Raw genomic sequence first — 144,179 nt, forward strand, 5'->3', positions numbered from 1 at the left:
CTTCTATGTTTCAACAGTGTTTTAGCCTTTTTTGACCCAGGTAAAAAGCTAGTTCTTACATGTGATGCGTCAGCGTACGGGGTCGGGTGCGTTTTACAGCATGTCAATGATGCGGGTAAATTACAACCCATTGCTTATGCCTCCAGGTCACTTTCGCGGGCGGAGCGCGTCTACGGTATGGTTGAGAAGGAGGCGCTTGCGTGCGTGTACGGTGTCAAAAAGATGCACCAATACCTTTTCGGGGCCAAGTTCGCGTTAGAAACCGACCACAAACCCCTCACGTCCCTGCAAGGCAATAAACGGCAACGTCTCGGCACGCATTCAGTGGTGGGCACGCATGCTGGCGTTTTACGACTACACAATAAGGCACAGACAACTCTGCCGACGCGCTTAGCAGGCTACTCCTGGCGACCACGGAAGGGTCCGATGAACAGGACTGTGAGATGGTCATGGCAATCAATGCCTTTGAATCCACAGGATCGCCCATGACGGCTCGCCAAATAAGAGCCTGGACAACCAGTGACCCCACGTTATCCTTAGTCAAAAGATGTGTTTTATCTGGTGACTGGGCAGAGGCTCGCGATGCCTGCCCCGAGGAGATCAAACCCTTCCATAGGTGCATGCATGAACTATCACCACAGGCAGACTGCCTGATGTGGGGCAGCCGAGTAGTTATGCCCTTGCAAGGCAGAGAGGCGTTTGTCCGGGAGCTCCACCGCGAGCACCCGGGGATCGTCCTTATGAAGGCCATAGCCAGATTCCACGTCTGGTGGCCTGGCATTGACGCGGACTTGGAGCTCTGCGACCGGCGGTGCACCATTTGTGCCCAACTCAGTAATGCCCCCAGGGAGGCCCCCCTAAGCCCCTGGCCCTGGCCCACCAAACTGTGGTCGCAGGTGCATGTAGACTATGCGGGCCCATTCATGGGCAAAATGTTTCTCATAGTCGTCGATGCATTTTCAAAGTGGATCGAGTGCACCATTTTAAACTCGAGCACCACCTCCACCACTGTGGAGAGCCTGAGAACCATGTTTGCAGCGCACGGAATTCCTGACATATTGGTCAGTGATGATGGTCCGTGCTTCACCAGCGCAGAATTTCAGGATTTTATAGCTGACCATGGCATAAATCATGTTAAGACGGCACCGTTCAAGCTGGCCTCCAATGGCCAGGCGGAGCGAGCAGTGCAAACCGTTAAACAAGGCATGCTTAAAATCCAAGGTCCCACGCTGCAGGGTCGCCTGTCGCGACTGCTGCTGGCATACAGATCTCGTCCGCATTCGTTGACTGGGGTTCCCCCCGTGCAACTATTGATGAAACGGACCTTAAAGACTAAACTCTCGTTAATCCTCTCAGACATGCATGAAATTGTTGAGGCAAAGCGCCGGAAGCTAACTGAGTACCATGACTAAATTTCGAGGGGGAGGAGGAATGAGATAGGGGACAAAGTGTCTGTGCTAAACTATGGCAGGGGTCCCAAATGGCTTGTAGGGACAGTAACAGGCAAGGAAGGAAACAGGCGACTGGTTGTACAAATGGACAATGGCCAAACCTGCCAGAGGCATGTAGACCAAGTAAAAAGTAGATTCACCAACAACACTGCAGAACCAGAGGCAGACTACAATGTGGAACTCACATCACACCTGGTGGACAGACAGAGGGAACAACCTGAGGAAAGGACAGTCTCAACAGACAGCCCAGGCGAGATACCCGCAATCATACTGAATGAAACAGACAGCCCAGGCGAGATACCAGCAATCACACCGAAAGAAAAACAGGCACCAAGGCAAACAACTGAACCACAACTAAGACGCTCTACGCGAGAGCATAGACCACCTGAGAGACTGAATCTATAACGACAATAAGACCTTGGGGGAGGGTGATGTCATGTACCTCACACTACTATATATAACTGTATCTTACCATGCTATACATGACTGTAACTAGATATGACCTGTAACCACAAGCATACTTTACCACCAGGGGTGCACTTGCAGGAGACACTGCATACCTGTTCCACACAGGTATATAAAGGCAGGTCTCAGGCAAGTGTGGCACTCGAGAGCTGTGAAATAAAGGTGCAGGTCCAGAGTGACCTTGACTTCAGCATGTGCCTCGTGTAAGTCTGTACTGCAGGGTCAGGACTTTACAACAAGATAGACGGGAAGTCTGTAGCGGGACCTTTGGGAGCTACAGACACAGCAGTACATCAGGGAATGCTACTTAAAGGAGACAGTTAGATCATGCCTGGGCAGTGCAGGGAAGGATTCTTGCAGCTAGCTCATGGGGGTCCAGGTGCTGGATATCCAGGGCCAGAAACAACATGGAATAAAGTAGAAGCTGTGGGATGGTGACACGGTGCTTAGAAACGATGTAAAAAATTATTGTCAGAATTGTCGGGTATGTGCCGCAAGCAATCCAGACCCCCACCGGAGGAAGGCTCCATTGGGACACACAAGGAGGGTAGAGGGGCCATGGCAGTCTATACAGATAGATTTCATTGGGCCACTGCCCACCTCAGGCAGAGGCAATAAATATTGTTTGGTGTCAGTTGATCGTTTCACAAAATGGGTAGAAGTTTTTCCTTGTAGGGCGGCCACTGCAGTAGTCACAGCAAAGATTCTGGTGCGAGAAGTATTTTCTCGATGGGGACTGCCCCGATAATGGAATCAGATCAAGCGAGTCATTTCACCGGAGTGGTAATGCAGGCCACCCTAAAGCTGTTAGAGATACCGGGAAAATGGCATGTGGTGTATAACCCTAATCGTCAGATCCAGTAGAGAGGACAAACCGGACCTTAAAAGTGAGGCTTAGGAAGGAGATAGGAAATACCCCGAAGAAATGGGATGAGATTCTACCCCTAATAATGATGAGCCACCGAGCCAGTCTCTCTAAAAGTACGGGACACTCCCCACATGCGCTGATGACAGGGAGATTTATGAGGACCCCAACCCATATATTAGCACCAGTCCTGACCGAAACGCAGGTTAAAGAGGTCACACAGGACAGGTTTGTCAGAGATCTGTATGATACTCTGAAGGGGCTGCATTGGGAAGCAGCTAACCATGTGGGTAGGTAGCACCAGCAGAATAAACTGCTGCTGGAACCCCGGGTTACGCAGGAATGAGGGTAGGGGATCAGGTAATGGTCAGGAATTATGCCAGAGTAGGGGCATTTGAACCAGTGGACAATGGACCAGATTGCGTAGTCTATGCGATCCAGCTGCCAAAATGAATAAAGTGGTTTCATAGAAACCAATGAAAGCGGTACAGCCCCGAAGAGAAAGGCCCAAGGAACTGTGATGAGTTTGATCGATGTAAGCCTTCCACCAATGCTGTGGGATGATGATGATGGAGACATAAGGGACGGAGCATTAAGACGGAGTAGCCGTGACCTAGGGTGCCCTGGACGCCTCCTCCATCTCCACCCCCGAGTCTCCGAAAGCCCAAGCATCGGGATAAAGGAAGAGGGAAGCAGTGATCTTAAAAAAATGTACATATGAGTATAACTGAAGGAGGACCTGTGAGGGGGGGTCTCCCGGTACGCTCGCGGCCTTCCGCGAGAGGTGGGCGCCGGAGGGACTGGAGTGCATCGTCACCCCCGGCAACCAAATTTTAATTTGATTTTATATGTTTTAAAGTTTAATTTGTTTTAATTGCCGGGTTTTAGTGTCCCCCTCCCCTTTTATAGGAGACACTTGTAAAATTTATGGTTTTACTGCCCCCCCCCAAAAAAAAAACCCCACAAAAATCACCAAACAAAACAAAAAAAAACACAAAAAATGGGCACGTGAAAAGTGTTGGAGTGTCCTCCAGATTGGGGGGCACTCGATCTAACTGTTTCTTTTGTTTTTCAACTAAAAGAGTTGTGAGGGGGGAGCCCCCACAGAGCAAAAGTATTTCTTTCATTTTGTCTTTATAGGAGTGAATCGAGCCGGGGATACGAGATGAGGTGGACGTTGTGGATAGGCCTGTGGATGGCCCTGATTATAGCAGGATAGGGAGATCGGGGAGACACTGAGACATTCCTTACACACGGGTATATGCGAGGAACCGGCCCCACCGTAACTCAAGGGGGAGCAATACAGAGCAATAAGGGCACAAACGCCTATGTTGTTGGCTAGGGTTGTTAAGAGTCAAATTCGACCAAGTTCTCCATGCAAACCAAGAGTGGTTGGATCTAGCCACAAGTGCAGGGGAGGTGTGGCGATCGTTTTTAAACGACAGTGGCAGGATTCTGGGTCGGGAATGAATTGGACGCAGGGTTTTGATTCTTGTGTGACCTTGAACCCTCCAAAAACAGTCAATGCAACCGAGCTGATCGCGAGCAGATTAAAACCTCTCCCTAAAATGCTGGAGATTCCAAACCAAGAAATTCCATGTCCTGTCCTAACACCCAGGCCTAAGAACGGGTTGGCGTTAATACCAACAGGAAAATGTTGTATCATACTGTGTATTATGAAGTAGCGTGGGTTATTCTGAATTTACCAGTTACAATTACCCCTGTGGTGCCCGCCAGAAACGGAAAAGTTATACGAACGATTGTTAAAAGAAATGTTTAAACAATTCTATCAAAAGAATTATGGGGATGAAAGTCAGGGGGAAACGTACAAACCAATAAACAACAGCCAGACGGGCTGGGGGAGACAATAAAGGGGACTGATGAATGATGTGGCTACGGCGTTTAATACAAGGACATCACTGGTCAATAGAGTAGACAACGCACCGTTGCAAGTCCAAGTAAATACCTTAAGGGACCAATTAAAGAAAATACTGGGGGAGGGTAGTGACGTAGAGGGTCACAAACTACAGGAAGACCAGGTAATGACAATCCATTTGAAAGAGATGGTAGCTGAGGTGGAGACACACGCTCAGACCATCAATGCTTTAATAAAGGAGGGTAGAAACGCGGCAGAGTAAGCTGCTCAGAATGACGCGTGTGTCATGTACGGGGCTTGGTTGTTAAATGAAGGACGCAGTAATTTAGAGGATTTAAAACAAGGCCACGTACCATCGTGGATCAGTAACAAGCATCTAAAAGCTTTGAGTGTCTACAATAACGTCCTGAATTCGTGCCAGCTACGGTCAGCCTCTGAACTGTACCCAGCCCAGGTCAATTGTGGTCAGAGTAAACAGTCTATAATGGGTATAGTGCTTCGAATACCGGTGATGGATCAGTCGCAATGACCCGTACCAGTGCACCGGGTGGAAAACATTGGGGTAATTCTGAACGGGGTACATGTGAAACATCATAAAATCCCTCAGTATGTGGTGAAGTTGGGAGACTCGATAACCGGTGCTAGTCCGGAGGGATGTCAGAGAGGAGGTACACATGTAGTATTGTGCCCCATCATCTGAATCCTTTCGACTGGTTGGTATGTGGGTTCAAGTACGGGGACTGGCAGCCTATAAGTTGTATCACAGAAGTGACGGCTCACGACTATGTCCCGCCACAGGTTGCTTACAAGGGAAACGGGACGTACTGTGTCACCACCAGCGAGAGTCGGTATAGAGTACACCAGGACACTAGGTGTCCAGTGACAGATTCTACCTTTTCTTTCAAACCCCAGGTAGAGACACTAATAGCACAAGAAAGGAAATTCCTATCTCAGACCACAAACACATAAATATCACAGTCAACGATATTTTACCGAACCTCCAGGAATACATATCACGTTTTGAATACGATATTCCACCGTTACCCGAACATTTGACCGAACTATTAAAGGACATCGAGCTATCCCACAAACATTATTACACGTTACAACAAAAGAACAAAAAAGTAAGGGAGGAAATTGAGAAAATAATTGCCCCTCCACGATGGGACTTGGGACTCAATATTGAGACCCCTCCCCGGGTTCGAATCACATCACACTCGTTAGTAATTGTATAGTTGGTAATAGTGTTGAATTTGTCTTGTCCTGTAAATTAAAACAAAAGATGAAGGAAGGGAATCTTGAAACATAGAAACATAGAAAATAGGTGCAGGAGCAGGCCATTCAGCCCTTCTAGCCTGCACCGCCATTCAATGAGTTCATGGCTGAACATGAAACTTCAGTACCCCCTTCCTGCTTTCTCGCCATAACCCTTGATCCCCCGAGTAGTAAGGAGTTCATCTAACTCCCTTTTGAATATATTTAGTGAATTGGCCTCAACTACTTTCTGTGGTAGAGAATTCCACAGGTTCACCACTCTCTGGGTGAAGGAGTTTCTCCTCATCTCGGTCCTAAATGGCTTACCCCTTATCCTCAGACTGTGACCCCTGGTTCTGGACTTCCCCAACATTGGGAACATTCTTCCTGCATCTAACCTGTCTAAACCCGTCAGAATTTTAAACGTTTCCATGAGGTCCCCTCTCATTCTTCTGAACTCCAGTGAATACAAGCCCAGTTGTTCCAGTCTTTCTTGATAGGTCAGTCCCACCATCCCGGGAATCAGTCTGGTGAATTTTCGCTGCACTCCCTCAATAGCAAGAATGTCCTTCCTCAAGTTAGGAGACCAAAACTGTACACAATACTCCAGGTGTGGCCTCACCAAGGCCCTGTACAACTGTAGCAAGACCACCCTGCCCCTGTACTCAAATCCCCTCGCTATGAAGGCCAACATGCCATTTGCTTTCTTAACCGCCTGCTGTACCTGCATGCCAACCTTCAATGACTGATGTACCATGACACCCAGGTCTCGTTGCACCTTCCCTTTTCCTAATCTGTCACCATTCAGATAATAGTCTGTCTCTCTGTTTTTACCACCAAAGTGGATAACCTCACATTTATCCACATTATACTTCATCTGCCATGCATTTGCCCACTCACCTAACCTATCCAAGTCACTCTGCAGCCTAATAGCATCCTCCTCGCAGCTCACACTGCCACCCAACTTAGTGTCATCCGCAAATTTGGAGATACTGCATTTAATCCCCTCGTCTAAATCAGTAATGTACAATGTAAACAGCTGGGGCCCCAGCACAGAACCTTGCGGCACCCCACTAGTCACTGCCTGCCATTCTGAAAAGTACCCGTTTACTCCTACTCTTTGCTTCCTGTCTGACAACCAGTTCTCAATCCACATCAGCACACTACCCCCAATCCCATGTGCTTTAACTTTGCACATTAATCTCTTGTGTGGGACCTTGTCGAAAGCCTTCTGAAAGTCCAAATATACCACATCAACTGGTTCTCCTTTGTCCACTTTACTGGAAACATCCTCAAAAAATTCCAGAAGATTTGTCAAGCATGATTTCCCTTTCACAAATCCATGCTGACTTGGACCTATCATGTCACCATTTTCCAAATGCGCTGCTATGACATCCTTAATAATTGATTCCATCATTTTACCCACTACTGAGGTCAGGCTGACCGGTCTATAATTCCCTGTTTTCTCTCTCCCTCCTTTTTTAAAAAGTGGGGTTACATTGGCTACCCTCCACTCGATAGGAACTGATCCAGAGTCAATGGAATGTTGGAAAATGACTGTCAATGCATCCGCTATTTCCAAGGCCACCTCCTTAAGTACTCTGGGATGCAGTCCATCAGGCCCTGGGGATTTATCGGCCTTCAATCCCATCAATTTCCCCAACACAATTTCCCGACTAATAAAGATTTCCCTCAGTTCCCCCTCCTTACTAGACCCTCTGACCCCTTTTATATCCGGAAGGTTGTTTGTATCCTCCTTAGTGAATACCGAACCAAAGTACTTGTTCAATTGGTCTGCCATTTCTTTGTTCCCCGTTATGACTTCCCCTGATTCTGACTGCAGGGGACCTACGTTTGTCTTTACTTGTCTTTTTCTCTTTACATATCTATAGAAACTTTTGCAATCCGCCTTAATGTTTCCTGCAAGCTTCTTCTCGTACTCCATTTTCCCTGCCCTAATCAAACTCTTTGTCCTCCTCTGCTGAGTTCTAAATTTCTCCCAGTCCCCGGGTTCGCTGCTATTTCTGGCCAATTTGTATGCCACTTCCTTGGCTTTAATACTATCCCTGATTTCCCTAGATAGCCACGGTTGAGCCACCTTCCCTTTTTTATTTTTACGCCAGACAGGAATGTACAATTGTTGTAATTCATCCATGCGGTCTCTAAATGTCTGCCATTGCCCATCCACAGTCAACCCCCTAAGTATAATTCGCCAATCTATCCTAGCCAATTCACGCCTCATACCTTCAAAGTTACCCTTCTTTAAGTTCTGGACCATGGTCTCTGAATTAACTGTTTCATGCTCCATCCTAATGCAGAATTCCACCATATTATGGTCACTCTTCCCCAAGGGGCCTCGCACAATGAGATTGCTAATTAATCCTCTCTCATTACACAACACCCAGTCTAAGATGGCCTCCCCCCTAGTTGGTTCCTCGACATATTGGTCTAGAAAACCATCCCTTATACACTCCAGGAAATTCTCCTCCACCGTATTGCTTCCAGTTTGGCTAGCCCAATCTATGTGCATATTAAAGTCACCCATTATAACTGCTACACCTTTATTGCATGCACCCCTAATTTCCTGTTTGATGCCCTCCCCAACATCCCTACTACTGTTTGGAGGTCTGTACACAATTCCTACTAACGTTTTTTGCCCTTTGGTGTTCTGCAGGTTATTAAAATGAACCAAGGCCAAAGTGTTTGTAAAAGTATAAACTGAAGTCAGATGGATCAAGGCCGAACACTGTTTTGTTGTAAAAAAAATGTTGGTTTGTTGGAAAAGGTAGTGTTTTGTTGTAAAAGGGGTGTCATCTGGAGTTTTGGCTGAAGGCTGCAATACACCCAAAAAGGCTCATGGAAAAGAAGAAGTCACCTAGAGTAATGTCTTCGCGTTTATAACAAGAGACATTAAAGGGGGAAGTGTAAGGTTTACACACTTCCACAAAAAGGCACAGGGAGAGGCTACAAATTAAAAATGGTTTAAAACAAACTTTTGCAACTGCCTGGGCGGGAAAGAAAAAGGCGCCAGCCTGGGGCAGGTGGTGACTCATCACCGATTAAAAACAATCTCTGCGGTCAGGAGCTAGACCTGATTATGCATCAAAACAAAAGATTTGATACAATCGAACTAAGGAGCCCCTGGATTAATTGGCCGGAGGGGGAAAAACAGTTCCCTATAGTGACTACAAGTCTACAAGAAGCCAGGACAATAAAGGATCCCACAAGTTTGGATCACGGGGCACTAAAGATAAGGAGTTATCTTTTGCCCTGTCGACTTTGTGTGCAAATTGTGGACATCCAGACTCATCACCACAGCCAGTCAAACAGATCACCACAAATAATGAAACCGATCCTGACGCATTAACGGAAAACCCAGCTCAGCAGGACATTTATTCATAAAATGGATATATATGTACGAGCTGGAGGCAACTCAGAGGGAAGGGAACGGAAGGAAGAAGGGAACAGAAGGAAAAAGGGAATGGAATGAGCAGAACGGAGCAGACCAGAAGGACAAGCAGGACGAGAAAGAGGGAACATCGGAGTGGAACAACCGATCACAGACCCAACGACCACAAGCCTACAATCGACAACAACAGCAATTAACTGGATGGGTGATTGTATGTCTTCGGTCAATTCTCTCAGAAGTCTTGTTCTGTCATTTTTAGTTGTTTTTTTGTGTAATAAAACTAACAGTTGGGTTTAAGCCTAAACTTTGCGTTACGTGTAGTCCTTTCCTGTAATTCCTGAGGTCTACGAATCAAGGTAGAGTGTAAAACGAATACCCTACAAGACCGATACAAAATATTTGTTCAAAGTCTCTGCCATTTCCGTGTTCCCCATTATTAATTCCCCAGTCTCATCCTCTAAGGGACCTACCTTTACTTTAGCCACTCTTTTCCTTTTTAGACACCTGTAGAAACTCTTACTATCTGTTTTTATATTTCGTGCTAGTTTACTTTTATAATCTATCTTCCTTTTCCTTATTATTTTAGTTGTTCTTTGTTGGCTTTTAAACATTTCCCAATCCTCTGGCCTCCCACTAGTCTTGGCCACTTTGTATGCCTTTGTTTTCCATTGGATACCATCCCTTAGCCACGGATGGTTATCCCTTCTCTTAAAGTCTTTCCTTCTCATTGGGATATATTTTTGTTGAGTTATGAAATATCGCCTTAAATGTCCACCACTCCTCATCAAATGTCCCACACTTTAATCTATTTTCTCAGTCCACTTTAGCCAACTCTGCCTTCATACTTTTGTAGTCTCCTTTATTTAAGTATAGGACACTGGTTTGAGATCCAATTTTCTCACCCTCAACTGAATTTGAAATTCAACCATGCTTTGATCATTCATTCCTAGAGGATCCTTTACTAGGAGATTGTTTATTAATCCTGTCTCATTACACAGGACCAGATCTAAGATAGCCTGCCCCCTGGTTGTTTCCGGAACATACTGTTCAAGGAAACTATCCCAGATGCACTCTATGAACTCTTCCTCAAGGCCAATTTGATTTGTCCAATCAATTTGAAGGTTAAAATCACCCATGATTACTGCTGTTCCTTTTTTACAAGCCTCCATTATTTCTTGATTTATACTCCGTCCAACAGTGTAGCTACTGTTAGGGGGCCTATAGACTACACCCACCAGTGACTTATTATTCCTTATCTCCACCCAAACTGATTCAACTCTTTTGAGCAAATATCATTTCTCACTATCGCACTGATTTCATCCTTTTCTAACAGAGCTACCCCATCTCCTTTTCCTTTCTGTCTGTCCTTCCAAATTGTCAAATACCCCATAATAATTAGTTCCCAGTCTTGGTCACCTTGCAACCACATCTGTGTAATGGCTATCAGATCATACCCATTTGTATCTATTTGTGCCGTCAATTCATCCATTTTGTTACGAATGCTGCGTGCATTCAGATAAAGAGCTTTAACACTTTTTTTAACCATTTTTTTCCTGCTTTGACGCCACTTTCTGATACAATTTTATCTTTATACATTCTGTCCCTTCCTGTCACGCTCTGGTTTTCATTTCCTCCGGTGCTGCCCTGCTCTATTGCCTTCTCCTTGTTGTTTTGACTTTTGAAATTTTTGCTCACCTGAATCCTCCCCTCCATTATTTAGTTTAAAGCCCTCTCTACAGCCTTAGTTATTCCATTCCCCAGGACCCGAGTCCCAGCACTTCCCCAGTCTCTCTTCCATCTCTGTCTTTCTCTCTCTCCTGCAGTCTTTCTCTCTCCGCCAGTGTCTCTCTCGCGCCCAACCCCACCCCGTCAAGTATTTCTCTCATAGTCGGTAGACGGCCGCAAAGATGTTTGCGTGTATAATCACGGTGCACTGGGTCCTCCCTTGCTGCTGTCCAGTTCTCCGCGTGACCTTTCAAATAAAGTGCGCCCCCTTTCAAAAATGTATTGGATTTCAGAATGTGTGCGACGCTGGCAAGGCTGGCATTTATTGCCCATCCCTAGTTGCCCTGAAGGCAGTGGTGAGTCACCTACAACTAACTACACTTTAGCAGAAATAATAGAATAATAGAAAAGCAAATCATAATTTAAATGGAGAAAAATTGCAAAGTGCTGCAGTGCAGAGGGACCTGGGGGTCCTTGTGCACGAAACACTAAATGTTAGTATGCAGATACAGCAAGTAATCAGGAAGGCAAATGGAATGTTGGCCTTTTATTGCAAGGGGGATAGAGTATAAAACAGAGAAGTCCTGCTACAACTGTACAGGGTATTGATCAGGCCACACCTGGAGTACTGCATACAGTTTTGGTCTCCGTATTTAAGGAAGGATATACTTGCATTGGAGGCAGTTCAGAGAAGGTTGATTCTGGAGATGAGGGGGTTGACTTATGAAGATAGGTTGAGTAGGTTGGGCATATACTCATTGGAGTTCAGAAGAATGAGAGAGGATCTTCTTGAAACATATAAGATAATGAGGGATGCAGAGAGATGATGCAGAGAGGATATTTCTACTCATAGGGGAAATTAAAATGAGGGTGCATAGTCTCAGAATAAGGGGCCGCCCATTTAAAACTGAGATAAGGAGGAATTTCTTCTCTCAGCTATGTAAGCTATGGAATTCTCTGCCCCAGAGAGCTGTGGAGGCTGTATCATTGAATACATTTAAGGCGGAGATAGACAGATTTTTGAGCGATAAGGGTTATGGGGAGCAGGCAGGGAAATAGAGCTGAGTCCATCATCATCATAGGCAGTCCCTTGAAACGAGGATGACTTGCTTCTATGCCAAAAAAGGGATGAGTTCACAGGTGTTTCAATTAAGGACCTAATATTCCAGATCCCGAACTACATGTTGAGGGGTGGAAGGTGTCTGCGCGTGGATTTTTTTAACCGTTGCACACCAGCCACCACACGAGCTTGACAGAGAGCTAAGGCTGGGGAGTGGAAGGAGCAGCGTGCCAGCCTGGGCCCAGCAGTCTGCGTGGCCCCCCCGGCCTCAGAGTTAACCAGGACGACTGGAGACCAGCTCTGCAGTGTGGGCTGGCCCGTGCTGCCCCTGGAGCCTCGCCTCTTCTCTAACCTGGAACTCACGCCGCTCTTGGGCCCCGGTCACGTCCCTCGACAATCTCTTGCCGCTCCTGCTGTACCTACCCAATACGCCAGCTGAGTCCATGATCTTATTGAATGGCAGAGCAGGCTCGAGGGATCAAATAACCTGCTCCTTATGTTCTTAACTGGTACAATAAGAGTCAACCACATTGCTGTGTGTCTGGAGTCACATATGGGTAAGGATGGCAGATTTCCTTCCCTGCAGGACATTAACAGCAAACACTTAGATGTCTCAAAGCACTTTACAGCCAATGAAGTACTTTTGGAGTGTAGTCACTGACCATATAACCTGCTATCTGTTTTGTATTTAGATTGCCAAGCTGCCATGGGTGGATTTGAACGCGGGAGCCCCTGCTACCGTTGCCTAGTGAGCACAGCGCCCTCTACCCGCTGTACAAGGGAGCCCAGGCCCGGCTCGCGGCTCTCGCGACACCGACCGCGCTCTGGCCTCGCCCCCTGACGCGTGTCCAGGTCTCGCGGATCTGCGCCGCCGCCCGCGCGAGCCCGGAGAGAAGTCCCACCGGGCTCACCCCCACCACCACCGGACTCACAGACATCGACCCTCGCACCGGGGCCTGAGGCCGGACCGAAACCGGGACCATGGAGGAGGCGAAGCCGCTGAAGAAAGTGAAGCTCAACAACAACCCGAACTGGGTGAGTGAGTGAGGGGGAGAGAGAGAGAGAGAGAGAGGGAGGAGGAGGAGGAGGAGGAGGGAGTGGGGGGAGATAGAGGGAAAGGGGGGGATGAAGAGAGAGAGGGGGTGGGGGTAGGGAGAGAGAGAGAGTGTGGGGGGTGAGAGAGGGGGGAGTTGGGGGGGGTGAGAGAGAGGGGGGAGGAGTGGGGGGGGGGGGTGAGAGAGAGGGGTGAGAGAGTGGGGGGGGTGAGTGTGGGGGGGGTGAGTGAGAGAGAGGGGGGGGTGAGAGAGAGGGGGGGGTGAGAGAGGGGGGGGGTGAGAGAGAGGGGGGGGTGAGAGAGAGGGGGGGGTGAGAGAGGGGGGGGGTGGGTTGGGGGGGTGAGAGAGAGGGGGGAGAGAGGGGGGGGTGGGGTGGGGGGGTGAGAGAGAGGGGGGGGGTGAGAGTGTGGGGGGGGTGAGAGAGGGGGGTTGAGAGGGGAGGGTGAGAGGGGTGGGAGTGTGGGGGGGGGGAGTGAGAGGGGGGAGTTTGGGGGGGTGAGAGAGGGGGGAGTTTGGGGGGGTGAGAGGGGGGGAGTGTGGGGGAGGTGAGAGAGGGAGGGGGTGGGGGAGGTGAGAGAGGGAGGGGGTGGGGGAGGTGAGAGAGGGAGGGGGTGGGGGAGGTGAGAGAGGGAGGGGGTGGGGGAGGTGAAAGAGGGAGGGGGTGGGGGGGTGAGAGAGGGAGGGGGTGGGGGGGTGAGAGAGGGGGAGGGAGGGGGTGGGGGGGTGAGAGAGGGGGGGGAGTGTGGGGGGGGTGAGAGAGAGGGGGAGTGCGGGGGGGGGAGAGTGGGGGGGGGAGAGAGAGAGGGGGAGTGCGGGGGGGAGAGAGAGAGGGGGAGTGTGGGGGGGAGTGCGGGGAGGGGAGAGTGGGGGGGGGAGAGAGAGAGGGGGAGTGGGGGGGGGAGAGAGAGAGAGAGGGGGAGTGGGGGAGAGAGAGAGGGGGTGGGGGGGAGAGAGAGAGGGGGTGTGGGGGAGAGAGAGAGAGAGAGAGGGTGGAGAGAGAGAGGTGGGGGTGGGGGGGAGAGAGAGAGAGAGAGGGTGGGGAGAGAGAGAGGTGGGGGTGGAGGGAGAGAGAGAGAGAGAGGGTGGGGAGAGAGAGAGGGGGGGGGTGGAGGGAGAGAGGAGAGAGAGAGAGGGTGGGGGGAGAGAGGGAGAGGGGGGGTGGGGTGGGAGAGAGAGAGAGAGGGGGGGGGAGGGTGAGGGAGAGGGGGGGTGGGGTGGGAGAGAGAGAGAGAGAGAGGGGGGGGGAGGGTGAGAGAGAGGGGGGGGTGGAGGAGAGAGAGGAGGGGGTGGGGGGAGAGAGAGAGGAGGGGGTGGGGGGAGAGAGAGAGGAGGGGGTGGGGGAGAGAGAGAGGAGGGGGTGGGGGGAGAGAGAGAGGAGGGGGTGGGGGGAGAGAGAGAGGAGGGGGTGGGGGGAGAGAGAGGAGGGGGTGGGGGGAGAGAGAGAGAGAGGGGGGTGGGGGGAGAGAGAGAGAGGAGGGGGTGGGGGGAGAGAGAGAGAGAGAGGGGGAGTGGGGGGGTGAGAGAGAGGGGGAGTGGGGGGGTGAGAGAGAGAGAGAGAGAGGGGTGAGGGGGGGAGAGAGGGGGGGGAGGGAGAGAGGGGGGTAGAGAGGGGGGGGAGAGAGAGGGGGAGGGTGGGGAGAGAGAGAGAGAGAGAGGGGGAGGGTGGGGAGAGAGAGAGAGAGAGAGAGAAGGGGAGGGTGGAGGGGAGAGAGAGAGGGGGAGGGTGGGGGGAGGGTGGAGGGGAGAGAGAGAGGGGGAGGGTGGGGGGAGAGAGAGAGAGAGAGAGAGAGGGGGGGAGGGAGGGGAGAGAGAGAGAGAGAGAAGGGGTGGGGGGAGAGAGAGGGGGGTGAGGGGGAGAGAGAGAGAGGGGGGTGAGGGGAGAGAGAGGGGGGTGAGGGGGGAGAGAGAGAGAGAGAGAGGAAGTGGGGTGGGGGGGGGAGAGAGAGAGAGAGAGTGAGGTGGGGTGGAGAGTGAGAGAGGGGGGAGTGAGAGAGAGAGAGGGGGGTGGGGGGGAGAGAGAGAGTGAGGGGGTGGGGGGAGAGAGAGTGAGGGGGGCTGGAGAGTGAGAGGGGGGAGTGAGGGAGGAGAGAGAGGGAGGGAGGGGGGAGAGGGGGAGGAGAGAGAGAGCGGTGGGGTGGAGAGGGGGAGGAGAGAGAGAGGTGGGGTGGAGAGGGAGGGGGGGTGGAGGGAGGGAGAGGGGTGTGTGGGGAGAGGGAGAGGGGTGTGTGGGGGAGAGGGAGAGGGGTGTGGGGAGAGGGAGAGGGGTGTGTGGGGAGAGGGAGAGGGATGTGAGGAGAGGATTGAGAGAGAGAGAGAGAGAGAGAGAGAGAGAGGAGGGGATTGAGAGAGGAGCGAGAGAGAGAGAGGGAGAGGGGTGTGTGGAGAGAGGGTGGGGGGTGGGGAGAGAGAGAGAGAGAGAGAGGGGGTGGGTGGAGAGGGAGAGGGAGAGGGGGAGTGGAGAGGGAGAGAGAGAGGGGGTGGTTGGGGGGGGGAGAGAGGGGGGGGTGGGGGAGAGAGAGAGAGAGAGAGGTGGGGGGAGGGGGGAGGGAGAGAGGGAGAGGGGGGTGGGGTGGGGGAGGGAGAGAGAGGGGGGGAGTGAGGGAGGAGAGAGAGAGAGAGGGGGGGGTGGGGGAAGAGAGTGAGGGGGGGGGGGAGTGAGGGTAGAGAGGGGGAGGCGAGAGAGGGGGGGTGAGGGGGTGGTGGAGAGTGAGGGGGGGGTGGAGAGAGAGAGAGGGGGAGTGAGGGAGGAGAGAGAGGGAGGGAAGGGGGAGAGGGGGCGTCGAGAGGGGGGGTGGAGGGAGGGAGAGGGGGTGTGTGGAGAGAGGGAGAGGGGGTGTGGAGAGAGGGAGAGGGGGTGTGTGGAGAGAGGGAGAGGGGTGTGTGGAGAGAGGGAGAGGGGGTGTGTGGAGAGAGGGAGAGGGGGTGTGTGGAGAGAGGGAGAGGGGGTGTGTGGAGAGAGGGAGAGGGGGTGTGTGGAAGAGAGGAGGGGATTGAGAGAGAGAGAGAGAGAGGAGGGGATTTTGTGAGAGAGAGAGAGAGAGAGAGGAGGGTATTTTGCGAGAGGGGGGCGGGGATTGAGAGAGAGGGGGGCGGGGATTGAGAGAGAGGGGGGCGGGGATTGAGAGAGAGGGGGGCGGGGATTGAGAGAGAGGGGGGCGGGGATTGAGAGAGAGGGGGGCGGGGATTGAGAGAGAGGGGGGCGGGGATTGAGAGAGAGGGGGGCGGGGATTGAGAGAGAGGGGGGCGGGGATTGAGAGAGAGGGGGGCGGGGATTGAGAGAGAGGGGGGCGGGGATTGAGAGAGAGGGGGGCGGGGATTGAGAGAGAGGGGGGCGGGGATTGAGAGAGAGGGGGGCGGGGATTGAGAGAGAGGGGGGCGGGGATTGAGAGAGAGGGGGGCGGGGATTGAGAGAGGGGGGGCGGGGATTGAGAGAGGGGGGGGCGGGGATTGAGAGAGGGGGGGGCGGGGATTGAGAGAGAGAGGGGCGGGGATTGAGAGAGAGAGGGGCGGGGATTGAGAGAGAGAGGGGCGGGGATTGAGAGAGAGAGGGGCGGGGATTGAGAGAGAGAGGGGCGGGGATTGAGAGAGAGAGGGGCGGGGATTGAGAGAGAGAGGGGCGGGGATTGAGAGAGAGAGGGGCGGGGATTGAGAGAGAGAGGGGCGGGGATTGAGAGAGAGAGGGGCGGGGATTGAGAGAGAGAGGGGCGGGGATTGAGAGAGAGAGGGGCGGGGATTGAGAGAGAGAGGGGCGGGGATTGAGAGAGAGAGGGGCGGGGATTGAGAGAGAGAGGGGCGGGGATTGAGAGAGAGAGGGGCGGGGATTGAGAGAGAGAGGGGCGGGGATTGAGAGAGAGAGGGGCGGGGATTGAGAGAGAGAGGGGCGGGGATTGAGAGAGAGAGGGGCGGGGATTGAGAGAGAGAGGGGCGGGGATTGAGAGAGAGGGGGGCGGGGATTGAGAGAGAGAGGGGGGCGGGGATTGAGAGAGAGAGGGGGGCGGGGATTGAGAGAGAGAGGGGGGCGGGGATTGAGAGAGAGAGGGGGGCGGGGATTGAGAGAGAGAGGGGGGGCGGGGATTGAGAGAGAGAGGGGGGGCGGGGATTGAGAGAGAGAGGGGGGGCGGGGATTGAGAGAGAGAGGGGGGGCGGGGATTGAGAGAGAGAGGGGGGGCGGGGATTGAGAGAGAGGGGGGGCGGGGATTGAGAGAGAGAGGGGGGGCGGGGATTGAGAGAGAGAGGGGGGGCGGGGATTGAGAGAGAGAGGGGGGGCGGGGATTGAGAGAGAGGGGGGGCGGGGATTGAGAGAGAGAGGGGGGGCGGGGATTGAGAGAGAGAGGGGGGGCGGGGATTGAGAGAGAGAGGGGGGGCGGGGATTGAGAGAGAGAGGGGGGGCGGGGATTGAGAGAGAGAGGGGGGCGGGGATTGAGAGAGAGAGAGGGGCGGGGATTGAGAGAGAGAGGGGAGGGGATGGAGAGGGGATTGAGAGAGAGAGGGGATGGAGAGGGGATTGAGAGAGAGGGGGGCGGGGATTGAGAGAGAGAGGGGAGGGGATGGAGAGGGGATTGAGAGAGAGAGGGGGGCGGGGATTGAGAGAGAGAGGGGAGGGGATGGAGAGGGGATTGAGAGAGAGAGGGGGGCGGGGATTGAGAGAGAGAGGGGAGGGGATGGAGAGGGGATTGAGAGAGAGAGGGGGGCGGGGATTGAGAGAGAGAGGGGGGCGGGGATTGAGAGAGAGAGGGGGGCGGGGATTGAGAGAGAGAGGGGGGCGGGGATTGAGAGAGAGAGGGGGGGCGGGGATTGAGAGAGAGGGGGGGCGGGGATTGAGAGAGAGAGGGGGGGCGGGGATTGAGAGAGAGAGGGGGGCGGGGATTGAGAGAGAGAGGGGGGGCGGGGATTGAGAGAGAGAGGGGGGGCGGGGATTGAGAGAGAGAGGGGGGGCGGGGATTGAGAGAGAGAGGGGGGCGGGGATTGAGAGAGAGAGGGGGGCGGGGATTGAGAGAGAGAGAGGGGCGGGGATTGAGAGAGAGAGGGGAGGGGATGGAGAGGGGATTGAGAGAGAGAGGGGGGCGGGGATTGAGAGAGAGAGGGGAGGGGATGGAGAGGGGATTGAGAGAGAGAGGGGGGCGGGGATTGAGAGAGAGAGGGGAGGGGATGGAGAGGGGATTGAGAGAGAGAGGGGGGCGGGGATTGAGAGAGAGAGAGAGGCGGGGATTGAGAGAGAGAGGGGCGGGGATTGAGAGAGAGAGAGGGGCGGGGATTGAGAGAGAGAGAGAGAGGGGCGGGGATTGAGAGAGAGAGAGGGGCGGGGATTGAGAGAGAGAGAGGGGCGGGGATTGAGAGAGAGAGAGGGGAGCGGGGATTGAGAGAGAGAGGGTGGCGGGGATTGAGAGAGAGAGAGGGGCGGAGATTGAGAGAGAGAGGGGCGGGGATTGAGAGAGAGAGGGGAGGGGATGGAGAGGGGATTGAGAGAGAGAGGGGGGCGGGGATTGAGAGAGAGAGAGGGGCGGGGATTGAGAGAGAGAGAGGGGAGGGGATTGAGAGGGAGAGGGGATTGTGAGGGAGAGGGGGGGAGATTGTGCGTGAGGGGGGGATTGTGAGAGAGAGGGGGGGACTGTGAGAGAGAGAGAGAGAGAGGGTGTGGGGGATTGTGAGAGAGATTGAGAGGGGTGGGGAGCGAGAGAGAGAAGGGGGGATTGAGAGAGAGAAGGTGGGGGTATTGAGAGAAAGAGGGTGGGGATTGAGAGAGAGAGAAGGGGGGCGACAGAGAGAGGGGGATTGAGAGAGAGAAAGGGGGTGGATGGAGGGAGAGGGAGGGGGAAAACGAGGGGTGAGGATGGCTGGAGAGGGAGAGCGAATGAGGGGGTGGGGGGGATGACGAGAGAGGGAGGGGAATGGAGAAAGAGAGGGGGAATGGGGAGAAAGACGAATGGAGAGAGCGATGCTGCTCGGGCATAAAACTGGAGGTGCGGATCTGCTGTCCGTTTTAGACTCCGCCTGATTTTGATTTCCATCGATTTCGACAATGGGCGGCGAGTTGAAAATCTATTGAATGAAAATATGGTAAACTCTGTGGTGTGAATGAACAATAAAGAGATTGTAGGATGTAGATACAGGTACAACGTTGGCAATGATTGGGGCTGAGTCCATGCCGGACTTTGGATTTTTCAGGATTTCGGACCCCGCCAAATCACTTAGCTTCCCGCCCCTCGCCGATTCCCTCTGTCCCTCGCCGATTCACGCCGATCCTCTGCTCCTCCATGTGCCGATTCCCTCTGCTCCTCACCGCCCATGTCTCCTTCCCACTTCCCCCGGCACTGCATTTATTGACCTGTTTCCTCATCCCTTGCTGCCCGATGTCGCCATCTCGGCCGCCTCAAAATGTCCGGTTTTCGGAGAATAATTCCTGACTTAACATAAGAAATAGGAGCAGGAGTAGGCCATACGGCCCCTCGAGCCTGCTCCGCCATTTAATACGATCATGGCTGATCCGATCATAGATTCAGGTCCACTTCCCTGCCCGCTCCCCATCACCCCTTATTCCCTTATCAGTAAAGAAATTGTCTGTCTCTGTCTTAAATGTATTCGGCTCTCTGAGGCAGTGAATTCCACAGATCCACAACCCTTTGAGAGAAGAAATTCCTCCTCATCCTAGTTTTAAATGAGCGGCCCCTTATTCTAAGATTATGCCCTCTAGTTCTAGTCTCCCCTATCAGTGGAAACATCCTCTCTGCATCCACCTTGTCAAGCCCCTTCATAATCTTATACATTTCGATAAGATCACCTCTCATTCTTCTGAATTCCAATGAGTAGAGGCCCAACCTACTCAACTTTTCCTCATATGTCAACCCCTCTTGTATATCTTTTCCTAAAAATGGAAACCAAAACTGTATGCAGTATTCCAGGTGTGGCCTCACCAATACCCTGTATAACTGTAGCAAGACTTCCCTGCTTTTATACTACATCCCCTTTGTAATAAAGGCCAAGATTCCATTGGCCTTCCTGATCACTTGCTGTACCTGCATACTAACCTTTTGTGTTTCATGCACAAGTACCCCCAGGTCCCACTGTACTGAAGCACTTTGCAATTTTTCTCCATTTAAATAATGACTAGCTCTTTGATCTTTTTCTGCCAAAGTGCATGACCTCATACTTTCTGACATTATACTCCATCTGCCAAATTTTTGTCCACTCACTTAGCCTGTCTGTGTCTTTTGGCAGATTTTTTGTGTCCCCTCCTCACACATTGCTTTTCCTCCCATCTTTGTATCGTCAGCAAACTTGGCTACGTTACACTCAGACCCTTCTTCCAAGTCATTAATATGGATTGTAAATAGTTGGAGTCCCTGCACCGATCTCTGCGGCACCCCGAGAATGAACCATTTATCCTGACTCTCTGTTTTCTGTTAGTTAGCCAATCCTCTTTCCATGCTAATATATTATCCCCAACCCCGTGAAATTTTATCTTGTGCAGTAACCTTTTATGTGGCACCTTGTCAAATGCTTTCCGGAAGTCCAAATACACCACATCCACTGGTTCCCCTTTATCCACCCATCTTCAAAGAATTCCAGCAAATTTATCAAACCTGACTTCCCCTTTAACAATCCATGCTGACTGCCTGACCAAATTAATGGTTTTCCAAATGTCCTGCTACTGCTTTAATAATGGACTCCCAACATTTTCCCAACCACAGATGTTAGGCTAACTGGTCTATAGTTTCCTGCTTTTTGTCTGCCTCCTTTTTGCACAGGACCAGATCTAAGATAGCCTGCTCCTTGGTTGTTTCCGGAACATACTGTTCAAGGAAACTGTCCCAGATGCACACTGTGAACTCTTCCTCAAGGCTACCCTTGCCAATTTGATTTGTCCAATCAATATGGAGGTTAAAACTGCCTATGATTATTGCTATTCCTTTTTTACAAGTTTCCATTTTTTCTTGGTGCATACTCCGTCCAACAGTGTAGTTACTTTTAGGGGGCCTATAGACTACGCCCACCAGTGACTTTCCCCCCTTATTATTCCTTATCTCCACCCAAACTGATTCAAGAGCTACCCCATCTCCTTTTCCTTTCTGTCCTTCCGAATTATCAAATACCCCATATGAAATCTTCCTCAAGACTCCCCTAACCAATTTGATTTATCCAATCAATATGGAGGTTAATTGCTGTTCCCTTTTTACGAGCCAATTCCATCTTGCCCACCTCAAAATGTCTGTTTTTCTGAGAATAATTCCACACGACTCCAGCGCACAATGTCCAATTTTCATGGTTCTGGATTCGGGACGTTGTACCTGGACTTTAAAAAGTGGGATTATAGGTTTAAAATGCATCTTTCAGATGGGATGACCTCATCTGCCCCTTCAGGTGGATGCAAAAGATTCCATGTAGGATTCTGGATTTCATCTCGGCCCATTGAATACAAAAGCACAGAGGCTGTGATGAATATGCCTGAAATATTTTATGTATTGGGTATGCGGGTGGGGGGAGGGCTGTGGGCTGTGTGAATTAGATATCTTTTGTTTCTCCAATCTCTGCACCAGTTTCAGGAGTGTGGTCTTATTGCCAACCCTGAGAGTTTTTAGAGTGTACCTTGTGGATTCCCTCGGATCAGAGATCGTCTTGTGTGAATCGTCAAATATTAGTTATTCCGTCTTTTGGCCCCTCCGTCCGCCCTTTCTGGTGGAGGTAAAAGATTCCTCGGCACTTTTCGAAGAAGAGCAGGGGAGTTTTCCCCGATGTCCTGGCCAATATTTATCCCTCAGCAAACATCACTGTAAACGGATTATCTGGTCATTATCACATTGCTGTTTGTGGGAGCTTGTATGCAAATTGGCTGCCGCGTTTCCGACTTTACGATGGTGACTACACTCAAAAACTACTACATTGGCTGTGAAGCGGTTTGGGACGTCCTGAGGTGGTGAAAGAGGCTATATAAATTCAATCTCATTCTATTCTTTTTGCTGAAATTTTACGGTAATGTTGATTTAGTGATGTTTCTCTCTGGGGTTGTAGAGAGCTAATTTATTTCTCTAGTTGGCAGCAATGTTCTGGTGAAGTGGTCTGGAGGTCCCACGCAGGCCATTTGCCGGCTTGTAAATGGAAAATAAGCATGAATCGACCATGCACCCCCAAAAAATTAGCGAGTACATTGGTTGGCAGCCACTGAGGTGCCTTACCACAGGCATGATATAGCTTGGCAAAGCATTAGTAACTTGCCCTGAGCTTCAATGATATTGAAAAGAGTTTCATTAATATCTTACGGTAAATCTTTAATATGCATGGACATTGCTGATGTCATTGAATGGAATTAATGACCAGGACTTTAATTTTACCCAATAACACCAACTTGTATTTATATATCATCATAGGCAGTCCCTCGAAATCGAGGAAGACTTGCTTCCACTCTAAAAATGAGTCCTTAGGTGGCTGAACAGTCCAATATGAGAACCACAGTCTCTGTCACAGGTGGGACAGATAGTCGTTGAGGGAAAGGGTGGGTGGGACTGGTTTGCCGCTCGCTCTTTCCGCTGCCTGCGCTTGGTTTCTGCGTACCCTTGGCGATGAGACTCGAGGTGCTCAGCGCCCTCCCGGATGCGTTTCCTCCATTTAGGGCGGTCTTTGGCCAGGGACTCCCGGGTGTCGGTGGGGATGTTACATTTTATCAGGGAGGCTTTGAGGGGTCCTTTTAACATTTCCTCTGCCCACCTTTGACTCGTTTGCCATGAAGGAGTTCCGAGTAGAACATCCCAAGACGCTTCACAGGAGTATTATGAGATTGAAAATTTGACACCGAGCCACATAAGTAGAAATTAGTGCAGGTGACCAAAAGCTTGGTCAAAGAGGTATCTTGAGCATCTTGAAGGAGGAAAGAGAGGCGGAGAGGTTTTGGCAGAGAATTCCAGAGCTTGGGGTAGAGGCAACAGAAGGCATGGCCACCAATGGTTGAGCGATTGCAATCAGGGGTGCTCAGGAGGGCAGAATTCGAGGAGCAGAATTTGAATGAATTAGGTTAATTAACAGCTGCTCTGGATAAATACATCTATCTAATTGTGTCAGCCTTGGCTTAGTGGGAACTCTCTCTCAGTCTGCACATTTTCTGTCTTAAATACCTGGGACTGCATTTACAATGGAAATTCCGATGTAAATTTGTCACACTGTAATTCCATTCTTCCCACCCCCGGAGTGGTGACACAGCAGTGCCAGATTTGGCAGGAGAATGTAACTATGCTATTACAGTTTTATAGGGGCCAAGTTTCAGCCTGAGTTCCTGATTTTTTGGAGCAACTGGTTTAGAATGAAGTATCTTACAAATTGCAGTTCTCGGCATTTCGTTTGCTCCAGTTCTAGTCAGTTGGAACAATTTCACTTTGGAACAGAATTTTTTTTCAAAAGGGGGCGTGTCCGGCCACTTAGGCCTGTTTTCAAAGTTTAGGCAGTAAAAGCTTACTCCAAACTAACTTAGAATGGAGTAAGTGAATATTTTTGTACGCTCGAAAAAATCTTGCCTACATTTAGAAAATCAGGCGTAGGTTACAAATTAGGCGTAAGGAACGAGAGGGGGGGGAAGGGAATTCATTAAATTCTACAATCATTCAGCAGTCATACTTATACAAATAAAGATCCAACCTGAATAAAAATTTATAAACAAAGAAAAGATTAAATACTTCATGTTCCTACCTGTGTGAAACAGCAGCAGCCTTCGAGCTGCTGTGCTTCAGGCAGGGGTGCCGTCAGTGTCTCGACGGCAGCCCCAACAGCGGCAGCAAGCAGCCTTCGAGCTTTGGTGCTTCAGGCAGGCCGCCTTTCCGTCAGTGGCTGGCCGGCAGCCGAAGAAGCAACACGCATGCAGCCTTCGAAGGGGGTTGAGGCCATTCGGCCATGCGATAGGGGCGGTGTCAGTGGATGGCCAGCAGCTGAAGAAGCAACGCACGCAGCTTTCGAAGGGGGTTGAGGCCATTCGGCCACGCGATAGGGGCGGCGTCAGTGGCTCGACGGCAGCCGAAGATACAGCAAGCAGCCTTCGAGCTGTGAGGGGACTGAGGCCATTTGGTCACGGGATAGGGGTATCGTCAGTGACTGGACGGCAGGCAAATACACAACAATCAAGCAGCCTTCGAGCTGTGAGGGGGACTGAGGCCATTTGGCCAGGGACAGGGAGAGGCAGCCATATAGACAGTTTTAAACTTAAATTTGCAGAATGGGTGCTGCATTGTCAACACCACGCACCAGGAATGTCGTAGCCCGTAGGTTGATGAGCAGGAGACCTTACCCACGTCGACAATATCGAGCCAGGCGCTCGTACCTGGACATGAACGAGGTTGATTGTGTCAAAAGGCTGCGTTTCTGCAAAGAAGTCGTCACTGAGATCTGTAATATGCTGAGAACAGATTTGCAGCCCAGAAACAGAACGCAGCTGCCCTGTCTGTTGCAGTGAAGGTAACAGCTGCACTTTCTTTCTATGCCTCGGGATCGTTTCAGGCTACAACTGGAGATGTGTGTGCCATCTCTCAATGTGCAATACATGCCTGCATTTACCAGGCACGGCTGCACTGTATGCGCGAAGGAATTACTTCATCAATTTCCCAATGACCGCACAAGCGATCCATGAGAGGGCTGTGGGCTTCTTCAGGATTGCCGGCTTCCCAAAGGTACAAGGCTGCATTGATTGTACCCACATATCCTTGCGAGCACCTGAGGAGGATTCTGAGCAGTACCGAAATAGGAAAGGTTTCCACTCTATCAATGTGCAGCTCGTGTGTGACGACAAGCAGCGCATCATGTCAGTCGATGCGAGATACCCTGGCAGCACCCACGATGTGTTTATCCTATGCGACAGCATTATATCTGACATGTTTGAGCAGCAGCCAGAAGGGAAGAGCTGGCTACTGGGAGACAAAGGGTACAGCCTGACCACCTGGCTCATGACGCCCCTACGCGTGACACGGACAGAAGCTGACCGTCAATACAACATGGCGCACATTGCGACGTGCAGCATCATTGAGAGAGCCATTGGCATATTGAAACAGCGATTCCAATGCCTGGACCATTCTGGAGGACAGTTGCTATACTCTCCTCAGATTGTCAGTCACTTCACTGTTGTGTGCTGCATGCTTCATAACTTAGCCATCATGAGGCAGCAGGAGCTGGTAGTGGAACCAGAAGACCTACGTGAGGGTCCAGTGCATGCATGATATTACGGAACAGCAGGATGTGGATGATGACGACGATCAGGAAAGCATGCAAGTGCCTGATGCCGGAGCACGAGGTTGGAGGAGGGCCATCCATCGTGCCTCTTTAACGATTACTCGAGCGTTGCGCCAGCAGCTCATCTGTGAACGCTTCAATTACTGATGCCTGAGGGCTCTGCGACCACTGTTGCGCATGGACATGTTTATTCTTTGCAGTTGTTCCTATGTTGTGTTGTGTTACTGGAACATGAAACAGTTTTAATTAAAAAATATTTAATTGAAAAGTTAAAGTCACTGTAATAAAATATTTGTTGTATCAAACTACTTTTTAATATGACTCTTGCAGATCACTTAAAAACTTGTAAAGTTACAAAACAATCGCAGTGTGAAAAATCTTACACTCTTAAGATCACTTAAACTTCAAGATCACTTTTTAGATGCAAAATTAAATAAGTTACAGAATGTGAGAGCATTTACACTATAAGATCACTTGAAGACCCTGAGCTCACAAGTTGTAAAGTTACAAAACTTACAAAACAATTTCAATTTGAAAAACGCTACTACAGCTACATCAAGAACAAAAGCAGCAAAAAAAGGCTGCAGCCGTGTCTCATCCATATCTCAGTGAATGTTCACTTCTTCATGGGGGTGTCATTTGATTGGCTGGGCTGTGTGCTCTTATTGCAGCAGCAACCTCAACCAGGCCCTCCCTGACGGCCTGTGCCGACACTTGCATGCCCTCCCTGATGGCCTGTGCCGTCATTTGCATGCCCTCCCTGACGGCCTGTGCCGTCAGTTGCACTCCCTTGGACATTCTCTCCCTAAGTTCCCATTACTGCTATTTCTCCCGTCAGGACCGTCAACTCTTCACCCACTGCACTGACGCCACCGATGAGTGATCGGGTAAGCTCATTGGTCTCCATACCCAATGCCACAACCTGAGCCGCATCTGTTGCGCGCTGTTCCAATCTCCTTCTCCTCTGCCTGGGTCTGCCTCGTGACACCACTACTCTGGGAGACGCGGGCTGGGACTGTGGGACGCTCTGTGTTCCAAGTGGCAGAACTAGAGGGAGATGCTCGGTGTTCCAGACGACAGCACTTGAGTGCGAGCCGTGGGCTGGGATGTTGAACGAATGGGTGTAAACTGCTCCATGATATCAGCAGCAGCACTGGGACCCGCAGCGTCGGAATCAAAACCATGGAAGGTAGAACCAAGACCTATGCTCGGGGTTGAAACTCTGATGCCCCTTGATGGGGGCTCATAAACATTAATTTTGAAGCTCTCCCCTGCAGACATTTCAGTCATCGCTGCCATCATTCAGTCTGGTTCGTCCACATCTAGTTTACTGGTTCTTGTTCTGTACCCTCAGGATCCTCAGGGTTGGCATTGTCATCGTCGCCATCATATTCTGCAAAATACATCAGAACAGTCAAATGTTTAACAGCAAGGGAGGGGGCCGGATGGGTGGCATGAGTACTCTCACACATAGCAGGTTCGGCAGCAGGTTGATTTAAAGGGCCATGATGCATTTTCAGGACTTACCCTCTTCCTCGCGTGCGGGCCCAGCTTGTGCTGTACTGATTGCTTTTCTCCATGTATGACTCATCATCGCAGCTACCCTTTATTCCAAGAGTGTTAGTGGATGCAGATTGGGCGTGCCTCCTCCTGTTCGAGTTGCCTCCCTTTTGTTGTGGGCCAATTTCTTCTGCAAAGAGTAAAATATAACTTTTTGCAGAGTGTGTCAGTCTGCAAGGTGGGACATACAGATAGCCAGGTTACAATTACGATTAAATTAAAAATGGGAAATATTACTTGCACTAACTACTTGACCAAGGTCGTGCCATTTCTTTTTACACTGGCTTCCAGATCTCATGGTATGCACCACTGCGCAGTAATCTTCTGCAACTTGGTTCAAGCGTTGTTTCTTTTCTTTTGGTGGCACTTTTATGCGCCCTCTGTTGCTGGTATCTAGCTCCTGCCATCTCTGCTCAATGACGTTGACTAATATCTCCACTTCCTCATGCAAAAAATTCTTTGTTCTTGGTGGACGTTGATCCATTGCAAAGTTGAATTAGCATTCTTATTTCGCAAAACACACAGTCCTTAATTTGTATGCAACAATGCAGCATCTGTTCTGCAAGTTTGGCAGTGAAAAGCTGAACTCACTGATTTCAGCAGGTGATTTATTCAACAGTGCTGCTAAAAGCACTCCTTCACACACAAAAATATCTCAAAATTAAATCACAAGCCTTTCCAGGGGTCCAAGAGACAAATCTTCACTTTTCCTCCAGTCCCTTTAAAAATGGCCAAGTACCAATGTTTGTTTCGCACGCGCAGGGTTGCTGGCACGCCATGGCCTCATTTGAATTAGACCCGCCCCCCCACTGCTTACAGAATCGGCGTGAGTGTCTGGCTCCCCCCCCCCCCCCCCCCCCCGGCTGTGATCTGCGCGCCGCGCCAAGCTGGCTTAGAGCTCCGAGGAGCCGGAGAATCTCGCAGTTTTTTTCCTGCGCACTTTTGGGCGCGAAGAACAGGTGTCTAGCGGCGCAGCCAGAAACTTCGGCCCATAGAGGCATATACACATGGGCATAGGAATTCAAAACGTAAATATAAAATAAGTACATAATGTATGACTTTAAGATAGGGACGGAATAAAATCTCTATATCCTGGTTCTGTTATCTCTTCCCAGCTCCGCTTCACTGGAAGAATGCTCTTTGTCTTCACCTCCACGTCTATTGTCACTGGAAACCAACTGGTGGATGTAAATTATACACTTTTCCATATGCCATTTAATCTTTCACATTAATTTAATACTCCCAAACCTCAAATCATAAAACAATCTTTCCATGCACAATTTCATATTTTTCATTTAATTTCAGTTTCTATAATTTCTGTACAGTTTAATGTAAGTTATCTCCATTAGTTTATATTAGCCACTAATCCCTTTATCCCCAACCATAGACCAATACATCATATACTGCTCTCACTGTAAAACATATTCTCCAGCTTCCAGCGAATAATGCTATATAAAAGTTTTGTGTATGTCCGTTTTACTTCAGGCTATTGAAAGTATTCAAAAGATAAAGAATGACATGCTTTTTTCAGAGCTGTAGTCAAAAATTTACAAGTATTTGCCAATCTACAAATTTTCCTTGTCGATCAGCAGTTAAACTCTGATTGATCTCAGGGCCTATTTAGATCACTTTCCCACAGAGAGTACGGGTCTTAAAGGGAAACGCTAGTGCTAATAACTGAATATCACAACTGCTCTGACCACCATTTTTCAATCCTCCCTGGCTGCAAGTGTTGTGCCAGAGGATTGGGGAACTGCTAAAGTTGTACCGTTCAAAAAGGGAGGGAAGGGATAAACCGTGCAATTGATGGCAGGCAAGTTACTGGAACCAATTCTCAGCGACAGTATAAACCTTCATTTTGAAAGATACAGATTAATCAAGGACAGTCAGCATGGATCTGTTAACGGAAGGTCGTGTCTGACTAACTTGATTGAATTCTTTGAGGCGGTAACAAGGAGGGTTGATGAGGGCAGTGCGTTTGGTGTAGTTTACATGGATTTTAGCAAGGCTTTTTTCTGTAGGCTGATCAAAAAAGTAAAAGCCCATGGGATCCAAGGGAGAGTGGCAAGTTGGATCCAAAATTGGCTCAGTGGCAGGAAGCAAAGAGTAATGGTTGAGGGGAATTTTTGTGATTGGAAGGCTGTTTCCAGTGGGATTCCACAGGGCTTAGTACTTGGACCCTTACTTTTTGTAGTATATATTAATGATTTAGACTTAAAGGTAGATGATAAAGGGACACGATAAAGAAGTTTGCAGATGATACAAAAATAGGCCGTGTGGTTGACAGTGAGGAGGAAAGCTTTAGACTGCAGGAAGATATCGATGAATTGGTCAGTCGGGCAGAAAAGTGGCAAATGGAATTCAATCTGGAAAAGTGTGAGGTAATGCATTAGGGGAGGGGCAACATGGCAAGGGAATACACGATAAATGGGAAAATACTGAGCTATGTGGAGGACCAGAGGGACCTTGCAGTATATGTCCACAGAAACTTAATCGTAGCAGGACAGGTCGATAAGGTAGATAAAAAGGCATACGGAATGTTTTCCTTTATTAGCCGAGGCTTTGAATACAAGAGCAGGGAAGTTATGCTCGAACTGTACACAACACTAGTTAGGCCACAGCTTGAGTACTGCGTGCAGTTCTGGTCACCACATTGCAGAAAAGATGTGATTGCACTAGAAAGGGGCAGGGGATATTTATGAGGATGTTGCCAGGACTGGAAAACTTCAGCTATGAGGAAAGATTGGATAGGCTGGGGTTGTTTTCCTTGGAACAGAGGAGGCTGAGGGGAGATTTAATTGAGGCGTACAAAATGATGAAGGGCCTAGATAGAGTGGATAGAAAGGACCTATTGGGGTTTAGAAGAATGCGAGGAGATCTTATCGAAACATAAGATAATGAGGGGGCTCGACAAGGTAGATGCAGAGGATATTTCCATTCATGGGGAAAACTTAAGACTATGGAGCATAGTCTCAGAATAAGGGTCTATCCATTTAAAACTGAGATAAGGAGGAATTTCTTCTCTGAGGGTTGTAAATCTGTGGAATTCTCTGCCCCAGAGAGCTGTGGAGGCAGGGTCATTGAATATATTTAAGGTGGAAATAGACAGATTTTTGAGCGCTAAGGGAATAAAGGGTTATGGGGAGCAGGCAGGAAAGTGGAGCTGAGTCAATGATCAGATCAGCCATGATCTTATTAAATAGCAGAGCAGGCTCGAGGGGCCAAATGGCCTACTCCTGCACCTATTTTTTATGTTCTTATGACCTATTTCCCTTAGCAGAGGGCTAAATAACCATGGGACATAGATTTAAAGTAGTTGGTTGAAGGATTAGAGGGGAGATGAGGAAATATTTATTTACCCAGAGGGTGACTGGAGTCTGGAACTCACTGCCTGAAAGGGAGGTGGGGTGGGGGGGAGGGGGGGGGAATTGAGACAGAAACTCTCACCACATTTCAAAAATACTTGGATGTGCACTTAGAGGGCCCTTGAAGGTGGGATTAGGCTGGGTAGCTCTTTTTCGACCGGCACGGACACAGTGGGCCGAATGGCCTCCCTCTGTGTTTGTCTGTGATTCTACAACACCTGTGGAGCAATGTTCCCTCAATGTTTTCCTCCTTCGCGGACGCGCATGGCTGCTATCTTCCAGCGGCAACAGCTGGTGAGCAAGCCTGCGCAGGACCTCCGGATCGGTGCGCAGCCATGCACCTTAGGGCAACATTGTGGAGATCAGGTAGTTAAATATTTTTCAGGTAGTGTTTCTGCTATTCTACCAGGAGTGCTGCTTTCATTGTGGATGAGTGGAATTAGCTGCACATTGCTGTTTACCTGCCGTCTAATTGCTCCAGGGGTCTGTGGCACCCGATTGACTGGCTGACTGCTAATCGTGGAGGGAAAGAGGACCAGGGACTTGAGAACTTTGGCACATCTGTGTTAAAAATAACATCTCGGGTGTTTACAAAGTCCCCTTAGTGAAAACTAAATGGGTACCGCTCCTCTGGGTTAACTGTTGCAGTGTAAATTGCAGTGTAGTTGGTGAATTTATATTAAGCTGTTGGAAAGTTATGAGACTTTGCTGTAAGGGAGAGGCATATTTATTTGAATTGTGGGAATTTCTTGGCCTGGACCTGATCAGCCCACTGCAAATGGCCAATGATCTCGTGTTCTTCCCAGCTCCTCCCTCCCACTTCTGCACAATGCTTCCTTTGTGATACTCGGGCCTTGTACACTGTTGAACCCAGGGCGTTCCATGCCTGTTGATTATTCAGAGCGTACACTGTATTACTTTCCCTCAGTCTTGCTGCAGGAAATTCAGGGATGCATTGCAGTCTTATTAAAAGGGTGGTGTTGATTCTTGTGCTCCTTCATTATAAGCAGGAGTGACTGGGAGTCATATTTCAAACCACGCTGGCATCGAGCGATGTTCCATCACCGCCGAGATTGGTTTAAGTAGTTGAGTTGTATAAATCAATGGGTACTTTGAACATGCAGTGTGACGTTCTGCTCTCGGCCACTGTCGTTTTCTCATTGTTTTACTTGTTGCTGTGTCTCGGGACATTTCACCACGCTAAAGGCGCTATATCAATGCAACTTGTTATCCGGGTGGTTTCCGAAGGAGAAAGTAGATCAAAATCCACCCAATTGAAATAGAAAGTACTGGAAGTATATGCAACAACAACTTGTATTTATATAGCACCTTTAATGTCATGAAACGTCCAAGGCGCTTCACAGGAGTATTGAGATTTTTCAAAAAAACATTTGACACCGAGCCGCATAAGTAGAAATGAGCACAGATGACCAAAAGCCTGCTCAATGAGGTAGGTTTTAAAGAGCATCTTGAAAGAGAGAGAGAGAGGCGCAGAGAGATTTAGGCAGGGAGTTCCAGAGCTTGGGGCCTAGGCAACAGAAGGCACAGCCACCGATGATTGAGCAATTATAATCAGGGATGCTCAGGAGGGCAGAATTAGAGGAGCGCAGATATCTCGGCGAGGGGGGTAGGGTTTGTGGGGCTGGAGAATATTAGAGATGGGGAGGGGCAAGGCCATGGAGGGTATTGAAAATAAGGATGAGAATTTGAAATTGAGGTACTGCTTAACCGGAAGCCAATGCAGGACTTGGGTCCGAGCTAGGTCACGCAACCAAGATAAGCCGACGTCTACAAAGAGAACAGACAGCTTAACCCGCCGTCAGAGTCTCATACCAAAAAGTACTATTTTTCTCTCGAGTGCTGTGTATTTCTTTGGGTAAGGGACATCGGCTGGGGGAGAGATGCACATGTGCTGGGGTAATGGACTTCAGCTAGAACTTGGTGGCTTTTGGGGAGATCCATCCTCTGTGGCTTCTAAAGTCAAAATGGATCGAATTACAAATTGGAAAGTCACTCAGAGCTTGGGCTGTGCGGTTCCAGTTACACACTCCAGCGGAACTTCAGGGTGTTGCTTGGTCCCCTTGGCGGATAATCAGCAATAGGTCATGTGAAAATGGAGAGCCAATCAGAGAAACGGCTGCATTTCACTTAGTACAAATAGACGCAGCCTTAAAAAAATAGCAAATCTGTCTTGAAATGTGTTAATGGGCCAGATTTTGCAGTAGGTATAACGGTGCAGTTATCAGCGCTCACTGTTAAAATGCGGAAATCCAAAAAGTGCTGTCTGATTTGCCCTCCTTATCCACTACACTCATTTCGCTACACCAGTACCTCGCCGAGAGACTCGGCATTAAAACACATGAAGGACGTGAGTTGCGGTTCTTACCCATTAAACACGTCAGAAAAAGTTAGGGCTGGGTCCATTCAAGTGTAAGTGAATTTTTAATGGCATGGTAAATCTTAATTACTGCTAAACAACCTCTCTGGCCCTGAAAATTAATTTTTACAAGTGTGGAGTCTCATTTCTTCAGAATTTAATTATTGTTGGAAATTTAAAAAAATTATTTTTTTATCTTTTTCTTTTTGTGTGTCTCTCTCTCTCTCAATCCCATCTTTCCCTCTCTTTATTGGGCAATTCCAGTGCTCTTCTGACCAGCCCTCTATTCTTCAACCACCAGCTTATCCAACACTCTCAGATCAGCCATGATCTTATTAAATGGCGGAGCAGGCTCGAGGGGTCAGGTGGCCTACCCCCCCTATTTCTTGTTCTTACTCTGCTGCACCTATCCTACCCAGCACCAATTGTCCCTCACCCCTAGCCTCGCTGATCTACATTGGACCCGAGTCACCCCACCGCCTCAAATTTAAAATTCTCACCTTTCTGCTTAAATCCTTTCATGACTTTGCCCCACCTCCCCACCACCATATTGATTAACTCCGGTGATGCTTTAGTTGACGTGCAGTTGCAGCCGAGAGTTTTAATTTAGAAAGGGGTTATCGGTAGTAGTTGTGCAGGATTACTGCAAGACAATAATAAAATCCAAGACTGATTAAAAAAAATAATTGATGTATATTTTGGCAGGCAATATTTAGAATCCTGAAGACACTATTTAAATAGGAGCCAAGTCTGAGTATCATGTGTGGTTTACATAGAATTACATAGAATTGACAGAACAGAAACAGGCCTAACCAGTGTTTATGCTCCATACGAACCTCGCCCATCACCCTACTTTATCGAACCATATCAACATATCCTATTAATTTCTCCCTCATGTACTTATCTACATAAGAACATAAGAAATAGGAGCAGGAGTAGACTATGCAGCCCCTCGATCCTGCTCCGCCATTAAATACGATCATGGCTGATCCGATCATGGACTCGGGTCCATTTCCCCGCCCGCTCCCCATAACCCCTTAATCCCTTTTTGGTTAAGAAACTGTCTATCTCTGTCTTAAATTTATTCAGTGACCCAGCTTCCACAGCTCTCTGAGGCAGAGAATTCCACAGATTTACAACCCTCTGAGAGAAGAAATTCCTCATCTCTGTTTTAAATGGGTGGCCCCTTATTCAAACATTATGCCCCCTAGTTCGAGTCTCCCCCATCAGTGGAAACATCCTCTCTGCATCCACCTTATCAAGGCTCCTCATAACCTTATACGTTTCGATAAGATCACCTCATTCTTCTGAATGCCAATGAATAGAGGCTCAACCTTTCCTCATGTCAACCCCCTTATCTCCGGAATCAACCTAGTGAACCTTCTCTGAACTGCCTCCAAAGCAAGTATATTCTTTCTTATATATAGAAACCAAAACTGCACGCAGTACTCAAGCTTCCCCTTAAAGGCCTCAATGCTGGTCACCTCAACTGCTCTATGTGGTAGGTAGCGAGTTCCACATTCTAACCAAGGAAGTTTATCCTGAATTCTCTCTTGGAATTATTAGTGAGTATCTTATATTTTGGACTCTTTATGGGTTCATAGTTATTACTGCAGAGCTGCGTGCAATGTTTTTTTTCCCTTGCAGTAACTTTGATGCTTATGCACTTTATGCCATTCATTTCTCAATGCTGGGTTATGTACCTTACAGGGTAAACAGAGGGCAACCAATGTGACCTTTCAGGCGCACCATGTCAGCAGGAACAAGCGTGGACAGGTTGTAGGAACCAGAGGTGGCTTCCGTGGATGCACAGTCTGGCTTACAGGTAACGTTCCCTTATTCCTTCTTCGGATGCCGCCAGGACTCCCCACTCTCAACTCTGCAGCATCGCCCCTACTTCACACCCAACGCAACCAAACCCCGAATCCATGTCTTTGCCCCTCCAGACTAACGCCCTTTTGCCACCCTCCTACGCACAGCCCTCCATAAATTCCAACTCACCTAAGATTCCACCATCCGCATCCTGTTTGGATCTCAGTTCTGCTTGCTCATTATCCCCATCCGTGCCGGATTTGTCCCTAACCCTCAGTGCATTGATTCCAAGATGATTCACTTACGGATCTTCACCCTCCCTTTGTGACAACCTCCACCTTTATGCCCTGCCCCAAGAACCGTGTCACTCCGCCTCTGCCCCGAGCACCGTGTTCCCCTGCCTATGCCCCGAGCACCGTGTTCCCCCGCCTCTGCCCCGAGCACCGTGTTCCTCAGCCTCCGCCCCGAGCACCGTGTTCCTCCGCCTCCGCCCCGAGCACCGTGTTCCTCCGCCCCGAGCACCGTGTTCCTCCGCCTCCGCCCCGAGCACCGTGTTCCTCCGCCTCCGCCCCGAGCACCGTGTTCCTCCGCCTCCGCCCCGAGCACCGTGTTCCTCCGCCTCCGCCCCGAGCACCGTGTTCCTCCGCCTCCGCCCCGAGCACCGTGTTCCCCCGCCTCCGCCCCGAGCACCGTGTTCTTCAGCCTCCGCCCCGAGCACCGTGTTCCTCCGCCTCCGCCCCGAGCACCGTGTTCCTCCGCCTCCGTCCCGAGCACCGTGTTCCTCCGCCTCCGCCCCGAGCACCGTGTTCCTCCGCCTCCGCCCCGAGCACCGTGTTCCTCCGCCTCCGCCCCGAGCACCCTGCTCCTCCGCCCCAAGCACCCTGCTCCTGCTCCTCCGCCCCGAGCACCCTGCTCTTCCGCCTCCGCCCAGAGCACCCTGCTCCTCCGCCTCCGCCCCGAGCACCCTGCTCCTCCGCCTCCGCCCCGAGCACCCTGCTCCTCCGCCTCCGCCCCGAGCACCCTGCTCCTCCGCCTCCGCCCCGAGCACCCTGCTCCTCCGCCTCCGCCCCGAGCACCCTGCTCCTCCGCCTCCGCCCCGAGCACCCTGTTCCTCCGCCTCCGCCCCGAGCACCCTGCTCCTCCGCCTCCGGCCCGAGCACCCTGCTCCTCCGCCTCCGGCCCGAGCACCCTGCTCCTCCGCCTCCGGCCCGAGCACCCTGCTCCTCCGCCTCCGGCCCGAGCACCCTGCTCCTCCGCCTCCGGCCCGAGCACCCTGCTCCTCCGCCTCCAGCCCGAGCACCCTGCACCTCCGCCTCCGGCCCGAGCACCCTGCTCCCCTCCCCGCCGACCTCTTTCCTCATTTCTACCCCAACTATTTACAATCTATATTAACGACTTGGAAGAAGGAATTGAATGTAACGTAGCCAAGTTAGCTGATAATACAAAATGGGAGGAAAAGCAATGTGTGAGGAGGACACAAAAAATCTGCAAAAGGACATAGACAGGCTAAGTGAGTGGGCAAGAATTTGACAGATGGAGTATAATGTTGGAAAGTGTAAGGTCATGCACTTTGGCAGAAAAAAATGAAAGAGCAAATTATTATTTAAATGGAGAAAGATTGCAAAGTATTGCAGTACAGCAGGACCTTGGGGGTACTTTTGCATGAAACACAAAAGGTTCGTATGCAGGTACAGTATGTGATCAGGAAGGCCAATGGAAACTTGGCCTTTATTGCAAAGAGGATGGAGTATAAAAGCGGGGAAATCTTGCTACAGTTGTATTGGTGAGACCACACCTGGAATACTGCGTGCAATTTTGGTTTCCATATTTACGAAAGGATATACTTGCTTTGGAGGCAGTTTAGAGAAGGTTCACTCGGTTGATTCCGGCGATGAGGGGGTTGACTTATGAGGAAAGGTTGAGTAGGATGGGCCTCTACTCATTGGAATTCAGAAGAATGAGAGGTGATCTTATCGAAACGTATAAGATTATGAGGGGGCATGAAAAGGTGGATGCAGAGAGGATGTTTCCACTGATGAGGGAGACTAGAACTAGAGGGCATGATCTTACAATAAGGGTCCGCCCATTTAAAACTGAGATGGGGAGAAATTTCTTCTCAGAGGGTTGTAAACTCTGTGGAATTCGCTGCCTCAGAGTTGTGGAAGCTGGGACATTGAATAAATTTAAGACAGAAATAGACAGTTTCTTAAATGATAAGGGGTTATGGGGAGCAGGCGGTGAAGTGGACCTGAGTCCATAATCAGATCAGCCATGATCTTATTGAATGGCGGAGCAAGCTCGAGGGGTAGTATGGCCTACTCTTGCTCTTATGTTCTACCATTGATGTCGGAGATTTGAGCTCAACCCATCTCTGCAACTTCCTTCCCAATTTTCCTCTCTGCTTTTAACATCCTTTTCCAAACCTACCCATTTCTCCATGCAGTTTGCCAGCTCGCTTCACTCCCCCACTGATACTTGGCCAGTTTTGCTCACCTGGGAAGCCCCTTTCAAATTTTTTTTTTATATTAACGGTGCTATTTAAATGGGTTTATTGCTTTATGTCTTTAATTTTTGCAGTTAAGGACGAGATTCTAGTCGTTGCTAAATGTAGTTGTTTACATTTTTTAAATTCTCTCTCGGGTTGTGGGCATCACTGGCAAGGCCGACATTAATTGCCCACCCCTAGTTGCCTTGAGAAGATGGTAGTGGGTCTTCTTGAACCACTTTTTTTTGATACAACTGAGTGGGTTGCTTGGCCACTACGGAGGGAAATTGAGTGTTAATCATGTTGGTGTGAGACTAGCCACATATAGGTCAGACCGGGTAACGACTGAAGGTTTCCTTCTCTAAAGGACAGGGTGACCAGTTTGGTTTTTATGACCACCTGACAGCTTCTTGCGGCTCAAAATTGGCCAGGAGTTACTCCGTTTTTTTTTGGAGCAACTTGATTTTTCTGGCGTATCTTAAAAATCCCCATTCTGCACTTTCAATTTGCGCCAGTGTAAGTGAGTTAGTTAGGATTTTTTTAGTTTTGTTTTTTTCAAAAGGGCGTGTTACCAGCCATCTGTGCCCATTTTTGCCATTTAAGCCACTCTGGACAGCTAATAATTACTCCAAACTAACTTATGCTAGCATATGTGGCCACATTGCGGAGAGTTAAGAAATCAGCGCAGGTAGGTACATTGGAGGCCAGCAGAACTTAATGACGACTAAAGAATGTGAATAGGATCAAACAGATATACAGGACATCCTAAGACAAACTTCGCAAAGTTAATTTACTATACAACAGAAGCATTCATGGAAGCCTAAACTACAAAAATAAAAAAAGTAAAGAGCCAAAACATATTTACATAATTCTTTCAAAATATCCAAATAAAAAATAGAAGTACCTCCTGCTCGTAATTCTTATGTTCTCCCAGCCGCCTAAGCTCACCCACTATCAACCCTACCTCCCGGGGTCAGGGATCAGACCCTCCAGGATCAGAACAGCACCTGGGGTCAGAGATCGGACACGTCTGGGGATCAGATCTTCCCTAGAGGTCGGGGATCGGACCGCCCATGGGATCGGAACCTCCTACCCCCATGGGGTCGGTAATCAAACCCACCCTGCGGTTCGGAATTCCCCCCGGGATCGGCAGCGGGCCGGCCTGTACGGGTGCGGGACTCGTCGAGTCTCACGCTGCAGCACGCACACAGAGGCTGGAGGCCGGAGCTACTGCGAATGCTCGCACACTCCCAACGGACATGTGGCGAGCTGCTGGCACTGTTTCTGGTGCAGGGCTCTAGCTCCGCCCCCTAATCGACTGACCACGTTGCGGCAAGCCCCGGGAGAGGCAACACAGAGGCCAGAATCGGGGGACATTTTATCGGCGCCCTTTTAAGCCCACAAAGTCGCCGCATCTCTGGTGAGTGCGCCGAAAAAAGGGGAGGGCCAATTTTGAGCCCGTAGTCGCCAGCTTTTTATTTCTAGATTTTTATAAAACTGAATTCAAATTCTCAAACGTCCATGGTGGGATTTAAACTTGTGTTTTCTGGATTATTAGTGAAGTAATATAATCACTACAGTACCATGCCCATATATTGCACGTCATGATATAATTTTGGTGGAAAATTAGAACAATTTACAGATTGAAGAAACTTTTTGTTTTTCTGTTTGCTTAGTAATCGTGAACCATCTGGGCTATAGAAACATAGAAACATAGAAAATAGGTGCAGGAGTAGGCCATTCGGCCCTTCTAGCCTGCACCGCCATTCAATGAGTTCATGGCTGAACATGCAACTTCAGTACCCCATTCCTGCTTTCTCACCATACCCCTTGATTCCCCTAGTAGTAAGGACTTCATCTAACTCCTTTTTGAATATATTTAGTGAATTGGCCTCAACAACTTTCTGTGGTAGAGAATTCCACAGGTTCACCACTCTCTGGGTGAAGAAATTCCTCCTCATCTCGGTCCTAAATGGCTTCCCCCTTATCCTTAGACTGTGTCCCCTGGTTCTGGACTTCCCCAACATTGGGAACATTCTTCCTGCATCTAACCTGTCTAACCCCGTCAGAATTTTAAATGTTTCTATGAGGTCCCCTCTCATTCTTCTGAACTCCAGTGAATACAAGCCCAGTTGATCCAGTCTTTCTTGATAGGTCAGTCCCACCATCCCGGGAATCAGTCTGGTGAACCTCCGCTGCACTCCCTCAATAGCAAGAATGTCCTTCCTCAGGTTAGGAGACCAAAACTGTACACAATACTCCAGGTGTGGCCTCACCACGGCCCTGTACAATTGTAGCAACATCTCCCTGCCCCTGTACTCAAATCCCCTCGCTATGAAGGCCAACATGCCATTTGCTTTCTTAACCGCCTGCTGTACCTGCATGCCAACCTTCAATGACTGATGTACCATGACACCCAGGTCTCGCTGCACCTCCCCTTTTCCTAATCTGTCACCATTCAGATAATAGTCTGTCTCTCTGTTTTTACCACCAAAGTGGATAACCTCACATTTATCCACATTATACTTCATCTGCCATGCATTTGCCCACTCACCTAACCTATCCAAGTCGCTCTGCAGCCTCATAGCATCCTCCTCGCAGCTCACACTGCCACCCAACTTAGTGTCATCCGCAAATTTGGAGATACTACATTTAATCCCCTCGTCTAAATCATTAATGTACAATGTAAACAGCTGGGGCCCCAGCACAGAACCTTGCGGTACCCCACTAGTCACTGCCTGCCATTCTGAAAAGTCCCCATTTACTCCTACTCTTTGCTTCCTGTCTGACAACCAGTTCTCAATCCACGTCAGCACACTACCCCCAATCCCATGTGCTTGAACTTTGCACATTAATCTCTTGTGTGGGACCTTGTCGAAAGCCTCCTGAAAGTCCAAATATACCAGATCAACCGGTTCTCCCTTGTCCACTCTACTGGAAACTGGAAATGTGTGTGAGCAAGTGCTGAAAGGGGGGTGGGGAGAGAAGAAATGCAAAGGGGAAGTATTTTTTCTATCAATTGTTTACTCTCGTCTCCCCTGATGTTGAGGACCTTCGGTCCTTTGATTTCCTCGTGAATAGACATAAAATAACCATGAATCATAAATCTCGTTTTTTCCAAAGGCAAAGGGAGAACCATGCCTTGGGGCTGGATTTTCGCTAGGTTTGCGACCGGGTTTTCGCTGTGATTTGACCCTCCGCGGTGGAAACCCGGTTGGCAGGATACTTTTTGCAGTGGCGCTTCCAAATACCGCCAGGGTGAGGTGCAACGACGCAGATTGCGTTTGCGTCGGACTTTCGGTTCCCTCCCAACCCGTACGCCGCGCCCAGAATATCGACAGGTCAAACCTGCTGGTGCAGCCCTGCCAGCAGCGGTAAGTATGAAAACCTGCAAAAAAGGTAAGTTTAAAATTTTTATTAATTATTTTTCAGCAGTTTAGTAGCTTTGTTTAGGGTTTTGTGAATGTTTTTAGGAATTTTATTTTTTTATTTTTTCCCCCCCTCCCAAGGTGCCTCTCGCAGTGCTCCCAGCCCCGGACTAAAGTGGCCGAATTTTGGCTTAAAACTACCGTTTTCACAACAAAAATCTAGCCCTTGGAGTTTGTGTAGCTCTGTTCTACACTGGAAAATACATTTCGCCAAGGTAGCAGCCTTGGCTTGTGGAAGCCTTCTTGCCTCTGAGTCAGAAGGTTGTGGGTCCAAGCCCTACTCCAGAGACTTGAACAGGTAATCCAGGCTGACCCTTCAGTACAATCCTGAGGGACTTTCAGATGAGAAGTTAAACAATGGCCAAGTCTGCCCCCTCAGGCGGATGAAAAAGACCCCATGGCGCTATAAGAACATAAGAAAAAGGAGCAGGAGTAGGCCATTTGGCCCCTTGAGCCTGCTCTGCCATTCAATCAGATCATGGCTGATCTGATCATTGACTCAGCTCCACTTCCCTGTCCGCTCCCCATAACCCTTTATTCCCTTATCACTCAAAAATCTGTCTATCTCCACCTTAAATATATTCAATGACCCAGCCTCCACAGCTCTCCAGGGCAGAGAATTTCACAGATTTACAACCCTATGAGAGAAGAAATTCCTCCTCATCTCAGTTTTAAATGGGCGGCCCCTTATTCTGAGACTATGCCCCCTAGTTTTAGATGCCCCTGTGAGTGGAAATATCCTCTCTGCATCCACCTTGTCGAGTCCCCTCATTATCTTATATGTTTCGATAAGATCACCTATCATTCTTCTGAACTCCAATGTGTATAGGCACAGCCTACTCAACCTATCTTCATAAGTCAACCCCCTCCTCTTCAGAATCAACCTAGTTAACCTTCTCTGCAGTCTCCAATGCAAGTATATCCTTCCTTAAATACAGAGACCAAAACTGTAAGAAGAGCAGGGGAATTCAATTGTCCTGACAAATATTTATTCCTCAAACAAAGTGACTTAAAAAAAATAATTCCTGAGCTAATCTGGTCATTTATCCTATTACTTTTTTGGGGAGCTTGCTGTGTGCACATTTATCTAGATTTTCAAAAGGCCTTCGCTAAGGTATCACAAAGTAGACGAATGAATAAGGTCAGAATGCACAGTCGGGACAAGTAGCAGAATGGATGGCTAGCTAGCTTCAAGACAGAAAACAGAGTAGAGTTAAAGGGTAGCTTTTCAGAGTGGCAGGAAGTGGGTAGTGGTGTTCCACAAGGATTAGTTCTGGGACCACTGTTCACAATTTATATTAACGATTTAGAGTTTGGAATCAAAAACATAAGTTCTAAATTTGCGGATGTCACCAAACTGAGGAGAACTGCAGCAAATTACAAGAAAACCTGAATAAGCTTGCAGAATGGGCATATAATTGGCACAGATAAATGTGAGATATTACATTTTGGTAGGAAAAATAGGGAGGTCACTTATTATCTGGTGCGAGTCTGGTTGGGGTAAACAAGCAAAGGGATCTCCGAGTACAGATACACAAATTACTAAAAGTAGCGACACAGGTTAACAAGGCCATAAAAAAGCAAACTAAGCACTAGGGTTTATTTCTAGAGGGATAGAATTGAAAAGTAGAGAAGTTATGCTAAACTTGTATTGAACCTTGGTTGGACCACACTTGGAATACTGCGTACAATTCTGGTCGCCATATTATTAAAAGGATATAGAGGCACTGGAGAGAGTGCAGGGAAGATTTACAAGGATGATACCAGAAATGCAAGGTTATACTTATCAGGAAAGGCTGAACAGACTTGATCTCTTTTAAAAACAGAAGGCTGAGGGGTGACCTAATTGAGGTCTTTAAAATTCTGAAATGTTTTGATAGAGTAGATACAGAGAGAAGGGAAGAGCAAAACTCGAGGTCACCAATATAAGATAGTCACCAAGAAATCAAAATAGGGAATTCAGAAGAAACATCTTTACCCAGAGAGTGGTGAGAATGTGGAACTCACTACCACAGGGAGTGGTTGATGCGAATAGTATAGATACATTTGAGAGGTGGTTAGATAAGCACATGAGGGAGAAGGGAATAGAGGGTTACGCTTAGAGATTTAGATGAGGATAGACAGGAGGAGGATCGAGTGGAGGGTAAACGCCGGCATGGATTGGTTGGACCGAATGTTACTGCACTGTATATCCTATGTAATACCATGTAATTAGTCATTAGCTGTGAAGTGCTATATAAATGCAAGGGATATTTTCTAATTCTGTTTGCACAGAATATTTGCTGGATAGTTTTATTTAGTATGCTTAATATAATCTGATCTTGTGTTCTATTTAACAGGCTTGTCCGGAGCTGGTAAGACGACGGTTAGCATGGCACTGGAGGAGTACTTGGTTTGCCATGGGATACCCTGCTACACATTGGACGGTGACAACATTCGGCAAGGCCTGAACAAAAACCTGGGCTTTAGCCCAGGGGACCGTGAGGAGAACATTCGACGTATTGCTGAAGTAGCCAAGCTGTTTGCAGACGCAGGACTTGTGTGTCTTGCCAGTTTTATTTCTCCATATACAAAGGTACTTAACTGTTTTCTACCCGTGTGAAGTGCGTTGGGATGTTTTTGTTACATTTCAAGCTCTAATCAAGTACAAGTGGGACATTTGAACTTTATTTTCTTCACATTGTAACCATTTCACTCAGTTTTATTCATCAGCCACATTGTCGTCCACACTCACTAAGTGTCAGCTGTGGCTTGGAGTCAGAAGGTTGTGGGTTCAAGTTCCACTCCAGAGACTTGAGCACAAAATCTAAGCTGACACTCCAGTGCAGTGCTGAGAGACTGCTGCACTGTCGGAGATGTCGTCTTTCGGATGAGATGTTAAACTGAGGCCCCGTCTGCTCTCCCACGTGAATGTAAAAGATCCCGTAGCACTATTTGGAAGAAGAGCAGGGGAGTTATCCCCGGTGTCCCTGCCAATATTTATCCATCAATTAACATCACTAAGAAAAAGAGTTAATGTAGTCATTATCTCATTGCTGTTTGTGGGAGCTTGCTGTGCGCAAATTGCCTGCCGCGTTTCCTTTATTACAACTGATTACACTTCAAAAAGTACCTCATTGGCTGTAAAGCGCTTTGAGATGTCTGTTGGTCATGAAAGACACTATAAATGCAAATCTATTTTCGTTCTCCCCTCAAGTTTCAATGCATATTAAAAATCTTGTGCAGGTACGCACTTGGTCATAGTTTTCAGTCGCGCTCTTGTGTCAACATTTAATATTGAATGTTCCTATGAACATTTAGAATGGAAATCCTGTATGTAAGCAGTCACCTGTAACAATGTAGTTGCCCACCCTGGCCAGCAGATGCTGCTGTAGAGTGAGTTTCTCAAATGTTCGAACTCCTTAAAAAAAAACTTCCTTTCATTAACTGACCATGGGCAGTTTACTGGTATTTAAACTATACTTTGGTAATTATTATGTGTGTTAGTGCAGTTCATTGTTATATCACCGCAGTGTCTCTATCACACCGCAGTGCGTACATCAATGTAAAATAATGTAATATTTGATGTAAGCATGTGCATATCCTTATTGATATCAAGGTATTCACAAATACATTGTTTTCTGGTCTGGATGTGGAGCAGCTTTTTGCAGAGTATTGTCTAGAATGCCAATAGGTTCTAGTTAGGCATTTTTTACACCTCTTAATAGTAAATTTGTAAACTCGGGATGCATATTTTTTGGTTCTTTTAGAAATAACTTGACAAAGAGATACAAAGTATATTTGCTGAGGTTACCCTTCTGTCTACCTCTGTGCTGTCACCCTACTTGTCCGGCGTGAAACCGTGGGTGAGCTGCAACTTCCTCCATGTTGACATTGGGGCAACTGAAACCATCATTTTCTGCCCCCGCTCTCGCACCACTGATTCAGTCCTCTGTCCCGGTCACACACTCAGGCTGAACTAAGTCATGAGGAAGACCTATTCAACTCTGAGTTGAGCTTCAAGCCCTCCACCATTAAAATCCTTATCCATCCTTTGCCACTCTAGACTTTTAATCCAATGCTCTCCTTTCTGGCCTCCCCTCTTCCACCCTTCGCAACCTTCAACTTGTCCAAGATCACGCTACCCATATTCTGCCTTGCACTAAATCCTGCTTATCCCATCACCTCCCCTTCTCACTGCCATGCACTCACTCCCTGCCTCCCAAATTTCTCGTTCTCTTCAAATCTCTCCTTGCGACCTTCTCCAGCCTTGAATCCTTCCCCTCACATTCTCTCCCACACCTCCCCACTCTTGTACTCTTGGATTTTCTGGCTCTAGTCTTCTGTACATTCTGTCCCAATTCCTTCAGCCAAATTGGGGCAGAATCTCCAGTTTCCTTGGCCCTAATTTATAAAACTCCCTCCTTAAACTCCTTCCACCTCTTCTCTGTCCTCTCGGTTTTTAGACACCCTCCTAATCTCTTCCTCCATGGCTCGATGTGCATTTCCCGGCCTTATTCCCATTTGAGAAGTGCTGTGAGACCTTTTTTTAACGCAAGGTGTTTGTGCAAAATCTACGCTTTAAAAAAAATCACCGGTGAGTGTGAATTGGCACAAAGTGGCGGGACTTCAAAGCACCCGCACGGGGCACGTGACTGCAACTCTGCAAACCGTCACCCATGAGATGGGTGCTAGACCTCAATTGGGACATCAGGTAGAGACCAAGCACTTCTTGAAAAGAAGCAAGTCGTCTCACTCTGCCTCGTGCATCTATCAGTGACTGGTTAGAGTGCCATTAGCAGGGGCCTGGGAATGTCTGCCAAGGTGTCAGGGATGGAAGCCAAGACTCCTGAAATGGAGAGGGTGAGAAAAATAATTGAATATAAGAACTTTTGCACAATGAAAATCTGGAACAGGGTTTTATTACTCTGAAATTCTCTCTCTCTCATTCTATGATTTTTAAGTTCTAAAACTGTATGTCAAATGATCTTGTAGAGGGTGGACATGACTGATGTTTCTTGTCTTTTTAAATGTGAACTTTCCCTCTTGGTAGGATCGGAAGAACGGCAGAAGTATCCACGAAGGCGCTGGCCTACCTTTTTTCGAAATATTTGTTGATGCCCCACTGCATGTTTGTGAGAAAAGAGATGTGAAGGGACTGTACAAAAAGGCCAGAGCTGGTGAGATAAAAGGTACGTATCATGAGAATACAAAGGGCAATTGAGGCTACAGGACACGTAGTGGGGTGGTGTAAGGGCCTTATGTCAAACCTGTGCTGCATTCATACAGAGTACTTCATTTATTTATTTTAACTTCCTTTTGGAGGGGGGTAGGTGGGGGGGAACAAATCTTTGCACTGATGCCATTGAATATTACCTAAACCTGCAGCTAACGATTACCAAGCTCGATTTCACTGTTGCCTCTGTCTTCCGCTCACATCCGCATGCTCCTTCAACCTTTAAGGTTTAGAATCCATGTCTGGACATTCAACATCTGCTCATTTAAAATCATACTGCACAGAAGGAGGCCCATCGTGCCTGTGCCATCTCTCTAAGAGCTATCTAAGTGGTTCTGCTCCCGAGCTCTTTCCCACAGCCCTGCCCATTTTTCCTTTTCAGGTCTATATCCAATTTCCTTTTGAAAGTTAATATTTAATCTGCTTCCACACCTTTTCAGGCAGTGCGTTCCAGATCACAGCTAGTTGCATTTAAAAAAAAATCTCATCTCGTCTTTGGTTCTTTTGTCAATTATCTTAACTCTGTGTCTTATGGTTATCAATTCTCCTGTCATTGGAAACACTTTCTCTCTCTCTCGCTCCTCTATCAAAATCCCTCAGAATTATGAACACCTCTATTAACTCTCCCTTTAACCTTCTCTACTCTAAAGATGTGATTGCACTAGAGAGGGTAGAGAGGAGATTTATGAGGATGTTGCCTGGACTTGAGCATTTTAGCGATGAGGAAAGATCGGACAGGCTGGGGTTGTTTTCTTTGGAATAGAGAAGGCTGAGGGGAGACCTTATTGAGGTGTATAAAATTATGAGGGGCCTCGATAGAGTGGATAGGAATGACCTATTTCCCTTAGCAGAAGGGCCAATAACCAGTGGGCATAGATTTAAAGTAATTGGTAGGAGGTTTGGAGGGGATTTGAGAATATTTTTCATCCAGAGGGTGATGAGGGTCTGGAACTCACTGCCTGAAAGGGCGGCGGAGGCAGAAACCCTCACCGCATTAACAAAGTACTTGGATATGCACTTGAAGTGCTGTAACCTACAGGGCTACAAACCAAGAGCTGGAAAGTGGGATTAGGCTGGATAGCTTTTTTTCGGCCGGCATGGACACGATGGACTGAATGGCCGCCTCCTGTGCTATAAATTTCTATGATTCTATTTGATGGGAATTTTTAAATTCAAGAGATAAATCTTAGATCTGGTACTGTGTAATGAGAGGATTAATAAACGATCTCCTAATAAAGGATCCTCTAGGAATGAGTGACCATAGCATGGTTGAATTTCAAATTCAGTTTGAGGGTGAGAAAGTTGAATCTCAAACCAGTGTCCTAAGCTGAAACAAAGGAGACTACACAGGTATGAAGGCAGAGTTGGCTAATATGAACTGGGAAAATAGATTAAAGTATGGGGACGGTTGATGAGCAGTGGCAGACATTGAAGGAGATGATCATAACTAAACAAAAATATATTTCAATGAGAAGGAAAGACTGTAAGAGAAGGAATAACCATCCGTGGCTAACCAAGGAAATAAGGAATGGTATTAAATTGAAAACCAGGGCATGCAAAGTGGCCAAGACTAGTGGGAGGCCAGAGGATTGGGAAACTTTTAACAGCCAGACTAAAGAACGACTAAAAAAATAATAGAGGAAAGCTAGATTCTGAAAGCAAATATAAAAACAGATAGTAAGAGTTTCAACAGGTACATAAAAAGAAAGAGAGTGGCTAAAGTAAATGTTGATCCCTTAGAGGATGAGATTGGGGAATTAATGGGGAACAGAGAAATGGCAGAGACTTTGAACAAATATTTAGTATCGGTCTTCACAGTAGAAGACATTAAAAATATCCCAATAGTGGATAATCAAGGTGCTATAGGGAGGGAGGAACTTAATACAATCACTATCACTAAAGAAGTAGTATTCGATAAAATAATGGAACTAAAGGTGGACAAGTCCCCTGGACATGATGGCTTGCATCCTAGGGTTTTAAAAGAAGTGGCTGCAGCGATAGTGGATGCATTGGTTGTAATTTACCAAAATTCCCTGGATTCTGGGGAAGTCCCAGCAAATTGGAAAACAGCAAATGTAACGCCCCTGTTTAAAAAAGGAGACGGACAGAAAGCAGGAAACTATAGACCAGTTAGCCTAACATCTGTAGTTGGGAAAATGCTAGAGTCCATTATTAAGGAAGCAGTAGAAGGATATTTGGAAAAGCATAGTTCAATCAAGCAGAGTCAGCATGGTTTTATGAAAGGGCAATCATGTTTGACAAATTTGCTGGAGTTCTTTGAGGATGTAACAAGCAATGTGGATGAAGGGGAACCAGTGGATGTGGTGTATTTGGATTTCCAGAAGGCATTTGATAAGATGCCACATAAAAGGTTACTGCACAAGATAAAAGTTTACGGGGTTGGGGGTAATATATTTGCATGGAGAGAGGATTGGCTAACCACCAGAATGCAGAGAGTCGGGATAAATGAGTCATTTTCCGGTTGGTAGACAGTAACTAGTGAGGTGCGGCAGGGATCGGTGCTGGGGCCTCAACTATTTACAATCTACATTAATGACTTGGATGAAGGGACTGAGTGTAATGTAGCCAAGTTTGCTGATGATACAAAGATAGGTGGGAAAGCAAATTGTGAGGAGGACACAAAAAATCTGCAAAGAGATATAGACCGGCTAAGTGAGTGGGCAAAAAGTTGGCAGATGGAGTATAATGTGGGAAAATGTGAGGTTATCCACTTTGGCAGAACGAATAGAAAAGCATATTATTTTTAAATGGAGAAAAATTGCAAAGTGTTGCAGTACAGAGGGAGCTGGGGGTCCTTGTGCATGAAATACAAAAAATTAGTATGCAGGTATAGCAAGTAGTCAGGAAGGCAAATGTAATGTTGGCCTTTATTGCAAGAGGGATAGGGTATAAAAGCAGAGAAGTCTGGTGAGGCCAAACCTAGAGTACTGCATACAGTTTTGGTCTCCTTATTTAAGGAAGGAGATACTTACATTGGAGGCTGTTCAGAGAAGGTTCACTAGGTTGATTCCGGAGATGAGGGGGTTGACTTATGAAGATAGGTTAAGTAGGTTGGGCCTATACTCATTGGAGTTCAGAAGAATGAGAGGTCTCATTGAAACATATAAGATAATGAGGGGGCTCGACAAGGTGGTTGCAGAGAGGATATTTCCACTCATAGGGGAAACTAGAACTATGGGCATAGTCTCAGAATAAGAGGCTGCCCATTTAAAACTGAGTTGAGTAATTTCTTCTCTGAGGGTTGTAAATCTGTGGAATTCTCTGCCGCAGAAAGATGTGGAGGCTGGGTCATTGAATATATTTAAGGTGAAGATAGACAGATTTTTAAGCAATAAGGGAATAAAGGTTTATGGGGAGCAAGCAGGGAAGTGGAGCTGAGTCCATGATCAGATCAGCCATAATCTTATTAAATGGCGAAGCAAGCTCGAGGGGCCGTATGGCCTACTCCTGCTCCTATTTCTTATATTATAAAGGGAGGTAGAGAGACTGGGGGGAGAAATTCCTTGCCTTTCTTACAATAGCGGTAAAAGCTATCTTTAACATCCACCCACAGGGCCTCATTTAATCATCTCTTCATAAATCAGCAGGCAGTTAACACTCAGGATCACACTGAACTGGGACTCTTAAGTGCATTCAATTAATTGCGAACAGGTTAGTGGAGCTGGTGTCTGATACGAGCAACTTCATTATCACAAGGGCACAAATAGGAACGCATTGTCAAGAAGCATTTCCCCAAAGAAGGAAAAAATGCTGCTCATTTTTCAACATTGACTGGATTTCAAATGTTTCAAAAAAATGAGAGGAAAGCTCTCTCCTAAACCAACACAGATTCTCTGCTTCTCCTTTTGCTCCGATGTTCTTTGCAGAGACAGCGAAAGAGAGAGGGAGGGGGATAGAGAGACGGCAGAGAGAGACCAGGAGTCAGCAGGAGAGAGCGAGACCCCGACAGGGGAGACCAGAAAGAGGGAGCGAGCAAAGGGGTGAGGGTATAGCCACGTACCGTCTGTTCCCGGGGATCCAGCGGCAGGTGGTGGCACAGCACATGTACAATGGCTGTTAGAAGGAGGCTAAAGCAAACATTGAATATATTTTAAGGCGGAGATACAGATTTTTGAGCGATAAGGGAATAAAGGGGGAGCGGGCAGGGAAGTGGAGCTCAGTCCATGATCAGATCAGCCATGATCTTAGTGGCGGAGCAGGCTCCAGTGCTGCACTGTCGGAGGTGCTGTTTTTCGGATGAGACGTTAAACCGAGGCCCTGTCAGCATTTTCAGGTGGATGCAAAAGATCCTGTGGCACTATTTCGAAGAAGAGCAGGATGTCCTGAGCAATATTTATCCCTCAATCAGCATAACTAAAACAGATTATCTGGCCATTATCACATTGCTGTTTGTGGGAACTTGCTGTGTGCAAATTGGCTGCCGCTTTTCCTACATTACAACAGTGACTACACTTCAAAAAATTGGCTATAAAATGCTTTGGGATGTCCGGTAGTCGTGAAAGGTGTTCTAGAAAATGCAACTCCTTTTTTTAGATAAGCTTCCGATATAGATATACGCTTCTTGTCCACTAGAGTGGGCAATATAATGCAGTGAACACTGCCAGTTTTTGTAAAAGGGAAGACCAAAATTCTTTAACTTTGTGAACTTTATTCTTCCTCTTCTGCCTCCCCACCCCCACCCCCTTCCATTCCCTGACTCAAAGCAGGCAGCTGACTTATCACTGGCCTTTTAACTCTCCCTTTAGCTGGTTACTAGCAGTTGTGCTAAAGTGGCCCCAATCAGATGTGTCCTGATTTATTTTCTCTCTGCTTTTCCGTGAAGTAGTGTCTTGCGTCTGCTCAGGGAACAAGAAATTTGATACCACATGGCATTGAGCATGGAAATTTGATGGTTTAATAATTTGCTGTTTGTCTGGTCTTTTAATGCTTCTGTGTGTTTATTATTGAAAGCAGATGGTAGATTGGTTTTATTGATGTGTGGGAAAATTGTTCTGCAAATTTCAGTAAATATCTCCTGCAGAATTCCAGTGATGACCATGATTGCAGTCAGTTAAAATTGTGCAAGATTGAACTCTGGCAATCTTTACCAATAAGTGAGAAGGGATAGCGAAAAAGTGTGATGAAATGGCCACACATATTTACCGCCTTAACCAATAAATGATGATTGGTAAAGGTAGGGTTTTTTGGTTAAGTTTTCACTCCACTTTTCTGCCCAGCCCACTTGAAGGTGCAGACTCTTGTTGGAGTAAAGTTTTGTTGGCACCAGGCAGCTTCCAATATCTCGCCCAGATGTCCTTTCTTCACTTGTCCATGCCAATTGGGCTACTTTAAAAAAAAATTCATTCACAGGATATGGTCGTCGCCAGCAAGGCCAGCATTTATTGCCCTTGAGAATGTGGTGCTGAGCTGCTTATACAACTTGTTAGGCCATTTCAGAGGGCAGTTAAGAGTCAACCACATTGCTGTGGGTCTGGAGTGACATGTAGGCTAGACTGGGTAAGGATGACCGATTTCCTCCCCTAAATTACTTGGGGGATGGAATATAAAAGCAGGGAAGCCTTGCTACAGTTGTACAGGGTATTGGTGAGGCCACACCTGGAATACTGCGTGTAGTTTTGGTTTCCATATTTATGAAAGGATATACTTGCTTTGGAGGCAGTTCAAAGAAGGTTCTCATGGTTGATTCTAGAGATGAGGGGGTTGACTTATGAGGAAAGGTTGAGTAGATTGGGCTTCTACTTATTGGAGTTCAGAAGAATGAGGTGTGATCTTAGCGAAACGTATAAGATTATGAGGAGGTTTGACAAGGTGGATGCTGAGGGGATGTTTCCACTGATGGGGGAGACGAGAACAAGAGGGCATAATCTTAGAATAAGGGGCTGCCCATTTAAAACTGATGAGAAATTTCTTCTCTGAGGGTTGTGGATCTGTGGAATTCTCTGCCTCAAAGAGCTGTGGAAGCTGGGACATTGAATAAATTGAAGACAGAAATAGACAGTTTCTTAAACGATAAGGGAATAAGAGGTTATGGAGAGCGGGCAGGGAAGTGGACCTGAGTCCATGATCGGATCAGCCACGATCGTATTAAATGGTGGAGCATATGGCCTACTCCTCCTATTTCTTATGTTCTTATGCTAGCTTTTTTTTTAATTTCAGATTTATTAATTAAATTTTAATTAATTGATTTTAAATTCCCCAACTTGAATTTGAACCAGGATTTGAACTCCTGTCTCCTGATCATTAGTCCAGGCACTGGATTACTAGTCCAGTATCATAACCACTATGCCACCATACCCAGTAATGGGGGCAGGCTATGAAGCATCTCGGCTGATGTGGATTTTGCTCTCATCCCAGATCTGCAGACGCAAGTTCCATCTCCCTTAAAAAAGGAGAAAGAGATAGACCGAGTAATTACAGACCAGTCAGCCTAACCTCGGTGGATGGAAAATTATTGGAAAAAATTCTGAGGGGCAGGATAAATCTTCATTTAGAAAGACATGGATTAATCAAGGGCAGTCGGCATCGATTTGTTAAGGGAAGGTTGTGTCTGACCAACTTGATTGAAGATTTTGAGGAAGTGATAAGGAGGGTCGATGAGAGTACTTTGATGGGATCAAGGGCAAAGTGGCAAGTTAAATCCAAAATTTGCTCAGAGGCAGGAAGCAAATAGTAATGGTTGATGGGTGTTTTTGTGACTGGTAGGCTGTTTCTAGTGGGGTTCTGCAGGGCTCAGTACTAGGTCACTTGCTTTTTGTGGTATACATCAATGATTTAGACTTGAATGTAGGGGGTGTGATTCAGAAGTTTGCAGATGATACTAAAATCGGCCGCATGGTTGATAATGAAGAAGAAAGCTGTAGACTGCAGGAATGCACTGGCCAAGTGGACAGAACAGTGGCAAATGGAATTCAATTTGGAGAAGTGTGAGGTAATGCATTTGGGGAGAGCTAACAAAGCAAGGGAATACACATTAAATGATCATCATCATAGGCAGTCCCTCGGAATCGAGGAAGTCTTGCTTCCACGCCCGAAGTGAGTTCTTTGGTGGCTGAACAGTCCAATACGAGAGCCACAGATTCTCATAGGTGGGACAGATAGTTGTTGAGGTAAAGGGGTGGATGGGACAGGTTTGCCGCACACACTTTCCGCTGCCTGCGCTTGATTTCTGCATGCTCTCGGCGTTGAGACTCAAGGTGCTCAGCACTTCCTCCACTTGGATGCACTTCCTCCACTTGGGGCGATCTTGGGCCAGGGACTCCCAGATGTCGGTGGGGATGTCGCACTTTAACAGGGAGACTTTGAGGGTGTCTTTGTAACGTTTCCGCTGCCCACCTTTGGCTTGTTTGCTGTGAAGGAGCTCGAGTAGAGCACTTGCTTTGGGAGTCTCGTGACTGGCATGCGAATTATGTGGCCTGCCCAGCGAAGCTGATAGAGTGCGGTCAGTGCTTCGATGCTGGGGTTGTTGGCCTGGGTGAGGACGCTGATGTCGGTGCGCCTGTCCTCCCAGGGGATATGTAGGATCTTGCGGAGACATCGTTGGTGATATTTCTCCATCAACTTGAGGTGTCTGAGCCATACAGGAGGGCAGGTATTACTACAGCCCTGTAGACCATGAGCTTGGTGGCAGTTTTGAGAGTCTGGTCTTCAAACACTCTTTTCGTTAGGCAGCCGAATGCTGCACTGGTGCACTGGAGACGGTGTTGGATCTCGTCATCGATGCCTGCTCTTGTTGATAGGAGGCTCCCGAGATATGGGAAGTGGTCCACGGTGTCCAGGGCCACGCTGTGGATCTTGATGACTGGGGGGCAGTGCTGTGCGGTGAGGACAGGCTGGTGGAGGACCTTTTTCTTACGGATGTTTAGGACAGTTACATTAAATAAATTAAATGATAGGACACTTGAGAAGTGTAGAGGAACAAAGGGACCTCGGAGTCCATATCCACAGATACCTAAAGGTAGCAGGCCAGGTAGATAAGATGGGTAAGAAGGCATATGGAATACGTCTTTATTAGCCAAGACATAGAATGCAAGAGCAGGGAGGTTATGCTTGAACTGTATAAAACACAGCTAGAGTACTGCATGCAGTTCTGGTCACCACATTACAGGAAAGGTGTGACTGCACTAGAGAGGGTACAGAGGAGATTTACGAGTATGTTGTCTAGATTGGAGAATTTTAGCTATGAGGAAAGATTAGATAGGCTGGGTTTGTTTTCTTTGGAACAGAGGAGGCTGAGAGGAGACCTTACTAAGGTGTATAAAATTGAGGAGCCTAGATAGAGTGGATAGGTCGGATGTATTTCTCTCAGCAGAGGCGTTAAGAACCAGGGTGCATAGATTTAAAGTACTTGGTAGGAGGTTTAGAGGGGATTTGAGGGGAAATTTCTTCGGGTGATGGGGTTCTGGAACTCACTGCCTGAAAGGGTGGTAGATACAGAAACCCTCACCACATTTAAAAAGGACTTGGATGCGCACTTGAAGTGCTGTAACCTACAGGGCTACAGACCAAGAGCTGGAAAGTGGAATTAGGCTGGTTAGCTCTTTGTTGGCCGGCGCGGACACAATGGGCTGAAATGGCTTCCTCTTCCGTGCTGTTAATTTCTATGATTCTATAGGTTTCACTTGGAAAATGGTCAGAAGCGGGAATGGTGGCTGATTTTATTCCTACCCCTCATCTGGTCCCTAAGCTCTGGCACAATGAGGCTGGCTGTTCCACTCCTGGATATATAGTTGTTGTTACAGCCCAGACTGCAATCGGCCAAATCCCCACAGACCAGGTATTTTAGTTTGTGAATTCCACACTGGTAATGCAATATTTCAACAGAGCTATCGGTAAAGTGGCAAACGTCTTTCTTTATTCAGTTGCACAGTTAATTACTGGCCAAGGAACGCAATGACCTGGGTCGTCTTCTTCTGACAGGGTTCACTGGTATTGACTCTGAGTACGAGAAGCCGGAAGCTCCGGAGTTAGTCCTGAAGACCGATGTTTGTTCTGTAAATGAATGTGTCCAGCAAGTGATCGAACTTCTTCAGGAGAGGGTAAGGGTTTACCTGTGCTTGCGCTTGAGTTGCCTTTTACATTGTGGTTTGTAGGGGAGGGCTACTGGGGTTGGTGGATCTTGGCGTCAAGGTCTAGCACAGGCAGTGGTAACCCCAGAGTAAATTTGTCTGTTTCACTAAAGCAGGCAGTCCAAGGGCATCAAAATGCACTGACCAAAACCCAGTGTAATGCCGTTTCAGTGAGTAATGCCTTTCTCATGGGTTCTTTGATAATTATGACTATAAGTGCCAATCTGATGGGTACAACACAAAAGTGCGGAGGCTAACACGGTGATAAAAGTAGACTTGGAAAACTCTCGACCTATTGGTTTTTCTGCAGTACTGGGTAAAATAATGGACTCTATTATCAAGTATAAACTTGAGGAAAACCATTATGATTAACTAGTAAACATCGCCAGTATAGACACAGAGGAAGAAGATCTTACCTGACCAATATTTTTGGAGGAAGTGACATCCCAAGTAGATTTTTTATATAAAAAAAATAATAAATTCTCGGGATGTGATGTCGCTGGCAAGGCTGGCATTTATTACCCATCCATAGTTACCCTCAGAAGGTGGTGGTGGGCCCCTTTCTCGAGCTGCTAGCAGTTTTAAAGAAAAGTAAATACTTGCACTTATAGAATACCTTTCACCAGCTCAGGACATCCCAAGGCAGTTGTGGGTTCAAGTCCCACCCCATAAATTTGAGCATATAATCGAGGCTGATGCTCCCGTGCGATACCAAGGAGTGCTGTGCACAAATTGGCTGTCGCGTTTCCTACATTACAACAGTGACAACACTTCAAACAAAAGTGCCTCATTAGCTGTAAGGCACTTTTTGACTTCCTGAGGTCATGAACGGCATTCTATAAATCTTTATTGGTGGGTAGCAAGGGAAGACTGCTCCTGTTGGAGAAACGATTGAGTGACACCACACAACTTATTGAGTAGACTAAGCCTATATTCTCGAGTTTAGAAGAATGAGAGGTGATCTCATTGAAACATACAAAATTCTAACAGGGTAGATGCAGGGAGGATGTTTCCCCTGACTGGGGAGTGTAGAACCAGGGGTCACAGTCTCAGAACTAGGAGTCGGCCATTTAGGACTGAGATGAGGAGAAATGTCTTCAATCGGAGGGTGATGAATCTTTGGAATTCTCTACCCAAGGGCTGTGGAAGCTCAGTCTTTGAATATATTCAAGACAGAGATCGATAGATTTTTGATATTAAGGGAATCAAGGGATATGGGGACAGTGCAGGAAAGTGGAGTTGAGGTAGAAGATCAGCCATGATCTCATTGAATGACGGAGCAGGCTCGAGGGGCCGAATGGCCAACTTCTGATCCCGTTTCCTATGTTTTGTTCTTAACTTGAGATCCTGTGGCAGCATCCCCATCTTTATTACCAAGTCAGCAACAGGAGACTGACATACAATGGATCAGAAGTAGGCCATTTATCCCTCGACCCAGTTCTGCCATTCTGTTAAATTATGGTTGATCTGTACCTCAATTCCATTAACTTTGATCCACATCGATACCCTTATCTAATAAAAATCGTGTCGATCTCAGTCTTGAAAATTTCAATTGACCCCCAGCATCCATAGCCTTTTCGGGCAAGAGAGTTCCAAATTTCCACCAGCCTTAGTGCGAAAAAGTGCTTTGTGATTTTGCTCATGAATGGCCACTCTGGTAGTTTTAAGTTTGTGTCCTCTTGTTCTGGCTTTCCCCACCAGTGTAAATAGTTTCTCCACAACAAAAGCAAAATACTGAAAGCTGGAAATCTGAAATAAAAACAGAAAATGCTGCAATTACTCAGCTGGTTCGGCAGCATCTGTGGAGAGAGAAACAGAGTTAACGTTTTAGGTCGACGCCCTTTTCCAAAAGAGATACAGGGCTAGAATTTGCAATGGCTTATCGCCCGGTTTCTGGGCGGTATTGGCCTTTGTGGGCAGTAATCGGGTGAGCGCAAAATTCCCTACCTGAGGTATGCCGGCGTGCACCGTTCTCGGATCGCCCTGGCGCAATATTTGGCTCGGTGGTGACCCGTGGGTGAGTATGAAATAAAACACCCGCGAGGATCAGCGGAGCTGTGCGGTCGGTGAGTAGCTCTTCAAGAAAAAAGTTAGTAATTGGGGTTTTTTACTCATTATTTTAACATTCTGTTGTGATTTAGTTTAAAAGGGACATGAGAATATTTTTTTGATTTTTTTTTTAATGTGATGTTTTTCTGCTGCTAGGCCAAACCTGCAACCTCAGGGTAAATTTTAGTGATTTAAAAAAAAATTTATCGGCCATTTTCTTTAGGAACCGCCCAATCGACCCTAAATTCCACTTTTTCGCACAGATTGTGGGTGCAACGCCCATGTTTTTCACTCGGCGAATTTTTTTATTTTGGGGGGGGGAGAAGGAGAGAAAGAGTTTTCGCCGGCGATAATCTTGGGAATCTTAGCGGTCTTTTGGGTGGCAACCGGGCGTTGGTGGGCTGTTAGGAAATTCTAGCCCATAGTTTCTCTGCATTTTCTATCGAACCCTTTATCGTTTTAAACACATCAATTAGATTACCTCACAGCCTTCTGAACTCATGGGAATACTTGGCATTTTGTAGTGCATGTTTTTTTTAACAAATGCCAAGCAGAATATTATAACCTTGTGAAGAGAGAATTTTCTTTCCACTTTTGGAGAAGTATTTCTGTAACCACATCTACAATTAGGCCCAAGAGTCCAATTATAGGAAGACAGCAACTTAAAAGGTAATCTTACTGCCTGCTGAAGTGTGATTTATATAGTGGACTTTTAAGCAAGCAGTGAATTCACCAGTGACTGCAGTCTCTACTCCCTAGCTCGTATCTGGCTACCATCACTTGTGGAGATATCTATATCGATTTTGTTCACTGGTAATGCTAGCATGACTAAATAGACGAATTCCTTTGACTACACCTACGGAGACACAAGTCAAAATGACGTCAACGTGGCTTACCACCCAGCCCCCCGCCCCCACCCCCCCCACCCCCCCCCCCCCCACACACAAAAAAATTTGAATTTTTTTTTCTTCTGACGCTTGAAACAGATGTTATGAATAGAGTTCTTCATGGAGGTCTGTGTGGTGGTGATTTTTTTATTTCCGTTGAAGTTGACCATGAATGTGGCTATGGCTTTTGCAGTAATAGGTTTCGTACAGTCACCTTGCTTGTAGATTAAGGCACCTTCTTGCACACACCTATGTGAATTACCGTCTCTTCCACCTCTCCAATGGTATATTTGTAATAAAATGATTGAATTAGCTCTGTAATTCATTGATATTCTTTCTTTCTGGCCAGATGCTTTTTACTGATTATGAACACAAGGTGGCACTACAGGATCAGGCCGTTTAATTCTTTTCCCTCCCCATCTGTGCAAAGTGCCTCCAACCATTCACTGCAATGTAAATTAGCTTAAATGTTCCTGCACTTTTAGCAAAAGTCCACTGTTGCAACTAAATGGATATTTGTTTTTTTTATTGGTTGTTTCAAACAGGACATTGTCCCCGTTGATGCATATGCCGAAATAAAGGAACTGTTCGTCCCAGAAAACAAGCTTGATCTCGCTAGAGCCGATGCAGACACTTTGCCAGCCCTGGAAATTAATAAGGTATGAGCTTTTCGTTCCTTCTCTTGCGCAGGCTTGGCTCAGCTGGTAGCTGAAGGTGGTGGGTTCGAGCCCCGGAACCATAATTTGAGCTCATGATCTAGGCTGCCGCCAGTGTTGGAGGTGTCGACCTTCGGGTGAGCTGCTAAACCAAGGCCTCTGTTTGCCACTGCAGGTGGAAAGATCCCAAGGCAGTATTTGAAAAGGTCAGATGTGGTGACCAATATTCACTCCTCACCCAATGGGACTAAACCATCCCTTAATGCACCTCTCAAGTCAAGCACTCGCTTTGAGACCGTTTTGATGCGATAAAGTACTGTATAAATAAAAGTGTTATGACACATTGTCGAAATTTGTATTGTTTGGATTGCACCTAGTTAATAATTAGATATATTCTAGTTTATATAGCGCCGTTTCATGACCACCAGACGTCTCAAAGCGCTTTATAGCCAAAAGAAGTACTTTTGGAGTGTAGTCACTGTTATAATGTGGGAAACGTGGCAGCCAATTTGCGCGCACAGCAAGCTCCCACACACAGCAATGTGATGATGACCAATCTGTTTTTGTTGTGTTGATTGAGGGATAAATATTGGCCAGGACACCGGAGATAACTCTCCTGCTCTTCTTTGAAATAGTGTCATGCGATCTTTTACGTCCATCCACCTGAGAGAGCAGTCGGGGCCTCGTTTAACGTCTCATCCAAAAGTCGTCACCTCCGACAGTGCAGCACTCCCTCAGCACTGTCCTGGGGTGTCAACCTAGATTTATATGCTCCAGTCTCTGGAGTGGGACCTAAACACTCAACTTTCTGACTCTGAGGCAAGTGTGCTACCCACTGAGCCACAGCTGGCACTACCAGCTCCCATTCCGAAAGATTGGGTTATATTGTAATTTTACACTGTGCTTAAATGAACTAAACCAATTTGATCTTTGCGCAACTTTTTCCTAAAGTTTAATTACCAGTAACAGGTGCTTCGTAGATTTTAGAAAATTAACCTGCACAAGATGAGGATGTTGCAAGTTAAAATGGATGCCGCAATGTGATCATTGTGTCAGCTTGGCTCACTGGGTAGCACTATTGCCTCTTTGCCAGAGGGCTGTGGGTTTAAGACCCACTCCAGAGACTTGAGCGCAAAAATCTCAGCTGACACCCCCCCCCCCCTCCAGTATTGAGGGAGTGCTGCACTGTCGGAGTTGCCGTCTTTCGGATGAGATGTTAAACCGAGGTCCTGTCTGCCCTCTCAGTGGAAATAAAGGTTAACATGGCACTATTTGAAGAAGAACAGGGGAGTTCTGCCAAATAAACCAACAACATACAAATTGATTAACTGGTCATTTGTCATACTGATGACCTGGCTGCACACAAATTGACAGCTGCATTTCCCTACATCATAATAATGACTACACTTCAAAAGCAAAGACTGTGAAGCACGTTGGGACATTCTGCAGATGTAAAAGGTGCTATATAAATGCAAGTTATTTTTTTCATTGAAACAGACCCTGCTGCTTCTCAGTGCTGAGGAAGTGATGCACTGTCCGAGGTGCCGTCTTTCAGATGAAACATTAAACCGAGGCCCCGTCTGCTCCCATGACACTATTTTGAAGAAGAGCGGAGGAGTTATCCCTGGTGTCCTGGCCAATATTTATCCCTCAATCAACATAACTATCACATTGCTGTTTTTGGGAGCTTGCTGTGTGCAAATTTGCTGCCGCTTTTCCCACATTACAACAGTGACTACACCTCAAAAGTATTTCTTTGGCTGTAAAGAGCTTTGAGCCATCCGGTGGTCGTGAAAGGCACTATAGAAATCCAAGTCTTTCTTTCATAAGCAGCCTGTTGCACTATATTCACTGGGGGATTGTGAAGCCCGCTTGTTGCCTGCAAGCCTGCTTTACACCACAGTCATTACTGTCTGTGATATTAGTGTATGTTTCATTGGAGCCATTAAACTACTTAGATTACCGGAGTAATATTGCAACGGAGTAAGTGCTGTCGTGCTAATATCGTGAAAGCTCATTTCTGGCTTTCTATTTCTTTGCCCAAGTTGTAATCAAGTGGCAGACAGGGAAGATTTGTAATGGCTCCGCAGAAAACTAATCCCAAACCAAGGTTTGCTGTGGAGTCGAAATGCTCTGATCCTGTTTTTCGCCATCCCCGACCCCCACCTCTCCCAAAACCACAAAGATTTGCTGCCAAAATTAAACTATGGGGACATCATTATAGCAAACGGAATATTTCAGTGGCGTTTTTTTGTAGCTCTCAAGTGATGCAATTCCTCCAGTACCTTGAACAGGTACTGTAAAACTGCCGAGGCTTTCAATCCCGATTCTGTTAGCTGACTTTGTACCACTTATCTTTTCGCCTCACCGACTAGCACCAACCCATGGAGAAGGGGGTATTCTTTGGGGGCGGGTGGGAAGAACAGTAAGCATTTGATGTATTTTGTTCATTGTGTATTTACGCCATTGCACACAGCTGGCTTGATGGGCTTTAAGTATAAGAGAGAGAGAGAGACGTTGAAGATTATATATAATTTTATATTTATACAGCTGAGATAGTTACAGTTTCATTTGTGTACAGTTGCTTTTTCAACAAACGTTCAACTCTCTCCCTCTCTTTCCCCCAGCCCTCCCTCCCTGCCACCCCAGCGAAGGTGGCTAATTTTAAGTCCCTTCAGAGAATCGGGATCTGCAACTCATTTAAATTATAGTAAATAACAAGTGTGCTGGAGCCTGTCTAGCTGAATCCCAGACTGAGCCACTGCTGTGGCTGTTGCCATTGGCTGCTCTGTCCCTGTGCTGTGCCAATGATTAGAGCAGTGTTTTAAATTAGTAAGGAGTAGCAGTAAATTCACTAACAAATGAACTAGTGTACTCCTGGTAAATTGTATTGAAATTATGAGGGTGTGTATATATATATCTTTAAAGACCAAAAGTAAGAAATAAAAAAGTTATTTCAGTTACTAAGAGTGATCAGAAAACAACTAAAGGTTGACTTACACAGGATATACAGCACCGAAACAGGTCATTCAGCCCAACCAGTCCATGCCGATGTTTATGCTCCACTCGAGCCATCTCCAATCTTTCCTCATCTAAGTCTATCTGCATAACCCTCTCTTCCTTTCTCCCTCAAAGATATGGCCCTTACGGCCAAAGGGATCAAGGGGTATGGAGAGAAAGTAGGAAAGGGGTACTGAGGTTGAATGATCAGCCATGGTCTTATTGAATGACGGTGCAGGCTCGAAGGCCGATTGGCCTACTCCTGCACCGAATTTCTATGTTTCTTTGCTTGTCTAGCCTCCCCTTAAATGCATCTATACTATTTGCCTCAACCACTCTGTGGTAGCGAGTTCCACATTCTCACCACTCTCTGGGTAAAGAAGTTTCTTCTGAATTCCCTATTGGATTTCTTGGTGACTATCTTATATTGATGGCCTCTAGTTATGCTCTTCCCAACAATTCTCTGTGTAACCACTTTATCATAACCTGCAGAAATTATATAATTATCCTTTAAAGTTAATGGGGAAGGAAAGTTTAAAAGAGTACTATTTTAAAATTGAGAGTGCTTCCAAATAAGGAAAACATTATAAACTTAACTTAAATTGATCAGACGTCTTTCAGGAAATATCACTCTCCCTGGAAATCCTTGAGTTAAGGCCTGCTTCCTTCTTGGCTTGTGCAACAATGTCGATTACAGGGACTGCCCCCTGACTCATTTATTTTTGCAACCAGAGGGAGACGTGGCTTCGAACCTGCCTAACATACGATGGGCAAGGACAGATCAGGGCCAACTGGTTGATCCAGCCTGCCCTATCCAGATATTCTGCACCCCCTGGTGTATCCATTTTTCCTAGTGTTCTGATAAGCATTTATCTCTTGACCAAAACCACCAAAAACAGATTATCTGGTCATTTATCTCATTGCTGCTCAAGATGGCTTGCTGTGTGCACATTGGCTACCACGGTTGCCAGCAGTGACTACGTTTTCCATGGGCTTTGAAGAGCTTTGAGTCATCCTGAGGATGTGAAAAGGCATGATGTATACTGTGTGTGGGTTTTTGTTTCAGCTGTGGCGAAAGTTGATGGGTTTCAAAAGGAAGCACTGAGTGTAACGTGCGTCTCTTTCTTGGCTCTAGGTGGATTTGCAATGGGTGCAGGTACTAGCCGAGGGTTGGGCTACTCCACTCAATGGCTTCATGAGAGAGCGAGAATTCTTGCAGTGCCTTCATTTTGGCTGCCTTTTGGATGGTAAGAACTTAAATAATCCATGGGTGAGAGCGGCAAAGCGTAAGCTAAGGTTCAGATGATGGCTGTCCTCCCTTTTTATATACAAAAGATTTAACATCTTTTTGACCGATCTAATGGTTTGCAGTAAAAGGTTGGATGGAGGGGCTGCACGAAATGTCACCTGCTGCTAATGGAGATGCAACAAAAGTTTCCACTTGGATACATTGTGTGAATCCAGCAGGGCTTGACGGAAAATTTCAGCCTTCTATGAATTGGAAGCTTCAAGGTTAATAACAGTTAACAGCAGTTAAATATGTCTCAACCACATTTCTGTGTTGTGCTGAATCGGAACCACATCTCATTTACAATGTAGCTGGATCTTTGCTACAGTGAAGACAAGCGCATGGTCAGCACCACCGACATTGAGGAGCTCATTTAAAACACATGACACTAAACTGGGTGGCGGTGTGAGCTGTGAGGAGGACGTTAAGAGGCTGCAGGGTGACTTGGGACAGGTTAGGTGAGTGGGGCAAATGCATGGCAGATGCAGTATAATGTAGATAAATGTGAGGTTATCCATTTTGGGGGCAAAAACACGAAGGCAGAATATTATCTGAATGGCGGCACATTAGAAAAAGGGGAGGTGCAACGAGACCTGGGTGTCATGGTACATCAATCATTGAAAGTTGGCATGCAGGTACAGCAGGCGGTGAAGAAGGCAAATGGTATGTTGGCCTTCATAGATAGGGGATTTGAGTATAGGAGCAGGGAGGTCTTACTGCAGTTGTATAGGGTCTTAGTGAGGCCTCACCTGGAATATTGTGTTCAGTTTTGGTCTTCTAATCTGAGGAAGGACGTTCTTGCTATTGAGGGAGTGCAGTGAAGGTTCACCAGACTGATTCCTGGGATGGCTGGACTGATATGAGGAGAGACTGGATCGACTGGGCCTTTATTCATTGGAGTTTAGAATGATGAGAGGGAATCTCATAGATACCTATAAAATTCTGACTGGACAGGTTAGATGCGGGAAGAATGTTCCCGATGTTGGGGAAGTCCAGTACCAGAGGACATAGTCTTAGGATAAGGGGTAGGCCATTTAGGACTGAGATGAGGAGAAACTTCTTCACTCAGAGTTGTTAACCTGTGGAATTCCCTGCCGCAGAGAGTTGTTGATGCCAGTTCATTGGATATATTCAAGAGGGAGTTAGATATGGCCCTTACGGCTAAGGGGATCAAGGGGTATGGAGAGAAAGTAGGAAAGGGGTACTGAGGGAATGATCAGTCATGATCTTATTGAATGGCGGTGCAGGCTCGAAGGGCCAAATGGCCTACTCCTGCACCTATTTTCTATGTTTCTAAAATTAATTGGCATTGCACACGGAGAATCAAGGGAAAGCTATCGTCTTCAGGTGAAGTGTGGTTAATGGGTGGGGAGATAATTGGAACAAGGAGCAACGGTGTAATTCAGTCCACATGTGAAATTCCCACATTCTGTCCTTAGTTTTTATTCCCGTTATAAATTCCTCTGTACGCATTTATAATGGAAACTGCTTATGTGAACTTGTCATGCTGTAATTGAACATTCTCGCCAGTGGTGGCGCTGCAGTTTAAATGCAGTGTGACAAGTTTCCATCGGCAGCTTCCATTCTAGATGTGGACATAGGATTTATAATGGAAAAAGCTGACAGGAAGTGTGGCACAGATACAAGATTATCATTTATATAAATCTGAGTTTCTTTTATATTTTCAGACTTAAAACAGTATTTGCATGGCCAGTTTCGTCAGCTTGCAACACATTTACATTGCACTTGCATTAAAATTTTGCTAGTACGCTCTTGAGTTTGGCTGTGCATGCACCGGGGCTGCTATGCAAGAGTGGCTTGTGCGCTGCCTCTTTGGTCGCTTCTCCTCCTCGGGCAGTCGCTTCCCCTCCTGTAAGTCGGCCCGCGGTTTTCCAAGGTGTGCTTGCAACTTGCAAAGTAGCTCTGCTGCAGCCGAGGGTTTGGAGAATCTGTTGCCCTATAGCATTAGTTTATAGTTCCAGTTACAATATAAGTTTGTTCTCTAAACACCGGTGTCAGCTGTGGCTCAGTTGGTAGAACTCTTGCCTCTGATTCTAAAGGTTGTGGGTTTAAGCCCCACTCCAGAGACCTGAGCTCAAAATTTAGGCTGACACTCCAGTGGAGTACCGGAAGGGGGGGGTGGGGTGGGGGGGCGCTGCATTGTCAGCGGGTACCGTCTTACTAATGAGACGTTAAACTGAGGCCCCATCTGCCCTCTTGTGGACATAAAAGATCCCATGGTACTATTTTGAAGAGGAGCTGGGGAGTTATCCACGGTGTCTTGGCCAATATTTATCTCTCAGTCGACATCACTAAAATAGATTATCTGGTCATTGCTGCCTGTGGGACCTTGCTGCTCATAAATTTGCTGCTACTTTTCCTGCTTTACAACTTCAAAAAGTATTTAATTGGCTGTAAAGTGCTTTGGGACATTCTGAGATTGTAAAAGGCAACATATAAATGCGGGTCTTTTTCTTTTAAAGTCTTCTGGTGTTGCACTCATGGGTAAATCACGTAGTAATGGGCTAAACTTGCTGCAGATCTTAAGGTATCGCAGACTTCTAGAGGGCAAGCTCTTAAGTAACATAGAAAGTAGGTGCAGGAGTAGGCCATTCAGCCCTTCAAGCCTGCACCACCTTCCAATAAGATCATGGCTGATCATTCACCTTAGTAACACTTTGCTGCTTTCTCTCCATACCCCTTGATCCCTTTAGCCGTAAGGGCCATATCTAACTCCCTCTTGAATATATCCAATGAACTGGCATCAACAACTCTCTGCGATAGGGAATGCCACAGGTTAACAACTCTGAGTGAAGAAGTTTCTCCTCGTCTCAGTCCTAAATGGCTTACCCCTTATCCTTAGACTGTGTCCTCTGGTTCTGGACTTCCTCAACATCGGGAACATTCTTCCTCCATCTAATCTGTCCAGTCCCGTCAGAATTTTATATGTTTCTGAGATCCCCTCTCATCCTTCTAAACTCCAGTGAATATAGGCCCAATCGATCCAGTCTCTCCTCATTGGCAGTCCTGCCATCCTGGGAATCAGTCTGGTGAACCTTCGCTGCACTTCCTCAATAGCAAGAATGTCCTTCCTCAGATTAGGAGACCAAAACTGAACACAATATTCCAGATGAGGCCTCACCAAGGCCCTATACAACTGCAGTAAGAGTTCCCTGTTCTTATACTCAAATCCCCTAGCTATGAAGGCCAACATACCATTTGCCGCCTTCACCGCCTGCTGTACCTGCATGCCAACTTTCAATGATTGATGTACCATGACACCCAGGTCTCGTTGCACCTCCCCTTTTCCTAATCTGCCGCCATTCAGATAATCTGCCTTCGTGTTTTTGCCCTCAAAGTGGATAACCTCACATTTATCCACATTATACTGCATCTGCCATGCATTTGCCCACTCACCTAACCTGTCCAAGTCACCCTGCAGCCTCTTAGCATCCTCCTCACAGCTCACACTACCACCCAGCTTAGTGTCATCTGCAAACTTGGAGATATTACACTCAATTCCTTCATCTAAATCATTAATGTATATTGTAAAGAGCTGGGGTCCCAACACTGAGCCCTGCGGCACCCCACTAATCACTGCATGCCATTCTGAAAAGGACCCGTTTATCCCGACACTCTGCTTCCTGTCTGCCAACCAGTTCTCTATCCACGTCAGTACATTACCCCCAATACCATGTGCTTTGATTTTGCACACCAATCTCTTGTGTCAGACCATGTCAAAAGCCTTTTGAAAGTGCAAATACACCACATCCACTGGTTCGCCCTTGTCCACTCTACTAGTTACATTTTCTATTTTTTTTTTAAGGAGCACGGGTATGGTAATTATTGGGATTTTGAGCACCGGAACTGGCTACACATTCCACAGCCTATCATTTTTAAAGGACTTTTATTGAGTGCTACAGTAATTTTCTCTTTCTAAAAAAAAAAGTGCTGATTTTAAGTACTGATAGGCAGAATGTAATCCGATTTCGGGTCCTCCCAGAGAACGTGTTGGGGACGATCAGCAATATACTGGTCAGACACATAGTTGTAACTTGTGAAGATCTTGGTTCTGCAATGTTCCTGTAATCATTTGAAGTGGGGAAACGGGCAGTGCTATTTTTCACCCTTTCAGGATAAGAGGGTTTAAAATTATATTGGAAAAATACAGCACTGAAGGAAGGCCATTTGGCACATTGTGTGTGTTGGCTCTTTGCGAGAGCAATCTAATACTTTTCCTTTTCGAGTGTAATGGTTGAGCATATCTGACTCCTCCATTTACCTGACTACCTTTCTCAGATTTAAAAAAAATTTGTTTTGGGATGTGGACGTCGCTGGCAAGGCCGGCATTTATTGCCCTTGAGAAGGTGGTGGTGAACCTCCTTTTTGAACCGCTGCAGTCCTTGTGGTGGAGGTGCTCCCACAGTGCTGTTAGGGAGGGAGTCGCAGGATTCTGACCTAGCGACGTTGAAGGCGATATATTGGATGGTGTGTAACTTGGAGGGGAACTTGCATGGTGCTCCCATGCGCCTGCTGCCCTTGTCCTTCTAGGTTGTAGAGGTCGTGGGTTTGGGAGGTGCTGACGATTAGCATTGGTCTTTTAGGCCGAGCCCATCATTTTTGTTGCATTTCTATTTTGAGTTATCGAAAACCCTGCTAAAATTCCTTAATGTGGCGATTAATGTCTAGCGGTTGGGACTTGCTCGATGCTCAAAATTATCTGAATTGTGTTTTCTTAGTTATTTCTTCAAACATCTGTTTCTTCAAACATCTGAATGTTCAATTCAGGGGAGATGAGGAGAAATATTTTTACCCAGCGAGTTATGATCTGGAATGCACCGCCGGAAAGGGGAGGTGAAGCTGATTCAGTAGCCACACTCAAGGGAATTGGATATATACTTGTAAAGGAAAAATTTGCAGGGCTGTGGGGAAAGAGCGGGAGAGTGGGACTAATTGCATAGCTCTTTCAAAGAGCCGGCCGATTGGTCTCCTATGCTGTAAGATTTTTTTTTATTTGAACACACAGAATTTAAAAAAATGATATTAAGCTCCCAGGACAACACACACACAATCTTTCTTGTGCATCAAATGCTGGATCCAGCTTCTAAAAGGACCTTCCTCATGTCTTTGAAAGACAAGACATCAGATCTCATTTCAAACTTTTAACTAAAAGCACATTTATTGAGCAAAAGATGAATGGTGCAAAGTCGCCCCTTGTTGTCATTCCTGTTGCATGCTTCCTGCCCCCTCATGCAGGGTGTTTACCCATGGCTGATATCTGTTACTGGTAGCTGCTTCAAATTAAAAACTGTTGCTTGCTGGCTAGAGCTATCCAGTCTTTGGCAGCCGTGAGGGAGCATGTGCCTGATCCATTTAAAAATTCAATTTTATTGTCAACAAGGGAGAGCGAGAGATGTGCAGTCTTGTGGTAGCGTATCTGTGTCTGGTTTGCCTTGAGCTGGGGAGAGAGTAGGTGGCATGAGACTTGGTTTAGCGAATACAGGGGAACCCATCCAACATGCTCCCTAAGGTGTGATGATGATGATGTGTATCTGACGCGTTGTACACAAAACAAATTGTCTTTTTTTAATGGACTAACTATTTGTACTGCACTTTTCTTAGACAGGCGCCCGTCCGGCCCCACCCCCAACCCCCTGCCCGTACTGCACTTTATTGACCGACAGGCGACAGGCCCCGCCCCCTGTCGGGCTCCGCCCACCGTTCCTCCTGGGCCCCAAATCATTGTCCATGTAGTGCCGAGCAGCAGGACCTGAGGCCCCAGACTCTGCTGATACCCTCGCCCCAGGACTCGCCGACTCGCTCCCTCCAGGACTCGCTAGGCCCGACTCTCCGACTCTTGCCTTTTTTGCTTTGCATGCCATTGTGTTAAGCTGGTATCAGTAAAAGTTACCATGAAGCTCAACATTCCGGACTCAACACTGAGTTCAACAATTTCGGATCATAACCTCTGGCCCCATTTTTCGGGCGGCAGCTGATGCTGATCCTGCTCTTTCCATTTGCACCTCTTCTAAACCCATCTTTTGTTTCTTGTCCCATTACCATCAGCTTTTGCCTCGCACCATCATCCCTTTTGTTATTTAACCTCTCCTGCCTTCCACCCTATCGCAGACCACCCTATCACAGACCTTCCCTTTTGTTCTTTCCTCCCCCTCCTCCCTTTCCCTGCCTCTGCACTTGCATAAAATCTGTTACACCTCTAACTTTTTCCAGCTCTACAAAAGGTCGTCAACCTGAAACATTAACTCTGTTTCTCAGATGCTGTCTGACCTGAGTATTTCCAACAATTTCTGATTTTATTTCAGGATTTTCAGCATCCACCGTATTTTGCTTTTGTGACCATGAAGCTGTTGAATTGTCGTTCAAACCCAACTGGTTCACTAATGTCCTTTTAGGCAATGAAACCTGTCGTCCTTACCCAGTCTGGCATATTTGACTCCAGTACCAAACCAATGTGGTTGACTCCTAACTGCCCTCTGAAGTGGTATCAAGCTCGCTAATTTGTATCCGGGCAACTAGGGATGGGCAATCAATGCCAGACTTGCCTGCAATGCCCACATCCCAGAAATGAACATTAATATTTAAATTTAGGCATCATGTTGTGAATCATCGGAGTTGAAGTTGACTTGAAAGTTAACCCTTAATAAGATCGCACCTTCCTGTTGGTGCCTGAGCTCTTCAATGATTTCTCTTTTCCAATAATGTTTGGTAGAGTTGACCAAAGTGGATTTTTTTTTCTCCTTCCAAAGCTTTTGTTATGAATAATCAAAATATGGTAATTTGAATGAAAGTTAAAGAAAATGGTAATTTGAAACATATTGGGGGTAATTTTCACCTTTATCGCTTGGGTGGTATATTGGTGGAGCGGATCGTGCAGCCGTTCTAGAATCGGCCCGATTTTTAATCTCCTTTATCATTGGAAGTTATAATCGGGCGGGTTCTATAACGGCCGTCAATCTGCTATCCTGGGGGTGAAAGTGAAAATGACCTTCGTTTTGTTTCCTAGCTGGAGGGGCAATGGAATAGAAACATAGAAAATAGGTACAGGAGTAGGCTATTTGGCCCTTCGAGCCTACACCGCCATTCAATATGATCATGGCTAATCATGCAACTTCAGTACCCCACTCCCGCCTTCTCTCCATACCCTCTGATCCCCTTAGCCGTAAGGGCCACATCTAACTCCCTCGTGAATATATCCAACGAACTGGACTCAACAACTTTCTGTGGTAGAGAATTCCACAGGTTCACTACTCTGAGTGAAAAAGTTTCTCCTCATCTCGGTCCTATATGGCTTACCCCTTATCCCATGGTCAGTGATCTTGGATTAAGGTGAATTGGGTGAGACCTTGTAGAGGATGAATTGCCATCATGCATTACGGAGTCATTTCAGCCTTGCATCGGGGCAAATCAGACACTCGAAATGGAGGCAAGATTTTTTTTAAATTGGTCCGTAGCAACGCTACAGCAGATGTCATGGCCAAGAGCCTCCACCGCACCCTTCATGCCACAATCTGAATTGAGCTACTTTAGACACCAGTTTCTGTTGTTCAAATTTACGACTCAACATGGTTTAGATAACCACAGGAGTCTCAATCCTGATCTCAGCGGAACTACCAACCAGCTCACTCCCACAGAAACTTGATCCTGTATAATCTCCCCTTGAGTGGGGAAGGTAGTTTCCAAGGATTTTTATTTGATTGGTGGGGGATGTGGAGACGGTGGTGCGCCCTGTACTGGAAGCTCTCATAATGGAACATAATGGAACATCTGAATCTGTCGTGTGTTTACTTTCATGTGCACACCCAGCAAAAATAATCTCTGCAAACGGTATAAATAATTTCCTTTGCCCCGCCCTTTCATGCTCTTATTTGTTTTGTTCCCTTTTGCCCTGCAGGGGGTCTTATCAACCTGTCAGTGCCCATCGTCCTGACAGCGACACATGAAGATAAAGAGCGACTGGATGGCTGCACCGCCTTCGCGTTGGTGTATAATGGACAGCGGGTGGCTATCCTTCGCAATCCGGAATTCTATGAACACAGGAAAGAGGAGCGTTGCGCCCGCCAGTGGGGAACAACTTGCAAAGAACACCCTTACATTAAGGTTTGGTTAAAAGCATTTTTTCCTCCCTCTGAGATCAGCATGACATTTAGCTTTTCTTGTTGCAGTGCAGGTAGCACTGAGACGCTTATCAGGAGGCATGTAGGGGTTCCGTCTTGTTACGACCTGGTCAAGTCGATTAGTGGCGTCTAAAGGAGTGGTGGTTGGGGGTGTTTGACTGCCAATAAATACCCTCTACCCATCAGTTATTTTATATGTTATGCAGCTGCAAGCCACTCGCTTTTCAATTGGAATATCGGGGACTCCCTAACTCACCACAGAAGCCCGTTATCCTCCTCGTATGGACGAGTAGTATAAATGTACGGGACACCTTGCATGCAGCATTTTCTGCTTTATTTGTTTGTGCATTCTTAGTTACGTTTTAAACATTGAAAAATAACCATTTAAAATGTAATCTCTAATATTTGTTATTATGAAAAATATCCATTGCTTCCTACAATTATTTTCAGTTTCCTTTCTATACCACTGAAGTTTTATTCAAGTGATGTATCTACCTGTGCTGGGGGTGTTTTTATACAGTTAGTTCTATATGTCCTCGATGATGATGCTGGAAACACTCACCACGTCAGACAGCATCTACGGGGAGATAAATATAGGGTTAACCTTTCAGATCGATGACTTTTTGCCAGAACTGTAATGTTACAAATGAACACCTCACAAGAGCCAGGGGGAAGGAGCTAAGAAAATAAAAAAAGGAGAGGCCTGTGATTCGGTGGAGGGTGGAAGATGATTAAATGACAGAATTGAAAATGGTGCAGTGTAAAAGGAGGTAATAATGAGAGAAATTAAAGAAAGGAAAGATGTGTCCAGAGGATGTTTCGCCATCGACCAGAAACATTGACTCTATCTTTCTCCACACAGCTGCTGCCTGACCCATGGAGAGTTCTGAGCAATATTCCCCCGGTGCGCGGTCCCTTTAATGGGCAGCGTGGCCCATTTAAATTTAATGCGCAGTTTTTCCCATTGTAAAGCCGTCCAGCAGCCTGCGAGGGACCTCCAGACTGCAGCGCTGCGTGGCCGCCCAGCTTAACGGGGGAACATTGGTTTCAAGCATTTTCAGCTTTTATTTCAGATTTCCAGCATCTGCCATTTTTGTCTATTATTTCCCAGATTTGCTTATTAAAAATGTAAGTTTGTTTTCTTGGTTCTGATCCCTTATCAAAACTACAGATGGTAATGCAGAGTGGCAGTTGGTTGGTAGGCGGAGACCTGCAAGTACTCGATCGTATCTATTGGAACGATGGCCTCGATCATTATCGCCTCACTCCACGTGAGCTAAAGCAAAAATTTAAGACACTGAATGCTGGTGAGTAGCATTAACCACTTGCCGTTTCCAAAAGTAGAGTTGAAATTCTTTGTGATGCTTCAAATTTATTTTGTAGACCTAGTCATTATTGACCGTATGAATGCTTGGTACTAATCAGGCCTGTCCTTTTACTTTTTTTGTTTTGGTGAGGGATGGGCAGTTCCTGATGTTGGCTCTTTAGTGCTGGCAGCTAGGGCTGCCGGTTAGGTTTGGCAAGACCAGCTCCTTTTCTAAGTCCCATGCCAGCTCTCTTTGTGGTTTTCTGTTTCCGCTTCGTTCATCTGGTAGCACTCTCGCCTCCGAGTCAGAATGTTGTGGGTTCAAGAATTAGGCTGCCACTGCAGTGCAATATTGAGGGAGTTAATATTTGCTACGTGACAACAGTGACTACACTTCAAAAGTACTTGATTGGCTGTGAAACACTTTGGGATGTCCTGAGGATTTGAAAGGTGCTATATAAACGCAAGTTCTTTTGTTTGTTCTATCACTTGAAATTAGTGGTCTTTCTAATGCTTGTAGATAATGGTACAATTCAGTACAGTTCAGTAAATATTTCCAAATAAGTGTTCAGTATATTCTCCTCAAGCATCTTGACACTCATCATGTTGGCGTTTGCACAATGGTTTGATTGACGTAAGGCCTACCATTTATATCTTGACTGACTTGAGCTTGCATGTGTGACATATCAAAATAATTAAAAGGTTTTCACCTGGAAAACATCGAAAGTGTCCAAATATATGACGGTCAAATACAAGTAGCACATACTGGTCACTATGAAAACAAACATGGCACAGTACTTCAAACCCAGGATTGCCCAGTACAGGGTACTTCAAACTCAGGATTTTCTTCAATAACAATGACACAGGAAGGCAACTAAATTCCCAGTCATCGTGCTAAACGGCAGGATGCACACCATCCATAAGCAATGCCACAGGTGAGCTAGTATGAATTAAAGACAGCCACCCGTAGTCAGCTGCTACTGCCATGACCCATCATTTGTACACTGGCAGTGCTCGGTGTAATGCTCCATAGTCTACATGTTGCACAACTGCTGTAACTGATGTTGGGGAAGTCCAGAACCAGGGGACATAGTCTAAGTATAAGGGCTAAGCCATTTAGGACTGAGATGAGGAGAAACTTCTTCACTCAGAGTTGTGAACCTGTGGAATTCCCTACCGCAGAGAGTTGTTGATGCCAGTTCATTGGATGTATTCAAGAGCGAGTTAGATATAGCCCTTATGGCTAAAGGGATCAAGGGGTATGGAAAGAAAGCAGGAAAGGGGTACTGAAGTGAACGATCAGCCATGCACTTATTGAATGTTGGTGCAGGTTCGAAGGGCTGAATGACCTCCTCCTGTACCTATTTTCTATGTTTCTATGTAATGCTACAATTCTGGCATTTCCTACACTGCAATAGGGACCATATCATCATACACCTTCAGTAGAATCATAGAATGGTTACAGCACAGAAGGAGGCCGTTCGGCCTGTTGAGCCCGTGCCGGCTCTCTGCAAGAGTGCTTCAGCTACTCCCACTCCCTCACCCTTACCCCGTAGCACTGCACTTTTTTTCCTTGAGCTACTTATCCAATTCCCTTTTGAAAGCCACGATTGAATCCGCCTCCTCCACCCTTTTAGGCAGTGTATTCCAGATCCTAACCACTCGCTGCGTAAAAACGTTTTTCAAGTAGCTGATCAGTTTTTCTGTTCTTGACTTTCATAATTTAGTTGTTGCATCAACCTAATGAAAACTTCAAATTGTAGGTCTTGAATGCCAGTTCGGACATCGGAAAGCGCAGTTATGTTAACAAAGTTTCTCTGCTTTTCTCCTGCCATTTGCTACTCCTGAAATATGAAAGGCCTTGGTATGGTGGCAGTGGAGACCCACTTTTTTAGGGATCAAATTAACTACTGCCAGACTTGCTGACGCCCCTTCTGCCTGATGGGTGGGAGGATCTTTACCAGGAATGCTATCTGTTCAGGAAATGCTATCCTGAAATCGAGGCAACCTCGAGACTGAAACATCCAAGTGTACAGAAGTAACCTGATTTATAAATTCTACCAATTACCCATCCCGAATAGAACACAAGTCAGAAAAGAATGTTGATTTGTGTTGGATCAGATAGAAAGCATCACTGCAACTCTGCAGAATGGTACGTGCAAGAGAAAAATTTATTGAAAAATTAATCTTATAATGTAGGATTTTTAATTTAGCTAGGACACAGTAGTTTGGTTGATCGACGGCCCTGCCACTGGACTCCAGTTCCTACATATCCTGTACACTTTGGCTGCAAATGGAATCCAGTTTGGATTTTTAAAAATACTCATTCCGGGATGTGGGCGTCGCTAGTGAGGCCAGCATTATTGCCCATCCCTAATTGCCCTTGAGAAGGTGGTGGTGAGCGACCTTCTTGAACCATTGCAGTCCGTGTGGTGAAAGTACTCCCACAGTGCTGTCAGGGAGGGAGTTCCAGGAGTTTGATCCAGCGACGATGAAGGAACGGCGATATATTTCCAAGTCAGGATGATGTGTGATTTGGAGAGGAGCTTGCAGGTGATGGTGTTCCCATGGGCCTGCTGCCCTTAATCTTCTAGGTGGTAGAGGTCGCGGGTTTGGGAGGTGCTGCCGAAGAAGCCTTGGTGAGTTGCTGCAGTGCATCTTACAGATGGTATGGATTACCACATCTCCTAAAGTGATTCTGTCACACAGTCTTGTCATCTAATTTCTTTCCTACAAATAGGAACCAGAAGCACAGAGTACTAAAAATTGTCGTCTTGTGCTAAACTATGCGCTGTCACATAACATCCAGTCGGAATGTGTTACCAAGTAATTCAATGACTGCTCTTAAGAGGAAGATAAAATGGATTGGAGAGAACGAAATAAGAACCAAATAGTCAAGAAGAACAAACACACCGATGTTACTGAAGCGGAGGAGTTTCTGGAGGATGTGCAGTTGCAGGAGCAAACGGTCAGTGGTCTTGTGTCCAAATAGACACATGACTGCCTGTACTTTGTTGACACAGGAAAGTTGAAGCCTCTGCAAATCAATCTAATTCTACACTTCCCAAACATCGCCTTCAAATCGCCCACTCTCCTGATTTGGATGTATGTCAACATTCCTTCATTGTCACTGGGTCAGTATCCTGGAACTCCCTGCTTAACACCATTGTTGGAGAACCATCAGCACAAGGACTGCAGCGGTTCAAGGAGAAGGCTACTTGTGGCAACTAGGAATGAGCAATAAATGGGGGCTTTTGCCAGTGTCGCCCATGCCCCGAGAACAAATATAAAAAATAGATGCAAAATATACTGAAACTCCATTGTGCTGCACTCCAGACTGATTTCCCTACACAGTGGCATCAAAGATGCCATTCTCTCAAACAACCAAGTGGAGATCAGTCAATTCTCCACAAGGTGGAAGCAAAACTCAGCCAATTAACCCAGGCTGCTTTTGCATACTTCCTCGGCTAGCCAAAGAATGGTTGTGGTTTTTGAGAGAGTCTCCAACCCATCTTCTCAGCTGCAGGAAAGTCAAGACCGGGGGTCAAAATAAATAATTGAAAAGGAAAATACTAGTGTTATATTCCCCCCTAATTGAGTGTTCTTCATTGCATCAGAATTTGATTTTCTTAATCGATTACTCTTTGTTTTGAGATCTCGCTTTCTCTCTCAGTGAACCTCTAAGTACAAAAGTACTGAGCTTCTCAAAATTCCACTTCAGTTCAGTATCTGTCTACCAGACTACTTGTGCCACATCTTGGGAGTCACTTAGTATCTATTCAATTACAGAGGCTATTCCAAAAACATGCCTACAACGTCACAGGCTGCATTATTATGATACTCAAAGAAAATGCTGGCAACACTCAGCATTATTATTATGCATTTAACCCTTGGCAACCTGTATCACATCACCACCAGAGGGCCTACCTGTTGGAGTCCCAAGGGATCCCAGCATCCCTTGGGAGCACTGTATATAAGCAGGCCAGCCATGCGGTACCTGCATTCTGGAGCCTTATTAAAGGAGCTAAGGTCACACTTACTCATTGCTCACAGTACTCAGTTTCATCCTTTATTATGAGCGTATCAATTATGATGCTGAACTCACATCTTTCACAAATCTCAGAGTTGAGACGGTTAAGCAGCCATCGCCTTTTTTCAGTGCTATTTGTAAATCAGTAATCTGGGAGGTTTTAGTGTGTTAGCAGCCTCTCGAGAGGGTAAATCTACTTGGCATTGATGAGTTATTTTGTATTGACTTTCCTACCTCGTACCCCTTAGCTGCTGCACACCTTGTGTTGCTTCAGGGACATCCAGAGCTCTCCCCTGTTTGACCAGTGTTGGCAGATGACTTTGTTGCCAGGTTTTCATTCTTTATGACAGTGAATTTGTACGGGCTGATAAACAGGTTTTGTTACTTCCATCTGTAGTTTCATTGACCCTTTGGGAGATGACTCTACGCTTCCCAAGGACCCAACCACGTTAACAACAAATTACCTAGTTCTGACTTCTGCCAGTCTTACTCCTAGTTATATGAAAGCTGAGAACCTTAAGTATGATGGAAGAAGAAAACAATTGGATTTCTTCACAGAAATGCTGTCAGTTTTCCCGTCTCATTTCTGGTGTACAGCTACTTTGATTTCTTAGCATCGGCAGTAAGCACTTCCAGGTTTGGTATAGCTCAGCACGTCCAGATTAAAGCTTCATTTACTCCCTGCCCCCCAGTGTTTCTTAACCACTCTTGTTTCTGGATCTTTTTCTACCCTTCCTGTAGATTCTTCAGTTTCTATGTTTTAGATTATTCTCTGAGGCTCCCTGTGACCTCTCTTTACCCCGATATCTAGAGAAGCTATTAATAGCCCCGGATAACAAACAACAAAATCTGTTAATTACTTTAACTTTGTCAGCTGTGGCCCAGTGGGTAGCACTCTCACCTATGAGTCAGAAGGTTGTGGGTTCAAGTCCCATTCCAGGCACTCGAGCACAAAGGAATCGAGGCTAACACACCAGTGCAGTGCTGAAGGAACACTGGACTGTCGGAGGTGCCATCTTTCGGATAAGACGTTGAACCGAGGTCCCGTTTGCTTTCTGCAGCGGGCGTAAAAGATCCCATGGCACTATTTCGAAAAAGAGCAGGGGAGCTATCCCCGCTGTCATGGCCAATATTGGTGGATTGAAAGTCATGCCTGAGGGAGAAAAAATTTCGATCCCATTCGTCACCTAATCTCCCATTAGATATTTAATTTAAAACAGTTAAATTTTAAAGTTTGTTTTTTGTCCAAATATAAAAGAAATGTTGAGATTTATTTTACTCTGTGGCAACTTAAGTTACACTGAAGATATCAAGCTTATATGAATACGTATGCACAGCTAATCTGAGAAAGAAATTAATTTGCGTGGATAATTATAGCCGCGTCTGTTTCCAATACGGTCCTGCTAAGTCAGCTTGATGCATTCATCTCCCTTTGGATTGTAGGGGGTGGATATTGGGTCACATGTTATTTGCTTGATGCCCCTCTAGTAGAATCGATGGGCCCAAGTTTCCACATGATTTGCACCTGATTTTTAGGAGCAACTGGTGGAGAACGGACTATCTTAGAAATCGCAATTTTCCACATTTTTTTTTCTGCAGTTCTAGTCAGGTAGAACAGTTCTACTTTGGAACAGAATTTTTTCTTCAAAGGAGGGCGTGTCCGGCCACTGACGCCTGATTTCAAAGTTTCCACAGTGAAAACGTACTCCAAACTAACTTAGAATGGAGCAAGTGAAGATTTTTGTAGAACTGAAAAAACCTGTTCTACACATTAAAAAATCAGGCGCAGGTTACAAATTAGGCGTAGGGGAAGAGGGGGGGAGGGGAGGGGAGGGGGGGAAGGGAAGTCATTAAATTTTACAATAAATCCTTAGTTATACTTATACAAATATTATAAAAATAAATCCAACCTGAATAAACATTTATAAGCAAAGAAAAGATTAAATAAACCATGTTCCTACCTGTGTGAAAGTTCTTCAGGCAGGCCTTTAGGAAGCGTTATGCCGTCGGGACCGAAGGCTGAACGGGCCGGGCCCGAGATTTCAGGCAGGGCCCGTCCCCAGCACAGAGGTAGGTGACGTTGGGTCGGGTCGGGGAGAGAGGTACGGTTCGGGAGGGAGGGAGGGAGAGGGAGAGGGAGAGGGGGAAGGAGGGAGGGAGGGAGGGGGAGAGAGGGAGGGAGGGGGAGGGGAGAGAGAAAGAGAGAGAGGGAGGGGAGAGAGAGCGAGAGAGAGAGAGGTCAGGTCGGATCCAGTCCGGGGGCGAGAGTAGAGTCGGGTGGGAGCGGGAGCGGCAGACGCAGACGGGTCGAGTTGGGTCCGGTCCGGTTGGTGGGGGGGGGCGGAAGCAGGAGCGGCGGGGAAGCAGGAGCGGCAGCGACAGGTGGGTCGAGTCGGGTCCGGTCGGGGGGGGGGTGGAAGCAGGAGCGGCAGCGACAGGCGGGTCGAGTCGGGTCCGGTCGGGGGGGGGGGTGGAAGCAGGAGCGGCAGCGACAGGCGGGTCGAGTCGGGGGGGGGGCGGAAGCAGGAGCGGCGGGGAAGCAGGAGCGGCAGCGACAGGCGGGTCGAGTCGGGGGGGGGGGCGGAAGCAGGAGCGGGAGTCGGCAGGAAGCAGGAGCGGCAGCGACAGGCGGGTCGAGTCGGGGGGGGGGGCGGAAGCAGGAGCGGCGGGGAAGCAGGAGCGGCAGCGACAGGCGGGTCGAGTCGGGTCCGGTCGGGGGGGGGGGGGGGCGGAAGCAGGAGCGGGAGTCGGCAGGAAGCAGGAGCGGCAGCGACAGGCGGGTCTAGTCGGGTCCGGTCGGGGGTGGGGGGGGAGCGGGAGTCGGCAGGAAGCAGGAGCTGGCCGTGGGAGGAGCCTTATTCACGCAGCCCCAGTGAGGCCATTCGGCCAGGGCTAGGGGCTGCGTGCTTCGGGCCCCTCCCACACAGTTTCGGGCGCCTGGAGCTACTGCACTTGCGTGCCCACTGTAACACGCATGTGCAGAGCTCCCGGCACTGTTTTCGGCGCAGGGTCCTAGCTCCGCCCCCTACAGCTCCTGCTGCGCTGCGCCGAGGGCCAGAGGACCTGCAGGGAGGTGGAGAATTCGGAGGGTTTTTTTAGGCGCCGTTTTAGGCGCGAAAAACGGGCGACCAGCTCGGAGGGGCGCCCGTTTTTATTCGTGTGGAAACTTGGGCCCAATATGTGTGATTACCTGACACATTAATGTATAAAATGCAACTCCTAATGTTGCTGCACGTGGGGTTATCTATACTAAGGTGAAGCTGCCTTAAGAGTTATGGCAGGTAGCCATAATAGGGATCTTTGCATATATCAAGAAAGCTAGTGTAGATCACGAGCAAGGTTGAAAAGAACGCAAAGTCAAGGGGCTGGATTTTCGGCGTTGATAATTTTGGGGTAGTAATGGTGGCGGGGCAGAAAGGTTTGCGCCCGGGAACAGTTTGCGCCTCAGTCATCAAAATTGGGCTGCTGGGCCCTGAGTCTGAGGCGCAGTGCTAAGGGAGATGTCTCTTGGTCATTAGCATGGGAAAATCCTGAGCTAAAGAGCCAGCCAGGGAGTGCTCCGAGAGGGGCCTGGGGAGAAAAAAAACCCTGAAAAACCCCACACACAAACATTCCCACCACAACATAAATTGCAAAAAAAGTTAAAAGAAAAAGCAATCACACTTGCCTTGGGATTGCATTACTGACCTCTCTGCAGTCGGTACAGGTTGCACTGCCCGTTTTCCCAGGCGTTCACTGTGGGGCGCACTGCGGGACGTACGGGTTGGGTGGGAGTCAAAAAAGCGCACCGATGTCGCGACCAGGGTGACGTTGCACGCCGGTGCAGCTCTTCCGGGCGGTGCTGCAAAATTAGCCCCGAAAACCCCCGCGGGCGCTGGAGGCTAACTGCCCTCCCGGAAGACCTCACCGCCACCATTGCCGTCGCTCCGGGAAATCCGCCCCCAGGGTAACAACAAGTGATAGTTTGAGGGCAAGTATCCCATATCTTGCTCGAAAGCTAAATGCGTAAATCATTGAATGCAGTCTTTTTTAAATGTTGTCTTACTACGTGGCTTTGTTTGCCACCTTTTGTGCATGACCTTCCATCAACTTGAGTGTTCGCATTGATTCCATTGTCTCTTCATGGTGTAGGGTCACTATGCAACATTATCCAACTGAATTTTCACTGTTTGATGCTAACTGCCTATCGGGGTCTTGAAGCGACCATGTGCATTCAAAAAAGAATGCGTGTTTGGAGCCCTTGTTCGGTCAGCAGTTTAGGTTGAACCTCCTTTATCCAGAACTCCCTTATCTGGAACCAGCTCCTCGGCCATAACCATTCCCAGCCACCGGATGGCGCATGTGCAGAACTCTGACATGAATAAATTGAAGTCCTTCCTCGCTGCCAGCTCCTACAATCACTGTCTGACCCCGCGATCCACCACCACGCCCCCGCCCCCAACGATATCGCTGCCGCACTCCCGGCCACAAGGCAGCTAGCCCCGATATCCCCTTGCTCAGTACCCGTACCACCCAATTTAACATGACCCCCACCCCCGACCGGCAAAATCCCTTATCCAGGTCAAGGGAGGTTCAACCTGCACTCGTCTTCGGACCATATTGTTCTTGTAATTACAAGATTCTGTTTCTCAACAAAGTCAGGTTACATCGTTTTTAATATTGCTGCGGTTCTGAGTTTAAATGGACTATCCACCTGGTAACCATATGTAATAATTCTGATTCTGGAGACTTTTACAGGGCAGCAATATATTGGATGATGTCATAAGTATGTTTGTTGACATCGTCTGTGTTGTTATTGCTGTGGAACATCTTAGAATGTTCTTTTCCTTTTTCCACGTTCCAGTTTATAGCTTTGCATTTGTTTCTTTTTTTGCCAACAGCTGTCATATTGAACAGCAACAGATGGCCATTACTCATGGTCAGACTCGAAGTGGCGATGCAATTTGTGATTAGACCAACAATGATACGAAGATTTATTATTGACTGACCCAGGAGAGTATGATAGCTGCTGTACAAAGTGTTTACTGGGGTGAAAGGTCTCGGAACCAGGTGGCCAGGTATAAATTGGGAAGTTAAGAGTCAGGAGGGAAATTAAGCTGCATTTTCCCCAGGATAGTAATGGAGTTGTGGGAGGACTTTGAAGCAGACGATATGAATGGGTTTGAGTGACCATTAGTTGCATTTGTGGAGAGAGACCAACAAAGGGATTTGGTGACAAAGTGGGTAGGTGGTGTCATTGCTTTGTGAAAAGGGGACAGGTTTGTTTAGGCCTAATGGTCTTCGGAGCATAGGAACAGGCTCATTCAGCCCCTCGTGCCTTTTCTGTCATTCAATTAGATCATGGCTGATCTTTTGCTGTTCCTCAAAATATTATCTTACAAGCTTTTTAAGCCTTAGCCAAATTTCTTGGTTCGATCTTCTATTTGTGTCACGGAAGGAATATGGTTAGTACTGATCCTCACGAGCAATTACTCTAGGACATGGCTGTCCCTCCCAAGTACCCTTCAGCATTTCCTATTCCACATGAAGCTACAGAATAACATTGCCTAAACAGGTCATAAGTTTCAGGGCTTTGTCTCGAATTGTACACTCTTTTGTTCTGGCTCACTGGATGGGCCATGGCACAAAAAACAAAACATTTCATTTCCTGAGGTGAGGGGAGGAGAAGACGACTGGCTGAGTAGCCTGGACCATGGCCTTTCAAGATATTGATAGTTACGAAACTGATGAACATACGAAACCGACGGACAGGAAAAGACCCAACTGTTCTATCAAGCCTGCCGCACACCATGATGGCTGGACCATGAAAGACTACTGGTTAAGCTCCCAGCAGTGGGGAGTCAGGGTGCAAAATTAAGGCACATGGTATTGGGGGTAATGTATTGACGTGGATAGAGAACTGGTTGGCAGACAGGAAGCAAAGAGTAGGAATAAACAGGTCCTTTTCAGAATGGCAGGCAGTGACTAGTGGGGTACCACAATGTTCAGTGCTGGGACCCCAGCTATTTACAATATACATTAATGATTTAGACAAAGGAATTGAATGTAATATCTCCAAGTTTGCAGATGACACTAAGCTGGGTGGCAGTGTGAGCGGTCAGGAGGATGCTAAGAGGCTGCAGGGTGACTAGGACAGGTTAGGTGAGTGGGCAAATGCATGGCAGATGCAGTATAATGTGGGTAAATGTGAGGTTATCCACTCTGGTGGCAAAAACAGGAAGGCAGAATATTATCTGAATGGTGACAGATTAGGAAAAGGGGAAGTGCAACGAGACTGGGTGTCATGGTACATCAGTCATTGAAAGTTGGCATGCAGGTACAGCAGGCAGTGAAGAAGGCAAATGACATGTTGGCCTTCATAGCGAGGGGATTTGAGTCTAGGAGCAGGGAGGTCTTACTGCAGTTGTACAGGGCCTTGATGAGGCCACACCTGGAGTATTGTGTACAGTTTTGGTCTCCTAATCTGAGAAAGGACATTCTTGCTATTGAGGGAGTGCAGCGAAGGTTGACCAGACTGATTTCCGGGATGGCAGGACTGACATGAAGAAAGACTGGATCAACTAGGCTTCTATTCACTGGAATTTAGAAGAATGAGAGGGGATCTCATACAAACATATAAAATTCAGACGGGATTGGAAAGGTTAGATGCAAGAAGAATGTTCTCGATGTTAGGGAAGTCCAGAACCAGAGGTCACAGTCTAAAGATAAGGGGTAAGCCATTTAGGACTGAGATAAGGAGAAACTTCTTCACTCAGAGAATTGTGAACCTGTGGAATTCTCTACCACAGAAAGTTGTTGAAGCCAGTTTGTTCGATATATTCAAAAGGGAGTTAGAAGTGGCCCTTACGGCTAAAGAGATCAAGGGGTATGGAGAGAAAACAGGAATGGGGTACTGAAGTTGCATGATCAGCCATGATTATATTGAATGGTGGTTCAGGCTCGAAGGGCCGAAAGGCCTTTACCTGCATCTATTTTCTGTATTTCTAAATCTTGGTAATGGATGAGAAATGGCTGAAGGGCAGAACACAGCAAGTTTTTGAGATATTGGGGAGGTGAGTGGTGTGTCCAGGGGTTGGTTAACTTTGGAACTGCTACTATTAGAAATTTACATCAATAACTTTAATTCAAATACACAATGCAAATTGACCAAAATTCAAGTGAGTTGAGGCAATGGTTTCTGATGATACAGTGCAGGAAATGAGTTGGACAACATTTACAAGTGAGCAGAACCATTGCAAATACAACCTGATGCAGACAAGTGTAAATCACTGCAAATAGGAAGGGAAAATTGTCGACACGTGTAAATTCATGAATAATATTGAAATAGCAAAGGAGGTTGAAAGAAAAAATACGACTTGCCTTATATAGCACCTTTCAAGAACTCTGGACATCCCAAAGCAGTTCATAAACGTGTCAGACAATTTACACACACACACACAGCAAGGTCCCACAAACAGCAATATGATAGATAACTGACTAACACTCCCTCAGTGCTACACTGTAGTGTCACCTTGGATTATATACTTAAATCTAGTTCGGCCTCATGGAGTATTGAGTCCGGTTCTTTGGCATTGCTTTTTAGAAAGGATGTGAAAGCTTTAGAAAGGGTGTAGAAAAGATTTACGAGAATGGTTGCAGGGATGAGTGACTTCAGGTGCGTGGATAAACTAGAGAAGCTGGGTTGTTCTCCTTGGAGCAGACATGGTTGAGAGGAGTTTTGATGGAGATGTTCAAAATCTTGATGGGTCTAGATAGAGAGAAACTGTTCCCATTGGCAGAAAGGGCAAGAACCAGAGGACACAGATTTAAGAGATTGGCAAAAGAACAAAAGGCGACATGAGGAAAAACTTTTTTTGCGCAGTGAGTGGTTTGGATCTGGAATGCACTGCCTGAAAGGGTGGTGGAGGCAGACTCAATCGTGGCTTTCAAAAGGGAAGTGGATAAGTACCTGAAAGCAAAAATTTTGCAGGGCTACGGGTTAAACCAGTTGAAGTGTTCTTGCAGAGAGCACGATAGGCCGAATGGCCGCCTCCTATGCTGTAACTCTTCTATGATTCTATTTTTGAAGTGTGGAAGAAACTCAGTCCTTTTGACTCCGAGGCCACAGTGAGGCCAGCTGACACTCAAGAAACCAAGAAGCGTTAGTACACTTGGATGCTCAACATGTCCAGTCAGCAAAGCTGATGTTGAACTATATAGCCAAAACAGTAGGAGACATCATGCTCAAATTGTATAGTGCTGTACATTCAGTTCAGGCCACAGGAGACAGTCAAATGGTGGAGGCACTTCCAAGTACAGTTGATCTGTAGTGCTGGATGTCTGAGTTATAAGAAAATATGGGAGAAACTTGGGCATTACAGCCTGGAACAGAGGCGTTTGAGAAGTCGTCTTATAGAGGTATGTTGGGGAACTCCATCCGTCCGTTTTGTTGTGCTTCAGGGCAGGTCCTAACTCACGTCTCACGATATTCCTGAGACACTTACTAGGGAAGTGGAGCTGAGGTGGTTTCCTGTTGCCTTCCTCACGGTTTTTATGTTTGGAGTACCTTCGCCTAGGAGGGCTGCAATCGTGGCTGCAGAGCCTTTGCGATAGGGGCGGGCTACCTGCACCCAGTACCCCCACTGGATGTTATTCAGAGCTCACCTAGGCTGACTGGAGTGGGGTCCGAAATACACCCCTTCTGAATCCGAGGGGGGGTGCGGGGGAGCACTTACCACTGAGCCAGTGGTCACTCTGTCCAATCACGAGTACCCTGCTGGATGTCAACTGCAGTTTTTAGGGACCATATTTTAGTCTCCAATCGCTGCGGCTGCCCAGGACTGGGTTCAAACCCTCAGCCCTCTTGACTCTGAGGCAGCAATGCTGTCACTAAGCCAAAGACTCGCTCCAATGTACGGTCGTCAAAGATAAAAAAGCAGACCTGTAACATTACTTCAAATTGACACAGATTCAAGCTGATGGAAGGATAATTTAGGACTAGTAACAGGAAATTGTTTACACAGTGATCAGTATCTGGATAGAGTAGTGAAGGAAAAAAATCATTTCAAGAAACATTTGGATGCTGCACGTAGGAGGGGGATCTGTAGGGTTTGTCAGAATGAATGGCCTTCCTCATCTGTAATTCTCGTGAATCGTGTACAACCCAACTGGCTCGTTCTTTGAGTTGGTGGAAAATACTGCAGCAATCACGAGTAATGAATGCAAACCAGAAGTTTAAACACACAAGTTATGTGGAAGTATGTGCTCATGTCTGGCTGAGGGCACTGCAAAAGGGAATAGCATTAAACTTTAAAATATTTAAGAATGATTTAATATGTATTGCAATTGCTCTTCAGTTCTAAGGCACTGGCACGTGTTAAACTCTTGGGGGTAGAGTTTCCGTTTGGAGTGCAAGCAGCGATTGCGGCGCAAATTGTGCTCATTTTGAAAAGTGGCCCCCGGATTGTAAAAACCTATCCAGGTCACTAATGTCCTTTGGGGAAGGAAATCTGCCGTCTCTACCCAGTCTGGCTGACATGTGACTCCAGACCCACAGCAATATGGTTGACTCTTAGGGCCCAAGCTTCGGGCCGCGCCTAGAATGGCGCAGCCCCAACCTGGACGCCCGTTTTTCGCGCCACAAAGTGCACCTAAAAAAACCATACCTATTCTCCGGCTCCCTGCAGGTCCTCTGGAGCTGGGCGCGGCGCAGCATGAGCTGCGGGGGGCGGAGCTAGGTCCCTGCACTGAAAGCAGTGCTGGGACCTCTGCACATGCGCGTGACAGTGAGCATGCAAGTGCAGTAGCTTCAGGCGCCCAAAACTGTGTGGGAGGGGCCCGAAGCACGCAGCCCCTTGGATAAGGCTCAGCTCCCACGCCCAGCTCCTGCTTCCTCCCGACCCGACTCGACTCCCGCTCCCCCCCCCCCCCCCCCCGCGACACCGACCCGACTCCTGCTTCCCCCGACCCCCCGGACTGGACCCGACCCGCGCTCCCCCCGACCTGACCACCCTCTCCCACCCCCGCACCTACCCGACCCGACCTCCCTACCCACCAGCCCCTTGACCCGACCCGCGCTCCCGACCCCCCCCACCCGGACCTGACCTCCCTCCCCCCGACACGAACTGACCCGACCCGACCTCCCTCTGCCCCCCCCCCCCCCGACACGAACCGACCCGACCTCCCTCCCACCCGGATCCGACCCGCACTCCCTCACTTCCCTTTAAACCCCCCCCCCCATTCCCTACACCTGATTTGTGTAACCTACACCTGATTTTCTAAGTGTAGACAAGGTTTTTCTGAGCGTACAAAAATCTACACTTACTCCATTCTAAGTTAGTTTGGAGTAAGTTTTCACTGCCTAAACTTTCAAAACGGGCGTAAGTGGCCGGACACGCCCCCTTTTGAGAAAAAAAATCTGTTCCAAACTGAAACTGTTCTAACTGACTAGAACTGGAGCAAACTAAATGCCGAGAATTGCAATTTCTAAGATACTCCATTCTAAACCAGTTGCTCCAAAAAAACAGGAGCAACTCAGGCCGAAACTTGGCCCCTTAACTTCCCCCTGAAGTGGCGGCTCACCACCTCCTTCTCTAGGGCAACTAGGGATGGGCAATAAATGCTGGCCTCGCCTGCGACGCCCACATCCTGTGAACGAATAAATGAAATTTTAAAATCTGACTGCAATCAGGCAGCGTTTTACAACTTAAAAAAATTACTTTAAATAATGACGATGTATTTACAAGTGATAACTTGGTAAATTTTGATCAATACAGCTGAAAATGGGTTTATAACAAAAAATAAAGAGTTTAAATCGCAGTGTCAATCCACCACCTGTGAGAAACCTGATTTTCAATGACTGAAAATGATTTAAAAAATAACATACAAAGCTATTTCCTAGTTAGATTGGGGCACTGTAGTCAGTAACCTTAATAAATTTGAAATATAAATTTCATTCAAAACCTTTCAAAATATTCTTGCACCCAAAAGATCCAGCTTAAATTTTGGAGCTTCCTCGAAGGCCCGCAAACGAGCACAATTAGCGGAAACTGCCAATGGTGATTAATTCGCCCTGCGAGCGGGATCAGTTTTGTGGATGGGGCTGGCTTCTAGCACGATCTTTAGCGGAAATGATCACAAACTCGAGTTGCGCTGAACGCAATTTGCGCTTAAAAGTCCGCAATCTTTTGTGCCGGTTATACCAATATCGAGGGAATTGCAGCCAAGCGGTGACTCCAGGCCTTAGAGCATGATGTGCGTGGTGTACTATTCCAGAGAGCTTTACTGACTGGGTCGGGCTGTGGACCACCCCGGAGAGGGTTTCCGGGGAGTGGCGGTGATAATTAAAATATTTCTAAAATGTATCTTTCCAGTGACGTAAATGTGTACTAATTGTTTCCACCCTCCTAGATGCTGTCTTCGCATTTCAACTACGCAACCCAGTGCACAATGGCCATGCTCTGTTGATGCAGGACACCTTTCAGCAGTTGATTGAACGTGGCTACAGGCGTCCAGTTCTTCTTCTTCACCCACTCGGCGGTTGGACGAAAGATGATGACGTACCTCTAATATGGAGAATGAAGCAGCATGCTGCTGTGTTGGAGGAGGGGATACTTAAACGAGAATCTACTGTCGTGGCCATCTTCCCATCTCCCATGATGTATGCTGGACCAACCGAGGTGACTTTCCTTCTCCCTCGCCCTTTCCCAACCCCGATTTGTAATGAATAATCTTTTTAAGAAGTTGTCTGCAATAGCACGCTTAAGAGCACAGGAGTATTGTGCCTCTCATAGAAACATAGAAAATAGGTGCAGGAGTAGGACATTCGGCCCTTCGAGCCTGCACCGCTATTCAACAAGTTCATGGCTGAACAATATGGCTCTCGATATGTGACAATATGTTTTTTCAAATATATTGGTTAGTCAAGCCTCTATATAGACTGTTTTGCTCTGTACCCAAGGAGCGTTCAGTTCCAAAACACAATGCCAAGTACAAGAATATTTAATTGTTTTTATATAGTAGTCATAGAATCTTGCAGCACAGAAGGAGGCCATTTGGCCCATTGTGCCTGTGTTGGCTCTTTGAAAGAGCTATCCAATTAGTCCTGCTGCCCTGGTTTTTCTCCATAAGGGTTAAAAGGAATTAAATCCACCTTGCTGTCAAAAGAACTGACAATTCTCCCTGTAGCAATTGTAAAAGAACAGCAGCAATAAATGAGATTAAATCCAAATTTTATGTTCTTTCAGAAACCAGGTCCCACTGAAAGGACTTTCTCATCAGTGGATTAGCAAATCTGATCAGAAAACACTTGTCAAATCTAGTTCCTGTGTACTTGTCATTGGTACCTGTTTACGTTAATCGTCTTCACGAAAGAAGACATAAATAACCTTCCGTAAATACTAGGGGACCGAGCGTCTAGCGAGAAGGAGAAACTGAAGGAAATCCTTATTAGTCAGGAAATTGTGTTAGGGAAATTGATGGGGTTGAAGGCCAATAAATCCCCAGGGCCTGATGGTCTGCATCCCAGAGTACTTAAAGAAGTGGCCCTAGAAATAGTGGATGCATTGGTTATCATTTTCCAACTGTCTATCGACTCTGGATCAGTTCCTATGCACTGAAGGGTAGCTAATGTAACACCACTTTTTAAAAAAGGAGGGAGAGAGAAAACGGAATTATAGACCGGTTAGCCTGACACCGGTAGTGGGGAAAATGTTGGAATCAATTATTAAAGATGTAATAGCGCATTTACAAAGCAGTGACAGGATCGGTCCAAGTCAGCATGGATTTATGAAAGGGAAATCGTGCTTGACAAATCTTCTAGAATTTTTTGAGGATGTAACTAGTAGAGTGGACAAGGGAGAACCAGTGGATGTGGTGTATTTAGATTTTCAAAAGGCGTTTGACAAGGTCCCACACAAGTGTGTAAAATTAAGGCACATGGGATTGGAGGTAATGTATTGACATGGATAGAGAACTGGTTGGCAGTCAGGAAGCAAAAAGTGGTAGGCAGTGACTAATGGGGAACTGCAAGGTTCAGTGCTGGGACCCCAGCTATTTACAATATATATTAATGATTTAGACGAAGGAATTGAATGTAATATCTCCAAGTTTGCAGATGACACTAAACTGGGTGGCAATGTGAGTTGTGAGGAGGATGCTAAGAGGCTGCAGGGTGACTTGGACGGATTAGGTGAGTGGGCAAATGCATGGCAGATGCAGTATAATGTGGATAAATGTGAGGTTATCCACTTTGGGGGCAAAAACAGGAAGGCAGATTATTATCTGAATGGTGACAGATTAGTAAAAGGGGAGGTGCAACAGGACCTGGTACATCAGTCATTGAAAGTTGGCATGCAGGTACAGCAGGCGGCGAAGAAGGCAAATGGCATGTTGGCCTTCATAGCTAGGGGATTTGAGTATAGGAGCAGGTTAGTCTTGCTGCAATTGTACAGGGTCTTGGCGAGGCCCCACCTGCAATATTGTGCACAGTTTTGGTCTCCTAATCTGAGGAAGGACATTCTTGCTATTGAGGGAGTTTAGCGAAGGTTCACCAGACTGATTCCCGGGATAGCAGGACTGACATATGAAGAAAGACTGGATCGACTAGGCATATATTCACTGGAATTTAGAAGAATGAGAGGGGATCTCATAGAAACATATAAAATTCTGACAGGATTGGACAGGTTAGATGCAGGAAGAATATTCTCGATGTTGGAGAAGTCCAGAGCCAGGGGTCACAGTCTAAGGATAAGGGGTAAGCCATTTAGGACCGAGAGGAGGAGAACTTCTTCGCTCAGAGAATTGTGAACCTGTGAAATTCTCTACCACGAAGTTGTTGAGGTCAGTTCGTTAGATATATTCAAAAGGGAGTTAGATGTGACCCTTATGGCTAAAGAGATCAAGGAGTATGGAGAGAAAGCAAGAATGGGATACTGAAGTTGCATGATCAGCCATGATCATATTGAATGGTAGTGCAGGCTCGAAGGGCAACAATTTTCTATGTTTCTGATAAATTACGGAGTCCACTGCATTTTTCAAATGTTTGTATTTGCATCAGGTATCATGTGGTAGTTCTATAAATATTTTGATAGCAGTAATTCAGCAAGTTCAAATCCGATTCGGTAAATAAACCCTTGGAAAGTGCTGTGCAATATTTAGCATGATTTATATAAGTAGTGTGCTTCAGTCATTTTTCCTCCTCAAAACTCCACCAGATTAAAATGTATATAGCGACATCAGCAATTATTTTAAAAGTTTCCAAAAGGAGGGCAAAAAAAAGCATTACATTCCCAAGATTTCACTGGCTTAACCCTCACCGCAATGTTGACTTCAGGCTGTGTACGAGGGCATGAGCCTGACCAGATGTGGTGTACCAGTGAAGTTTAGCAATTTACATTAGGCATTGCATCTAAAGGATCAAAAGCTCAGTGAACTTTTGCCAAAATGTGTCCCAATGTTTTTTGAATTTGTTGTGAGTCACCTGCCAAGGCAGCCAGATGCTCCAAGTCCTGGATCACTTTATTTCATATTCATCTCACCAATCAACTTAAAATGCACTTGGGCACATGCAGTGAGTGATTCCCAAAGGAAAAGGGGGCTTGCATTTAATGAAAGGCCACAGAAGAAGCTAAATGGGCGATTTAAACTGAAAACAGTAGAAATAGTATGTGCTTTTTAAAAAAAAAACATATTTTGCAGTCCTACAGCAGCTGGAAGGCATGTATGTTAATGGAGGCTGTTTACTTGATAGATTTTTATAATTATTATAGATACATGCCCGGTAATTTTGTGGTGTTCTACATCTAATCATAGTCAAATGTATTTTCCTCTGTAATATTTCAGGTTAGTTTGATACTTACAGTCCTCCAAAGGAATATTGTCAGATAAGACCCGACAATGGCTTTATTCTGGAGTTATATATGGAAAATATTGCAGGACTGTGGGGGAGAAGAGCTTGGGAGTGGAACTAATCGGATAGTACTTTCTTAAAGACGGGCATAGGCATGAAGTGCCGGATGGCCTCCACTAATTCTATGATATTAGTCGATATCCCGTGGCGTGGCTCACGGGTAGTTAAAGACCAAATGAAGTGGGATTAGAGGGCGGGGGATAATTGGCCCAGGGTTGTGCAGACATCATTCAATCCTCATTTTAAAGTCATATATTCTGTCCTTGTACGAATCTATATTGAATTATATGAAACATCAACATCTTTAATGGAATCTACCCAAGTACACTTGTCACCATATTATATAGATTTTGATGTTGGGTGGAAGGGGGGAAGAGAGGGGGAAGGCAAGATTAACCATGATACAAATACTGAAACATTAGCAGCAAATCTGAAGATTGAGTGAAAACTGAAGGAAATCACATTCTAAGTGAAACGGAGAGTTGAAAATTACATTGTCCTTTTAGTCCAGGTCTTGAGAAAATGACTAGTCACCTTACCTACGCTGTCAAGACTTGGGATATTTTGACGCTGTAGGGTCTTGGGCAAACAACCCAGCAGTCCCCTTCAAAAGAGTTCAAGCTGTGAGGTAAAAACGGAAAATGCTGCAAATGTTCAGCGGGTCAGGCAGCATCCTTGGAGAGAGAAACAGTTAACGTTTTAGGTCGATGATAGTTTGTCAGAACTGAAAAAAGTGGAGATGTTACAGGTTTTTAAGCAAGTGTAGGAGCAGGGAAAGGGAGGAAAGAACAAAAGGAAAGATCTGTGATTGGATGGAAGGCAGAAGAGATTAAGAGACAAAAAGGATGATGGTACAAGGCAAAAGGAGATGGTAATGGAACAAGTTAAGAAACAAAAGATGCGTCTAGATAGGGTGTAAATGGAAAAATCATCAACATTGCTGTGGTAGAGGGTAGAAACAGAAAAAAACATTGGGGCAGGGGTTACAGTCTGAAATTGTTGAACTCGATGTTGAGTCCGGAAGGCTGTAAAGTGCCTAAACGAAAGATGAGGTGCTGTTCCTCGAGCTTACATTGAGCTTCATTGGAACAGTGTAGGAGACCGAGGATGGAGAATCAGAGTGGGAGTGGAGCGGAGAATTAAAGTGACAGGCAACCGGAAGCTCGGGGTCACACTTACGGACTGAACTGAGGTGTTCTGCATTTGGTCTCCCCAATGTAGAGGAGACCACATCGTGATCAGCGAATACAGTATACTAAATTGAAAGAAGTACAAGTAAATTGCTGTTTCACCTGGAAGGAGTGTTTGGGACTCTGGACAGTGGGAACGGAGGAGGTAAAAGGGCAGGTGTTGCATCTCCTGCGCGTGCACGGGCAGAGGAGGAGGGGTAATTGCGGAGTGGACCATGGTGTCACGGAGGGAGCGGTCCCATCGGAAGGCAGGAGGGGAAGGGTTGATGTGTTTGGTGGTGGGATCACGCTGGAGAATGGCGGATGATCTGTTGAATGTGGAGGCTGGTGGGGTGAAAGGTGAGGACAAGGGGAACCCTATCGTGGTTCTGGGAGGAAGGGGAAGGGGTGAGAGCAGAAGTGTGGGAACTAGAACGTACACGACCGAGGGTCATGTCAACCTCGGTAGAGGGGAATCCTCGGTTTAGGAAAAAGGAAGACATATCGGGAGGAGTAGTATGGAAGGTGGCGTTGTCAGAACAGAAGGTGCGAGGAATGTTCTATGGTATTCTGATTTTAAAATCTCCCAGTTCGCCATTGATTTCTCCTCCTCCTCATAGCTAACTTTTACAACAACTGCTGTTTGTAAACTGAAATGAAACAGTAGGTGGGTTGGAGCGATGTCCTTTGGCTGGTCTGACACCCATAACCTAGGAAATATGAAACAATACCTTAATCGCTGTCCTTGGGTGTTCATCTTTTACACTTTTGTAGAGGATATCTTGTCAGTAACAGATTTACCCCAGCACTTTAAGAATACAAGAACATAAGAAATAGGAGCAGGAATAGGCTATTTGGCCCCTTTATTAAGATCATGGCTGATCTGATCATGGACTCGGCTCCACTTCCCTGCCCACTCCCCATAACCCGTTATTCCCATAGCGCTTAAAAATCTGTCTATCTGCACCTTAACTATATTCAGTGACTCAGCCTCCACAGTTCTCTGGGGCAGATAATTCCCCATAATTTACAACCCTCTGAGGGAAGAAATTCCTCCTCATCTCAGTTTTAAATGGGCGGCTCCTTATTCTGAGACTATGTCCCCTAGTTTTAGTTTCCCCTATGAGTGGAAATATCCTCTCTGCATCTACCTTGTCGAGCTCCCTCATTATCTTACATGTTTCGATAACATCACCTCTCATTCTTCACTCCAATGAGTATAGGCCCTAGCTACTCAACCTATCTTCATAAGTCAACCCCCTCATCTCTGGAATCAACCTAGTGAACCTTCTCCAATACAAGCATATCCTTTCTTAAATATGGAGACCAAAACTGCCCACAGTACTCTAGGTGTGGCCTCACCAATACCCTGTACAGTTGTAGCAGGACTTCTCTGCTTTTATACTCCATCCCCCTTGCAATAAAAGCCAACATTCTATTTGCCTTCCTGATTACTTGTTGTACCTGCATACTAACTTTTTGTGTTTCGTGCACAAGGACCCCCAGGTCCCTCTGTACTGCAGCACTCTGCAATTTTTCTTTATTTAAATTATAATTAGCTTTTCTATTTTTTCTGCCAAAGTGGATAATCTCATATTTTCCCACATTATACTCCATCTGCCACATATTTGCCCACTCACTTAGCCTGTCTATATCCTTTGCAGATTTCTTGTGTCTTCCTCACAATTTGCATGAGGATAAAAGAACCATGTGTTATGCTTAACTTAAAGAATGATCCCCAGTTTACTCGTGGAGATATGTATGTGTGTATAGTGCATCATGTGCTTTTTTTCTATTCGTTCACGGGATGTGGGTGTCTCTGGTAAGGCCAGCATTTATTGCCCATCCCTAATTGCCTTTGAGAAACTGATGGTGAGCCAGTGCCTTGAACCACTGCAGTCCCTGGTGAAGGTGCTACCCCAGTGCTTGTGGGGAGGGAGTTCCAGGACTTTGACCCAGCGACAATGGAGGAACGGCCAATATATTTCCAAGTCAGGATGGAGTATGACTTGGAGGGGAATTTGGAGTGGTGGTGCTCCCATGCACCTGCTGTCCTTGTCTTTCTAGGTGGCAGAGGTCGCGGGGTTGGGAGGTATTGTCGCAGAGTTGATTTTTTTTTGTAAGTGTTCTCACTTGGGTAATGTAGTTGGTCATTTCCTATTCTCCTCCAAAGCATTTAAGGGATAAATTGCGTAGCGCCTCGTATGGGGGCGGTTCAGCCGCGAGGCGGAAGTTTCTGCGCCAGATGTGGCAGTCCCATCTCGCTCGCGATATTGGGGTCATCGTGTGTTCCCCCCCCCCCCGAGAGGCACACGGAGAGGGGTGCAGCGCTACGTGCTACCGCGTTGAAGGGGCCCCCCCCTTTCATTAAAGTGGAGGGTCAAGCTGCCGACTCTGCGGGTCCCTACCTAGGCCACCGGGGTGCCGTGCCACCAGCCCAGCATTCGAGCGGAGTGCCAGGCTGCCAGATCGCAGCACGGACGGACCCTGTGTTTCACGATGCAACGGGCCGATTTTTTTTGCTTGCGCCCGCCAACTCCCCTTTAACTAGTGCCCCCAGGCAGCCTACAGCCCGGTACGTGCCCCCCTGAAGCTGTCGCTGTCATCACTCGCTGCAGCTTCAGGAGGCGCATCCTGAATTACTGCCCCGGGGCAAAAACGGGTCGCTGTACACGGTGATGACGTCATCCTCACCAGCATTGCAAAGCAGGGCACTACCGGTTACCGCTGCTGGTAAACTCCCGCGGATGTTAGTGGCACTGCACCCAGGCGAAAAATCGTTTGTGCCCCGTTGGCGCCTCCGGGGGCCTTAATGGGAGGTGCAAACGACCGCAGTTTCTCCCCCAAAGTGTCCTCGTGGATAATTTACGAAGCCAATATAACTGGACAAGTTGTGATAGCAGCACACTTGACTAGATCACCCGTGCACACTTGTTTGTGGTTAATCATTCAATGTCTAGCCTCACTATTGTGCTTCTCCTGTAGGAGTGAACAATCGCTGGAATTAATGGCACAGCTGTCAAATTCTAGAATAGGAACTAAGGCTGCCAGGCCTCGAGATTGGTTACAAGTGTGAATTGCTATTACATTAGGCGTAAAATCTCTCTTGACGCTATAGAATGCCTCTTCATCCGAGCACGGATTTTGACTAATCATATCCATGTGCTGCCTATTTTTTTGTTGAATCCGCCCGTAATGTCTCATTTCCAGAATAGTTTGTGGTTGACGCTGCCAGATTTGTGGATTTGACAGTCTCCACATCCTGTGCTGGTAGTCTGTACAGATGGCAGATTGGTATGATGTGCTTGGCATTCTCAACAGCAAAACAGTACATTGAGAACCGGACATTTCACACCTAGAGTGCAATACTGTAGAAAATTCACTTTCTAACTCTTGAAAGCACCCTGGGAAAATACATTCTGATACTTTGTGCATGATCCATTCACTGCCAGATATGAGTAAGTTAGCTTTGCAGGTGTATGGCGCAGATAGAATTAGAGAGTTAGTTCGCTCGCCTTGCAAAATTGAGCTAATTTATTCATTGCAACCAATCTGGTCTGCAATTTACAATAGATACCAGTCAGACTTCACCTTGTACCCTCTTGTCCTACACTTTTTTTTATAGTTTAATTTAAAGGAATATTCCTGTTTTGCCTTATCCGTTATAGCTGTAAACGATCATTTCTCAGACTCCATTTTAGACTGAATGTCCCAAGTCTGTCTCGTCCTTTCTTATAACCCTGACCTCTGACACCAGGGAACAAGCCTGTGGTTCTCTCTTGCACTCCAGGCTTGTTCCCCTTGTTTGTCGACCAGAACTGGACTCAGTATTTAAGGTGCAGTCTCACCAGGGAACTGTAGTTTCTCTCCGCTTCCTCTGACTTGTATTCCACAGGTTCGGCTTTTGTGGTTCAACATTCACTTGATTCAGATGGTTCCTGAGCATATTCTAATTTTATCTCTGATGCCATCTGACACAAAATTGCTTCGAGCCAAATTTCAACAAAAAACGATTGAGCAGCTCAGCATCCATGCAGAAAATTAGATATTTATAACTAACTATTTGTACTGCACTTTTTTGACAGACATGTGTCTAAGCTCCGCCCCCCCCTCTCGGCCCGAATCATTCCCTCCACGTGGTGCCGAGAAGCAGGACCTGAGATTCGCTGACTCTCTTTGCCGCTCAGACCTTGGCCCTCTTCCCCCCACCCCACCCCCCCAACCCAACCCAGGTAGGCCTGGGGCCGAGAGCGGTGGGCCCAGGGGAGGGGGAGGAGAGAGAGAGCGAGACATGGGTGGAGGGGGTGGGGTAGATCGGAGGGGAGAGAGTGAACTCAGGGAAGATAGATCATGTTCTTCCAACTCCCTGCAAGGGACATCGTTTGAGTGAATGATATCCAGAAGTCATAACACTGTCACTATTCACTTCATACCCAATAAACTTGTTAATAATCCATACACAATGCCTGCCCCATCTATTGAGGAGGGGGGAGGATGCATTTGGACTGGGGTAAGGCACTTTGGCTGGCCCTTGCTGTCTTCTGGGGAGCTCTGTCCCTTCAGGAAGTCAAAGTGGATTGAGTTCCAATTTGCAAAGTTAGTGAGACCTTGATGGGCGGTTCCAGTTACTGAGAGAGTTGGAAGATGAAACTGGCCTTTGCCAGTAGCATCAATGGAATGAAAATCGGGCTGTTGATTCGCTCCGATTCTGTTATTGGCTACGGCCAATTTCACCTTCGTGTTCCCTCTCCATGGGGTGCAAACAGGCAACTAGAGGAATTGATGCTGTCTGGTCGACTTTGAGAGAGTTCCCTCGCCTTGTGCTTTGTGGCACTTGCTCGCATCTGTTTCCTGGTCCTGTGAGGAGCCCTACTGGTTATGTTTCCAGTTGTAGCTCTTATTTTAAACTGCACACCACAGGACAGACAAGACACAGGAAGGGTTAAGTACTTCATATTTTAAGAGAATTTGCCCTCAAATGGATGTTCCCTCTCTGAACTGCAATTGTGAACAAGCCCAGCAGTTGCCATAGCAATACTTCAGGGCACCTTGGAAAGAGATCTCTTTCTTCCCCCACCACCTCCTTTTGAGAACTTTAAGGAAACGGCAGTAATTTGAAGTACTTGATGGAAATTGAGGTAATTGAATGGATCCTTTGCACAGTATGGCTAATGGGCAGACCCCTGGGAAGGCTACAAAGTTATCCCAGAAAGACTTGAAGTATTTAAAACTTCAGCTGCAAGTTCTTTGATTGCAATATTGTCCAAGTACGAGAGCGTTTCAAAAATGAAAGAAAAACGAATAGTTTATATCGTCCAATTCTCTTTGCCCATTTATCGTCACAGGTCCAATGGCACTGTAGGTCCCGCATGATTGCAGGAGCTAATTTCTACATTGTGGGCCGAGACCCCGCAGGCATGCCTCATCCGGAAACCAAGAAGGACTTGTATGAGCCAACGCATGGGGCGAAAGTACTGACCATGGCCCCAGGCCTACTGTCCCTGGAAATTGTGCCATTCCGTGTGGCTGCGTATAACAAGGGGAAGAAATGCATGGACTATTATGACCCTGAACAGTAAGTATGTCGTTCAGTACATGACTAGTGCAATTTGATTTTATAATCAGGACTGTTCAGAAGTTGAAGGTTCCTCCTCTTGGCCTGCCCGTGATGTGGGGAGATCTAATTGAGAAAAGAGACTAACTTTAATAGGGGAAATACATATTTTTCAAATAATCAATTCAACCTCCAGGGCTAGCTGATATCGACTAACACTAAATACCCAATTTTATTTTTACTGAAGCACTGTATATCATTCATTTATTAAAAGTTTTGGGCTGAATTTACAACTGGAAGAGTTTGCAGAAATGCACTGTGCTTTAGCTGCTGTCTCGTCACTGCCAACAACTCCAATTGATGACTTGGATTTTGGGGTACTAGATCCAGTATAACCTCTGGAGCCACCACACCACTCCAGAAATTGATGTACATCAAAATACTGCGATATGTACTGGGGCATCATCTACCTGCTCACTCGTGCAAGTCTAGACCCTTGGGCTGGTAGACACTTGCAGGTCAATTGAAACTTTCAAGACGGAGATCGATAGATTTTTGTTAGTTAAGGGTATCAAGGGATATGGATCAAAGGCGGGTAAATGGCGTTGAGGTGCAGACCAGCCCTGATCCAATTGAATGTTGGACAGGCTCGGGTGACTGAATGGTCTACCCCCATTCCTATGTTTCTAAATAGCTGTATCGGGCATTAAGCTGCTGTAGGTGAAGATACCTTTCCATGTGCAGCGATATTCTAAGCTGCAGAGGTGCTGCTTGTGGTTCTACGATCTATGATCCCTCGTTGGCCGTCTTGGGTGGACGTAAAAGATCCTTAGCACTATTTCGAAGAGCAGCAAGGGAGTTATCCCCGATGTCCTAGCCAATATTTATCCCTCAACCAACATAACAAAAACAGATTATCTGGCCATTATCACATTGCTGTTTGCAAATTGGCTACCGCGTTTCCCACATTACAACAATGACTACACTCCAAAAGTGCTTCATTGGCTGTAAAGTGCTTTGAGACATTCGGTGGTCGTGGAAACTAAAAGAAAGGCTTGGATTTATATCGCACTTTTCAAGAATTCCATCAGACAAGCGCCTCGTAAATGCACGTCTTGACGTTCTCAAATCTGACCCCGCCCCCTTAAAAGTCCAGAAAGGGTTAAAATGAATAAGTGGTAACTTCAAAACCAAGCACCAATATGTGATGGTGCACAGTGATGAGGGGCCGTTTCAAGTTTCCGATCTCTGCTGCATTACTTTACAGAGGTTGATCCTGAAGGCCGGGTGTTTTCCCACAGAGGGAGAGGCCTCACGGGGCTGACCATTGCATGCCTCCTCGCAGGCAGCCTTCGAGTCGCACTGGCAGAGGTCTAGAAACAGATTGGCCACCCACCATCTCAGCTGCAGACCACAAGAGGAGAAAGAGGGGAAGAAATTAGAGGGCAACAAACCCTCAGAAAAGGAAAGTCTTTTTAAAAAGATGTTTCAAGAGGGAAGTGATCTCATCAGCCATGATTTATAAAAGGGCTGCACTGAATTAGCTTTAAAGACATTAACTATTTTCACTGCATGCTATGAAAGTTTACAGTCTCACCCAGCCTATTATATAAATTGTTTACTGCCTTTTTGGTTTCAAAACAAAGGAAATTATGCCAAAAATAAAAAATGTTTGGTTATATAAAGCATTTTTTGCTCAGTTGAGTTAGTTCCATTTTTCTTTTTAATTCTTGCATTCTGTTTTCTGATTTAAAGCCACGAAGATTTTGACTTTATCTCTGGGACGCGCATGCGTAAGTTAGCGCAGGAAGGAGAGAACCCACCAGAAGGCTTCATGGCAGTGAAAGCGTGGGCAGTCCTGACTGAATACTACAAGTCCTTGGAGAAGGCCTAGATGGGAGCAGCAAAAATGAGACACAACGGTTCTTTAATTGAGAGCAGGGGACCACACACACACAGCAAGTGTTCCAGCAACTTTATTGGTGTTAGTTAGGAACCAGTGTTCTTCCTTAAGCTACATCACTGTCTGCACAAGTCTTATTAGCTTTATTGTGTATCAGGACCCATAGAGTTTGCCCTTTCTACCGTTTTGCTTTTTTTTAATGTATTTCAGTTAGTATTTCCTTTGTTTAATGGTTGAAATTTCCAGTCCAAACCAGCATAGAAAACTTCATACATTTCATAGGGCATTCGAAATGGTTGAATTTTTACTTGGAACAATTTTAAAGATGACACTGTTTACTCACTAAGATTACTTAGCTTTTTGATCAACTGTTTTAAATTTTAGTTCTGTTTCTGTATTTGGTTGCTGGGTGTATAGTATAGGTAGGTTTGGCTGTCTTTGAACTACCAACCCCCTCTCCTCGGGGGGGGGGGGGCGGTGGGTTGAAGGGGAGGTCCTCCTACACACACACACTTCACGTGCGTACGATTACACCGAGGTTTGACGAAGAGGCTAATGAAAATCGTACTACTTTGTTCTTCATTCACGTCGGCAGGTCAGCTGACGGGTGGCTGTACCACCATCACCAGAGCCATGCCTGTCATTCGCACTTTGAATCAGATAGATGTTGTGCACTCGCCCGGTGAAGATTGCAGTGATGGTTGGGTTATTGTGATCTGCAGGTGGTGAAAGTTGGATTTATGACTCGGAAGTGTGCAGAGATTTGAAATTTCCAGGTGGTTTTGACTTTGGGCCAGCTCCTGGGGCTGATGTCCAGCGAAGCTCAACAAATGGAAATATTCTCAGTGAAATTTGGAGGTCTCATTTATAATGGGTCGCGGTGGGGAGACCCACCAGACTTCCAAACCTAGCTATAAAACGTTGCATTATGAGTAGTAAATTCAGGCGGTATGCTTGTAGCATGATTGGTAATGTAATTTGCAGACTTACTAGTCACAATTGTCTTGTATGCAGCTGTTGACATAAGGAAGTGCACTTGATGTCTGTCTATGCCTGCGTAATAAAGATTGTGTTCCATTCATTCTAAGGATTATTGATTGATTTGAACCTGTCAGTACTCCAAACTTCAACTGTAGTTTTTGAAGGTGAAGTCATTAAAGTTTCACTATAATTTCCCTTGTTTTTTCAGGTTCAGCTTTTCAGATGCTTCTCCTAACACCTTCTGTCTGAGATTGTGAGAGCATCTAACACCAAATCCTTATCTGCTCTCTTATTTGTGTGCATCTCTTTCTCCCTCCTCACCACTCCTCTCTCGTGCAGGCATTGAGTCACTCTAGAGTATGGTTGTAATGGTGTCTGCAGCCCTCCAGTATCTCATGTCAAGTGCCATTCTCTACATGAGCTGCCTGTTGAATCATGGAGCTCATTACAGCCAAGCACATTCTCGTCCCCTCTACCTCTCTCCACCTGCTATAAGCGGTGGGGCTGTAGTCGGAGTTGTCTGCAACAAATGGCCACAACCACTGCGGTAAACTATCATGTATTTTTGCATGGAGGTTTCTTTTTCTCTCGGTCCACGGAAGCTATGTGGCTCAACTCTCTCCAAAGGCTTCACACAGGCTCCATTTTGAGCCAGCCAGGCTGACAAACACCAGAAAACAACGAGGACCAAACAGATTTAAATAATGGAGATTCAAAAATCGAATACACATTTAAACAAGTCCCAAAAGGTGTTTCTATTTGAATGGAATATGATTGCAACTTATCGTGACAGAAAAACAAAACACTTGGTAAGTGACTTCGAGCATGAGGTGATCTATCTCTATGAGCCGTCCTTTCACAGAAAGTTCTCCCTCACAATAGCCATGAAAAATTGACACACTTGCTCCCAACATTGTTCCAAAAAAGAGTCAAGAGATGGCTCAGTGCTTTCTCCATAACCACCCCCAAGATCCCTCGTGTTACAACCAAGATGAGAATGGAGATGGTGAGGATCATTCTGGTAGGTTCCAATTGGCGCAGACAACCCCGGTCTATCACCATTTCTTTATTTACTAGTCTAGCTTGCTTCTGACCTCTGCTTCAGTTGGATGTGATTTCCTCCATCCCAAGCTCAGCTATTTCACTCTAATGAGTCTGCGACTGAGTTGGTAGCCACTATAACGTCTTCCAACTGGCCTTCATATCAGCAAGACTTGAAATGTTGGGCGAAACTGCCATAGTATATGGTACTCCACAAAGCTCTATGCTCCCTAAAAACTCTTATCTCTGAACATTTAGCTCCTTATGTTTACGTGTCCCCCTCCTGCTCTCAATGTTGCACAGATAATACTGTAGACACTCTTCTCATGATATTTAGGGTCATCTCGTACTTCATCTCCCAATTAAGGTAGAGCAGTGACTGGTAGAGATACTGTTGAATACTGGCCCAGCTATTTATATAATCCAAATATTTATTGGATTTGATTTAAACTTGCACCACCTTTGGGTCACAGTAGTAGGTGTGTTGACGTATTTTAGACTTTCCCCAGGTTACCATTGCTTCACCAGTTCATTGTGACAGCTGTCATTATACTATGAATATTACTTCATTGTAATGATCAGTACTACAAACAGCCCTGTAGACCATGAGCTGGTGGCAGGGTTGCCGTAATACCCGCCCTCCTGTATGGCTCAGAAACATGGACCATATACAGTAGACACCAAGTGGCTGGAGAAATACCACCAACAATGTCTCCGCAAGATCCTACAAATCCCCTAGGAGGACAGACGCACCAACATTAGCGTCCTCGACCAGGCTAATATCCCCAGTATTGAAGCACTAACCACACTTGATCAGCTCTGCTGGGCAGGCCACATAGTTCGCATGGCAGACACAAGACTCCCAAAGCAAGCGTTCTACTCGGAAATCCTTCACGTTAAACGAGCCACAGGTGGGCAGCGGAAATGTTACAAGGGCACCCTCAAAGCCTCCCTGATAAAGTGTAACATCCCCACTGACACCTGGAAGTCCCTGGCCAAAGACTGCGCTAAGTGGAAGAAGTGCATCCGGGAGGGTGCTGAGCACGCAGAAATCATGCGCGGGCAGCGGAACGAGTGTGCGGCAAACCTGTCCCACCCTCCCCTACCCTCGATGACTATCTGTCCCACCTGTGACAGAGACTGTGACTCGTATTGGACTGTACAGCCACCTAAGAACTCATGTTAAGAGTGGGAGCAAGTCTTCCTCGATTCCAAGGGACTGCCTATGATGATGACTACAAATTGCTTAGCAGTAATACAACACTCAACCACAGAATAAAGATTTTACTGTACAGCTATACTGTGCAATTTTGTAAGATTTTACTATAAACTATAGGAAAGCATTTTCTTTCAATTTTGGAAGATGTTGGCATAATGTGTAAGTATTATACTCCCATTGACCTAGACCATAGTGTTGCAATAGTTATGTTCCCACTGCGCAGCTGCAGAATTGACCACTGTAAGTCGGACTACGCTCAGACCAGGGTTTCAACAGACTTGACGGGATTATTTTTGTTGTAGCTTTAAATTGAAACCTTTGGTTTTCTGACCAACTGCAACTCTAACTTTGCCATCTGTTTTCCATTCATCTGCAAGAGAACTTTTAATGTCCCAGATAAAAAGAAATGCTGATTTGTGATAGATAAATTGCCATCTTTGTTAATTTTTGAGAATAACAAGAAAAAGAAATGTGATGGTCAGCTTCAGATAATGGGCAACAGCAGAAAGGGGGCGCGTTTATAAATTGAAACCAGCAGTCCCTTGTAAAATCAGCATTAAGTAATCAAATCCTATTATAAGAGATGCAATGCAGTTCAAACTCACAGATAGAAGTTGTGTCTGCAATGACAGGCAATAAATGCTGGCCTACATATCGAATTAATTAATAAAAATAAACTGATCATGTAGGGTTTAGACCTTTACACAGGATAGGAGCAGCAAACCACGGGGGTAGCCGTCCCTATGAGATGTGAGGAGTGCTATTGTTTGCAGAATGCCCACAAGATGGATAACCTTGCTGTCTTTACATTAATATCCAACACTGGAATTCATCAATTCTCATTACACAACCTACATAGATAAATAGAAAAGGAGGATCCTGTGGCTGACTCACCTAGTCTCATTTTGTAGCAGCAACAACAAAATGTGACACCGAGCTGCAAAACTAGAAATTAGCGCAGTAGGTCTTAAGGAGCCTCTTGTAGGAGGAAGGAGAGGCGGAGAGGTTTAGGCAGGGAGTTCCAGAGCTTGGGGCTGAGGTAACAAGGCACGGCCACCAATGGTTGAGCGATTATAATCAGGGATGCTCAAGAGGGCAGAATTAGAGGAGCGCAGATATCTCGGTGGGGTGGGGGTTGTAGGGTTTGAGATGATTACAGAGATAAGGAGGGACGAGGCCATGGAGGGATTTGAAAATAAGATGAGAATTTTGAAATCGAGGCTTTGCTTACCCGGAAGACAATGTAGGTCAGCGAGCACGGGGATGATGGGTGTGCAGGACTTGGTGTGAGTTAGGACACGGGCAGCCAAGTTTTAGATCACCTCTAGTTTATGTAGGGTATAATGTGGGAGGCCAGCCAGGAGTGCGTTGGAATAAGCGGATGAGCTAAGGCAAGGGCGGAGACAGGCGAAGTTACGGAGGTGGAAATAGGCGGATGGAAGATATCTGACTTAGCACAGAGCCAGTAGTTAGCTGATCGTGATCTTTCCTGGCTTGGTGGCTTCTTAACTGTCCCCTCTGCCCAATTGCCGAGGATGATTTCTAGGTCTCCTTGTGGAGTCATTCCCTGATGCACTCATGGGACTGAATTTCACCTAAAGCCATTTGTTGGCGTATTGCCAGAGTTACACCCGTTTTTCTAGGCCAGAAATACTCCAAAAATAATTGTGTCAAGTTTCCCCGCTGTATTTTTCAAAATTGGTGCCGTGCAGCCTGTCCAGTCGCCTCGGGTGGGGGGGGGCCTGCTGTCTGCGCTGAAAAAACGATGCCATACCTTCTGCGCATGCGCAGGAAACAAAAGGGAGTTTTGACGTTATTCCTATGGGTGCGCATGTGCAGTACAGCTCCCAGTCTGCAATGGTCCATTTTTAAAGAGCCAGTTGTGTGTGTGAGAACATTGGAAAAATCAGAGCTGCAATACACGGGGGTATTTGTGCATGAAACACAAAAGGATAGTATGCAAGTACAGCAAGTGATCAGGAAGGCTAATGGTATCTTGGCCTTTATTGCGAAGGGGATGGAGTATAAAAGCAGGGAAGTCTTGCTACAGCTATATCGGGTATTGGTGAGGCCACACCCAGAATACTGCGTGCAGTTTTGGTTTCCATATTTACGAAAGGATATACTTGCTTTGGAGGCAGTTCAGGAAAGGTTCACTAGGTTGATTCCGGGCATGAGGGGGTTGACTTATGAGGAAAACTTGAGTAGGTTGGGCCTCTACTCATTGGAATTCAGAAGAATGAGAGGTGATCTTAGCGAAACGTGTAAGATTATGAGGGGGCTTGACAAGGTGGATGCAGAGAGGATATTTCCACTGATGGGGGAGACTAGAACTAGAGGGCGTAATCTTAGAATAAGGGCCACCCATTTAAAACAGAGATGAGGACAAATTTCTTCTCCCGAGGGTTGTAAATCTGGAATTCGCTGCCTCAGAGCTGTGGAAGCTGGGACATTGAATAAATTTAAGACAGAAATAGGCAGTTTCTTAAACGATAAGGGGTTATGGGGAGCAGGCAGGGAAGTGGAGCTGAGTCCATGATCAGATCAGCCATGGTCGTATTGAATGGCGGAGAAGGCTCGAGGGGCTGTATGGCCTACTCCTGTTCCTATTTCTTATGTCCTTAAGATGCAATGCATTGCAAGGACCAAAATTTCTTACAGGATGAAGTGATGGCTCTAGTTACTGGGATTGAGGCTAGAATGGCAGGAGCTGGACACCAGCATAGGTCACCTAAAAGTTCCACCCAAAGAAATGAAGAAACACTGGAACCAACTTGCAGAAGATTACTATGCATTGGTGACCACTCTGTGATCTGGAGGCCAGTGCAAAAAGAAGTGGCAGGACCATGGTCAAGTAGTTAGTGTAAGTAATATTTTAATTTATTCAATGCAATTGTAATGTAAATGTAACCAGCTGCATTTGTCCCACACAGCAGAAAGACACTCTCTCTAAAAAGTTGTACTTTCATCTTTGTAGAGGAAAGTGGCACATAACAAAAGGGAAAGAACTCGAACAGGAGTAGGCCCGGCAAATCTGCAGCCACTGACATCCATGGAAGAAAGGGTCACTGATTTTATGGGTCCTACCTGGAGAAAAGAAACCACCACTGCAAAAGCTGGGCCCACACTCGAAGGAGAGGGTAAGTCCTTCAAATTCCACAGTCTGGCTTTGCTAAATGTTTACTGTGTGGGCTAGTCATACTTCGGTTCATGTCTCTCGTCAACTACGCTTGGGTTGATGCAATGTGCTATAATTCATCGTGGTCCTTCAAATCAGCCTGCTGCCTGCACTGTGTGAGCCTACTCATGCCACCCTGTCCCCCTCTCTGCTGCTAACCATTTGTCTGTTCTGTTATATTTTGCAGAACTTGGACAACCCTGACGATGCAGAAGATTCAGATGAGGACGAGCCTGAAGAGGAGAACATCTTCCAATCTCACCTTCCAGACCAAGAGCATGGGGGGGAGGAGGAGATGGATGAAGCTCCCATTGTTGGACTCACTTTTAAGGTGCCGCTCATTGAGGTGCCAGCCCCTTCCCAGGGTGGCATGAGTAGGCACACACAGCACTGATTTGAAGGACCACGATGAATTATAGCACATTGCGTCAACCCAAGCGTAGTTGACGGAGACATCCCCATGAACCAAAGTATGGCTAGCCCGCGCAGTAAACATTTAGCAAAGCCAGACTGTGAAATTTGAAGGACTTACCCTTTCCCTCTTGTGTGGGCCCAACTTGTGCAGTGGTGGTTTCTTTTCTCCAGGCAGGACAGCGGAAAGGGCCTGGCACCTCAATGGGAGGTTTGAGTGTTGGTGGGACATTCCATGGTTTCTCACCGTCCGCGACTGGGGATTCCAGTGGGATGCAGCAAGTCACACCCAGGGTGATGAGGGGAAGGAGAGCTCGACCGTGCTCTCCTGAGGTGCAGGATCTAACAGATGTGGTTCAGATGATGGCAATGAGTGCGTAGAGTATTGACCTTACCCGATCACTCCTGGACACCATCAGTGGAGTGGGTGATGAGGTATCAGAGAAGTAACAACACTCTCACGAGAAATGGGAATGATGTCCGGGACCATGAGTGAGGGAATATCTGTCAGCTGGAACCATGCCAGTGAACATGAGGGAGGGAATGTTGCAGGTAGTTGAGACACTGTCAGGGCATATGAGGGAGGGCATGTTGGAGTTAGCTGCTGCAATAACGGACACACCCAGCCCCTGCGCCCATTGACAAAATTAACTGCCACTCCGACTCCAATCCCCAGACCAGCCTCTAAAGAGCCCCAAGCTAGATCCTTCACATTGCCACCAGCCTTCCCCCCCTCCTCACCCCCAACAGGTGCGCATTACCTGAGATGTTAGAAAGAATAAGCTTGATTGATACCAACCCCAAAAACACTGCGCCACCGCCTGCGGGCAGGGGTGGTGGAGTCACCAAGACCAAGCATGGCAGGCGGTCTTAGAATAAGGTGGAGGAGAGATGAGTGCAGCCTTTCTTTGCTGCTGTTATTATTGTTGTTACTGTTGTAACTTGTTCTCAAATTAAAAGTTTTTTGTAAGTTATGTAAATTTACAAGTTTAAAGTTTGTAAGTGATCTTAGAGTTTGTAAATGATCTTAAAGTTTATTAGTGATCTTAACTGAAAACTTTAAAGTTTGATACAAGAATATTTTTATTTAAGTTAAATAAAAAAATTTGTTAAACTTTTGAATAAAATATGTTTTAAATGATAACGGAATCTTTTCCATTATTTGTTCCATTATTAACACAACTTTTTGAAGTAAACAAGAATCATTTCCATTATTTGTTCCATGAACACAACACAACATTACGGATCAGATCCAAGCAGTAAACATGGTCCATGTGGAATAGTTGCCACTGAGCCTTCAGGCAGCAAAGCGTTCACGGATGAGCTGCTGGCGCAAGGCACCAGCAATCGTTAAAGGGGCACGATGGCCCACCGTCTTGCTCCAGCTTCAGTTACTTACATTGTTTCCTCGTCCTTATCCTCTTCCTCCTCCTACTCGTTATCTACATCTTCCTCATCATAATCATCAGCCACTCTCACCGCAGGTGAGTCTTCTACTACCAGCTGCTGCTGCCTCATTATGGCTAAGTTATGCAGCGTGTCGCACACAACAATGAACTGACCGACAATCTTGGGGGAGTATAGCAAATAGCCTCCAGAATGGTCCAGGCATCGGAAATGCTGTTTCAAGATGCCAATGGTGTCATGCTGCGCGTTGCAATGTACGACATGTTATATTCCCGGTCAGCTTCTGTCCGGGTTACGTGTAGGCGCGTCATGAGCCAGGTGGCGAGGCCGTACCCTTTGTCTCCCAGTAGCCCTTCTGGCTGCTGCTGAAACATGGCAGATATAATGCTCTCGCGTAGGATGAACGCTTCATGGGTGCTCTCAGGATATCTCGCATTGACTGACATGTGAAGCATGTCGTCACACACGAGCTGTACTTCAATGGAGTCGAAGCCTTTTCTGTTGCTGTACATCTCAGAATCCTCCAAAGGTGCTTGCAGGCGATGTGGGTATAATCAATGTAGCCCTGTAGCTTTGGGAAGCCAGCAATCCTGGAGAAGCCCACAGCCCTTTGACGCATTGCCTGGGCAGTCACGGGCAACTTTATGTAGTTATTCCTCCAGGCATATAGTGCAGCAGTCACCTGCCGAATGTAGACATGTGTTGCATGTTGAGAAATGGTGCATACATTCCCAGTTATAGCTTGGAAGGATCCGGATGCATAGAAGGAAAGTGCAGCTGTAACTTTCACTTCAACTGACAAAGCAGTCGTCCTGACACTTCTAGGTTGCAGGTCTGCTTTCACCAGCTCTCAGATCTCAGTTACAACTTCTTTGCGGAAACGCAGCCTTCTAACACAGTCTGCATCATTCAGGAGCAGGTACGAACGCCTGACTCGATATACCCAAGGTGGGTAAGGCCTCCTTCCCAGCACCCTATGGGCTCTGAGGTTCCCCATGCAATGATGTCAAATCAATTGTCTCTGCAGCATCATGATGCAGAAGGTTCGCACAAGATATGGCATTGTCAGTATTGTCCCCATGCTTAAATTTTACCTTTGCAAGAAGCTCAAAACGTCAGGAAGGCAGGACAGGTTCTTTGTTCTCTCTCCGCCCAAGGTCTGTATGGACCACATCCAGGTCTGAGCAAGTGCAGTAATCGGGGAACCCCTCCCCCCCTCCGGCTCATTGCAGTATTGTGACTTCTTCCGATCGCATTCAACAGCACCTTCCAATGAGACGATCCAAATTCATTGCAATTAGGACTCAACAGTCAATCCTTCAGTCTGGGCCGGATTCAAATTTGGGTCTCAACCGCAAAAGGGGTATGTTTTAACCAATTGCACCATCTGTCTGCTTTGCAAATATATCAAAACAAATGTGTTTTCTGTTTAAAAAAAATAAACAGCATTTCAAAATAGATGACTTTATTTGCAATGAATCAATCTCGAAAGGTCTGGATTTCCTCAATTTCCACTGCATTGTCTGAGGGGAAGAGGGCGAGGCAGTCAGTCTGTCCACTGTTGCTAAGGACATGCAGAATGTTCCATAACGTATCCCATGTTGGAGCATCTTCTAATCAAGTCCTCAATGCTTAACTCAGTCTCAGAGTGCAGCAGTTCGCCAGTCAAAATGCTGCATTTTCAAACACTGATCAAATGAAGACTATACCATCATTGACAGAACTCCACTTGGGCTCAAGACCAGCTGGCCACCTGTTTCTGACTGCAGATGAGAATGTAGGAGGGTTGGTTCTGTGTGTCCTGAGGATATCCAGCCTTGAAATAGTTTTTGACGGAGGTGCCTATGGGGTCTCACCAAATGGCTATTCCACAGGATACAGTCTATTATTTGGGTGAGCTTCCATTTAGAAGGGACCGGCCACAATCTTCACATAAAATAAACCTTTCCTCCACCCCCACCGACACATCTGACGTCCCTGGAAAATCGAGCAGTCATGGTTTAATCGGACTTGCTTTTGTGTCTTGTGGGAATCCATTCCAGTGCACTGGATTCCATCTCCACTTGCCTCTAGCAACCTGCTAAATATCTAAAGCTCATCAAATACTAGGAAACATCTCAGGGGTATTTGACTATGTCCAGGTCTTTTAAATCCTGAGAGGCATAGATGTTATGATGGAGATGTAAGCCGGCAATTTGGCTCACAGTGCACTGGAGAACAGAAGTTTAAAATTAAAACATTTCAAGCAAGTCTTGAAATTAGAAAACAATCCCCAGAGTGTAGTAGATATATGGGACAGATTCCAAGTGAAAGCAATTGATCCTGTGCTAATTAACACCTTCGAGCTGGATAAGTATTTGCTGGCACTGTACTGGAGCTTGTAAAGAAACAGACTAAGATAATTGATGTTCCAAGCTTGAGGGTTACTAATTTTAGACCTCTGTTCTCCAATTATGTGCTCACTGCATATGCCAGACAGCCTGCCTCTCAGAATTTAAGAGATCTGGATTTAGTCAAATGTCCTTGAGATTGGTCCTAGTATTTGATCAGCTTTGGATATATAACAGAGGTAACCAGAGATTCAAATGAGTTGATGGTGACTGATAAATATTCTGCAATTTCCATTGGAACTTAGCAAGGAACATAGGAACAGGAGTAGCCCATTCAGCCGCTTGAGCCTGTTCCATCTTTCAATTAGATTATGGCGATCTGTATCCTAACTCCATCTTACCGCCTTGGTTCTGTAACCCTTGCCCAACAAAAATCTTATCAATCCCAGTTTTGACAATTTCAGTGGCTCCCAGCCTCAATGGCTTTTTGGGGAAGAGAGTTCCAGATTTCCACTGCCCTTTGTGTGAAGGAGTGCTTCCTGACATCTGCCGAAGGGTCATCGACCTGAAAAGTTAACTCTCTCTCTCCACAGATGCTGCCTGACTTGCTGCGTATTTCCAGCATTTTCTGTTTTTATTTCTTCCTGACTACCCTGAATGGCACAGCTCTAATTTCACTTGTATTTCCCCCTTTTGTGTCAGTCATGGCTCAGTGGGTAGCACCCTCACGGCTAGAAGGTTGTGGGTTCAAGTCCCACTCCAGGGACTTGAGCACATAAATCCAGGCTGACATTCCAGTGCAGTACTGAGGGACTGCTGCACTGTCAGAGGTGCCGTCTTTCAGATGAGATGTTAAACTGAAGCTCTGTCTGCTCTCTGAGGTGGACATAAAAGATCCTATGGCACTATTTCAAAGAAGAGCAGGCGAGTTATTCCTAGTGCCCTGGCCAATATTTATCCCTCAATCAACATCACTAAAAACAGATTATCTGGTCATTATCACATTGCTGTTTGTGGGAGCTTGCTGTGCGCAAACTGGCTGCCGCGTTTCCTACATTACAACAGTGACTACACGTCAAAAGTACTTAATTGGCCCTAAAGTGCTTTGGGATGTCTGGTAGTCGTGAAAGGCGCTATATAAATGCGAGTCTTTTTGTCCCTTAATTTGTTCCTCCCCCTCAATATCTTCTGCACTTTCAGAGTGTTGCCTCTTCAAATGTTTTTTCATTCGCCAGCTCAAGTCAATGTGCGTTTCACTTCAGTTTGAGACTGATTTCCTGCTTGCACCAGCAGGAATTCCGGGTTTGCAATGAAGCGGATATTCCTGGAGAATTATCTATGCCGCGAGCTGCCTGTTTACGAGGGATTTTGTTGCACTGCAGTGCTGATTTTAAAGGGCTGTGTTGTTAGTTCAGCAAAACCTCAAAATATTTATCAATCCCACCCATCAGAAGAGGAGGCATTTTGAAGTGAAGGCACTGGGTCGCTCTAAATGCACTGCTCGAGGCTGCACTCGGTGCGCTTCACATGACGAAGGTCGAAAGAGAGATGCCCTGTTTGAACATAGCATTAGAATTAGGAACCAGAGTAGGCTGTACGGCCCCTCGAAACTGTTCCACCTTTCAATAAGATCATGGCTCATCTTCGACCTCAACTCCACTTTCCCACCCAATCCCCATAAACCTTGCTATGGCACGACACCATCCACAGAGAAAAAGTGCTCAAAATGGGTGGCAGGAGGTTGCTGAGAGGATACATAGAAACATAGAAAATAGGTGCAGGAGCAGGCCATTCGGCCCTTCGATACGGCTGTATCCAGCACTCAGAAGGCCAGGATTGAAATGAGAAAATAGATGGCAGACCTGAGGAGAACTGCCAAAATGCCCAATAGATTCCTACACCAAGAAAGCATGTCACAGTGATTCCCCCGCCAACTCGACTGCTGCTGCACTGAGCAGTACACTCAGACTGTCTTTCAGCTCTTTGAATGCTTAGGAAATGTGACCCTTCTTCAACAGTCAATCTGCAACTTACATCTGGAACACTTGCCTTACTTGACATCTTGCGTGGGCTTCAATTTCATTTCATTGCTGTTTGTGGGAGCTTGCTGTGTGCAAATTGGCTGCCACATTTCCTATATTACAACCGTGACTACACGTCAAAAGTACTTAATTGGCTGTAAAGCGCTTTGATGTCATGAAATGTGTTGTACAAATGCAAGTATTTTATTGCAAGAGTGATGGCGTATAAAAGTAGGGAAGTCATGCTAGAAACATAGAAAATAGATGCAGGAGTAGGCCATTCGACCCTTCGAGCCTGCACCACCATTCAATATGATCATGGCTGATCATGCAACTTCAGTACCCCATTCCTGCTTTCTCTCCATACCCCTTGATCCCTTTAGCCGCAAGGGCAACATCTAACTCCCTTTTGAATATATCTAACGAACTGGCCTCAACAACTTTCTGTGGTAGAGAATTTCACAGGTTCACAATTCTCTAAGTGAAGAAGTTTCACCTCATCTCAGTCCTAAATGGCGTACCCCTTATTCTTAGACTGTGACCCCTGGTTCTGGACTTCCCCAACATCGGGAACATTCTTCCTGCATCTAACCTGTCCAATCCCGTCAGAATTGTATATGTTTCTATGAGATCCTCTCTCATTCTTCTAAATTCCAGTGAATATAAGCCTAGTTGATCCTGCCATCCCGGGAATCAGTCTGCTGAACCTTTGCTGCACTCCCTCAATAACAAGAATGTCCTTCCTCAAATTAGGAGACCAAAACTGTACACAATATTCAAGGTGTGGCCTCACCAAGGCCCTGTACAACTGCAGTAAGACCTCTCTGCTCCTATACTTGAATCCTCTTGCTATGAAGGCCAACATACCATTTGTCTTCTTCACCGCCTGCATGCCAACTTTCAATGACTGACACCCAGGTCTCGTTGCACCTCCCCTTTTACTAATGAGCACCATTCAGATAATATTCTGCCTTCCTGTTTTTGCCACCAAAATGGATAACCTCACATTTATCTACATTATACTGCATCTGCCATGCATTTGCCCACTAACCTAACCTATCTAAGTCACCCTGCAGCCTCTTAGCATCCTCCTCACAGCTCACACAGCCACCCAGCTTAGTGTCATCTGCAAACCTGGAGATATTACATTCAATTCCTTCATTTAAATCATTAATGTATATTGTAAATAGCTGGGGTCCCAGCACTGAACCTTGCGGTACCCCACTAGTCGCTGCCTGCCATTATGAAAGGGACCCGGTTATTCCTACTCTTTGCTTCCTGTTTGCCAAACAGTTCTCTATCCATGTCAATACATTACCCCCACAGTGCATTGGTGAGACCACTCCTGGAGTACTGCATACAGTTTTGGTCTCCTTATTTAAGGAGGGGTATACTTGCATGGGAGGCAGTCCAGAGAAGGTTCACTAGGTTGATTCCTGGAATGAAGGGATTGTCTGATGAAGAAAGGTTGAGCAGGTTGGGCCTATACTCATTGCAGTTTAGAAGAATGAGAGGTGATCTTATTGAAACATTTAAGATTCTGAGGGAGCTGGTCAGGATAGATGCAGAGACGATGTTTTCCCTCGTGGGGAATCTAGAACTAGGGGGCATAGTTTCAGAATAAGGCGTTGCCCATTTAAAACGGAGATGAGGAGGAATGGGGAGTAGTGGGGAAAATGTTGGAATCAATCACTAAGGATGAAATAGCAGCGCATTTGGAAAGCAGTGACAGGATCGGTACAAGTCAGCATGAATTTATGAAAGGGAAATCATGCTTGACAAATCTTCTGGAATTTTTTGAGGATGTAACTAGTAGAGTGGACAAGGGAGAACCAGTGGATGTGGTGTATTTGGACTTTCAAAAGGCTTTTGACAAGGTCCCACACAAGAGATTGGTGTGCAAAATCAAAGCACATGGTATTGCGGGTAATATACTGATGTGGATAGAGAACTGGTTGGCAGACAGGAAGCAGAGAGTCGTGATAAACTGGTCCTTTTCAGAATGGCAGGCCGTGACTAATGGAGTGCCGCAGGGCTCAATGCTGGGACCCCAGCTCTTTACAATATACATCAATGATTTAGATGAAGGAATTGAGTGTAATATCTCCAAGTTTGCAGATGACACTAAACTGGGTGGTGGTGTGAGCTGTGAGGGGGACGCTTAGAGGCTGCAGGATGACTTGGACAGGTTAGATGAGTGGGCAAATGCATGGCAGATGCAGTATAATGTGGATAAATGTGAGGTTATCCACTTTGGGGGAAAAAACGCGAAGACGGCTTATCTGAATGGCGGCAGATTAGGAAAAGGGGAGGTGCAACGAGACCTGGGTGTCATGGTTCATCAGTCATTGAACGTTGGCATACAGGTACAGCAGGCGGTGAAGAAGGCAAATGGTATGTTGGCCTTCATAGTTAGGGGATTTGAGTATAGGAGCAAGGAGGTCTTACTGTAGTTGTACAGGGCCCTGGTGAGGCCTCACCTGGAATATTGTGTTCAGTTTTGGTCTCCTAATCTGAGGAAGGACGTTCTTGCTATTGAGGGAGTGCAGCGAAGGTTCACCAGACTGATTCCCGGGATGGCTGGACTGACATATGAGGAGAGACTGGATCAACTTGGCCTTTATACATTGGAGTTTAGAAGGATCAGAGGGGATCTCATAGAAACATATAAGATTCTGACGGGACGGGACAGGTTAGTTATGGGTAGAATGTTCCCGATGTTGGGGAAGTCCAGAACCAGAGGACACAGTCTTAGGATAAGGGGTAGGCCATTTAGGACTGAGATGAGGAGAAACTTCTTCACTCAGAGAGTTGTTAAATTGTGGAATTCCCTGCCGCAGAGAATTGTTGATGCCAATTCATTGGATATATTCAAGAGGGAGTTAGATATGGCCCTTACGGCTAAAGGGATCAAGGGGTATGGAGAGAAAACAGGAAAGAGGTACTGAGGAAACGATCAGCTATGATCTTATTGAATGGTGGTGCAGGCTCGAAGCGCTGAATGGCCTACTCCTGCACCTATTTTCTATGTTTCTATGAACTTCGTGAATCTTTGGAATTCTCTGCCCCAGAGAGTTGTGGAGACTGGGTTATTGAATATATTTAAGGTGGAGATAGACAGAATTTTGAACGATAAGGGAGTCGAGGGTTATGGGGAGCAGGACAGGGAAGTGGAGTTCAGGGCAAGATAAAATCAGCCATGGTGTTATTTAATGGCAGAGCAGGCTCGAGGGGCTAAATGGCCTACTCCTGCTCCTATTTCTTATGTTCTTTTGTTATTACCTTCAAACAAAACCTGAGTGATGTCCGTTCATTTGCTCACATGGATGATGGGTTGGACACATGCCTGTCACTGCACGTGCTGTTGAAACTCGCAACATCTCAAGACTATTTTGCGCGCTTCTAGGACAAAATAACAGGAGGGAGCAGACCCATGAGGGTCCAGTAACATCAAGCCTTTGACTGTATTCAAAGAGGTCGTTGTTTTCATATCTTCACATTCTTCACTTGGAGAACAGTGTAAAGTACAGGAAGGATTCGCAGGCTGATTAACAGTTTGACAGGGTGCGATGTGAACGCTTCTTCCACGGCCATAACCATCTTTATACCAGCACACAGGGCAGTTAGTCCTCAGTGAATGGCTTCTTCTGTGTGGTAGCAGCAATGCAAATGAAATGTCAATATTTAATTCAAATATCTAGACCAAAGCTTCCGGTGTAACAGCTTGTAGGCTGCTTGCAAATTCCCTTGGAGGGCAGTGTTCAATGATGTGCTCCAGGGTCTGATTAGGAGCTCCACAGTGGCCTGATGGGGATGCCTTAATCTTCCACCTATGGAGAAGATGGCAGCATCTACCATGACCGGTTCTGAGACGGTTGATGGTTGTCCACTGTTTGCGAGGAAGGTTTATTATTTGTACTGTGGGGTCCTCTATAAGGAATCCATTCCATATGTCGCAGTCCAAGCATTTCGCCATCGGTCATCAAGGCTGAGGGGCGATCGCTGAAGGGCTTCGGCGACGGTCCAAAACGCCCTTCTTGATTTGAGATGAGTCGGTGGTAGATTGTTAAAACCGGCTTGGACATAGATCAAATCTTATATGGCGGGCAGATTTCACAGGCTCCCAGAATCCATATGATGAGGGGATTGGGATCCCCACACCTTTCGGACGCAAGTATCCCATTGGATGTCATCCCATATTTCAGAGCTGAAGCTGGTCCTGGGACCTCACAGGGCCCGCTTATAAAAGATTACTGTCAGAAAATTGTTTCAAATATTTCTCAGCCTTTCCAAATACACGGGGGGAGGGGGAAGAAGCAAAGCAAAGCAAAGCCAAGGTAGAGGCATGAAATGGGATCTGTGGCCAAATGGTGGAATGGCACAGCGCCAAACCTTCTGATGAAGCATACGTATTACTGCATGAGGTAAGTAGGAAAGAGTTTGCCCTCTTTGGCACTCCAGGGCACCCTACTCTCAATACTGCAGCTGGGAGGAGGTGGTGGGCAGGCTGAACTTTGTGTATGGTGCTAACAGAACCAGAGAACAGGTACAGAGGAAGATGACTAAGGAACTTGCCAAGTTAGGACTACCCAACAAGTACCATGTGGCAATTAGATGGCCCAATATTGTAGACGACAAAATGTTGCCTGTCACTGTTCCAAATTTACACCTGGCCCATACCAACTCCTCTCTCAGTCAGGCACCTCTTTCGTTGTCACCCATGGACATCCAGCTTCTACTTCAGAAGGCCGCACATTCAAGCTGCAGCTTGAAAGCCTTGCCACGCTCACAAGGGCTTCAAACATCGAGCCATTGTAACACAAGCATGGTCTCTTGGGATGAGTTTCAGGCTGGGCGTATGGCAGTCATCAGTGAGCCCCATTTCCTTGGGAAGTGCAGCAGTGCGAGGGACATTTAGCAAACGTGTCATGCTATTTAGTGGGAAAGAAGATGAAAGTGATGGCCACATTGTGAGGCCACATCAGGAGCACTGCGTTCAGTTCCACGCACCACACCTCAGGAAGAATATATTGGCCTTAGAGGAGGTGCAGCGCAGATTCATCAAAATTATACCTGTTATGCATGTAAACCTGTAATTACCATGTCTAACCACCAGAGGGCTTATCCCCTGGAGTCTCAAGGGATACCACAATCCCTTGGGAGCACCTGTATATAAGGAGGCCTCACAGGCTGGAGAGGCACTCTGAGATCTGTAATAAAGGACTACGGTCACACTTACTTTGAGCTTGCAGTACCTGGTCTGACTCTTTATTCAAGACATAACAATACCGGAGCTGAAAGGTTTAAATAATGAGGACAGGTTGATAAACCTGGGGTTTATTCCTTTGAGTTTAGAAGATTGAGGGGTGATCTGATCGAGGTGTTTAATGTGATAAAGGGATTTGATAGAGTAGATAAATAGAAACTATTTTCTCTGATGAGGGAATCCAGAAATAAGGGGCTCAATCTTAAAATTAGAGCTAGGCCATTCAGGAGTTGTAATGTATTTGGTTCATGGGTTCTTCGCTTAAGAATTCATAGCAACATATTGCTATTAAGAACTAATTGGTTTATTAACAAAGGTTTAACAGTCACACTACACATTACCAGTTCATCCACTAGGCTCACAACTGCATATCGCATCGTGGATGACCTGGACCCAACTGACTGGGGTTTTATTGAGTCTTGTGAACATCATGTGACTGTCTAAGCCACTCACAATGCATCAGCTCTACAACTCTCTTGGGGGGGGACGACAAAATAAACATTAGATCAAGTGCCCCCCGATCTGTGCTCTACAAATCTGTGAGCATACTCGCAGGTGCATACATTACAAGAGTGAAATCAAGAAGCACTTTTTCACACAACGGATAGTGAAAATCTGGGTCAATTCCAATTTTCAAGACTGAGAACGGAGGATTTGTGTCAGCTAAGGTTATCATGGAATATGGATCAAAGGTGACTAAATGGAGTTGAGTGCAGATCAGCCCTGATCGAATATAATGGCAGAAAAGGCTGGAGGGGCTGAACAGCCTACTCCTGCCCCTATGTTTCTGTCATCATCATAGACAGTCCCTCGAAATCGAGGAAGACTTGCTTCCATTCTAAAAGTGAGTTCTCAGGTGACTGTACAGTCCAATACAGTAATTACAGTCTCTATCACAGGTGGGACAGACAGTGGTTGGAGGAAAGGGTGGGTGGGGAGTCTGGTTTGTCGCACACTCCTTCCGCTGTCTGCGCTTGTTTTCTGCATGCTCTCGGCGACAAGCCTCGAGGTGCTCAGCGCCCTCCCAGATGCTCTTCCTCCACTTAGGGCGGGTCTCGGGCCAGGGATTCCCAGGTGCCGGTGGGGATGTTGCATTTTATCAAGGAGGCTTTGAAGGTGTCCTTGAAATGGTTCCTCTGCCCACCTGGGGCTCGCTTGCCATGTAGGAATTCCGAGTAGAGCGCTTGCTTTGGGAATCTCGTGTCAGGCATGCGGATGATGTGGCCCGCCCAATGGAGCTGGTCGGGTATAGTCAGTGCTGCGATGCTGGAGATGTTGCCCTGATCGAGAATACTGACGTTGGTGCGTCTATCCTCCCAGTGGATTTGCAGGATCTTGCGGAGGCAGCGCTGGTGGTACTTCTCTAGCGCTTTGAGGTGTCTACTGTATATGACTCAGAAACGTGGACCATATACAGTAGACACCTCAGTTCCTGTGACACTATGGTCACATGTGCAGCACATTAGCCTATATTATAGTGCTGAATGGGAATGAGCCACCGATATAACAGTTGAGGGCCAGCGCTATGTTGCAAATAGGACGCAAATGTACTTGCCACATGTAATGTATCTGTTTCATGGATTCTTTGCTTAAGAATTCATAGCAACACATTGCTATTAAAAACTAGTTGGTTTATTAGCAAAAGGTTTAACCATCACATTACACATTACCAGTTCATCCACCAGGCTCACAACCACCTGCCTCATCATGGATTCCCCGAACCCAACTGGCTGGGGTTTTATTGAGCCTTGTGAACATCACGTGACTGGCTAAGCCACTCACAACTCCACAGCTCTACAAGCCTGTGAGCATGCTGACAGATGCATACATTACACCATAGAGGCAAAGTTCTGCACTTGTCGTCCTGTTGAAACAGTTGGCCTCTGCCACTGGTAGATGGGTGTGCCAAGGTCTGCAGACATGGTCCTGGGACTGTTGGCCTCCTTGGCCTCTCTTCTTTCATCATATACACCTTGATCATGTAATACTGCACTTGAGGCACCTTAGCACCAAATTATCTTTAAAAAAAATCGTAATTAGGCACCAAAAATGTTTCACAGATATAAATATTATGAAGAAAGAATGTCTGATAATAACATTGCACTCAGTTGCAATAAAAATATCATTAAATTGTGCCTGTATTAACTTAAGTGTTCCTCTACCCATCGAGTATCCCTTACTTCCATTCTAAAATGGTGAATAAATAGAAAATAAGATAGTTACTTGGCAATTTCCCATGGCTCTATAGGTGAGGAGGGATGTGAGGTGGCCTACCAGCCATCAGGCCACTGCTCAGTCACTGCTTCCTCATTCTCTCTGGTTCAAATTGTGACCATCTAAAAACCACAGTGCAAATGTTCCTATGCTGGTGCTTTTGATGGGTAGAGTCAATGATGTAAGCTGCTCGGAGCTGCTAGCTTCTTATATTGCACTGGGACCTGTGGCTGATTCTTGGGAGATGCCTACAGAAATGGATGGGAAACATATGTGGCTACAAGACAAGCCTTTAAACGGGATTTATATAGCCATATCCTGTGTGTTATGGTGGAGTGCTAGAGTGTATATACGTGAGTGAAGGTATGCGAGGGAGTGACCAACAGAGTGAATAAGTGAGTGTGAGTAAGGGAGGGAGTGTGAGGCAGTGAGAGATGTAGTGAATGACTGAGTGTGAGTGAGTGAGGGAGTGAGTGATTGTGAGTGCGAGTGAGTGAGGAAATAAATGAGTGAGGTAGTGAGTGAGGGAGCAACTGAGGGAGCGTGTGAGTGAGTAAATGAGGGAGTGAGTGTGAGTGAGTGAGGAGTAAATAAGGAAGGGAGTGAGGGAGTGAATGTGAGTCAGTGACAGAGTGAATGAGTAATTCTGAGTGAGGGAATGATTGGGGGAGTAATGGAGTGAGTGATTGTGAGCGTGGGAGTGAGAGTGATGGAGTGAGTGTGTGAGGGAATGAGTGAGGGAGTGAATGAAGGAGTGAGAGAGTGAGTGAGTGATTGTGTCATTCACAGTCTGTCACTCACACTTCCCTCTTCCTCTACGAGTGAGTGAGGGAGAGAGGGAGCGAGTGAAGGAGTGAAAGAAAGGTGAGAAGGAATAACAGAGAGTATAATTTTGTGCTCAATTGCACCAATTTCCTCACTTCCCTCGCTCTCCGAGTAGCGACACAGAGCAGCCCAGGCCCTGGGAGCGTGTCAGAATATTGGAGAGTGCAGACCAGCCATCCATTTAAATGAATGGACATAATATCGGCAGGCACAGTGACACGCCTGTGATTCAGGTTATTGTGATCTGTTGCCCAGGGGTGCAGTATTCTGTGTGGGGAGCACAGAGGGGGAAAATACCCCATTAAGTCTGAAGTCTGTCATGAGCAAACGTTCAGCTCGCTTTTTCAGTTTAAAATTCAAGTTTCCTTTCCTTGACTCAAGGTGGAAATACGCTTGTGGCATGAATGGAGCGTAGCGTCTGAACCAACAATACCGTTTAGTGGTACTACCTGCCCAAGTGCAGGGCTGGTCTCAGACCTTGGTCAAACCTGGCTGAGTACAGCCGAGAAACTCTTCATTAACTTATTAAAGTGGTGGCTTTTACTTCTGGTAAAGGCTTCACGGAGTTGGACTGCTTAAAGTTAGCCTCCTTTGGTGTGCGTACTGACAGATGATCAGGTAAGGTGATGCAATTTAAGTGGACTCTAAGACTAATAACTTTGCTAATGCTATCATTTAGTGTTTTTAAATGGATGATATAGTTTGCCAAACAACAACAACAGCAACCTGTATTTATATAGCGCCTTTAACGTAGTAAAACGTTCCAAGGCGCTTCACAGGATCGCTATCAAACAAAATTTGCCGCCGAGCTGCAGTATTATAAATGCAAATACAAAACCTAGCTGAAGATTTTCATTTTTGATGAAAGATATTTGCTGGGCGATGGGGAAAGAGTAGGGGAGTGGGACTAATTCAAAGAGGCTTGAAGAGCCGAATGGCCTATTCTGTGCTGTAACATTCTATGATGAACATTATCTAGCTGTGATTTATTATGTCAGAGTACTTATACATGTTTTTTTATATTCATTCCTGGGGTGTGAGCATCGATAGCAAGGCCAGCATTTATTGCCCATCCCTAGTTGCCCTGAGAAGATAGTTAAGAGTCACCACATTGGTGTGGGATTGGAGTCACACATCGGCCAGTCCGGGTTAGGACGGCAGGTTTCTTTCCCTATAGGATAGCAGTGAAAATGTCGGAGTTTTTACGACAATCCGACAGCTTCGTGGTCACTTTTTTACTGATAATAGCTTTTCTTTAAACTTCGCAAACTGCTATGGTGGAATTGGATTATTAGTCCATTAACATAGCCACTGCACCACCACAGCCGATGCAGTGTTGCCATGACGATTTCTTGATTGCCAGTGTTTTGAGGTAAATTTGGGGCGGTGGGGGGTTCATCAAGTTTTATCTGAATATTGAAGTTGAAGTTGACATTTTGGGGGTGATTACAGGGTATTACTTTTAAAATTTACCAAAGTGTAAATTCCAGAGTTTCACCGTTGGTAAATACGAAGGAACAATCTTGCATTTTCGCGTCCACAGGATATTGCAAAGTGCTTCACAGCCAATGAATTACTTTTGAAGTGCATTCACTGTTATGCAGGAAAATTTGGCAGCCAAATTGTTCGGCGATCAGCAATGAGATAAATACCAGATCATTATCTGATCACCTGTTTTTTGATGCTTATCCAAAGGCCTGGAGAACTCCCCTGCTCACTGAATAGTGCTGCAGGATCTTCAACATCCACCCGAGAGGGCAGGTGGGGGCTTCGGATTATCCGTCTCATCCAAAAGACGGCACCTTCGACAATGCAGCGTTCCCTCGGTACTGCAGTGAAGCGTCAGCCCTCAAAGGGCTGGATTTTTGGCTTTGATGTTTTTGGGGCGATAATGGAGACAGGGCGGGAAAGTTAGCGCCCGGGAACAGTTTGTGCCTCAGTAAGTAAGTTTGGGCAGCTGGGCCTTGTGGCATGGGGCACAGCACTAAGGGAGACGTACACTTCTCTTGGGCATTAGGATGGGAAACCCCCGAACTAAAGAGCCGAGACGAGAGCGCTCCGCCTGGGGGTGAACCCTAAAATAAATACCACAAAAGCATTCTCAAAACATTGTCCATGCCACTATAAAACAAATCGCAAAAAAAATTAAAAGAAAAACAATCAGACATACCTTAGGAGTCCATTACTTACCTCTTCACTGTCGGTATCGTTGGACCGCCCGATTTCCCAGGCGTTCACTGCGCTGTACGGGTCGGGCCGAAGTTCAAACTCACGCTGGTGTCACAACCAATGGCATTGCACACGGGCGCAGCTGTTCCAGGCGGTGCCACGAAACCGGACCCGCGGATCGCTGCGGGGCACTGGAGGCAGACCGCCTGGCCAAAACACTCCAACGCCGCCATTGCTGCCGCTCTGGGGCGAAAAACAAAGCGAAAGTCCCTGGAGTGGGGATTGAATCCACAACCTTCTGACTCAGAAGCGAGAGTGCCACCCACTGAGCCATGTCTGACATGAATGAGCAGATTTACACAATAAGAACAGTATTTTGTCGTGGTGTACAACAGACGAATGCTATTTATGTGTTTGCGGTGCACAAACCTATTTTTTACATGTGCAAAAGCAAATATTTATTTTGTCCATTTGTTGTGTGCACCACAACAATTATTGCTCAGACTCATTTTATATTCTCATGAATTCAGTTATTAGGCATATTGCCAGGCACTTGACTCATCTTGCATTACATTCTTCTCCAATTTCACTGGAAAATTGTGGTCTGCGTTTTTCAGCCAGTCACGGTGGTAACTATGACTCTCGGGTGTCAGCCATGGCTCGGTGGGTAGTGCTCTAGCCTCCGAGTCAGAAGATTGTGGGTTCAAATCCCACCCCAGGGACTTGAGCACATAAGCCAGTACTGAGACAGTGCCGCATTGTTGGTGGTGTTGTCTTTCGGATGAGAAGTTAAACTGAGGACTGCCATCTCCGATAGATGTAAAAGATCTCAAGGCACTATTTGAAGAAGAGCAGGGGAGCTCTCCCTGGTGTCCTGGCCCGTGTTCATCACTGAAACGGATTATCTGATCATTATTTCATTGCTGTTTTTGGGAGCTTGCTGTGCGCAAATTAGCTGCTACAATGTGTTTCCTACATCATAAGCAGTCCCTTGAAATGAGGATGACTCACTTCCACGTCGAAAACGGATGAGTTCACAGGTGTTTCAATGATATTCCGGATCCCGAACTACATCCTGAAGGGTAGAAATTGCCTGTGCGTGGATTTTTTTAACGTGTGGTGGCCATTGCACACCAGCCACCACACGGGCTTGACAGAGCTAGGTCTTGGTCCAGTGGCAAGGGTTAACCAGGACAACTGGAGACGAGCTCTGCTCATGGACCCAGTGCGCACACATATCACAGTGTGGGCTGGCCCGTGCTGCCCCTGGGCCCTCGCCTCTTCTGGGCCCCAAACTTTTGCCTCTCCTGTGTTCCTACATTACAACAGTGACTATATTTCATCATCATCATCATCATCATCTACCAAAATTCTCTGGACTCTGGGGAGGTACCAGCGGATTGGAGAGCAGCTAATGTAACGCCTCTGTTTAAAAAAGGGGGCAGGCAAAAGGCAGGTAACTATAGGCCAGTTAGTTTAACATCTGTAGTGGGGAAAATGCTTGAAACTATCATTAAGGAAGAAATAGCGGGACATCTGGATAGGAATAGTGCAATCAAGCAGACGCAGCATGGATTCATGAAGGGGAAATCATGTTTAACTAACTTACTGGAATTCTTTGAGGATATAACGAGCATGGTGGATAGAGGTGTACCGATGGATGTGGTGTATTTAGATTTCCAAAAGGCATTCGATAAGGTGCCACACAAAAGGTTACTGCAGAAGATAAAGGTACGCGGAGTCAGAGGAAATGTATTAGCATGGATAGAGAATTGGCTGGCGAACAGAAAGCAGAGAGTCGGGATAAATGGGTCCTTTTCCGGTTGGAAATCAGTAGTTAGTGGTGTGCCACAGGGATCTGTGCTGGGACCACAACTGTTTACAATATACATAGATGACCTAGAGGAGGGGACAGAGTGTAGTGCAACAAAATTTTCAGATAACACTAAGATTAGTGGGAAAGCGGGTTGTGTAGAGGACTCAGAGAGGCTACAAGGAGATTTGGATAGGTTAAGCGAATGGGCTAAGGTTTGGCAGATGGAATACAATGTCGGAAAGCGTGAGGTCATCCAGCTTGGGAAAAAAAACAGTAAAAGGGAATATTATTTGAATGGGGAGAAATTACAACATGCTGTGGTGCAGAGGGACCTAGGGGTCCTTGTGCATGAATCCCAAAAGGTTAGTTTGCAGGTGCAGCAGGTAATCAGGAAGGCAAATGGAATGTTGGCCTTCATTGCGAAAGGGATGGAGTACAAAAGCAGGGAGGTGTTGCTGCAACTGTATAGGGTATTGGTAAGGCCGCACCTGGAGTACTACGTGCAGTTTTGGTCACCTTACTTAAGGAAGGATATACTAGCTTTGGAAGGGGTACAGAGACGATTCACTAGGCTGATTCGAGAAATGAGGGGGTTAACTAATGATGATAGATTGAGTAGACTGGGTCTTTACTCCTTGGAGTTCAGAAGGATGAGGGGTGATCTTATAGAAACATTTAAAATCATGAAAGGGATAGACAAGATAGAGGCAGAGAGGTTGTTTCCATTGGTGGGGGAGACTAGAACTAGGGGGCACAGCCTCAAAATACGGAGGAGCCAATTTAAAACCGAGTTGAGAAGGAATTTCTTCTCCCAGAGGGTTGTGAATCTGTGGAATTCTCTGCCCAAGGAAGCAGTTGGGGCTGGCTCATTGAATGTTTTCAAGTCAAAGATAGATAGATTTTTAAGCAATAAGGGAATTAAGGGTTACGGGGAGAGGGCGGGTAAGTGGAGCTGAGTCCACGACCAGATCAACCATGATCTTATTGAATGGCGGAGCAGGCTCGAGGGGCTAGATGGCCTACTCCTGTTCCTAATTCTTATGTTCTTATGTTCTTATGTTATCATCATAGGCAGTCCCTCGGAATCGAGGAAGACTTGCTTCCACTCCTGAAGTGAGTTCTTTGGTGGCTGAACAGCCCAATACGAGAGCCACAGACCCTGTCACAGGTGGGACAGACATTCATCGAGGGAAGGGGTGGGTGGGACTGGTTTGCCGCACGCTCCTTCCACTCCCTGCGCTTGACCTCTTCACGCTCTTGGCGTTGAGATTTGATGAGCTCAACGCCCTCCCGGATGCACTTTCTCCAACTCAGGCAGTCTTTGGCCAGGGACTCCCAGGTGTCAGTGGGGATGTCGCACTTTATCAGGAAGGCTTTGAGGGTGTCCTTGTTACGTTTCCGCTGCTCACCTTTGGCTCATTTGCCGTGAAGGAGCTCCGCATGGAGCATTTGCTTAGGGAGTCTCGTGTCTGGCATGCGAACTATGTGGCCTGCCCAGCGAAGTTGATCGAGTGTGGTCAGTGCTTCAATACTAGGGATGTTAGCCTGGATGAGGGCACTGATGTTGGTGCGCCTGTCCTCCCAGGGGATTTGCAGGATCTTGCAGAGACATCGTTGGCGATATATCTCCAGCGACTTGAGGTGTCTTCTGTACATCGTCCATGCCTCAGATCCATACAGGAGGGCGAGTATTACTACAGCCCTGTATACCATGAACTTGGTGGTAGATTTGAAGGCCGGGTCTTCGAAAACTCTTTCCCTCAGGCGGCTGAAGGCTGCACTGGCACACTGAAGGCGATGTTGAATCTCCGCAACAATGTCTGCCTTTGTTGATAAGAGGCTCCCGAGGTATGGGAAGTGGTCCACGTTGTCGAGGGCCGCGCCATGAATCTTGATGACTGGGGGGCAGTGCTGTGCAGCGAGGACAGGCTGGTGGAGGACCTTTGTCTTATGGATGTTAAGCATAAGGCCCTTGCTTTCATATGCCTCAGTGAATACATCGACTATATCCTGGAGTTCAGCCTCAGAATGTGCGCAGACGCAGGCATCGTCTGCGTACTGTAGCTCAACGACAGAGGTTGGGGTGATCTTGGGCCTGGTCTGGAGGCGGTGTAGGTTAAACAACTTCAGAAGAGCCTTCAATAGCTTTAAAGTACTTTGGAAGGTCCTGTAAGGTGCTATATAAGTGGTTTATATGAACTACAGAGCTCTTCATCGAGTGAAATCCAGTGCATGTGCTCTTAAAACATCTCAGAACCTGATACTAAGTGTGTGCATAGTATAAATAGCTCTAGCGCCAACAAAAGCAACGTGTTATGTGTTAGTTCTTCCATGAGATGATGAGGCAGGACAGGCAAAAGCGGCAAGGGAGGAAGAGATATTCTCCTGTGAGGGCATCTCATCTCTGATTATCCTCGACAAACTACCATTGTCACCGGCAATCCAGGGTTGTGAGAGCAGACAATTTTTGAACCCTGTCAGGAGCTGAGGCCTGGATTAGAAACAGATTCGGCAAAGAGCGCAATCTTGTCAATAGCATTAAAGGTGATAGCTTCAGTCAACTGTTATATTTCCAGTCCCCGATGGTATTAATGCACGTCATAAACGGTTCTCTGTATTAGAATCGACAATGCAGGTGACAGATGTTTTGACTAGGGCGGCTGACCGCCATATGTACTTTCCCAAAACAGGAGACCAGCAACAGAATTTCGAGCCTTATTTGGTTTCCCTACAGTCCTGAGAGTGCTGGTTGCACGCACATCAAAATACACAAATCTCCATAAGAACCCAATCCTCTCGCTGGAGGTCAAAGAGCTCATGTTCTTTGGAGGTTCAGATAATTGGAGCCATCACTTCATGAATGTTGAGAAGATCTTGTCATGATGTCACAACCAGAACCTCCCAGATGTGCAAATGGACAAATTGCAAGGACTGGTTTTTAGTTCCCTTACATATATAACCACCAGGAGGAGGAAGGAGGTAATCTTTTCTGAATTATTTTCTCACCTTGCGTCTTTATTTTAAGAGTGGAATCTTGATTGTTGAATCCAATGCCTCACCCCCATCACCCAAAATGATGATGAAACACGCGCCTTTATCGTGAGTTTTAATACAAACCCTGGGGACCATCTCAAAACAGACTTCAGTTGTGGTGAAGGTTTAGGCACTGCTCCACAATTGGGTAGGTCTGTGGTGTGCTGGACAATGTTGACATGTGCTGTGGAAATTCACCACCCCTATCTCAGGACAGCTCGGTGGGATACCATCAGTAGAAACATAAAAACATAGAAAATAGGTGCAGGAGTAGGCCATTCGGCCCTTCGAGCCTGCACCGCCATTCAATGAGTTCATGGCTGAACATGCAACTTCAGTACCCACTTCCTGCTTTCTCGCCATACCCCTTGATCCCCCGAGTAGTAAGGACTTCATCTAACTCCCTTTTGAATATATTTAGTGAATTGGCCCCAACCACTTTCTGTGGCAGTGAATTCCACAGGTTCACCACTCTCTGGGTGAAGAAGTCTCTCCTCATCTCGGTCCTAAATGGCTTACCCCTTATCCTTAGACTGTGACCCCTGGTTCTGGACTTCCCCAACATTGGGAACATTCTTCCTGCATCTAACCTGTCTAAACCCATCAGAATTTTAAACGTTTCTATGAGGTCCCTTCTCATTCTTCTGAACTCCAGTGAATACAAGCCCAGTTGGTCCAGTCTTTCTTGATAGGTCAGTCCCACCATCCCGGGAATCAGTCTGGTGAATCTTCGCTGCACTCCCTCAATAGCAAGAATGTCCTTCCTCAAGTTAGGAGACCAAAATTGTACACAATACTCCAGGTGTGGCCTCACCAAGGCCTTGTACAACTGTAGCAACACCTCCCTGCCCCTGTACTCAAATCCCCTCGCTATGAAGGCCAATATGCCATTTGCTTTCTTAACCGCCTGCTGTACCTGCATGCCAACCTTCAATGACTGATGTACCATGACACCCAGGTCTCGTTGCACCTTCCCTTTTCCTAATCTGTTACCATTCAGATAATAGTCTGTCTCTCTGTTTTTACCACCAAAGTGGATAACCTCACATTTATCCACATTATACTTCATCTGCCATGCATTTGCCCACTCACCTAACCTATCCAAGTCACTCTGCAGCCTCATAGAATCCTCCTCGTAGCTCACACTGCCACCCGACTTAGCGTCATCCGCAAATTTGGAGATACTACATTTAATCCCCTCATCTAAATCATTAATGTACAATGTAAACAGCTGGGGCCCCAGCACAGAACCTTGCGGTACCCCACTAGTCACTGCCTGCCATTCTGAAAAGTCCCCATTTACTCCTACTCTTTGCTTCCTGTCTGACAACCAGTTCTCAATCCACGTCAGCACACTACCCCCAATCCCATGTGCTTTAACTTTGCACATTAATCTCTTGTGTGGGACCTTGTCGAAAGCCTTCTGAAAGTCCAAATATACCACATCAACTGGTTCTCCTTTGTCCACTTTACTGGAAACATCCTCAAAAAATTCCAGAAGATCTGTCAAGCATGATTTCCCCTTCACAAATCCATGCTGACTTGGACCTATCATGTCACCATTTTCCAAATGCGGTGCTGTGACATCCTTAATAATTGATTCCATCATTTTACCCACGACTGAGGTCAGGCTGACCAGTTTATAATTCCCTGTTTTCTCTCTCCCTCCTTTTTTAAAAAGTGGGGTTACATTGGCTACCCTCCACTCAATAGGAACTGATCCAGAGTCAATGGAATGTTGGAAAATGACTGTCAATGCATCCGCTATTTCCAAGGCCACCTCCTTAAGTCCTCTGGGATGCAGTCCATCAGGCCCTGGGGATTTATCGGCCTTCAATCCCATCAATTTCCCGACTAATAAAGATTTCCCTCAGTTCCTCCTCCCTACTAGACCCTCTGACCCCTTTTATATCCGGAAGGTTGTTTGTGTCCTCCTTAGTGAATACTGAACCAAAGTACTTGTTCAATTAGTCTGCCATTTCTTTGTTCCCCGTTATGACTTCCCCTGATTCTGACTGCAGGGGACCTACGTTTGTCTTTACTAACCTTTTTCTCTTTACATACCTATAGAAACTTTTGCAATCCGCCTTAATGTTCCCTGCAAGCTTCTTCTCGTACTCCATTTTCCCTGCCCTAATCAAACCCTTTGTCCTCCTCTGCTGAGATCTAAATTTCTCCCAGTCCCCAGGTTCACTGCTATTTCTGGCCAATTTGTATGCCACTTCCTTGGCTTCAATACTATCCCTGATTTCCCTTGATAGCCACGGTTGAGCCACCATCCCTTTTTTATTTTTACGCCAGACAGGAATGTACAATTGTTGTAATTCATCCATGCGGTCTCTAAATGTCTGCCATTGCCCATCCACAGTCAACCCCTTAAGTATCATTCGCCAATCTATCCTAGCCAATTCACGCCTCATACCTTCAAAGTTACCCTTCTTTAAGTTCTGGACCATGGTCTCTGAATTAACTGTATCATTCTCCATCCTAATGCAGAATTCCACCATATTATGGTCACTCTTCCCAAAGGGGCCTCGCACAATGAGATTGCTAATTAGTCCTTTCTCATTACACAACACCCAGTCTAAGATGGCCTCCCCCCTAGTTGGTTCCTCAACATCTTGGTCTAGAAAACCATCCCTTATGCACTCCAGGAAATCCTCCTCCACCGTATTGCTTCCAGTTTGGCTAGCCCAATCTATGTGCATATTAAAGTCACCCATTATAACTGCTGCACCTTTATTGCATGCACCCCTAATTTCCTGTTTGATGCCCTCCCCAACATCACTACTACTGTTTGGAGGTCTGTACACAACTCCCACTAACATTTTTTGCCCTTTGGTGTTCTGCAGCTCTACCCATATAGATTCCACATCATCCAAGCTAATGTCTTTTCTAACTATTGCATTAAACTCCTCTTTAACCAGCAATGCTACCCCACCTCCTTTTCCTTTTATTCTATCCTTCCTGAATGTTGAATACCCCTGGATGTTGAGTTCCCAGCCCTGATCATCCTGAAGCCACGTCTCCGTAATCCCAATCACATCATATTTGTTAACATCTATTTGCACAGTTAATTCATCCACCTTATTGCGGATACTCCTTGCATTAAGACACAAAGCCTTCAGGCTTTTTTTTTTAACACCCTTTGTCCTTTTAGAATTCTGCCACACAGTGGCCCATTCTGTTCCCCGCCCCGGGCCTCTCCGCCCCCCACACCCCCCATCTCCCCTCCGTCTCCTGCCTCTGCCTCCCTTTTGTCTCCCTCTGTCTCCCTGCATAGGTTCCCATCCCCCTGCCATATTAGTTTAACTCCTCCCCAACAGCACTAGCAAACACTCCCCCTAGGACATTGGTTCCGGTCCTGCCCAGGTGCAGACCGTCCGCTTTGTACTGGTCCCACCTCCCCCAGAACCGGTTCCAATGCCCCAGGAATTTGAATCCCTCCCTGCTGCACCACTGCTCAAGCCACGTATTCATCTGCGCTATCCTACGATTCTTACTCTGACTAGCACGTGGCACTGGTAGCAATCCCGAGATTACTATTTTTGAGGTCCTACTTTTTAATTTAGCTCCTAGCGCCTTAAATTCGTTTCGTAGGACCTCATCCCTTTTTTTACCTATGTCGTTGGTACCAATGTGCACCACGACAACTGGCTGTTCTCCCTCCCATTTCAGAATGTCCTACACCCGCTCCGAGACATCCTTGACCCTTGCACCAGGGAGGCAACATACCATCCTGGAGTCTCGGTTGCGGCCGCAGAAACGCCTATCTATTCCCATCACAATTGAATCCCCTATCACTATCGCGCTCCCACTCTTTTTCTTGCCCTCCTGTGCAGCAGAGCTAGCCACGGTGCCATGAACTTGGCTGCTGCTGCCCTCCCCTAATGAGTCATCCCCCGCAACAGTACTCAAAACGGTGTATCTGTTTTGCAGGGGGATGACCACAGGGGACCCCTGCACTACCATCCTTGCACTGCTCTTCCTGCTGGTCTTCCATTCCCTATCTGGCTGTGGACCCTTCTCCTGCGGTAAGACCAACTCACTACACGTGATACTTACGTCATTCTCAGCATCGTGGATGCTCCAGAGTGAATCCACCCTCAGCTCCAATTCCGTAACGCAGACCGTCAGGAGCTCGAGGCGGATACACTTCTCACACACGTAGTCGTCAGGGACACCGGAAGCATCTCTGAGTTCCCACATGGTACAAGAGGAGCATATCACGTGACCGATCTCTCCTGCCATGCCTTAACCCTTAGATACCCTTAAATTGGTAATAACAATGTTACAGTTCACTTACTGATATAAAAAATAAAAAGAAAAGCTACTCACCAATCACCAGCCAATCACTTACCCCATTGGCTGTGACGTCAGCTTTTGATTCCTTTCTACTTCTATTTTGCTTTCTCTCCCGCTATAGCTGCACCGGTCGCCTTTTATAGGCCGCTCCGACACTGCTCCCACCTCTCACCAACTGCCGCTGACTCTCGAGCTCCCGCTGGGCCTTTTATAGGCCGCTCCAACATTGCTCCCACCTCTCACCAACTGCCGCTGACTCTCGAGCTCCCGCTGGGCCTTTTATAGGCCGCTCCGACACTGCTCCCACCTCTCACCAACTGCCGCTGACTCTCGAGCTCCCGCTGGGCCTTTTATAGGCCGCTCCGACGCCGCTCCCACCTCTCACCAACTGCCGCTGACTCTCGAGCTCCCGCTGGGCCTTTTATAGGCCGCTCCGACACTGCGCCCACCTCTCGCCAACTGCCGCTGTCTCTCAAGCTCCCGCTGGGCCTTTTATAGGCTGCTCCGACACTGCTCCCACCTCTCGCCAACTGCCGCTGACTCTCGAGCTCCCGCTGGGCCTTTTATAGGCCGCTCCGACGCTGCTCCCACCTCTCGCCAACAAGCCCAGTTGATCCAGTCTTTCTTGATATGTCAGTCCCACCATCCCGGGAATCAGTCTGGTGAACCTTCGCTGCACTCCCTCAATAGCAAGAATGTCCTTCCTCAAGTTAGGAGACCAAAACTGTACACAAAACTCCAGGTATGGCCTCACCAAGGCCCTGTACAATTGTAGTAACAACTCCCTGTCCCTGTACTCAAATCCCCTCGCTATGAAGGCCAACATGCCATTTGCTTTCTTAACCGCCTGCTGTACCTGCATGCCAACCTTCAATGACTGATGTACCATGACACCCAGGTCTCGTTGAACCTCCCCTTTTCCTAATCTGTCACCATTCAGATAATAGTCTGTCTCTCTGTTTTTACCACCAAAGTAGATAACCTCACATTTATCCACATTATACTTCATCTGCCATGCATTTGCCCACTCACCTAACCTATCCAAGTCACTCTGCAGCCTCATAGCATCCTCCTCGCAGCTCACACTGCCATCCAACTTAGTGTCATCCGCGAATTTGGAGATATTACATTTAATCCCCTCGTCTAAATCATTAATGTACAATGTAAACAGCTGGGGCCCCAGCACAGAACCTTGCGGTACCCCACTAGTCACTGCCTGCCATTCCGAAAAGTACCCATTTACTCCTACTCTTTGCTTCCTGTCTGACAACCAGTTCTCAATCCACGTCAGCACACTACCCCCAATCCCATGTGCTTTAACTTTGCACATTAATCTCTTGTGTGGGACCTTGTCGAAAGCCTTCTGAAAGTCCAAATACACCACATCAACCGGTTCTCCCTTGTCCACTCTACTGGAAACATCCTCAAAATATTCCAGAAGATTTGTCAAGCATGATTTCCCTTTCACAAATCCATGCTGACTTGGACCTATCATGTCACTTCTTTCCAAATGCGCTGCGATGACATCCTTAATAATTGATTCCATCATTTTACCCACGACTGAGGTCAGGCTGACCGGTCTATAATTCCCTGTTTTCTCTCTCCCTCCTTTTTTAAAAAGTGGGATTACATTGGCTACCCTCCACTCGATAGGAACTGATTTGGAGTCTATGGAATGTTGGAAAATGACTGTCAATGCATCCGCTATTTCCAAGGCTACCTCCTTAAGTACTCTGGGATGCAGTCCATCAGGCCCTGGGGATTTATCGGCCTTCAATCCAATCAATTTCCCCAACACAATTTCCCGACTAATAAGGATATCCCTCAGTTCCTCCTTCTTACTAGACCCCCTGACCCCTTTTATATCCGGAAGGTTGTTTGTGTCCTCCTTAGTGAATACCGAACCAAAGTACTTGTTCAATTGGTCTGCCATTTTTTTGTTCCCCGTTATGACTTCCCCTGATTCTGACTACAGGGGACCTACGTTTGTCTTTACTAACCTTTTTCTCTTTACATATCTATTGAAACTTTTGCAGTCCGTCTTAATGTTCCCTGCAAGCTTCCTCTCGTACTCTATTTTCCCTGCCCTAATCAAACCCTTTGTCCTCCTGAGTTCTAAATTTCTCCCAGTCCCCAGGTTCACTGATATTTCTGGCCAATTTGTATGCCACTTCCTTGGCTTTAATACTATCCCTGATTTCCCTTGATAGCCACGGTTGAGCCACCTTCTCTTTTTTATTTTTATGCCAGACAGGGATGTACAATTGTTGTAGTTCATCCATGCGGTCTCTAAATGTCTGCCATTGTCCATCCACAGTCAACCCCTTAAGTATCATTCGCCAATTATTCCGAGCCAATTCACGCCTCATACCTTTAAAGTTATCCTTCTTTAAGTTCTGGACCATGGTCTCTGAATTAACTGTTTCATTCACCATCCTAATGCAGAATTCCACCATATTATGGTCACTTTTCCCAAGGGGCCTCGCACAACGAGATTGATGTAAATGGCCCAGAAATCCCAATCGAGGTCTTCCCGTGGGCAAACTACTGAAAAAAGGAAAAAAAATGCGCACTTACCTGAAGGTGCTGCGCCCGCTCGAATTCCGATCCTGAGGCCTTCACTCCCTACGCATCGGAGCGCAAGCACGTTGGGACGTCCGTAAGCTGGAGCTGGAGTCACATGGCTCTGGGCAGCCAATCAAGTATTTTCTCATTGATAATAATGGGAACTCCATAAGTTGTAGTTCCCATTATTATCAATGAGAAATCCCCCCAAACACACAAAACACTATTAAAAAAATAGAAAAAAGATTCATTTAAATTAAAGTTCTTACAAAAAAAATATATTTTCCCGACTTTTGAATAAACGTACCGTAATGGGGAGGGTTTTAAAACAATAAAGTATGTTTTCCTATGTGTTTATTTAATTTAATTTTAATGTTTATGTGTGTTTTTAAACACTTGCACCTGTAAAATTAGGCTATACGCCTGCTTTTTCAGGCACAAGATTTTTGAGGACATTTGCTGGGCAAGATATGCGTAAATATCAGAAATGTTGCCCGTACAAATGTCCTCGCTCCTGATCTGAGGATGATCTGTTAGGCCAGAAACTTGACAGATCGGAAAAGCCGGTTTTCAGTGCATGCGTCCATAGAAACTTCGTACGGACCCGGGACATCGGAATTTCAGGCTCATTGTGTAAAAAGAAAACAGAAATGGACAGCAGAATGTTGCCAGGACTGGGGAATTTTAGCTATGAGGATAGATTGGATAGGCTGGGGTTGTTTTCCTTGGAACAGAGGAGGCTGAGGAGAGATTTAATTGAGGTGTATAAAATTATGAGGGGTCAATAACCATGGGGCATAGATTTAAAGTAGTTGGTAGAAGGAATAGAGGGGAGATGAGGAAATATTTCTTCACCCAGAGGGTGGTGGGGTCTGGAACTCACTGCCTGAAAGGGTGGTAGAGACAGAAACCCTCACCACATTTAAAAAGTACTTGGATGTGCGCTTGAAGTGCCGTGACCTACAGGGCGACAGACCAAGAGCTGGAAAGTAGGGTCAGGCTGGGTAGCTCTTTTTCAACCGGCACGGACACGATGGGCCGAATGGCCTCCTTCTGTGTCATAATTTTTCTATGGTTCCATGGGCCCGAGTTTGGTTGCCTTACCGCCGGCTGCTGCCAAGTTTTGTCGGCGGTCTCCCTAGTTTCTGAGCGCTCTTCCCTCCGAGCAAGTTTGGTCAGGGCTTCACGCCGGCGGGGAGAGGAGACCGCTGGAGACCATCTACTGGCGTGCGCCGGTGTGCAGCGCCCACAGAAGTCCTCCCGCCCGCTGTTCCCAGTTTGGTCCGGGTGGCCCTCCGCTCCAGCAGCAGAAGACACCGCCGCGTGGAGGCAGGTCTTACCCAAACGGTAAGTATGAAGACCTGCAAAAAAAGGTTCGTGCACTTGTTTTCTTTATTTATTTTGCAGACATTTAGGTGGATAGGGTCCTCTGAAGGATTTCTGGTGTTTTTTATTTATTGTTTTGAAAATGTTTTATTTTATCCGTTTCCACCCCCCCCCCCCCCCCCCCACCCCATTCCTGGGCCCGGCTCTATCCTCGGCGGTACTTTGCCGAGGATCGCATTTGCCGCCCAGAATGGGGCCTACCGCCCGTTGCTGCCCAGAATCGGCGTGCAAGGCCCATTTTTGCCACCGGACGGTCTTTCCCACATTTCTTCACGAAACCTCTGCCCAAAGTACCGTCGGGATCTTAGCAGTCCTTTGGGCGGAACTTAGGTTTCACCAAACTCGGACCCATGATTCTAACGTGTCCAAGGTTCTGACCTGTTGCAGACCAGAAACATTGGGGCTCACCTAACCTAACAACACTTTGCCCAGTAGATTTTAGAGTAGTTTACATTTCCTTTTACACATTCACATTTAAAGTGATTTAGGCAAACTTAAAACCAATGCAGATGTATTTGATTAAGAATATTGAAGCATGGAACTAGGAACATTCATGCAACCCTCTTTCCACAACCCATGTACAATATGCACTGTTAGGAGGCCTTCCTGTCAACTTAATCTCTGAAACAAAAGTATAAAGGGATTCGATCATCGTCAAAGGTAGGCCCTCGAAATCGAGGAAGACTTGCTTCCACTCAAAGTGAGTTCTCAGGTGGCTGTACAGTCATAAAAAGACATGAAAGGGATTCGATAGAGTAGATACAACAACTTGTATTTATATAGCGCCTTTAACATAGTGAAACACCCCAAGGTGCTTCACAGAAGTATTATGAGATAAAAATTTGACACCGAGAAACTATTTCCTCTGGTGGGAGATTCCAGGACAGGGGGGCATATTCTTAAAATTAGAGCTAGGTCATTTAGGTGTGATTTCAGAAGTACTTTTTCATCAGGCATTTCCCCGGGACACCTTGGCCTTGGACTTTCCTCACCCTTATGGGGAGACTCTCTGATGAAATCCTGCCACCCCCTCCCCCCAAAATATCCATTGTTAGTTTCCTCCACTCCATCCACTGACGACTTCAGTCACCTGCCCTACCATGTGTAAATGATGAGGAGATGTGGGGGAGGTGGGGGGGGGCTTTTTTCTCCCCTGTATTTACCTGCAGTTCAATCAGTAATCAGGTAACCTCAGGCACCTTAGTCAATTGGCCGTACACCACTGCATTAAACCGCTCACTGATGCCATGTTCAGATGGGCATCTCAGTTCATATCTTTCCTCGTGAACCCAACGAAACAGCGAGAGTGGGTATTGAGTGACAACATTGTCCCAAGTCCAGTGTGCCACTGATGGGACCCAGGTGGCATTAAGGGCTCCATTTGACCACCCACTCAATTATATCAACAAGAATACACCGCATGTGTGCAATGCTGACCACCTGATTCAACATGTCAATGTATATTACCATGGAAGCTGCAATGTTGCTTTTGTTCCATGCCAATCCATAACTCCTGGATTAGTCAATGTGTTGTTAACACTACTGCATTTTTTCCATCTAATTTTTCTGCTAATAACAGCGCTTGCAAACTCGCTCTAAGATGGCTGAACCTGGCTTGACCATTTTTAATGATCCAAAAATGCTGTGCAAATTCAAAAGACTTTCTCATGAGTTTTAACACCTCACAGCTGCAAAACACTTGCCTGGGAATTGTGGAAAAAGACAGTGCAGGAGATAAGAGAATGAAAGACCTATTGTTGTACAGTTGTACAGGACCTTGGTGAAGCCACACCTTGAATATTGTGTTCAGTTTTGGTCTCCTAATCTGAGGAAGGACGTTCTTGCTATTGAGGGAGTGCAGCGAAGGTTCATCAGACTGATTCCCGGGATGGCAGGACTAACATATGAGGAGAGACTGGATCGACTGGGCCTTTATTCATTGGAGTTTAGAAGGATGAGAGGGGATCTCATAGAAACATATAAAATTCTGATGGGACTGGCCAGGTTAGATGCAGGAAGAATGTTCCCGATGCTAGGAAAATCCAGAACCAGGGGACACAGTCTAAGGATAAGGGGTAAGCCATTTAGGACTGAGATGAGGAGAAACATCTTCACTCAGAGAGTTGTTAGCCTGTGGAATTCCCTAGCAGAGAGTTGTTGATGTTAGTTCACTGGATATATTCAAGAGGGAGTTAGATATGGCCCTTACATCTAAAGGGATCAAGGGGTATGGAGAGAAAGCAGGAATGGGGTACTGAGATGGATGATCAGCCATGATCTTATTGAATGGTGCAGGCTTGAAGGGCCGAGTGGCCCACTCCTGCACCTATTTTCTATGTTTCTATGTTTCTATTCATCGTGAGAGAGTGTCCCTTTGTTTTAATCCTAGACAATTACGTACACGGTGGGCAGACATCCAGAAAAACAGTATAAAATGGCTGTGACACATGAGGTCAAACACTGCAGTCAAGAGACTGATAACCTGGTCAGTTACAAAGAGAAGGGTGGTTAATTTTCAATTGGTGGGATTAACCCTCTGTGAGTGCCTTTGCTTTGCATTAATCACTTAGGTAATTGGCAATGGGATAGATTGGTGCAGGCTAATAGTTAGAAATTATTGTGCATTTAATGCTATCGGAAATTGTGTGTATTTATTTTGATTATTCGAAGTAAAGGTGACCTCTGGATAAGGTGAGTGAAGTAACATCCTGCGTCTGTGTTGTTCTGTCTCACAAGTTCAAACTCTGAAAGTGTAGAGTCAAGACACATATCTTACAGGCTACAACCTGTTCTTATAAAAGATAAGCCTTACAGTGTTTAGATTCTCTCTTAAAGGCCATGGTTATCTGCAACCCCAAGGATAACTGGTGCAATGATGTATCGTGTGTCACGCACATCATAATTGAGCAGATAGTTGGGATTCTGAGGTCCTGCCTCTGGTGCCTGCACAGCTCTGGGGAAGCCTTGTGGCAAGAGTGTCCAGATGTTTGCGATTGGGAAAGGATTGGTCCTTCCATTTGCAGATGATGAGCAGGAAGAAGTCCAAGAACACGTAACCCTGAAGCATGAAGAGGTTGCCCAGGAGGGGGAGGAAATATAAAACCCATTGCCAGCAGGAAGAGAGATTAGGCAGGAAATCATCACCAGCTGCCTCCACTAGATACTCGACGGTCCATCACTAGAAACCATCAATCCTTGGATGATCCTTTGTAACTGCTCACCGCTTACCATCATTCACAAACCCCCAAATAAATCAGAGCCTCAGAGGGAAAACATCATTCTATCCATGATCCTCAAATGAACAGAGAAACCACAGGCTTCAGTGAAAGAAACGCACTGCAACCTGCAGAGAATTTCCAAATTTGCTGATTTTCACTATTTCTATTTCCGCATCTACTCCTTGTGCCTAAACCTCCTGCTAACAGGATAGCCTGACCTCTTACTCCTACAAGCTGCTCCCTGTGTGTCAGAAGGTGAGGAGGTAGGTGACTGTGACCTTTCCGCTGGAGCCTTTAAGACTGAGTTGATACTTGTACTGCAGGGAATCGAATAAGGCCAAGGTGATCGCCTGGATTAGTTTCAATCACCTGAATGGGTTGGAGAGGAATTTTCCCAGATTTTTTTCCCTCAATTGGCCTGGGTTTTTATCTGGTTTTTGCCTCTCCTGGGAGATCACATGGCTCCGGTTGGGGTGGTGTGGAATGTTTTAGTGTAAGGGGTGTCGCAGTTGTGTGTGGCGGACTGGTTGGGCTGGGTGCTCTTTACCTTTCCGCCATTGTTCATTGTTCATAGGTTTATATGTAACCTTCACACAAGCACCAAGATGTAGCTTGGTTGGCGGTGAGGAGGGCCCTACCCGTCAGAGCCTTCATGCACAGCCATCGTCTCAGCAACACGGCACGGTGCCCCCGAGTCGGCTGCGGGGCGGACGAGATCGTCAGCCATCTCCTTCAGGATTGCGCCTTTGCAAGGCAGGTCTGGAAAGAGATGCAGTGGTTGCTGTCGAGGTTCATCCCGAGCAGCTCCATAACACAGGACTCTGTGCTCTACGGGCTGTTCCCAGGGACACACACCGAGACAGACATCACCTGCTGCTGGAGGGCCATCAACTCGGTCAAAGACGCTCTTTGGTCTTGCCGAAACTTGCTGGTTTTCCAGAACAAGGAGATGTCCACGTCTGCATGTTGCAGACTGGCGCAATCCAAGATCCAGGATTACGTGCTGAGGGACGCACTTAAAATTGGTGCAGTCGCCGCAAAGGCACGGTGGGGAAGGGCCACAGTTTAAAGCCCTTCTGCCACGGTAAACCCGGGGGCTGGAATCAGCACAAAACCCCCCTCGGGCTGTATTTGTAATTTACCTTTTGTGTACATAGAGCACCAAATCTGGAAACACCAAAGTCGTGCCATGTACAATGCAAGGTCTTCTGCGAAATGCATGTTGAAAAGAAAAATGTAAATGTACCGTCACCCATTCCGTGTACTGTATCGTAACACATGAAATGTAATTTGTGTGAATGTACTACAATGTATCCCGTTTATTGTACCGAATTGCACTTGAACTGGAAAACAAGGAATGTAACGAACAGAACTGCCGTCAGTACCCAAATATAGTGTATGGGATTGCTGACTGCAGCTAAATGTACTGAAATGCCTTTGAATGTACTGTACAAATTTTTTTATGAATAAAGTATATTTTGAAATTTAAAAAAAATGTGTAACCTTCAGGGCTGCTGACCGAGGGCCGAGCGGCTCTTTGTCGGGTGGCGCGGACACAATGGGCCGAAATGGCCGCCTTCTGCGCTGTAAATTTCTATGTTTCTGTGTTTGTCTCAGGGATGCTGATGTCCTTAAAGGAACCATTTCCAGCTGCATCTCTCTTTGGGATTTTGAGGTCCATGGACACAAGTGACTAAAAGATGCACAGGTACAAAAAGTAATCACAAAGGCTAATGTAACGGTGGCCTTTCAAGGGGGCTGGAATACAAAAGTGATGCTTCAGGTGTATAGAGCCTCAGTCAGACCCCCATCTGGAGTACGAGATTCAGTTTTGGGCACTGAGTCTCAGGAAGAATATGTTGGTCTTGGACGGAGTGCAGTGCAGATTCAAAAAGAAAGACTGCCATTTATACAGAGGCTTTCACGACCACCGGACGTCCCAAAGCACTTTACAGCCAAAAATACTTTTTGAAGTGTAGTCACTGTTGTAATGTAGGAAATGCGGCAGCCAATATGCACTGTCTGAAAGGATGGTGGAGCCAGATATAATAGAATTGGATAAATACTTGAAAAGGAAAGATTTGCAGGGCTGTGGGAAAAGAGCTGGTGAGTGGGACCAATTGGATTGCTCTTTCAAAGAGCCGGCACAGACACGATGGGCCAAATGGCCTCCTTCTGCGCTGTAGGATTCTATGTGTTGGCATCAGAGGGATGGGTCGGCCAGAGGAATAGAACAACAATGCCACTATACTGAGAGACAACAACATTGTAAGTTACCACTCCAGGCAGCCCACTACTACTGGGCACAGGCTCAGTTGTGCCAATGGTTGGTGCGAGAACAGACTGAAGAATCCTGGCTAAGCCCTGGAAAGCCTTTCGGATGGTACCAGTGAGGAGAAATCATGGCTGCCGTTCTGGGATCCTCTTGCTGTGGCCACGGGGAGGTGGGGGGCCTGGAAGGGGCCAGCTGCTGGTTGGGGTTTCTTTGCGGCACTTCTGCTCCTCCTTCTGGCTCCACAAAAATAAAAAATAACATGTCCTGGGCCATTTCCTTTAAGGAACAGCTGGGTAGAACGCACAACGCCTGGTACAAATGGATGGAGTGTGCAAGGGAGGGGAACACTCTGACCATTTGTTCCTGAAAGTTGGAATTAAGAGGGAGGGGTCTTATAAACGGCTCTGCATATATATATATATATATTTTATTTGTTCATGGGATGTGGATGTCGTTGGCAAGGCCAGCATTTATTGCCCATCCCTCATTGCCCTTGAGAAGGCGGTGGTAAGCCACCTTCTTGAACTGCTGCAGTCCGTGTGGTGAAGGTGCTCCCACAGTGCTGTTAGGGAGGGAGTTCCAAGATTTTGACCCAGCGATGATGAAGGAACAACTGATATATTTCTAAGTCAGAATGGTCTGTGACTTGGAGGGGAACTTGCAGGTGATGGAGTTCCCATGCACCTGCCGCCCTTGTCCTTCTAGGCGGTAGGGTTTGGGAGGTGCTGCCGAAGAAGCCTTGGCGAGTTGCTGCAGCACATCTTGTAGATGGTACACACTGCAGCCACGGTGCGCCGGTGGTGGAGGGAGTGAATGTTTAAGGTGGTGGATGGGGTGCCAATCAGGTGGCTGCTTTGTCCTGGATTTACGCAGCCTTATGCCTGTTTCAGGCGGGTGGGTCGCTCACCCGATTACCAGGCCCGCAGAGGGTTGCAAACCCTCCAGGATTGTCATGGTGTCTCCCTTCAGAAATTATTCTCCAGGACACTGCTGTGAGCAAACTGAGAAAAAAATCATAGCGGCATTAAAAAAAAATGCTGTGCTTTTCTTTCATTTTCTTTGAACACTTTTTTTTTATCGGTTACAAAAAATTTAGGCGTTGTGGTGAAAAAAAAACGCTGTTTGACTGTCAAGACTCATCCAATGAAGTCACGTTCACTTGCCAATTGGCCGTAGGAAGGCAGCGTGCCGTGCGGATGGACCAATAGCGGGAGCGCAGGGGCGGGGTAGGGGAGGCGGTGTGTCATGTGATGAAACCTCCAGGAATACTTCCAACCAGAATTGGCAATCTGCCCCACCTGAAAGTTGCACCAGGCCTTGGGTGTCATTGGGGCATCGGAGGTGCCTTCTCTGATTGTCAACTGCCGCGCCGCCTGTGCTTTAAGAAAGAAAGAAAGACTTGCATTTATATAGCGCCTTTCACGACCGTCGGACGCCTCAAAGCGCTTTACAGCCAGTGAAGTATTTTTGGAGTGTAGTCACTGTTGTAATTAAGGTGAGAAGCGTGAAAATTGCCCCCACTATATACAGATGATAGTGAATAAACTGGGATTTCATCAGAGGCTCCAAAGTAGACCATTGACTGAACATAAGAACATAGCAAATAGGAGCAGGAGTAGGCCATATGCCCCCTCGAGCCTGTTCCGCCATTTGATCTTCTCTCTGTAGAGTGTTCGTTTTCCACTCTACTTTGATTCATAGACCTCGGGAATTACAGGAAGGACTCCACGTAACGCAAAGTTTAGGCTTAAACCCAACTGTTAGTTTATTACACAAAAACCAACTAAAAATTGCAGAACAAGACTTCTTAGAGATTGATTGAAGACATACAATCACCCATCCAGCCAGTGGCTGCTGTTGTCGATTGTAGGCTCGTGGAGCTAGGGAAGGTGTTGGGTCCCCGCTTCTGCTTCGTGGTTGTTGTTCCTTTTGACCTGCTGTTCTGAGGTATTTCTGCGACCTGTTGTTCCTTTCCGATGTTTTCTCCTTCTCGTTCTGAGCTGTTGTTCTCAGCTCTTACATATATATCCATTTGATTACACACATCTCCTGCTGGGCTTCTTTTCAGTTAATGCATCTGGATGAGTCTCGGTGGCTGTGATGATGGGTCTGGATCTGTTTGGATGGCCACAGTTTGCACACGGACTCGACAGGGCAAAAGACAACTCCTCATCTTTTGTGCCCCGTTATCCAAAAATGCAAGCCTTGTGGGATCCTTTGTTGTCCTGGCTTTTCACAGACTTGTAGTCTCCATAGGGAACTGGTTTTCCCCCTCCGGCCAATTAATCCATGGGCTCCTCTGCTTGATTGTATCAAACCCTTTGTCTCGCTCCTGACCGCAGAAATTGCATGAATCAATTATGAGTCACCACCTGCCCCAGGCTGGCACCCTTTTCTCCCGCCCAACAGTCCCAAAGGTTTCTTTTAAACCATTTTAGTCCGTGGCCTCTTGCTGTGCCTCAATCGTGAAAATGTGTAACCTTACAATCTTAACACTTTTCTGCCCGATCCCCATATCCCTTGATTCCCTTAGTGTCCAAAAATGTACTGATCTCAGTCTTGAATATTCTCAACAACTCAACATCCACAGCCCTCTGGGGTATAGAATTCCAAAAATTCTCAATCCTCTGAGTGAAGAAGTTCTGCCCCATCTCAGTCCTAAATGGCCGACTCCTTATCCTGAGATTGTGATCCCTAGTTCTAGACTCTCCGGCCCAGGTAAACAGCCTCTCAGCATCTACCTTGGCAAGACCTCTAAGAATTGTATATGTCTCATTCATCTAAACTCTGGAGAATATAGGACAATTCTACTCAACAGGAACCTCAGTAGTTAGCGAGTGATACAGTATTTCACCCTGCCACTCACTGGGCCGAATATAATTGGGAGGTAAATGTGGAAATATCCTTAAAAGGAAAAAAAGAAAGATTTGCATTTATATAGCGTCTTTCATGACCACCGGACATTTCAA

General features: G+C 46.7%; 1 protein-coding gene and 1 long non-coding RNA gene across 2 annotated transcripts; one reads left to right on the plus strand and one right to left on the minus strand.

Moving 5' to 3' along the window:
• Window positions 1-4,588: 4,588 nt before the first annotated feature.
• LOC139235001 (uncharacterized) lies at window positions 4,589-12,838 on the minus strand. Its single transcript, XR_011588400.1, has 3 exons — window positions 12,768-12,838; window positions 12,529-12,685; window positions 4,589-5,920 (listed from the first exon to the last, which is right to left on the minus strand). It is a non-coding gene; the product is annotated as an uncharacterized lncRNA (long non-coding RNA).
• A 98-nt stretch (window positions 12,839-12,936) lies between these two features.
• Window positions 12,937-100,631, plus strand: papss1 (3'-phosphoadenosine 5'-phosphosulfate synthase 1). Its single transcript, XM_070872579.1, has 12 exons — window positions 12,937-13,140; window positions 34,371-34,485; window positions 42,725-42,960; window positions 45,418-45,556; window positions 54,538-54,656; window positions 58,168-58,281; window positions 62,414-62,525; window positions 70,479-70,684; window positions 71,873-72,008; window positions 87,426-87,694; window positions 97,439-97,668; window positions 99,403-100,631. Exons 1-12 carry the CDS (start codon window positions 13,087-13,089, stop codon window positions 99,539-99,541), a joined length of 1,869 nt encoding a protein of 622 aa, XP_070728680.1. The 5' UTR covers window positions 12,937-13,086; the 3' UTR covers window positions 99,542-100,631.
• Window positions 100,632-144,179: the final 43,548 nt, after the last annotated feature.

This window comes from Pristiophorus japonicus, chromosome 2 (genome assembly GCF_044704955.1).
Source record: "Pristiophorus japonicus isolate sPriJap1 chromosome 2, sPriJap1.hap1, whole genome shotgun sequence".
Lineage (NCBI taxonomy): Eukaryota > Metazoa > Chordata > Chondrichthyes > Pristiophoridae > Pristiophorus > Pristiophorus japonicus.

What these genes read in the sequence shown, in the direction of transcription:
- papss1 (XM_070872579.1), top strand. Translation starts at nt 13,087, where the DNA reads ATGGAGGAGGCGAAGCCGCTGAAGAAAGTGAAGCTCAACAACAACCCG. An exon ending in TCAACAACAACCCGAACTGG is followed by an intron (nt 13,141 to 34,370) that starts GTGAGTGAGTGA and finishes TGTACCTTACAG; the next exon opens with GGTAAACAGAGGGCAACCAA. An exon ending in TGTATGCTGGACCAACCGAG is followed by an intron (nt 87,695 to 97,438) that starts GTGACTTTCCTT and finishes TTATCGTCACAG; the next exon opens with GTCCAATGGCACTGTAGGTC.